The sequence below is a fragment of the Eumetopias jubatus genome, unplaced genomic scaffold (assembly GCF_037043125.1).
Source record: "Eumetopias jubatus isolate StellerSeaLion01/CBP00866 unplaced genomic scaffold, mEumJub1_p1.0 scaffold_3, whole genome shotgun sequence".
NCBI classification, from domain to species: Eukaryota; Metazoa; Chordata; class Mammalia; order Carnivora; family Otariidae; genus Eumetopias; species Eumetopias jubatus.
In genome coordinates this window covers 100,286,637-100,430,815 of record NW_028274809.1, presented here as the reverse complement: position 1 = coordinate 100,430,815, position 144,179 = coordinate 100,286,637, and the positions used below count along the sequence as shown (strand labels likewise).

At 42.4% G+C, this 144,179-nt stretch overlaps 1 protein-coding gene across 10 annotated transcripts; it reads right to left on the bottom strand.

Annotated features, from left to right (window-relative positions):
* Nucleotides 1-78,761: 78,761 nt before the first annotated feature.
* On the bottom strand, nt 78,762-137,074 carry INSIG2 (insulin induced gene 2). 10 transcript variants are annotated; one of them, XM_028101234.2, is made up of 7 exons: nt 137,014-137,037; nt 132,542-132,653; nt 130,615-130,994; nt 123,816-123,940; nt 120,487-120,653; nt 120,203-120,302; nt 78,762-79,312 (listed from the first exon to the last, which is right to left on the bottom strand). In XM_028101234.2, the coding sequence occupies exons 3-7, from the start codon at nt 130,856-130,858 to the stop codon at nt 79,169-79,171; spliced, it is 780 nt and encodes a 259-aa protein (XP_027957035.1). In that variant the 5' UTR covers nt 130,859-130,994; nt 132,542-132,653; nt 137,014-137,037; the 3' UTR covers nt 78,762-79,168. The 10 variants fall into 10 exon arrangements, 9 of the variants coding, with proteins under 9 accessions (XP_027957035.1, XP_027957036.1, XP_027957034.1 ...); XM_028101235.2 differs by lacking the exon at nt 137,014-137,037 and adding an exon at nt 136,680-136,856; XR_003608815.2 differs by lacking the exon at nt 132,542-132,653 and adding an exon at nt 81,049-81,136 and having other exon boundaries at nt 79,227-79,312; nt 137,014-137,074.
* Nucleotides 137,075-144,179: the final 7,105 nt, after the last annotated feature.

The following is a 144,179-nucleotide window of genomic DNA, read 5'->3' as shown; positions in this document are numbered from 1 at the left end:
GTCCCTGAAGTACAGCAGGGGCACTGGCCAGGTGAGTCAGGGTTCCCTCGGGCTGTCTCAATGGGTCTTCATTCTGTTAGAGTTAGTAGATCCTGACTGTGTGTAGCCAGTAGGGGGTGGGCAGGCAGCCTGTTTGCATCAAGGCTGACCACATTTCAGTGTCTCAGTCCTTGAATAAGAGCATGCCCTTCTTTCAGGCTTCAGGATTCTCAGGCAGCCAGACCAGGGCTAGAGACGAAGCATCACCTGGTTTGACCGCAATGAATTGAGGGGCAGGGTTCAAGTCCTCCTTGGGTAAATCAAGGTGGTCAGCAAATAAATCACACCAACCGTTTAAAAATACATAGCCAAGGGGTGCCTGGGTGACCCAGTCAGTTAAGCATCTGCCTTCGACTCTGGTCATTCATGATCTCAGAGTCCTGAGATCATGGGATTGAGCCCTGTGTCAGGCTCCCCACAGAGCAGGGAGTCTGCCTGTACCTCTGCCCCTCCCCCTGCTCATGCTCTCAGTCTCTCTCATTAATAAATAAATAAATAAATAAATAAATAAATAAATAAAATCTTAAAAAAATAAAAATACATAGCTAAAATCAACTTCTATTGCAAACAACATTGGTACCTAAATTCAGTCTGCTGTAGGACCTGGTTTTGAGTATGCCAATTTGGCAGTAAGAGACTGCAAGCTTTAATTACTGAGAGGATAGAGTGGTGGCCAGAGAGGGTCTTGTCAGAAAGTGGTGTTTACTTGGAAAATAAGCCAGGATGGGGACTGCTCCAGCTACATGCAACCGGGCACGTGTTAGCTTGCAAGGAGGTCTTTGGAGAGCTAGGTAACTTTTGAGGTTGCTAGTGAGGATGTCTAGCACCGACCTACGACAAGCTAGGGACAACTGCACCCACTTTCTAGTTTAGGGCAAACTTACTCTTAAGAGACGGGAACTAAGAACCAACTATTATATAATCTAGGGCCAGACATTTAATGTCACTAGATTCCAGTTTCCTCTATGATAAAATGAGAATTAGAAAACATTCACCAAGTTGTCAGTAAAGCAGTTTATCAACAGTTAATAAGTTGTAAAGTGTTCTACGAACAGTAAGAAAATTTCTCACTGTGCAACCTTGGGAGTCTAGCAAATACATTTGGGAAAAGGGAAGGACAACAGAGGCAGGTACCATTTCTAAGTTGCTCCCTGCGGTATCCTTAGTGTCTTGTATAGAAAAGGTCCACAATAAAGTATTCGCTGAATGAATGAAGAAATTCAGCAGAAGCAGCTGCTTGCCCGCGGTACGTGGACCACCTTCCCATTTGCTGCCTTTGCTGTGAAATGTTTCCCTTTTCCTTTCTGTGAGCCGTTCAGGCCACATCCAGTCCCTGCAGATTTGCCTGTGCCAAGATCTTCGGCACACTTCCATTTAAACAAATGGTTTCTTTAAAAGCCACCTTTTTTTTTTTTTTTTTTTTTTTTTTGAGGATTGTGGACCTTCAGGAAGATGGTAGACAGGACTAGAAGGTTGGTCTTTGGCAGGAAAAAAATACAATAGTCTTCTAGAGAATACCGTAGAGCTTGATGACTAGTGCCCTTGCCTGAAACACATGTCCACCAAGCCCCTACTTTGGCCGCCCTCCCCGCCTCCTGTCTCACCCCCGAGGGGACCCCATTTCGATCTCACCACAGAGATCCTAGAATTGGTCAGAGCAAACATAAAAGCAAGAGTCACTAGCAAGGCCACTGCTACATGCACAGGGACCTGGTTCCTACTGCTCTCAGCTCAGAGCTGCACCTGAGGACTGGAACCCCAGTCATTCCTAGCAAACCAGGAGATGCCTGGTCTCCGGTTCTGGTCTGGCTGCTTAGGAAGCCTGGAAGTTGAAAGAAAGGCATGTCTTATTCAAGTCTGAGGAACTCCCCAAAGCAGGTGTCAAGTCGACAGGCTATGGCACTCCGAGGCAAAAGGTCAGCAAAGAACACCTTCTAAGAGAAAACCAGTATCTTCCCTGAAACAAAATGGAAAAGTAAATGGAAGTTTCAGGATTGAAGCAGACGCAACATGAGACCCCAAGAGAGGTTAAGGAATCAGAAATATTGGTGATTAGAAGTGGGGCTGGGAATGGGGGCTCAAGGGAGAAAGGGTTGGCTCAATGACCTGGGATAAGATGACTGGATGAGGAATATGCCCCCCCTCAAGCAAGAGCCAGTCGGTCAGTCCGAATTACGTGAGGTCATGGAAATGGATCCGATGCAGGAGTTAGGACTCACGCGCTGGTCTGTTCTACAATCAGTTAGCCACTTGACTTTGAGCAAGTCACTTCACTTCTCATGAGCAAAACCAATGAGGAAGGGGCGCCTGGGTGGCTCAGTTGGTTAAGCGTTGCCTTCAGCTCAAGGCATGGTGTTAGGGGTCCTGGGATCGAGCCCCATGTCAGACTCGTTGCTCGGTGGGGAGCCTGCTTCTCCCTCTGCCCCTCCCCCTTTTCGTGTTCTCTCTCTCTTTCTCTCTCAAATAAATAAATAAAATCTTAAAAAAAAGGGGGGGGAACTAAGTGCCCGCAATAGTCCCTTAAACTTCTATTATTGATGCCAAAGTCCACCAAATAATGAGATTCATGTCACATGGTGGGAGAGAAGGGAATTAGTATCTCCCTGACGTCTACGATTTGCTAAGCACCTAGCTGGGGTTTTCATGACACGGCCTTACATAACTCCATAAAGACTCTAAGAGGTTGGCCCCAATGTCCCCATTTAACAGATGAGATACCCAAGTCTTAGATAAGTCAAGCAATTGGTCCAAGCCTGTGAGATGGGGAGTGGTAGAACAAAGATTCAGACTCTGTTTTCAAAACCTCCACTTTTCCACGGAGCTGGCTCCCTCACAGGCCACATGAAAACCAGCAGTGACATTTCTTCATTGCTGTGCCATGCCATTTATCCATGGAAAGCACTGTGCCAGACACACTACTTGCATACCAAGCACCAAGCAAGACACAGCAGATGCCAACACATATCATCACCCTCCTGGGTGACAAGCTGGTGGCAAGTGATGTGTACTGAAAGGGGCTGCTGGGCTAAGAAGAAGGGTCACCCTGATATTCCCCATGTCCCATTTTTCATCCTTAAAGGGACCATCTTCAACCAGGATACCATGAGGATATTTGTGGCTCTCATCATCTCTCTTCTTTCATCCCTGCAAATCCACTTCTGGCTGGGGTGGTGTGGAAAGTGGAATTAAAACCTCCCCGGGTCCCCGGCACATGGAAGTCCAAGGCAAAAGTAACTAAATCTCTGATCATCTATCTTCCATCTCCAATTCCAATCCATTGTTCTGAGAACGATTTGAAACCCACCGCATGCGTCCCCCTGCAGTGTCATTCAAAATGGAGTTCACACTTAGCTAACTTTTTACTGCTTGGGAATGTCTCTGCGGCACCCAGTTCAGCCTTCTCCCAAGGACAGTCCTAATTTGGAGCTCAAACAGAGTGAGGGAGCTGGTATTGCAGGAATGTCAGCCAAGTTCCCAGCTTAATGGCTGTGCAGTGGCTGAGTGGTTGCAGATGTGAGCACTTCGGGGCAAAGCGACTGGCTGAGATGTGTAGGCCTCAAAGCCCTGTTATTTCCAAGTGGGCACATTGCAACAAAACCGTGGCAGGGTTTTTCCTTTTGGATGGCACTTTGTGGCATCCAAGCCGCAACTCGGTACACAATATGATGGCTCTAATGAATCTATTCAATCTAGTCTTCATAATCATGGCATCTCTAAGGTAGGAAATTAATTGGATGAAGTTAAATATCCCCTTTTCATGTCAACAAAATTGGTTTTTCTAGGGATTAAAGGATTACCGTGGTGTTAAGTCCCTAAAGAGGCTAAAATACTTTATTATTCATTACAAAACACAAAGATTGGGCTGCTATTTTTTTCTTATGTCACTGCCACTCATTTCATTAACGTGGAACACCAAGGAGAACTGTTAATGACAATTTCAGCAGCTCTTAATGCTCTTCAAGATGCATGTCTTCCCTGCTTACAAACTCTTTCTGGGTAAAATAGCCTGAAATATATCGAACTGAAGCCTTTTACGGCCTCTTCTTAGAGCCAAATGACCAGCAGGCTAGGATGAGCTTTCAGTAAAGTCATTGAAGCTATAAAATGTGGCATTTCATATTGATGTTCTTTCAGCTTCTGACCAAAAGAGCACAATTTGCAGTCAACAACTGAGAAGATATTTCCAGCTTGGGTCACAGGATGGAGAAAGCTGGCCTCTGCCATGTCATCACAATGGCAGCCACTTTTCAAATTAGGATTTACATACGTTCCCTTCCCCACATAGAAATGAGCACTTTCGGCTATTTCCATCGTAGTTTGTACAATTTTGAGTTGGAAAACTCCCTAAATCCAGTGCCACCTTTTGCACCTGGGGAAACTGAGGCACAGATCTATGATATGACTTATTCTTGGCCACTCAACCATGAGTGGGCAAGGTGGCCCCGGAAGTTTCTTTTCCCCCCTATTCAGTACTTCCCGAGTATCTGTATTCCCCCGCAGATGGATCACTTGGTGACAGAAGCTGGGACTCAGACTGAGGCCCGAGCACATGTCCAAGGACACTAGGCCACACAGTGACCCTCCATGACCACAGTCTGATGAAGCCCAGGTGCTGAGCTGACTGGACACACACTATTCACCAGGCTCAGCAAGCCTGACTCCACCTTTCATTCCGATCCATCCTGGGAGGTTCCTGGTCCTCTCTTGGGGAACATTAAAAACAAAGCAATTAATTCAAACATTATCAGAATGGTCCTATAAAGCTCTATGCTAGGGAAAGATAAAGAGTTAAACATAAAGTAGGGGGTGTTGAGATAATCACTTTAAGTAACTATAATAAAAGCAGAGACAAATTAGATAAAAAGCCATGAGAGGTAATGTACAAAATGCCATCGGGGGCAAAAGAGGGAAGTCTCTTTAAACGGGGGAATCTAGAAATGATTCATGGGTGAGGAAGTAGCCTCTGAGTGAGTCTTGAAGAACAGATACACCTCAGGAGGTGTAGGTAAGACAAGATCATTCGGTCTAAGAGAAAATGCATGCATGAAGAGGAGGCAGAGAGCTCTGCTTGGGATGCAGTACATGATGGTTTTTTGAAAGACTATCTGATATGTCTCCTCCTCCAGAAAGCCCTCTCTGATTGCTCCAGGCTGGCTGAATACCTCCTCCTCAGTGCTCCGCCAGCATCCTGGCCATACTTGCGCTGTAGCAGTAGCCAGAACATAGTGTCACATATTTGCCCCTCTAGAGCCTAAGCAACTTGAAGCCAACTCAGGTTAAACTTTGTTTGTATTTGACCCCTGCACAACTCCTGACATCTGCTACATTCCCCAAAATATTTGTTAAATGTGTCAGGTGTCAGTTTGGATCACGGAAGAGAAATCATGCGGAGAAATCCTAAAAGGAAAATGGGAGCCTCTCTGGGGAGGGCCTTAGGGTCTGTGGTAGGAGCTCGCGCCTTATTCAGCACGTGATGGGGAGCCAGGGGAAGTGGTAAAGGAGTAAATAGAGCTGTGCTCTGAGCAGACTATTTTGACTCAGGAGTGTAGGATGGGTTTGAGGGATGAGAACCAGAATCTGAGCAATCAGGCAGGTGTGGCAGACCACCGGTGCAGGGCCAGAGGGGCCGGGACCTGAGCAGGGCAGTGAGGTCGGGGCAGAGGCTGAGGGAGATGAGCACTGGAGAAGTTACAAGGAAAGGAGGGATCACGTTTCCAACCATATCTCTGTTCCTTGCTTGGCTAGGATGGGGAGAGGGAGCTTTCGAACACTGATTTCTTGGAGAGATGGTTTATAAAATACTCACTGCCTATAAAGTGCTTTTAATCTTTCAGATGTAATAACCACATGAAGGGGAAGGAAGTGTTATTTCTGCATCTTCACTGGAGAAAGCTAAGACATACAGACTGGCCCAGAGAGACATCGGAAAGCAAACTCACAACTAACACAGTAGGAAATTGCTGTCAATGCAAAATCTGAGTTTTAGATGTTGTCCATACACACACACACACACACACACACACACACCCCAACTCTCATTGGTTTCAACCAACATTCAGTTCTCATGTCACAAAAGGCAATCTTTTCAGTTAGATGTTTTTCTTTCACCATCTTTTTCAATGCTGCCTATTTCACAGTTGCCTCCAACAGAGCGAACTGCCAAACTTTTTTTTTTTTAAGATTTTATTTATTTATTTGAGAGAGAGTGAGTGAGCCAGAAAGGGAGAGAAGGAGCAGGGAGAGCTGCAGGCAGAGGGAGAATCAGATTTCCCGCTGAGCAGGGAGACCGATGTGGGGTTTGATCCCAGGACCCTGGGATCATGACCTGAGCCGAAGGCAGACGCTTACCTGGCTGAGCCACCCAGATGCCCCACGAACTGCCAAACTTTTAAAAAGCTGAAAAAAGAGCTGAGGATCACTGGGTAAAACAACAGAGCAGAAGACTCAGGATGGTCAGTGAATATTCCCATGACCACTCCTGCAGTTTCTTTTATACTGTTGCCTTATGTATTGCGTACTGAGAGTCCAGCCTTACAGAGGCACACGTGACCCTTAGGAAGCCCCAATCTATTGTCCCTGAGACTTGGTTCTTGCCTTCGAGAAAGTGACAGATAATCAGAGGCAGGCACACACACACACATACACACACACACACAGCTTCCCCCAACTATCTCACCACCAAACAGCAGGGAATACCAAAGCAAAAGTATTACTACAGAAGTACATAATCTACTATTACCGAATTATGAGAACCAGTGGGAAATTAAAGAAGAACAATGGCCAAAAGAGAAGTCTCCAAGACAGGATCGTGGCTTCACGATTTCCTACATGAAGAGCTTTGGGCAAATGACCCAAACCACTCTGACCCTTGGTTTCCTCATCTGCAAAATGGAGGTAATAATACTTGTCTAAGTGGGGTTTTCTGAAAATGGAATAAGAAATTATAATGTACTGCATACCATTATAATATATAACATATATATATATAGGTGTATATATATATATATATCATAGACATAATATGTATATATAGTATAATACAAAATATAAACATAGCATATGATATACTGTATGTTATGTATTACTGTTATTAACACATTATTATAATACATTAATTTTAGCGTCGATGGAGAGCAAACACCAGAGGGCTTTCTCAGACCAGAGGAGAACCAGACAGCATCCCCGGGGCTGTGACCCGCACTCCACGCAGGGACAGTAGCCGGCCACCTGACAAGAAGCCAGGGGGTGACTTGCGTGCTGCCCCCCTGAACATTAGGGTGGGATAACATGTGTGGGGGTCTAGAGAGGCACAAGTGAAGGCCGATGGAGGATAGCAATTGTCTGATAGAACCTGTCCGGGAGGCTGGAGAGGGGATTCCCGCGCTCAGCCTGGCCTTACCAGCCAGGTATAACCCTGGAAGCCACAGCCAGTTAGTTCGTAGGTACTTTTTTAAAATCACTATAGTTATTAGGTTGATGGTAGCATCGGCTCTCATTTCCGTGTGGCCCATTTTTATATCTCAATGCACTTTCACACTTGCGGTCTTCCTCCTTCCCTCACTTCTATCCAATAAAGCTGCAGATGTCTTGCTTTTCCTACTTCATAAAGATGAGGAACGTGAGAGGGAAGGGGTTCCGTGATTTGCTCAAATTCACACAGGCAGTCTGAGGCGCGTGGCTACACACTTGTAATTAGGCGGTCTGCTTGTTCTTGCTGTGTCCGATCATTTTCGATGGTGTCCAACCTTCTCTAGACTCCTCTGAATAATCCTGAGCGCCCAGGCCCATTCCTTTCATTTCCTTTGCCTCTTCTGTGTTCCTTCCCTGCCAGCTCCCTCCTTGAGACACGCTCCCACAACTCAGATGCTTTATCCATCAGGTGCTCAGCGGCTCTTCCTGGAACAATGGCCAAGTGACCTTCATGCTGGGAGCACTCGCTTCACCACTCACAATTCCAGGAGGCCCTCAGGGCTGACCTCGCTTCCCCCAGGGTTGGCCCTGAGTGTGGGATAAATTCTGGGGACTAGTACAGTGAAGATTGTCACATACTGGACACAGATGAGCTGCAGGCGCCCACCTGGGAACTGGCCATGCCCTGGACCAGCCCCACTGCCAACAAGCCAGTGGAGAAAAGTGCCAAACTTGAACACTAACTCCAGGCACCATTCTCCAAGGGCCTCCCCAGTTATTCTACAGCATGGGGAAGGTGTGGTTGCCGTACTTTTTTTTTTTTTTTTTTTTTTTTAAGCTGAGAGACCATCTTAGCACTGTGTTTCAGCTCCTGGCCTTGGGAAAGGGAGGATGGCCGGCTGGCCAAGGGACAGGCTCTCTTACCCTTGGAATTGGGCAAGTTCTGAGTTGATGACAAGTTATTTAAGAGACGAAGAGACCTTTCTGATAAGAAGACTAAAGACCATGAGCCAAAGGCTCTCTGGAAACAAACATGATTTGACAGACAGGGCCTGGAGCCAGCTAACCAGCCCTTTCTCTCAGTACCCAAAGCTCCATTCCTGTTCTGAGTCTGATCAGCAGAATGTAATGTGGTAGACATTATTATCTTAGTTCACCAGAAGAAGGCCTGTGCTGAAATAAGATTTAATGTTATGCCCTTAGCCTTTATAGAGGGTCGATAGGAGAAACATTTGAGGAGCATTTCCCTGCCGTTCTAGAACTACACAGGAAGACGGTGGCCATTATGCTCCCTGGTGTCCTGACGCAGCCCCGACACAATAAATTCTCCTTCTACCCAACCCTGCGCGGGGCGGGGGCGTCCAGCTCCCTGTTGCATTCCTTCTCTCTTCAGGTATCAGCGACTGGATGACTAAGCGTGCATCCTCGTCTTTCCTCTTTCTGCCTTAGTTTCTAGTAAACCTGGCCCCAAATCCAATGCTCAGCTGTGATACTGATTCAGTTCCTGTCGCTCCAACATCTGTTTCTCCCTACTTTCTTTTTATGTGCTTCTTTTAATTGTCACTTTGTGTACGGCTAGTTTTGTAGGCTGCTCAGATCTTGCCCCCATGTAACAAAAGAAGAAACAGCAGATGATTGGCAGACAGAAATGAATGAGAGGTAGGTAGGTAAGTAGAGCAAGCTAGCGTCGGTGAATGGAGGGAGGGGAGGAGTGTGTGGAGAGACTGACCTAAGTGTCATCATTTCATACACACAATTAGCCCAAAAGGGAATCAGCAGTCCACAGCCAGCCCAAGATTATTAGCCCCAGATTTCCACTCAATCCAAACTAACAAAAATATATTCACTATGTATAATCTGACCACAGATTTCTCCAGGACACAGTTCATGTTTTATTCATATTTATATCAAGCACGAGGCTGCCATATAGTAGGTGCTCAGAAAATGTTTGAGGCAAGTTGAAATAATTAAACTAGAAACTTACTCTACCAGGGGCAATACACAATGCCTAGAGCCCACCACATCCTCAGGGAGATACAATTCACAAGCCTGTAGAGATCACAACGGCCATATAATCAATACACCCTTCCTAGACTATCCAGGCTGATCCTGTCAGACCCTACACATTCCTGCTGCAGTCCAGTCTCATATTGTTCGCCCATCCACAATGTCCACCCCCTCCCATCGGTTTTACCAGCTCCTGTCTACCTTTGAGACTTAAATCAGGTCTCACCACTATAAAACTTGTCTCCAATTCCAGCCAGCCCACATTGATTCCCCCTTCCCTGATCATCCACTGCACACGAGCCTTCTCAGGCACCTCCGACAGCGCGTGACTCGCCCACCGAAACATCCCAGGGGCCCCTCAATCTCAGCCTGTCCAAAGCAGAACCCACCTCCCACCAATTGCCATCTGAGTGGTGGAGAGTGCGTTTGCGGGTCTTGCGGTAAAATTACCCAGGATCAGATCCTGGTTGCATCACCACGTCAAGGTTCAACCAGAGAAGCAGAACCACTGGAAGATCTTTCTATATATACAACGTACATAAACCTGTAGGATATGCATGTGTGTGTATGTGTCCAAACACACACATACATGTACATGCATACCGTAGATGTTTATGAACCCCTACGTACTTACATAAAGGAAATTTTTACAAGGAATTGCCCTTACACAATTGTGGGAGCTTCTCTCTAAGATGCTAAGATATGACTTTGCATCTGGTGCTGGAGCTTGACATCTGCAGGGCAGGCAGTTGGGAAGGGAAGATGGAGAGGAAAAATGAGGAGGAACCCACAAGTATAAGCCAGAGCCTACAGGATAGACTCAAACCCACGTCAGCTCTACTTTTCCTCTGACCCTCATGGGTGAGTGTCTTGCAGAACCCAGAGTCCTTTATGACAGCCTAAACACACACCTGGCCCAGGAGTGGGGAAAGCAGAGGAAGGATTCAGGGGAAGGTGAAGTAGATGGAGGCCTCCCAGCAATGAGGGGACAGCAACAATGGGGGGACATAAAAGATACCATTATCTTCAGGGATAATGCATGTAAGCCACAAAAGGGGTGCCACTTCCTTTCCACCCGGTAAATCTCCCACAAGCACACCTTAACTCATTTACAAGAGCAAGAACTGTCCTCAGCCTGACAGCAGCATCTCTACCTTTTCCCTAACTCCCCAGACCACGGGCTCAGGTAGGGGCCTCCATGGGCTCCAGGACACCACTAGGGACTGGGCTTCTTTTCAGGGCACACAGGGTTGGTTCTGGCTGGGGCAGGAAGCCCAGGAGGTCTCAGTGGGGGGCAGACAGCCTGCATCTGGGCCCTTGGCCTGGAGCACCAGGACCTGAGGCATTCTCTTCCCATGGGGGGAAAGGCAGCCCTTAAGGGCAGAAAAAGAAACCCAGATTACCATGAAACCCTCAAACCTGTGTAAGATGTGGAAGCTCTGGTCTCTCCCCAGGGCTCCAGTTACCTAGGAAGTCCCAAGCTCCTTCTGGACAGGAGGTACAGGCTTGCTTGTGCCTGAGTTCCTCTAACTCAGGCCATATTCCAAGTGAAAATTCAGAATTTTATACTTTCCCCACCCCCTAGAGAAACAAGATCTTTTTTTTTTTTTTTTTGGTCAGCATTTTTCATAAGAAACTAGAATCTTCATTAATAATTCCTGTTAGGACAGTGAATAAAAACTCAAGGAACAACCAAATCAAACCAAACCTGGGCATCAGCTTTGAACACTACCCTCTCCTGAGCCACTTATACCCAGTCAGTTACAGGGCCCTGCCAACGTCCTCCTGCTTAGGCGCAAGTCTGTCTCCCCCTTTCCACCCTGACCACCATGCACTAGTTAGGAGCCTGCCACAACAGCTTTCTAAATCAGTCCTGTTCCTCTGATCATTCCCCTACATGTGATCACAATGATCTATCTTGAAGAAGAAGAAGAAAGAAGAGAGAAGAGAAGAGAAGAGAAGAGAAGAGAAGAGAAGAGAAGAGAAGAGAAGGGAAGAGAAGGGAAGAGAAGGGAAGAGAAGAGAAAGGAAGGAAGGAAGGAAGGAAGGAAGAAGAAGAAGAAGAAGAAGAAGAACAAGAAGAAGAACAAGAACAAGAACAAGAACAAGAACAAGAACAAGAACAAGAACAAGAACAAGAACAAGAAGAACAAGAAGAAGAAGAAGGTAAAGAGAAGAAAAGAAAAAAGAAGAGAAGAACATGCAAATCCAACACATCACTCACAGTTTACAGCTGGCTTCTCTGCTGTTTTCAAGGCCACATCCTTTTATATATCCCTGGGGGCTTTCTGTGGCCTACACCCTGTCCTTTGTCCAGCCTCAATGCACAGATTTAGATGAATCATGGTCCCTGGTTCGCGTCACAATCTCAGCATTGGTCTATGCATGAACTTTTCCTGTTCTCATGTATGTATTTTTAGTAATAACTCACACCTCCACAAGCACTGACAATGCCATGCCTGTATGCTCCTCCTCACTGTGTCTCCAACCACGGGGGACCACCCATAAAGCTACTCAGATAACGTGATTTTAGATCTATGCTAAGCCTCTCCATTCACGTGGCCCCTCATATACTATTGTTTTCTATGATAGAAAGCTCTTCTAGTGTATCTCGCTATTTGCACCTGAACTCCTTTGGAGGAGAAGGTATCTAATATTACTCTGTTCCTTGCCCCAAGGTGCTTAGTACATCAGAGGAGATGCTTGTGGAGTGATTCTGCAGCCTCTCTCTCTAGAGGAGAATCTAGTTTGGGGCTTAGGGAGAGGGGGTGGAGGAGGTCAGAAAGACCCCCTGAAAGAGGTGACACTTCAGCTGGACTCTTATTATGCTATTGGGGTCCACAAAGCATTGGTATGTATTATAATCACCTGGGGAACTTGTTAAAAATATAGATATCAGGGCCCAACCCAACCTACTGACTAAGTGTACGGGGTTGGAGCCCAATCATCTGTTTTCGTTTTTTGTTCTTTTGGTTTTTATGAAACTACCTGGCTTTTATAGGTATTTGTGTTTTTTGAGGCCAGCAGAGAATACCAAATTTTTGATGCTTTTATTCAGTTGAGGCTACTATAACAAAGTACTATAGACTGAGTACCTTATAAACAACAAACATTTATTTCTCACAATTTGGAAGTTGGAAGTCCAAGATCAGGGTGCCAGCATGGTCAAGTTCTGGTGAGAGGCCTCTTCTGGGTTTGGGGATGGCCAGTTTCTAGTGGTATCACCATGGTAGAGAGCAGAGAGAGGAAGCAAGCTTTCTTGTGACTCTTATAAGGGCTCCCTCCTCATGGTTTCATTTAATCCTAATTATACCCCAACCCAAAGGCCCCACATTCTGATACCATCAGTTTGCATGGTAGAGTTTCAGCGTATGAATTTTGGGGGCACACAGTCAGTCTATAACATTACCTATTAGCAAGCCATCTGCAAGCCAAGGAGAGAGGACTCAGGAGAAAAACAACCCTGCCAACACCTTGATCTTGGACTTCTAGCCTTCAGAACCCTGAGGAAATACATTTCTGTTGTGTAAGCCACCCAGTCTGTGGCATTTTGTTGTGGCGGCCCTCACACACCAACACAGTTGGGAATAGCAGTATCTCCTGGACAGGTGCACTGTGAAGCATGAGGAAGAACAATGTGTTTAAGGGTGTCTGAGAAAGTCCGGGCTGGTACGAAGAGAGAGCTCAGTAAATGCCATGCCCCTCTCAACTCCTCCAAAATGCTACATTTCTCCTTCAGGACTTGTCACATATGACTCTTGTAATCTGGCCTGGATGTGAGTACGTGCACGCACACTCTACACTGGAATGGAAGCCCCTTGAGGGCAGGGATTGTCTCTTAAAGACTTTTTTGATCTTCATATCCATAGTGCCAAGCTCAGTACATACCATATACTGCTCGTAGAATGAATGAATGGAGGGAAGGAAGGAAGGAAGGAATGAGTGAATGAATGGGTGAGTAAGTGAGTGAATGAAGACCCTGATCCTGTACAAACAAGAAAACTACGGCTGGGGAAGTAAAGTGACTTGGCCAAGGACACTCAGCTAGCTAGTCAGGGACCAGCCAAGGAAGGGCATCCCAGGAATCCTCCGCGTCCAGTGTTCTCCTCTCTCTTTGCCGTATCTCTCAGCACCAAGAGCAGGACTGTGCAGAAATAAAGTCTTGTAGTTCACAGGAAGTGGCCGTTTTATCTTGTTCTCCCTGGCTCTGCGGAGGCTCAGAGTCACCTCTCAGGTTCTGTAAACACAGAGCCTCCTGTGGGCCTCCCTGAACACAGTTCAACTAGGAGCATGTCCCCCTACGGCCCTCCAGTGCATACAATCCAGACAAAGAAGCCCATATCCCACACAGTGACAGCCATGGAATCATTCTGCAGAACAAATATCCTGTGAAAATTCAGTACCAGGCTGCGCAGCCCTGACCATCAGGGGCACCAAGGGGCTCCATAAATGTGCAAAAGGCCTTGTGCTAGTGATGTTGGCAGTAGGTGGGGAAGAATTCTGGCAAGGTGGCCAGTGGACCTGGCATGGGGCCAGGGCGGAGGTTGCAAACTGGCAGCTTGCACTCTAGATCATTTTCAGAGTCTTTATCACTTAGAGACACTGACTGAAGTCTTACAGATGGAATATGATGTCTAAGATTTGCTTCAAAATAATTCAGGGTAGGAGGGGAAGTGGGTGGGGACACGGATCAGTCAACCTAGGCATGTGTTAACTGCAGCAGCCGGGTGATGGGTACACGCAGGGTCCATTCTAGGATTTTCTTTTTGTGTGTGTATGTTTGGAATGTTCCATAATAAAAAGTTTAACATTTTTCACTTACTAATTGTACAAGAGTTTTGCATAGCAGTTCTGAAACGGCTATCTTTACAAAGATAGCCTTGTGGGTCTGGCCCTGAATTGGCTGCTGGGCACTTGACTGGTAAGTAGTTCCTTACATGGAGAGAAAACCTTCCCTAACTGAGAAGAGCAGCTCACTGTCTAGCTTGTGAAACAAGATCGTTTATGTTGGGACACTTGCTTTCCCCTTTGGTAGCCTGTAATTTTAGTATGTGCTTGGCAGAGTGACCAGCACCCAATATAGGCTGTGGGCAGAGAGTCCCTCATTGGCTTCCCTGCACAGAGGTGTCACACTCCCATCGCTGTACTTTGTTGCTGGGGAATCACTGGGTACCATGTGGCCCCTTGTGAGGATGAGAAAGCAGAAGGAGCCTGGGCGTGGATTCCCTCTGGCTGTGTCCTTTCCTTTTATGACATTTGAGCAAAGACCTAAATGAAATCAGAGAGGGAGGCTTACAAAGCCTAGAGGGATAGCTTCCCAGGACCAGAAAGAGCATGTGCAAAGGTCCTAAAGCAGAAGTCAGTGGCTTATCTGAGCTGTTAGAGCTGGATGAGCAAGAGATCAGAGGTTGACAGTAGCCGGATTATGAGAGTCCTGTAGGCCATAATGAAGCTTCTGGATACTATCTGGGGTGAGATAGGAAAATGTCAGAGTGTTTTGACCAGGATATGAACATAGAGGTGGCAACTGAGGGTCAGGAACAGTAAATAACGTTGCCGGTAAGTAGCAAAGTCAGAATTGAATCTCATGTCTATCTGACTCCAAATAGACTCCAGGGCCAATGCCATCGCCAGGGCCCACAATGGAAATGTTTCTTTTTCAGAAAGTTCTCTGAGACCTGCAAATTCAACAAAACTCTTGGTTTTTCTTTGCTCTGGGACCCACCCTCATAATAATACATGGTGCATGGGAACTTCCCAGGCTGAGAAAGGGACATCTATTACCTTCAGCTTTTTGGCCAAGATCAAATACAATGTTCCTTCCTAATCATTAAACATTGGTATCCCAGAAGCATGTTGCACAGGAAGCTGTTTATGACACCTCATGGGTAAATGCAATTTTTATCAATTAAATCATTTGAAGATCGCTGATAGGCTTGCTATTTAAAAGAATCAGAGAGAAAGCCTTAGTTAAGAAAAAGAGACTCATTTTGTAATATAAAATAATGACTTCCTAATTTCTTTCTTCCCTCAGAATTCTAATTTCTGTACCTGGAGTTTTCTTAAGGCAGCGGCTGCCTGAATTATGAGTGTCAGCATCATTGCACTATGTCCCCATTGTTAAGATATGTTAACATTAGCTACAGCATGGTAAGTTTTACCTACGATTGAACTCCCTCTCTTCCTGGTGGAGAAGCATCCACCCCAAGTAGAACTGACTCATCAAATCTAGTGAACTGACACAACCTCTTTCAATTTCAATCCTCTCCCCAATACCGCATTGAAACAGTCCTCCTGGGACACTGGGACTCGCGATTCTTTTCCTCCTACATCTGAATGTTATTTGGCCAAACGGAACCAGCCTTTAATTCACCAGAGGACTCCCACAAGAAGCAAATGTAGGTGTGTTCTGAGTGTGCCAATGATCAAAGAGGGAGACCAACTTTTGTGCCAGCAACTCTTGATTATTCAGGGGTGGATGATCCAATTTGTGGATTAGCTGGGCCTCTCGGCCTTTCCTGATTTCACTGATCATTAGCCCATGGCCCCCTCAGGCCAGAAAGATAAAAGGAGTGCTAGGCAAAGCGGTCTGGTGGCTTCTTGGCGATCCTGTAAAAGGGGGCAGGGCAGAGAGGCAGTCATATGCAATAGGGAAAATGAGGTTTAGGGATTATCCGGATTTCAATGAGCTGGTCTCTCCATAGCTCCCTGGCCCCCCACCTGAGTCCCTAACGCTGGGTAATGGACAGTTTGCCTTAGATGGAGTGGGGCGTAGAAACAGAGCCCTGTGGATTCTGAATGCGGTATTTCAAGTGTCTGGGGGTGGGGGTGGGGGTGAAGCTGCCCTTTTCAGGGTAGGAGATCCCCTGAGCATCAGGCTCTTCACCATTTCTGTGGTGAGGGTGTCAGAGAAGGCATGGTGGGTGCAGTGGGGGCTCTTACCCAGAACATCTCTGCACCGGGACAGCAATGCTTTTAACTCTAGAAAAGGGACACTCTAAGGAGGAGGAGGAAGAGAGGGAGAGGGAGAAGGAGGAGGAGGTGAGGAAGAAAGAAAGAGGGAGGAAGGAAGAAGAGAGGAAAGAGGGAGGGGAAAGGGGGGAAGGGGAGGGAAAGGGAAGGAGCAGGGAGAAGGGTGGGGGAAATTGCAGGCCAGCCTGAAGGAGTTTTGATTCCAAAAGCCAGTCCTAGAACCACCTTTCTCAATGACCGGATCAGACTGAACAGGCACTAGGGGGATCATAAATCTAGCCCCTCAGCAAAGTCAGGCCATCAGGAAAGAGGGCCAGAGGGATTTGGCAGAAGCGGAGGCAGGTCTTCCGAAGGGGCAGATCTGCCACTTCACCGCTGTGTCTCTGGGCCAGTTACCCAGGGAGCCTTTATTTCCTCACAGGAACAGTCAGGATGGTAAGAGTGCAAATTTCCTCCCAGGGCTGAGAGAAAGAACTGAGATCCCTAAGTACAGGCAGGGGGCATGCGGAAAGCACTGGATGGATGAACAGAGTTCCAGAAGGGACAGATGAGCCTCAGCCCCTGCAGTGATGCCCACATCCACATCACCTGCATTCTGGTCCTGGCACCTGAGTGTTTGGCTGGCTCCCCCACCCCTCAGTGCTTCAGCTGTTTGCGGTGGTCATGCATCCAGGACACCACTGGGCTCATTTATGGACTTTCTTAGACCCACACTCTAGTGACAAGAAGTCTGGTCTAGGCATTTTGAGAGCCAAGTCCCGGACGATGCTGGCTCATTCTGGGATGTTGGGAAGTCATACACCTTCTCTTAATCTCTGTTGCTATTCCTTAAATGAGAACAAGAATTCCTCTTCTGCCCATAGGGAGGTGGACAGTGTGAGTTGCAGAGTGAAAAGTGCCATAAATGAAAGGGTGATGCAAAGGGATTCATCTAATTTTTTTTTTTATTTTTAGTTACTCAAAGGGATTTCCTAACTTTCAAAGTGTTTTGCAAATATTGATATTCTGAAGGTCTGTGTTGAGGCCTAAGCCAAACAAAGGAAATGCATGGAGCCAGATGCCCAGGAGAAAGCCCCAGGACCCCTCCTTACCCTCACGGATAAGGAAGGAGAGGCAGGCCTCACTAGATACTCACCAACCCAGTGTCAACAGCGAGCTGGGAAGTCTTAGTGTGGAAAAGAGTTCTGACTTCTCAGATCCCTGAAAGTGGTTGCCTGGACCACTCTGTAAGGACCACTGCTCTGGAGTGGTGTGGCTCATCATTTTCCCACTCTCAGTCTCCTGGCACTGATCCAGGACAAGCACACGATCCAAGTCCGGCTAAGCACAGCCTCCCTCTGGCCACAGTGATTGGTTCAAGAATGGGCATAGGACCCGACCAGGCCACTGAGGACTCCCCCTGGTCTTCTGCTACTTTTACAGAGATATCTCGTGGGGACACCACCTAGAGAGAGATGCCCAAGGAGCCCCAACTCATGGAGTCTCCCAGCCCAGGCTTCAGACACAGGAGTGAAGACGTTTTCTAGATGACCCCGGCCCCAAAACCTCTGACTACAATCGTCTGAGGAACTCTAAGCAGGAACTGCCTAGCTAAGACCAGTCAACCCTCATATTCATAAGCAAAATAAATGAGTGTTGCCTTAAGCCAATGATTTGGGTGGTTTATTATGCAGCAATAGATAGCCAGAACTGGGTTTTCTTGGCTTACCTATTAATTCCAGCACTAAAAACACCAGGAAATGAATCAAAACCCAGGACAAGGAAGCCCTTGGTTAAATAACAAATTCTCCAACTGTCTTCACTTTGAATCAACATGTTATTTGTAGGTTTTGTCAACAGGCTCTCACTGTGCAGCTGCCTCAGGTAACTGTCATTTTCCTGAACATTTGCCATGGGGCCCGTCATCCTGTCAGACATTTCAAATGCCATATCATAAGTCTAAACAGAGACGTATCATTACCCTATTTACAGACCAGAAAACTGAGGTGTAGAGAGAGTAACTCCAGCTTGTAAATCATGGAGCCAAGACCTGAACCCAGTCTTTGAACCCAAAGCCCATCTTCCCCAGTGCCCACTGATTTCTTCTCTCTCCTGCAGGACTTTAAAAATTCCTTATGGCATTTTTTTTCCACTGTGAGGCAAGAGTGTAAAACCATGAGACGCTTTTCCTGTTTAGCATATCACAGATGGTCTCATCACATCTCCAGAACCTGAACTTTCTTATTTTCAGATGTCTGTATACCCCACCTTGACCTATGCATAATGTGTCAAGAATGAGAAACCATGTGGCAGAGGGAGGAAGAGAGGACTTTGTGGTCAGAGGCCCTGGATAAAATCCTGGCTTTGCCACTTGGTAGCTGTGGGACCTCCAGTGGTGACTGAACCAGGCTCTCTGGATCAACAACCCCCTCCCTAAAAGAGGTGTAAAGAGTGCTGTTGCATAGACTTGTCATGAGAATCATACCTAATTGTCTAGGCTACAGTGGGAGCAGATTGAGTGCTCTATAAAGTTGGGTCATTTCCATTAGGATACAGCCTACTGCCCATTTACTGACATTTTACTGGCTCTGTTTGTTTCATCATCTCAGATTGTAAAGTCCTTACGGAATGAGACATTTCTAATATTTCTTCAGGGTCCTGAAGCCTGTGGTAGAGTATTAGACATGTACAGGGTGCTCGATAAACATCTGTCAACAGCTTGCCTGGTTTAAATCTCAGCCCTTATATTTCACATGGCAGGGCCATGGAAGGCCACACTGGCCAACAGTGTCCTTTGACAAGGAATATTGCATCGGAGAAGGAGATAGTCGGCAACCTTTGTATAACTTGCCCAGGCCTTAGAAAGCTCAAAGCTGGAGCTGACAGACCCGGATTCAAATCCTGACTTGGCCATCGATGAGCAGGTGGCTTTCAGTGAGTCCCAACTCCTGTTAGTCTTGGCTTTCTGATCTGTAAAGTGGGGATAACAGTTAACTACCAGGTATTGTGGTGAGTAAATGAGACATTTATTGGAAGGCATAGGTTGGCACGTGGAGGCACTCCCTGAAAGGAAATGATTCTCATTAGCTGTACATTTGGGGCTAAAATCCCCGGCTTACTCATTCACATGGCAGTTTGGTGGATCGAGTGAGAATGGATGGCATGCTGCTTTCAAAATATTTATAAAGTTCAATGCAAATGAAGTTATTAAAATCCAGAATAAAAACTAAATCATCTGACATAAAGATCCTTTCTGTTTGCACCTGCAAACCAGAATACAGACAATAAGGAAGAAACTGCTGGGAAATTTCAGAGAAAGAGTAGCTTCAGTGATTCACTGGCCTGGAGCTGGAAAGGACCTTTAAGAACCTTCATGATCATTTGACTCACCTCATTTTTCTGGGGGGCGGAAATCAGGCCCAGAAAGTACCACTCTTGTTGAGAGTACAGAGAGTACAACAACCTTGTTGGCATAACCAGGAAGGGAACTCTGGACCCAGAGCCTCCAGTCCAGTGCCTTTTCACTATTTTCCATTCTTCTGGCCTGTACTGGCTGCACGATGATGCAGGGATCTGCCCTCTGGAAGATTCTCAGGCAAACATTGGATGTAACTGAAAAATAAGTAAATACATGCCAGACCAGTTTTAACACCTGAACATTTCCTCATGCCTGGGAGTTGCAGAAGAAAATGCCTCTGGGATATCTTTCTCTAACTTCCTTTCTCAATAATGGTATAAAAATTGAAATGAGTGCTAAGGAAGAATAATGTGTCTTGGAGAAAATATGCTTTTTTTTTTTTTTTTACAGGCTGCTTCTCAGTCCACCCCCCAAAGGCACTGAGCTCTGAGATGCTGGCTCCAAGTCTGGCTGAGGTTCAGCCATGAGGCCAAGTGTGTGGCTTTGACAAAGAAAGCTCTCCACCACTGATAAAAGCTTATCAATGTCAGTATCTGAATTTCTCTGTTTTCATGAAGCTCTTGATGTTCTAAACACGCGCATGTAATGCCGGGTTTAAATGTTATTTTCATTCCTTGCACATAACAAGGCTGCCTTTTTTCCCTGGTCCCCCAGGCTTGAAGGCTCAGTCACCTCTGACCTGCCTCTGGGCTCTGAGCCCTATGTCCAACCAATTCTTGCATTTTTTCTTTCCATCCCCATGCCACTGTCCTGCAGCAGCCCTCCCATCTCAGGCCTACCACCACCTCCCCAACCCCAAACCCTGCCTGGGCATCAGCCCTGGATTCACCCTCCACAAATGCCCCCCTAACTCCGTCACTTCGGGGCCACCCTGGTCCACAGGCTAAAGTCCAAAAGTCTCAGCCCAGCAGTAGCTCCGTCTTCTTGTTCCTGCCTTATCTCCCCCACCCCCTGAACAACTGACGTGTTTGTCCCCCGTGCTTGTGAATGCCCACTGTTCTCTGCATCTCCAATGTCCCCTCCTACCTCTACCCATCAGAACCTCAGCCAGCCTTCATTTCCTGGAAACTCCAACACCACTTCTTCCAGTGAAGCCTCTGCTGGTTACCCCTGGCCAGACATTCCAGATTCCCTTGTCAGACCTCCCTCGGGTAACCTCAGACCAAGTCACCACATCGCTATATCCATACCCATGGCTGTCACAGTGCCCCTCCTGGAAGACATGTGCTCTTAGGGCGGGGACCAGATTTCATTCTTCTCTCCTCCATAACGAAGCGTTTGTCTTCCTGACATTCTAGATGCTCAGTAATTATCTTCTGATCAAATGAAAGGGAAAACAAGCAATAAAAACGCTCACCTCTCTCTCTCTCTCTGTTTTTAAACCCAGTGCCTTCCAAGACACCCCACAGAATCCAGTAGGCTGGGGACTGAATTTGTCAATTCTCATTACTCTCTGGATATGAATTGGAAGGCTCACTGGCTGCCCCTGTGCCTCAGTTTCCCTACCTATGACAACATAACAAAAACGCCTCTTAACTTACTTTACCAAGCTCCTTACTTTCACCTAAAAGGTAGCAATGTCATGCTTGTTTTGCTTTGTCTTTTATCTCTAAGAGGCTAAGAGCACAGAAACCTGCAGGATTCCGTTTGGAAGCAAAAGATCCTTGGGCCCGTTGCTTGGAGTTCACGGCCAGCCCAGGGGAGAGAGACAGGTTCTCTCACCAACCAGAAAGGAAACAGCTGTGGTGACAGATGTTGGTGGTGCTGATTATTCTAGGGCTGTTTGCATTCAGATTTCCCAGGCAGTCTTGGGTTTTTGAAGTCAGTCTCATTTCTTGGGGGTGAAAACAAACCGCCTCCTTACCCCGCGCATCTCATTTGTGTCCTCTCTGCTTCACAAGCACACAGAGGACACCCACTCACCACACACACTCCCCAAGTCCACGTGATTTCACGTCGCATTTTGAACACAAATGGCCTGGGGGAGAGAAACCCTTTCATTCCTCCTTAGGTTGCTTTGTGTTTTTTGTAGGTGTGTGTGTTGGAGGGTTACAGGGTGGGGTGTCTGGCTAAGCCACATCCAAGGCCAATTTCCCTAAAAGATGTGCAAACTTCTGATCCCACCAGGGACTTCAACTGAATACCAAAAAGGGGTGCCTTTGTTCCCTCCAAACTGAGTATTTACTTTGAGCTGGTAAAATGAATTAATGAAAGGAAGTGGCACCTTCAGCTTCTGGGGGAGCGGTGGCAAGCGAAATGGTGGGGTGGATTTCCCTCCTGCCCCTCAAATACAGAGAAGGACAGATGAGGACGGAGGGTGCTGAGGGAGGGTGGATCCTGTAGGGTTTTCTAAAATAGACTCTTGCTAGAAAACAGGCTACTTTTTGCTGGGATTAAAAATTGCCTCATAATATTGTAAGGCCCATGTATATGCAAGCAGTTGGGAGTTATTAAGGGCCTAAAATAGGAAACCATTCGCTTGATCTTTTGCTTCAATCCTATTAGGGGCCCCCTGGAGCTCAAGAGAGATACCAGCCTGTCATGTCCCTGTTGCTGTGACGACCCTGTCTTTATAGAACAAGAAAGAGAAATGGTAGTGATTGGCAGACCTTGCTTGCCCCCGTATGTAACACAAAGGGCTACAAAACGAAGAGGAAGTGAGGCCCTTCTCCGAGGTCTGACGCTTCTTAACCCTACACCACCTTCCACCTGGCCCTAGGAGCCCCCACCGCGGCCTCCTCCAAAGGGAAGTGAAGGTGCCACTAGCCCTTGTTAAGTGCTGATGCCCAAAGATCGCTAATTACTTTTTGGTTTAATTATGACTAATACCATTAAAAAAAAAAAAAAAACTATGAACAAGTGTAATATCAGCTTCTGGAAGAAAAAACGTGCGAGGGGCTGAAGAGGTGGAAAGGAGCCCATGAGGCGTTCCCTTCCCGCGGGCTCGGCCGGCGACACTGTCAGCCAGGGCACTGTTTGCCCGACGTTGGGGGGGTCGGGGGGAGGGGGCTGGGGGCGGTCGGGGCCCGATAAATCCCACCATATGGTGCCAGACTCCAACTCGCCGGCCATAAATAACGCCCTCTTCTTTCGGGTTTTCTCGCCGGGTTCCTCTGATTCCTGTTTAAGTGGAGCATTAGTGCAAAATGCAGTTTGCGCGCATTTCCTCGGCCGTCTGCGCGGGATCCGGGGGAGGCGGCCGGGAGGGGCGGGGGCGGCCGCCGGGCTCGGGTAGCCCCGAGACCCGCGACGACAAAGGCCGCGCCCTGCGCCGCGCTCTCGCGGGCCCGGGCCGCCGGGAGCCGGGGCCGCAGAAGGAAAAACAAGTGATCGCAGAAGCGGAGACATCTCGTCTCTGCCCTGCCCCTTCCTACGAGCCGTGACCCGGCGGCCCGACGCTGCCCCGAGCGCGGGTTCTGGGGAGGGGTCGCGCCCGGCCGAGGGCCGCTGGAGGGTGTGCAGCGCGGCCCGCGTCGCCCAGGCAGAGCCCGTCTGCAGCCTCTCCGAAGAAAGCGAAAGTCAGTGCGGCCGCCGAGGCCCCGCTTGCCCAGCTACGTACACTTTGCCCAGATATTTACACCGCTCAGGAGTTCGCCGGGATTTCCGGGGGTGGGGGGGGGGCAGCTTTGTGCCGAGGACTTTTCTCCCTGACTCTCTGGGCATGGGAGTGGGGTGGGGGGGTGAGAAAAAGAAAAAAGGAAAAGAAAAGTTTCTTTCGGGGGAAGCAGTGAAATAGGAAATGAAGATCCGCTCTGTAGTTTAGCTGAAAAGAAACGCTGTCTGATCCTGACATGTATCGCATTTAAAATAAAACTCTTTTATCTCCCTGCGTGCCGAGCCCCCCAAACATTGTTCGGACTCCTGCAGGGGGAAAGACGTCATAAAATGAGAATTTGTTTCATTGTGGGTCTCTCTGCCAACACGAGGCTTTGCAGGCAACGCCAAACAAAGCGGGTTGCCAGGAGGGGGACTTTCCAGGTGAGCCGGGAAGGGATAGCAACTCCCCGCCTGTCCTTGCAAATGCCCGAAAATAAGTTGTTCAAGAAAACACACCCGTCCTCTCGAAAACCCCCGCTTTCCCTTCCAAGACCCCGTCCCTCTCCCAAATAAATCACAAGTGACTCTTCCTACGCCAAGCGCCCTTGGCTTCACATTAAGTCCCGAAGATTTTAAGAAAAGATGTTGAGGTTTGGGGACGTGTGACGCCCGTCGCCCGGGGTTCAGTGTTGTTGGTTCTTTTCCCGCCAGGCGTGATAAAGGAAAATATTTTAACTGCAACCTACAAGCTTGCTTTTTATTCCTTTTTTTTCCTTTCTACTTTTTTTTTCCCCCTTCTTCCAAGAAACAGATCAAAAGAAACTAATTATAAGGCACGGCACCGAAGTTAAATGAAAATGTAATCCGGCAATGCGGAGAGCAAATTAATTTTTTAAAAGATAGATTTTAGTTAGAAAAAAAATACACTGTTCTCTCCGGCAACATTTGTTAAAACTATGCTCGATTTCGGACTGAAAAATCAGTACTAACCCAGAACTCTGAGGTCACTCTGGCTGCGTTGTCTTTAGAAATTCTAATTTGAAAATGTTCAAGCCTTCTTTTGGGTCTTTGTTTTGATTTCTAAATAGAAAGGTTTGGGGGGTTTTGTTTTGTTTTGTTTTGTTTTTATTCAAAAATACTCCCTCTCGGTTTAGACCCAAGTGGTCTTGGAAACTGGAAGGATTTAGAAAAGGAATTTTGGAAAGTGCCTCAATCGATATGTTATTGCAATAATAAATAATTTAAAAAAAACTTTCTCCCTTTCAGGTGGATGTCATATCTCTAAAAATGCTCTTGACTATTGGAAAAGTGGGCACGAGCACACACATCTGATAAGTTGCTCTAAGCTAGGGGTTGCTTCCAGCGCTAGCCTCACACCAAATAAAGAAGGTTTTGTTAATTTGGCTGTTAATGGTGGGGTTTTGTTTTCTTTTTTTGTTTTTGTTTGATTATTAAGCACTCGTTGGGTCTTCTGCATCCTATATTATCTTCATAAAGGAAAGTTTGTCATTTCAAAAATGCACAAGCTGCCACGCCAAAGGAAAATTACAGTGTTTCATCCTAAAGATATTTTTAAATGTCCAAACATTAAAATACAATAATAAATATTTTTAAATGGAATGAAATGTATGTCTGATGAACTGCTGCTTCTTTGCTGTTTGTTAAAATCTCCAACAAGGCCATTTCCTTAGTCTGATGCCATTACAAACACCACCTTGTTAATCTTCTTACATTGAGATATTAAAAATTATCTTCCTCAAATCTTCATCCTATCCCTGTTTTGTTTTGTTCATTAACTTGACCTACCACATCAACTGAGTCCAGGAGGAAAGAAGTTGACAGATGTGTTACGACATGAAGCGGAGTTATTATTTGTGTGTGTTTTTTTTTTAAGATGAAATCTTTAGTCTGTTTAATTTATTTTTTAAAATGGGAGGGGTTTTATTTGTTTGGCTTATTTTTTGGGTTTTTTTTTTGTTTTTTTTCTGCTTTACTGTACTTGTTCAAAACAGGGCTTAAGAAAAGAAAGCCAGTCCTCTTTCACTGTATCGGCAGTGAATTTGCACCACCTTCTGGTAGGTTCGAGAATGACGAAAATACCGATGCTTCCATAAAAGAATTCCATTTTTTTCATGCTGCTTCTATGAACATTGTCCTATTTGTATCTAAATCCAGAGCACCACTGAGCTTCTCTAAGAACTCACAGCAGATTTCCTGCAGCCTGATTTTATGAAAATTCTTTGAACCAACAAACCTTTTTTTTCTTTTTTTTAATCACATCCCTGAAAGAGCTTAGAAAGTCCCTGATTCTTGTGTGTTAATTTACTGAAATGCCTGGCAAGAAAGTAAGGAATGGCTATAGAATAGTCCTGTTCTATTTTGGCTTCCCTCTGTAGAGTGCTTGAAAACAAATCAGAGGCCCTAACCGTAGCAGAGAGAAACAAACGCTTCTCTTTCTTGGGTTCATAAGACCCTCATTACCCACAATTAATCATAATGACATGCTGTATTCAGGCTTCTTGCTGGGGTCTGGCAAGGAGCACACAGATGTGGCTTTCTGTAGATTTCAATCCCTTCTGCAATATGGATTTCAGGATACAGAGCTCATTAGTACACATTACCAGCTCCCTGGGTCTGCTGTTTCTCTCAAAAGTGCTGGTCAGCACTAGGGTGCCGAGGGCTTTCGTGGCCTTCAAATATAGAACATTTTTCATGGCCTTCCGGCCTGGTGATAAAGACCACAGGGTCCAAAGGTTGATCTTTTCCCTCAAAGCCAAGCTAGATTTTAACAAATAGAACGTCCAATACTATGCATATGCATACATGTGTGGGTTATATCTATCATCTTCTATGAAGGTCTCTTGTTCAAGGAGAAAATTAACTTGATGATGTACTTTCAAGACTGCGTAGAAAACTAAGACCATGTTCCAGTAAAGAAGGACCCAAATGTTTTGCCTACACAACCAAGCTCATAGAAAGACATGCAATTGGGTGAAATTAGTGGAATCATTTGTTGAATTATTCATCTTATGTTAACTGACAAGCATTTACCGAGCCCCTGACATGTGCCAGGTCTGTGAAGCTGAAACCGACAGGCTGGCTGGCATGCGCTAGTTGTACAGCAGGTAAAATTGTCTTCACCTGAGTTAGCAGGGGCTCTCCAGCAGAACTGTGTTCAGGGCATCTCCCCAGACAAGGCTGTTTGGCAATTTGTATAATGTTAAGACAGTCCCATCAAGGAAGACCAACAAAATTATTTTCTTATCAGCGTGACCTAAGCTCTTTATTACAAACTTAAGATTGTGAGGAAACTATAGGGAGAAAAATATAAACTTTGTTGAGGGATATTCCAAAATAAGATCGTTGTTGGGAAAACATACTAGCCATTTGTCAAAAAGGTAAGTCAACACACACTTTAACTGAGAATAAATTTCATGTTGCCAAAGATTTACATGCAAGGATTAAAATTGGGAAAAGAGGGCACCTGGGTGGCTCAGTCGGTTAAGCGTCTGACTTCCACTCAGGTCATGATCCCAGGGTCCTGGGATCGAGTCCTGCATGAGGCTCCCCACTCAGCGGGGAGTCTGCATCTCTCTCTGCTCCTCACCCTGCTCTCGTGCTCTCTCTCTCTCTCTCTCACTTGCGCTCTCTTTCAAATAAATAAATAAAATCTTTAAAAAAATAAAAATAAATAAAAATAAATAAAAAAAAGAAAATTGGGAAAAGAAAATGAGCAAAAGACAAATAGGCATCTTGGCAGAGAAAACACATAAGCTAATAAATATAAGAACAAACCAGAGACATGCAAAGCCAAGACATAATAAGATACCATTTTTATGTCTATTACCCATACTGATACTATTTTACAGATACCAGAATACTAGTCAATTGGGTAAAAATGTCGAGCAATACCAAGTGTTGGAGAGGATGTGGTCCCACAAGATCTCTTAAACAATGCTTCTGGAAGGAAAAGATATATAACCACCTTGGAAAACAGCTTGACACATATTATATAACTCAACAATTCTACCCCCAGGTGCATACCCAACAGAAACCCTTTCACCTGTACACCAGAAAAAAAAAAAAGTGTGTGTTCGGAACAGTTCTAGGCATAATAGTGACCTAAATGTTCATAAATGGGGTCATGTATGAAACACACAGTAGTATGTGGACACAACTGAATATATGCCTCAGTCAAAGTAAAAGGAGACATAGGTACATTGACTAATCTGAGCAATAAAAGAAAAGGATAAACACAGACTTCTGAATGGTTTCTCAGGTAGAAAGAGGAAGGAGGATAGGGTGGGAGCAGAACACATAGAAGAAAGTAAATTACTTCAAGATCTTAGTTATTGGGTGGTGGGTTCCTGGGTGCTTATGACATTCTTAAAATCAAAGGAATAAATGCATGTAAGAGGACCATGCATGCACCAATGATGACAATGTGTCATGGACCAGCAATTCTTTGCACCTAAGATTTAACAAAAATTAAAACAAAAAAAAATTAAGGTGTTTGTACAATTTCTTATGGCAAAGGTTCTTACAGACATATATCATCAGTAGCAAAAACCATAAACAAATTATTGGTAAATATGACTACCTAAAACTTTTCAAACTTTTTGTATCAAGAAACATACTTTAAAGAATTAAAAGCCAAATAAGTTAATAAAAACCTTTTCAGCACATATGAGTTAATAACCATACACATAAAAATTCCTTTAAAGGAACAGAGACAATGGGCTTCCTGCTACCGGCGGGTATGAATCCCGGCATCACTTCTGAATTCTAATCATCACATAATCAGAATAGCAGCCAACATGTATTGAGCCTTTATTATGTGCCAAGCACTATTCCAAGGGTTTTCCATGTGTTTAATCGCCACAACAACCCCAGAAGGTAGAGACTATTATTATCCATATTTTTCAAATGAAAAACTTTTGAAATGTGTATCAAAATGTGATTATACCACACTGGCAACTTCCCATGCCCAAACTGCTCAAGATAAATACAGAGGGGGCTGGCATCTTTTAAAATGTTTTCTTCTGTTCACATCTTGAATACACACATAACTTCAATGCTTACAAATACTGAATCTTTCTATATTTTGGATGCAAAGAGGTCCCAAAAGGTTAAAAAAATACATAGCCCTTAACCAGCAATTCCATTTCCAGGGATATATTGTAAGAAAATGAGTAAGGATATGTGCCAAATTTTCACTGCAAGGGCATTCATACCAGTGCTTTCCGAAATAAGAAAATTATAATAACCTCCATGTAAAATACTAAGAAATTGGCTGAATAAATTGCAGTACATTCACAGGATGCCATAGTCTGCAGTCCTTTTTTTAACTTATCAAATTGTGTTTTTAATTAAACTTTTTATTTTGAGAAAATGTGGATTCATAAGCACTTGTAAGAAATATTACAGAGAGAGCTCCTAAACCCTTTACCCAGTTTCCCTCAACGGTAATATCTTGCAAAACTAGAGAACAATATGGCAAGATACAGAACGTTTTCCATAAAAATGTTTTGTGTTGCCTTTTAAAGCCACACCTACCACCCTCCCACTGCCTTCCCCTCCTTAAATCTTTGGCACCCACTGGTCTCTTTCTACATTTCTACAATTTTGTCATTTCAAGAATGTTATGTAAATGTGATTATACAGTATACAATCTTTTGGGATTGGCTTTTTTCACCCAGCTTAATTCTCTGGAGACTCATCCAGATTGAATCAATAGTTTGTTCCTTTTTGTTTTTTTAAGATTTTATTTATTTATTAGAGAGAGAGAGCACAAGAACAGGAGAGCGGCAGGCAGGGGGAGAGCGAGAAAGAGGCCCCCCACTGAGCAGGGAGCCCGATGCGGGGCTGGACTCCAGGACCCTGGGATCATAAACTCCGCCGAAGGCCGACGTTTAACCGACTGAGCTACCCAAGCACCCTAATAGCTTGTTCCTTTTGATTGCTGACTAGTATTCCATGGTGCAGGTGGATCAAAGTTTGTTTAATCATTCAACCACTGAAAAACAGCTGGGTTGTAGCCAGTTTGGGGCTATTACAAGTAAAGCTGCTATAATCATTCCTCTACAGAATTTTGTGTGAATATTTAGGTCTTCATTTCTACAGGATAAATGCCCAGGAGTGAATTACTGGGTTGTATGATAGTTGCATGTTTAGTTTTTTAAGAACTGTCAAACTGTTTTCCAGAGTGACTGTACCATTTTACATTCTCACCAGCAAATATATGAATGATCCATTTTTCTCTGCATCGTTGTCAGGACTTGATGTTGTCATTAATTTTTATTTTAGCCATTCTGATAGAAATGTAGTGATATGTCATTGTAGTTTCAATTTATATTCCCTAATGGCTAATTTGGATGTTGAATATATATATATATATATATTGAAAAATTGAAAAGAAATTACAGAGTTTGCATATATCCCCTACCTCCATACATGCACAGCCTCCCTCACTGTCCACATCCCACACCAGAGTGATACATTTGTTACAATCTATGAACCTACATTAACACATCATCACCCAAAGCCCATAGTTCAAATTACATCATTTACATCCAAAGTCCATAGTTCACTCTCTGTATCGCACATTCTATGGGTTTTGAAAAATATATAATGACACGTATCCACCATTATATTATCATACAGAATAGTTCTGATGTCCCAAAAATTCTTTGCTCTGCCAATTTCTGTCCCTCTCCCTCTCCCCACTAAGCCCTGGAAAACACTCATTTTTTTACTGTCTCCAGAGTTTTGCCTTTTCCAGCGAGTCAAATAGTTGGAATCATACAGGATAGCCTCTTCAGATTGACTTCATTCACTTAGCAACATGCATTTAAGTTTCCTTCATGTCTTTTCATGACTTACTAGCTCTTTATTTTTTAAGTGCTAATATTCTATCGTATGGATACATGCAGTTTATTTATTCATTCACCTACAGAAGGATATCCTGGGGATGCCTCAGTGGCTCAGTCAGTTAAGCATCTGCCTTCGGCTCAGGTCATGATCCCAGGGTCCTGGGATGGAGTCCCGCATCAGGCTTCTTGCTCAGCAGGGAGCCTGCTTCTCCCTCTGCCTGCCGCTCCCCCTGCTTGTGCTCTCTGACAAATAAATAAAATCTTTAATTAAAAAAAAGGATATCCTGTTTGCTTCCAAATTTTGGCAATTATAAATAAATCTGCTATACACATGTGTGCAGGGTTTTTTGTGGAATAAGTTTTCAACTCTTTGGGGTAAATACCAAGGAGCTTGATTGCTGAGTCAAATGGTAAGAATTACGTTTAGTCTTGTAAGAAACTGCCAAACTGTCTTCCAAAGTGGCTGTACTATTTTGCACTCCTACAGACAATGAATGAGATTTCTTGTTGCTCCACAACTTCATCAGCATTTGGTGTTGTCAGTATTCTGGATTTCAGTCTTTCTAATAGGTCTGTGGAGGTATCTCATTGTTGTTTTAATTTGTATTTCTTTAATGTTGGAGGATGCTGAACAAATTTTCCTATGCTTCTTTGCCATTCTGTATATTTTCTTTGATGAGGTATCTGTTCGGGTCCTTTATGCTGTTTCTGACTGGATTGTTTGGGGCTTTTTTACTTTTGAGTTTTAAGAGTCCTTTATACAGTCTACACACTAGCCCTTTGTTGGATATGTGGTTTGCATATATTTTCTTTCACTCTGTAGTTTGTCTTTTCACCCTCTTAATAGGGTATTTCACAGACGTTTTTAATTTTGATGAAGTACAATTGATCTATTTTCTTCTCTTATGTGTCATGTTTTTGGAGTCAAGTTTAAGAAACCTTTACTTAGTCCTAGGTCCAGAAGATTCTACCTTGCTTTTTAAAATAAAAATATTATAGTTTTATGTTTTACATTTCAGTCCATAATCAGTTAATTTTTGTATGAGGTGTGAGACTTGAGTCAAAGATCGATTTTGTGCCAACTACCCCAGCACTATTTGTTGAGATGGCTACTCTTCTTCCATTGAATTGCTTTTGCACCTTTCTCAAGTATCAGTTCAATATATTCATCTGAGTCTGAGTTCTTTATTCTGTTTTATTGATCTGTGTCTATTCCTCTGCCAATACTTCAGTCTTGATTTCTGTAGCTCTATAAGTCTTGAAATTAGGAAGACTCATTTCTCCCAACTTCTTTAATTGTCTTAGCTTTTCTAGTTCTTATGCCTTTCCACACAGATTTTAGAATAATCTTAACTATATCTACAAAAATATTTGCTAAGATTTTATAGGGATTACATCAAACCTATATACCAATTTGGGCGAGAATTCTCATCTTTACTATGTTAACTCTTCCAATCCATGAACATAGTTTGTCTCTCCCTTTATTAAGACTTTCTTTAATTTCTTTCATTATGATCGTGTAGCTTTCAGTATACAAGTCATGTACATGTTTTGTTATAGTCACATCAACTTTTTGAGTGATTGTAAATGGTAATTTATTTTTAATTTCAGTTTCCACATGTTTATCGTTCATATACGGAACTGTAATTGACTTTCGTTTGTTGATTTTGTGTCTTGGGGCCTTGATGAACTTACTTACTAGTTCTAGGAGTATTTTGGGTTCTGTTTTATATTCCTTGAGATTTTCTGTATAAACAATCATGTCATCTGCAAATAGGGACAGTTTTATTTCTTCCTTTCTAATCTGTATGCCTTTATTTCCTTTTCTTGCTTCATTGCCCTGGCTAGAAATTCTAGCACTATCTTGAATAAGAGTGGTAAGAGTTAATGTCCTTACCTTATTCATGATATTAGGGGGCAAACAGTAAGTCCTTCATGACAAACCAGGATTTGGCTATAGGGTTTTTTTTAAAATAAATATTCTTTATTAAGTTGAGGAACTTTCCTCTATTTTTACTTAATGTTTGTCATAAATTGGTTGAATTTTGTCAAATCCTTTTCTGAGCTAATTGATATGATCATGTGATTTTCTTCTTTAGCCTATTAACATGGTGGATTACATTGATTGAATTTTGAACATTGAATCAATCTGCACCCCTCAAAGACAATTTGACCACGGTGTATAATTTTTAAAAATGTATTGCTGAATTCTATTTGCCAATATTTTGTCAAGGATTTTGCACCTATATTCACGAGAGGTATTGGTCTGCAGTTTTATCTTTTTGTACTGTGTTTGTCCAGTTTGGATATTAAGGTAATATTAACTTCATAAAATAAATTTGAAGTGTTTCCTCTTCTCTTTTCTGGAAGAGAATATGTAAAAATTGGTAGTAATTATTCTTTAAACATTTTGTAAAATTCTCTAGTGAAACAATACAGACCTGGAGATTTCTTTTATGAGGTTTTAAAATTATGAATTCAATTTCCAAAATAGTTACAGAGCTATTCACATTCTCTATTTCATATTGGATACGTTGTGATAGTTTGTATTTTTTGAGAAAGTGATCCATTTAGTTTTTATTTTTTTTAATTTATTTTTATTTTTTGTTAAAGATTTTATTTATTTGAGAGAGAGAGAATGAGAAAGAGAGAGAGAGAGCACATGAAAGGGGGGAGGGGCAGAGAGAGAAGCAGACTCCCTGCTGAGCAGGGAGCCTGATGCAGGACTTGATCCCAGGACTCCAGGATCATGACCTGAGCCGAAGGCAGTTGCTTAGCCAACTGAGCCACCCAGGTGCCCCGAAAGTGATCCATTTAATTTGTCAAATTTATGTATGTAGAGTTGTTCATAGTATTCTCTTATTTTCCTTTGGATGTCTGCAGGATCTGTAGTGATATCTCCTGTTTCATTCTTGATACTGATAATTTGGTGCCCTCTCTTTTTTTCTTGCTACAGGTTTGTCAATTTTATTGATCTTTTCAAAGATCAACTCTTTGTTTCATTTTCTCTACTTTTATGTTTTCTGTTTCATTGATTTCTGTTATCATTATTATTGTCTTCCTTTTGTTTGATTTGGGTTTAGTTTTGCTTTTTTTTTCAGTTTTGCTCTTCTCTCTTTTTTTTAAAGATTTTTTTAAATTTTTTATTTATTTATTTGAGAGAGAGAGAGAATGAGAGATAGAAAGCACGAGAGGGAAGAGGGTCAGAGGGAGAAGCAGACTCCCTGCTGAGCAGGAAGCCCAATGTGGGACTCGATCCCGGGACTCCAGGATCATGACCTGAGCTGAAGGCAGTCGCTTAACCAACTGAGCCACCCAGGCGCCCTTGCTCTTCTCTTTCTAGGTTCTTGAAGTGAGAGCTTATATATTGACTGGAGACTTTTCCTCTTCTCTAATGAATGCATTTAGTGGTATAAATTTACCTCTCAGCACTGATTTACTTCCATTTTTTTATATGTTATATTTTCATTTTAATTCTATTATTTGTGCTTTTCATCACTCTTGAGATTTCTTCCTTTATTTATGGATTATTTGGAATTGTGTTGTTTAGTTTCCAAGTGCCTGGATAGTTTCCTGCTATTTTTATGTTTTTGATGTCTACTTTAATTCCATTTGATCGAAGAACACACCTTGTAAGATTTCAACTGTTTTAAGTTTGTGGAGGTGTTTTATGGCCCAAAATATGATCTATTTTGGCATATGTTCCATGGGCGGTTGAAAGAATGTATACTCTGCTATTGTTGAATGGAGTGTTTTATAAATGCTGATGTGATCCTGTTGCTTGATGGTGTTGTTGAGTCTTCTACATCCTTGCCAATTCTGTGTCTAGTTGTTCTATCAATTCTTGAGATAACAGTGTTGAAGTCTCTACCTATAACTGTGGATTTGTCTATTTCTCCTTTCATTTCCATCAGTTTTGGCTTCACATATTTTTCAGCTCTGTTGTTTGTTGTATCCACATTTAGAACTGTTACACCTTCTTTTTAAATTCACCTTTTCATCATTATCTAATATTTTTCTCTCTGGAAATTTTCTTCATTCTGAAGTCTATTTATCTGTTTTATCTAATATTTATACAGCCACTTTTGCTTTCCTTTGATTAATGTTTGTATTTTATATCTTTTTCAATCTTTTTACTTTCAACCAGCCTATATCGTTGTATTTGAAGTGGGGTTTGTTTGCTTGTTTGTTTTAGGCAGGAGATAGGTGGACCATACTTTTCAATCTAGTCTGTCAATTGTTGCCTTTTAATTGGTGTTTTCAGACTATTTACATTAAATTTATATATTGATTTTAGTGCTTAAATCTACCATTTTAATTTTTTGTTTCCTGCTTGTTCTGTTTTTTGCTTCTCTGTTTCTTCTTTTTTCTGCCTTTTTGTGCTTTACATGAACATTTTCTAGAATTCCATTTTGATTTACCTGTAGGTTTTTAAATGTACTCTTTTTACAGAGTTTTGTCTGGTTGCTCTAGATAGCCCATCATATATATATAACTTATCACAGTCTACTGGTGATGACATTTTACCAGTTTAAGAGAAATAAAGAAACCTCATCTCCATTTAATCTCTTTACCCTCCCCCATTTATAATATAATTGTCTTAAATATTCCTACATATATTTAGAACCACAACAGGCAGTGTTACAATTTTTGTTTCAACCATCAAACGTAATTTAGAAAACTCAAGAGAAAAAAAAGTCTATGGAATTTACCCATATTTTTATTTACTATATCCTTTCCTCTTTACTAACACTCCAATATTCCTTCTTTTATCTTTCCCTTTCTCTGTGGAGCACTTCCTTTAGCCATTCTTTTAGGGTAGGTCAGCTGGCAACAAGTTCACTTAGCTTTTCTTCATCTCACAATGTCTTGATTTTCCCTTCATTCTTGAAAGGTACTTTCACTGGGTTCATAGTTCTTTTCCTTTGCACCTGAAAAATATTGTGCCATTTCTTTCTGACCTGTATGGTTTCTGATGAGAAATCAGGGGCCACTGTCATTACTTTCCCCTTATAGGCAAGGTGTCATTTTTTTCCTGGATGCTTTCAGTACTTTTTCTTTGTTTTTAGTTTTTAGAAGCTTAATTATAATTTGTCTTGCCATATATTTCTTGGATTTATTCTGTTTGGGATTCATTAAGCTTCTTGAGTCTGTTGGTTTGGGTTTCTTGCCAAATTTGGAGAGTTTCAGCCATTGTTTCTTCAAGTACTTTTTCAGGCCCATCCTCCTCTCCTTCCAGGACTTCAATGACATAAATGTTGGATCTTTTGCTGTAGTCTTAGGGTCTCTGAGATGATTTTTTAAAGTCTATTTTTTCTACTGTTCAGATTTGGTAATCTCTATTCTTTCTGTCATCTTACTGATTCTTTCCTCTGTCCTCTCCATTCTGCTGTTGAACTCATCCACTAAGCTTACTATTTTGGTTATTGTATTTTTTAGTTCTAAAATGTTTTTTTGGTTTTTATTCATATCTTCCATTTATTTGTTGACACTTTCCATTTATTTTCTGAGGTTTCCTATTTTTGCATGTTTCCAATATGTTCAGAATTGCTCATTGAAGCATTTTTATCATGGTGACTTTGAAATCTTTGTCAGATAGTTCTAATAGCTCTGCCATTTTGGTGTTTGTATCTATTGATGTTATTTTCATTCAATTTGAGATCTTCCTTGTTCTTGGTACGACAAGTGACTTTCTGTTGAAAACTGGACATTTTTGTATTATTACATAAATCTCTAGATCTTATTTAGATCTTTTATTTTATTTAGCTTTCTCTGACATCACTCCAAGAGGAAGAGAAGGGACACTGCCTCATTATTCCCAGTGATGGTAGAAGTTTAGGTTCTCCACCAGGCCTCTGTTTAATACCAACAGGGAGAGTACTCTTCCTTACTGCTGGGCCTGCCAGTAAGAGTTCTGGCTCCCCACACGGTCTCCACCAACATCGTGGTGAGGGAAGCCTCATTACTGCTGGGTAATGGGAAAAGTTCTGATTTTCTCAGCCTCCTGTGCTATCATACCAGTGAGGAGGGGAAGAAGTGTCTCATTACTGTCAAGTGGTCATTGAAGTCCAGGCTTCCCATGTGGTCTCCACCAACACTGTGGTGTTGCAGTTGGGAAGAACTTGTTACCAGCTGGCAGAGATGAAAATCCGGGCTTCCTGCTTGACCTTCTCTGACACCACTCCAGTGTGTTTGTGTTTTGGGGTGCTTCATTATGGTTTGTGAAGGTGTAAATCTAGGCTCCCCACTTGGTCTTTCCAGGCATGAGTGGGGGTAGGAACACAATCTTTTTTCTGTAGCATTCATCTGGAATAAAATGTTTACTGTCTGAAAGTTTTCTATCTTCCTAGGATGCCCCTTTCCTAGTCCTTTGGGTAGAGAGAGTAGTCTTTGCTTGAGAGTAGTCTTTATTTTTTGTTTTGTATTTTTTTGTCCACCCCCATTGGTGTTTTCAGGTTGCTAGCTTCTCCAGTTCCAATTCTGGGATATAGGAGGTAAAACAAAAACCCAGGAAGCTCATCACTGAGTTGTTCTTTGGTTCCTGAAGTTCTTGATCTGATTTGTCTTTTTCTTTCCACCTTGCAGAGTCTTCTTATATATATTTTATACATAATGTTCAGGGTTTTTAGTTGTACTTAGGGATGGAACAGGGAAGACTTCATTTACTCCATCTTCCCAAAAGTACTCTGCAGTCCTCTTAAATGATGTAAAAATATAATTAATGATGGCAATTTCCTTGTAATACATTTTTGAGTCAATTTAAAAGTTGCAAAACACTATAATTATATTTTTACAAGAAGAATATTTATACAAAAATCTAGAAGAGTTTCTAGATAGAGGTAGCATCAAACCTCCAGATGTAGAAATCATCCTGATTTTCTTTTTGCTTATTAGTATTTTCTGATTTTTGACATAAAAAACTTAAATAAATTTGTAAAACATTTCAAAGTATAAATAAGAATTTTAAGGGAATTGAATATATTAGGAATAATTATATTACTATAATTAATTAATATAAATATATAAAATAATATAATAATTATATTATTCCTAATATAGTCAAATCCCTTAATAATTATATTAGCTACTATTAATTGTGCAGCAACTATTTTGTGTCAGACAAAACACTGGGTGCTTTACAGGTATTAATCTGACTTCTATGAGATAGGCTTTACCTGTTCCCATTTTACAGGTGGGGAGATAAGTTCAGAGAATTTAAATCACTCGGCTGTTTACAAAGCTGTAGAAGCAAGGATGCTAACTCAGGCTTAACTGGCTTTCTGCTTCCTCCCAACAATCACTAACATATTTGCAATGCTTTACGGCTTACAAAGAAAGCACTTTTCACATGTGTTCATATTTAGTCTTCTCAATAACCCAGAGGCAAAGTTGAAAAGGGCACTGAAACTTTACTTTGAAAGATTTGGTTTTAGTCTGTGCCTTCAGTGAGATGTGAGATGTGACAAAATGAGAATTTGAACCAGATGATGTCTCTCCAACTTATTTTGTCCAAGTCTCCTTTGGGAATGTCCTCTGGAATCTTCCAATCCAAAAGTCTACCCATAGGGACTTGGACAACCTGTGGCCATGGAGCCTCCCCAGTGAAATAGCGAGCTCAGCAGGTGGATGCAGAAAACATTCCCCAAGGGCCACTGCACAGCATTGCTTCTAGGGGGATGGGAAAGATTTGGGGCCCCTCCCTACCTTTGAGTTAAAACACATCACTCATGACTCAGATTCAGCCATGAGCCCCTTTACTCTTAATTTTTCCCTACCTCAATTTCCAGGGGGAGAAATTCTGCAGCAACTCTAAGAGGAAGAGATAGAATAAGTAGGTACATCTTTGAATGTAGTCAAGTTCTTCTGAATTCTCCCACCTCCTTTTATTTTTTTTCCCATTCACCTTTTTGTCCCCTTCTTCTGCACTACTTAGACCCAGGCAGGCTTTTGACTGTTTGGTGTTCTCTCCCTACTCTCCTCCCCACCCCAGAGCCCAGGAAAGACTTCTTTCCCTCCCTGAATTTGTCTTCTCACAGACCATTTGGTCTTCATACTTGTTTTGTTTGGCTTACATGGTGTTAGTTAAATAATTGGGGTTTAGTTGGTTAGTTTAATGTAAACTAACTGATGGCATTTGAAAATCAAAAGACATCATAGAACTTAGTTGGTGACCCTCTTAAAAAGTTGGAAAATCTGGCAATATTGGGCCACACTGCTCCATGGCACCAATCGGCTAGAGCTGAGTAGTACCCGCCCCCTTTAATGGGGCACATTCTCTCTAGTTTATAGCTAGTTACAGTTCACTGATTACATTGCCTACCAAATGGCATGCTTTTGTGTACTGCTATAAATTATTCTCCCTCTATTCCCTGCCTCAATAGTACACCATTTCTCTTTCAGACTGATCCCAGCCTTCAGAAGGAAGCAACCTGAATAAACTTACTGACACTACAGAAACTTGCTACTGAAGTGTGCTCCTCCAAACAGCAGCATGGACATCACCTGGGGGAGCTTCCTGTAAATGCAGGATTTCAGGCTCCACCCCAGACTTACCGAATTAGAATCTGCATTTTTAACAAGATCCCTGGATCATCTTTATGCATATTAAAGTTTAAGACGTGCTGATGGAGAGTTATTGTCCGGTGAAGCTTTTTGCCCTTCATCTCACTCAGGGGTGTATACATTTTAAAAGAGAAAGGTTTGTAAAATTAATCAGTGAGATTTTAATGTGAATAAAAACTGAAGATATTACATGGATTTTAAGGAAAATATTTTCAGATACACCACCGTTTAGATCTGGAAGATCTAAATCCTAAAATTAGACCTGGAAACCCTTTAATAATTTACAGTCCAGCTCTTATTTTGCAGGTAAAAACTTGGAAGCTCAGAGAAGGGAACTATCTTGTCCACAATCAAACTAGTGGTACAGTTAAGAGGAAAAGACAGAGAAAGCTTCCTCGCGATGTTGCCAGAGGAAGAGGAATGTTCCAGTCTTAGGACTGCTGATCTCATATTATGTTGTAGGATTTCCAAGCAGTTTGTTTTTACTTCTGGTCCTGCTTCATCTAGAGCAGTGGTTCTCAACCTGAATGTGTGGAAGAATCACATGGAGGGCTTGGTAAACACTAGAACTTGTGTGCATGACGTGGACACCTCAGGCCTCACATCAAGTTCCTTCTGCACCTCCCATAAACATCTCAGCTAATGCTCAGGCCTGAGGGTGTGCATCTGAGTGGTACAGTCTACCCTTGGGAGGATGATCTAGAAAAGAAAATCATTCAGGTCCCAAATGAGGCCTTGGAGCCATTCAAGAGGGAATCTCAGGGTCCAGGGTCCCAGCTCCCAGAATATGGCCAAGAAGGTGGAGGATGTGGTCTCCCCACAGGCACTACCCCTTGACTCCCCAAGATTCTTTACCTTGTAGGGAAGAGTACAGCCAGAAGACCAGATCAGGGTCTCTAAGCTTTGTTACTCAAAATGTAACCTGATCCAGTAACATTAGCATCATTCTGGAGCTTATTAGAAATGCAGAATCAGAATGAGCACTTCAACGAGACTTTCTGGGACTTCTGTGCATACTTGAAGTCTAAGCAGTACTGGTCTAGGCACAGGATCAGGGCAGGGCCTTTTTCCCTGAGTCTGAGGCAACATTAGTCCTAGAGGATGAGAATGGTGCTTTAACTCATTTTTGGGTCCTGTGTAGAATCCACTATCCAGCTAGAAAGAGATTAATATTTGTCAAATTTGACTGAGGTAACAGTAAAGCAATACAAGTTATTTCTAATTTTATTTCACTTTAGTCTCCCAAATGATCATTTCACAAGAAACAAAGTCATTCCAGGACTACTTATGAATGTAGTACGGCAGAAAGAAATTATTTGATAATTAACATTCTGAGAACAAAATGAAGTACTTTTGAAGGGGAGAAGGAGAGACAAAGAGAGAGTTCAGTTTCACCAGACTATTCCATGCACAGAGTTGATCATTTTATTAGTCAGAGAGTAACTCTAGAGAGGAAAGTTCTCAGACCTAATGCAGCCAGTCAGTCTCACATTAAAATCCGTATGCCCCCAAATTATTTTGAAAAAAGGAATGATCTAGAAATACTGAGTCCATTGTCACAAATGTCCGCATTGGCTGAGGCTGAGTAGTGCTGCCTGTTAGCATAGATGAGCATGCTTTGTGCCCCATGACACAGTGTTCCCTGCTGTCTTTCACCACCTCCTCACCGAGGTTCATGTGCCACGCTACTTGCTCTTGGGGATATTTATTTAGTATTTTCTGCTACAGAAAGCCCCCAAGTTAGGCTAATATAAAAGACAAAACATAAAAACCTCAGAACAGAAAAATTTCAACCAAAGCATGCACTCAACAAATATTTGTTGAGTGCTGGATGCCAGGTCCTTAGAGAAACAGGAGAAACAGATGTAAGTTAGATGTGGGGCTTCTAAAATAGCAGGAAAGAAAAGGTAAGTGCACAATCACCATAAATGTTCAAAGTGATCGGGGCTGCATGAGATGCAAAGAGGAATAATCACACCCTTAAGGGTCTAATTGGTTCTGCTGTCTGCAGAAACAGAGTCCAAACATTTTAGATCCTCCTTATCAGTGGGATGGCCAGACACGTGTGTTTAAAACCTGTAGCTCTTGGTAAGGATGTTCTCTTTCCCATCCAGACATTTGCCAGGAGGTATATCCAGCCTTCATGTGCCTTGTCAATTGATGGGCCTAAGACTAAGAATCACAAAGGAAAACAAACACACTTCCCCACATCAGAACGTTATAACGGACTTCCCGCTTACATCACTCTCCTTAGAAAGTGATGGAAACCCGAGCATTAAATTCTACTCTACACAGAGGAGTTTAGGGTAAAGCTATGGAATGCATTATTCTAAAAGGGTCATACAGGAACACACACACATACACACACATATATGCATGTCTATACATACATGTGTGCATTTATATAGATACATATGTATGGATGTATAAAGAGTCCTCTCTCTCCCTCTCTTTCTCTCTCTCTCTCTAAAGAAATTGGCTAAGCCATATTGGTTTCTTAAGGGTAGATTAGAATATCTGAGTGTGTTCAGAGACACCATTAGGAAGGCCCTGCCCCCTCACAGATATCCAGGAACACATTGGGCTGGGGATGCCATGACTGGTCCATCATGTCTTCCCTGATGCTTCTTCCTCAGTTAGTTCTTGTATTTCCTTTCTGACATGAGTTCATTTTAGAAGGAAAAGGTTAAATCTCCTAATCCCTCCCTATGCAGACTGAAGGGATTGGACGCTCTGAACACAAGAGCTGTAACTTTCTTTGGATTTATTGAACTGCATGATTACAACCAGGAAAAAAAAAATGTATGGAGTACTTGGGATATGAGTAGTTTGAATGGAAAGTAAGACATGAATAATTAATGGGGTTAAGAAAGAGGAGTACCTACATTTATTTTAAGGTGCCCCCAGCAGCTCACGGGGGCTTTAAAAATCTTCCAGACTTTCAGGATGCACCACCTCTGTGGAAAGTAACACCAGCTTTCCACGTATTAGTTCAACTCCAAAAGTCCCTAAATAACTGACGACATGTCTGACTTTTAGGGTGGAAAATGCAAGTGCTGAATCTTTGGCATTTTAGATCCCACTACAGAGGATACATTGCAAAAATACATACATCAGAGCCACAGGATGCTTCAGAGTAGCAACTGTCATGGGAGTGGCAAAAACCCAAAATGCTATCCCAGCCCTGCTCCTAACCAGTCGATGACCATGGGCAAGTTGCTTCCCTCTATAGTCTTCCCTTTCCCACGTCTACAGGAAGAAGATTGGGCCAGAAGAAGATGGGGCTCCTGTTAGCTCCAGCCTCCATCAGATTCTGCTCAATCATGGTATGGTAGACTGAAGAATGATCCTCAGAGATATCCTGGTTCTAATCCCAGAACCTAGGAATGTCAGCTCATGTGGCAAAGACTTTGAAGATATGACTAAGGATGCTGAGATGGGGAGATTATCCTGGATAATCTGAGTGGGCCCTAACTATAACCACAAGGGTGCTCATAAGGGGGAAACTAAGGGGCAATTTGACACAGACGAGGAAAAGGCCATGTGACCACAGAGCCAGAGATTGGAGGCATATGGCCATACGCCAAGGACACCAGCAGCCACCGGAGGCTGGAAGAGGGAAGGAACAAGTCTACCCTGGAGCCTCAAGAGGAAACCAGCTCTGCCAACAGCTTGATTTGAGGGCACCTGAGCTGGCAACCCCTGGGACTCCCCACTCAGCAGGACCCTGATGCTATAGTCACCCATTTCTTTATTAAGTCACCCATTTATTCAGCCGACATTCATTGAGTACCTGTAGGCCAGGGTCTCTGCAAGCACTGAGGGTGTAAGAATGGTCAAAACACATCCCTCCCCTCCTCCGTCTTGGGTGACAAACAGGGACAATAGTGCAGGGATAGTGGAAGGAGTGACACAGACATGGAGAGGCAGAGAATAATAGTTCCTAATCCTGAGGCCTTCTTTGTGCCAGGCCCTATTCTAAGTGCTTTACGTATGTAACACATTTGAACCCAATGGTATACAGCCAATGTTAAGGGTTGAATTGTATCCATCAAAAAGTCATATGTTGAAGTCCTAACTCCCTGAAGCAGATTCTTTCTCATGGTCTTTGGATGGAACCATCCCTGCTGAAACCATGATCTCAGACTTCTGGCCTCCAGAACTGGGAGACCATCCATTTCTGTTTTTTAAGCCATCCACTTTGTGGTATTTTATTCCAGAAGCTCTAGCAAACAAATACAGTCCGTCTATTATCATCTCACTTCAAAGAAGAGGAAATGGAGACCCAGAGGTCAAATAAACCCAAAGTCACACTAAACCAGTAAGTGGTGGGGCAGGCAGCCTCCCTCCAGAGCCCACACACTCAAATTCCACATGAACCTAGCAGTCAGAAGAGGTCACAAAGGCCAGGGCAAGGCCAGCAATAGTGAGAGGTGAAAGGGCACAAATCATGTCAGAGCCATTTCAAGAAAGAAGTCTCAGGACCTGGTCCCTACTCAGATGTGGGCGGTGAGAAGCAAGCAGGTATTGAAAATGGCTCCCTTAGTTACTAAGAGTGATTAAATCTAGAAATTATTGTAATTTGGGTGATCGTGTGTCTAATATCTGTCTTCCCAACTACTGAGAACTCCATGAGGTCAAGAGCAGTACGTATTCTCCCACAATGGGTACTTGCCCACCCTGGGTAAACACTGGTAAAGATGAGTCACTACCACATGACTTTGGGCCCCAGAACACAAAAGAAGGAGGGGTTGGGGGCACCATACATGTCTTATCGAAGGAATGACAGGCTGAGGGGACTAGCCATCTCTGCAGTGTGATGTGCCAAGGTTCTCCCTTCACGGCATCCCCCTGGTATGCAAAGGTGGCAGTGTAAGTCACTGAAAGGTTTCTGACTTTCTAGGAAACATGAACTAACCCAGTCAACTTATAAGCAAGAAACCTACCCATCAAATACTCACCAGCTCCCTTGCAAGGAGGCAGTAAAAGGAATTTCTCCTGCCACAAATTCTTCAGGTGGTAAATTTAGAAAACAGTACCAGGAATGGCATGTGCTGGTGGCAAACCAGACTGAAGTGAAAACCCACATTCATGCAGTTCTCAGCCCCTGCATGCAATGAGCCAAACAGGGGAGGGCTCATCACTTAGCCAAGCACAGCTCTAAGTGCTTCATAAACTGCGGCAGGGTTTGGTTGGCCCCCTAACTTTATTCTTCCCCTCCTTCCACAGATAATACATGTTTGGTAGGTCACATGGCCCCCTGGATAAAGACTACATTTCCCAGGCTCCCTTGCAGCTGGATGTGGCCATGTGACTCAGTTCTGGCCAGTGGGACATAAGTGGGAGTGTGTGAAAGTGATGGATAGTTCATGCCCTTTGACGGTTGTGCTTCAGACCTTTCTCCAGTCTTCTGCTGGAACATGGAATTGGATGCAGTCAGACTGGACCACAAGGATAAGAACGAACTTTGGGAGCAGTGGGGGAGTGACCAAAAGAAAGTAGATCCCTGAGAACTGTACAGAGAGGAGCTCCAGGCCAGCTCAGGCTGCACATCTCTAGACTTAAGACAGAGAGAGCAACTGCTGTCTAAGCACTGCTATTTGGGGTCTCTGTTACTCATAGCAAACCTAATACTAACTGTCACATATATATCGGCTTACTTATTTCTCCCAACAAAGAAATGAGATAGGACTCATATCCCAGTTTATGAATGAAGTAACTAAAGCTACCAGAGTACGAGAATAACTCACCCAATGTCATGCTGCTTAGAACATATGAACTCAGGTCTATCTGGATCCAAAGCCTTTGTCTTCCCTCCTATATTAAGGCTGCCTCCACACCTGGGAATCCCTAGGACATTGTGAGCATTGCAGATGCATACAGTTGTGGTGCTTTGGGCAATTTCCCAGTGTGGTTCACCCCCCAGGTCAGTAAGGCCTCAGGTTGGTTCCCTACAAAGGTTCTCTTTAATCGCGGGTCAAGGCTGGACAGCTACAAGCAGCCTGGAGCCTCACAGTTGCATGCTTGTGGTAACAAAGGGAAACTGGGCTCAGGGAGCATGAGTACATCTGTAAAAGCCAGCAAAGTAGACCCAGGCCTTCTTCCTACTCCTGTGGCTTAGAAAGAGTGTTGCTCCCATGCCTGAATATGCGTTGGCCAGGACTGACCACACGTCATATTCACCCTACTTTGTAAATGCTGCATTACTCGGGGTGCTTTCTTTTCAAGGGGCATACTGACTCTGAAGTCTCCTGTGTGGGGGGCGGGATGGAAAGGAGTGGAGGCTCTGGCCAAAAGGCAGGGCTGGATCAGAGATGTGGCCATAGTGAGTACCATGCAAGGGGTTTCTAGATACAAACCCTATAAAACTTGGGACTCTTTAAAAATAACATGCAATCCAATGATCAAATCTGGTGGGTTCAAGGGAAGAAAATGCTCCAAAGGCTCACATAGAGGGTATCTTAAACACAGCTACCCTTTGGACAGTCTAGGCCTCTGAAGACCCCAGGAATTCTTAAGGGTAAAGAAAGGTCATTTGTTTATTTGTTTGTTGGACTGGATGTTTTTTTGTGTGTGTGTTTAGGGCTGGTTAGTTTGTGGATTTGTTTTTCTTATTTCTAGTACCAGATCAAGTTATTGCACGAACTAGTGATCATGACATTGTAGGGTTGTGCGTCAGAAATGTAAACATTCTCAAGGTCCAGACCTCATTTCTGGGGAAATAGGCACAGACCCTGGAGCAACCACTCTTCTCTTCTTGCCCCCTTGACAGGCATTGCTAATCAATCATCACATGCTTTCCCACAGGCTCCCAGTGGAGCCTCAGATCTCTCAGTACAGCACTGGCTGCCACTGCCAATCAGTGGAGTCCTACTCTCAGTGAAATACCTTCTCCACCCCTGCCGTTTGAGAGACTGCGAGTCTCTCCCAGTCCTGTTTCCAACACTTAACACAAGACCTTGCATGCAGTAGGCCCTGGGGACACATTTGAGGAGGCAGGGAAGAGAGGGAGGTGACAGATGGAGCCATTATAAGAGCCAGGTGAGGGGGGATTCAGCTGACTAGGGCAGACGTTGGATGTCATCCTTGACCAGGCTCAGAACCCCAGCCCCCTTTGTATGCACCCTGTTATACCTGGCCTCACAATACAGCGAAGCCCAGGCACTAGTGAGCTCCTTGTATGCTGTGCGGTTTCACGCACATGCGCTATTAGCTCAGGAGCCAGAAGACTGGGTTCCTGACCCAGTACAACTGCTCCCCAGCTGAGTGATCAGGAACAAGAATTGCCAGCCTGCACCCTCTGGCCTGCTTCCTTTGTGCAGCATGAGAGCCTTGGGCCAAAAGGCTGTTGTTGATCCCCTCTCCAAATCCATAGGTTTCCACTGTTCTTGTCCTCCCAGTGGGCTCTTCTGCCCCAACACTCATGTTCCTGTCTCAACAGCATCTCTCCTGAGAAGGCTTTCCTGAGAGTCCTAGCCCACAAAGGGCACCTTCTGCAGAGCCCCTCAAAATTGATGGCCCCACCCCCATGGAAGGGCCTGAAATCATATTTAGCTTCTGTTGTTGGCAATCCCTCTCCCATGGCTATATAGTCTTTCTCCAACCAGCTAGAAAATTTCTTTTTTTTTTTTACGGCTTATTTGTTTAATCTCTGCTCCCCACATGGGGCTCAAATTCACGATCCTGAGATCAAGAGTCACATGCTCCTCTGACTAAGCCAGCCAGGTGCCCCAGGCTAGGAAATTTCTTGAGAGCTGAGAATGTGTTTTGTATTTCTTCTGTATCTCTTGAAAGAATCAAAACAAAGATAAGGATAATATAGTAACAACGATGATGATGATGATGATGATGATGATGATGATGATGATGATGATTGCCACCCTTTCGTGAGCATTTCACAACATATGCTCTTCTCTTCCTGATAACCACCCTGAGAAGTGTTACCTTTCTCCCTTTGCAGTGTAGAAGCTGAGGCACAAAGAGGCTGTGGCACTTGCCCAAGGTAGGGAAGAGTTTGGCATCTGGGTGTCTCTGGCTCAGAACCCATGCGTTCAAGGATGCTACTATATGCCAAAGCTTGGCAAGCATTCTGTCCTTGCTGAACACATCACATCCATGCACAGGGCCATTCAAACACCTTCAGTTTGTGACACGTGTTTATACTTCTGTCTGGTTCATCTCTGTATTCCCAGTGCCTGATGTAATATTCAGCAGATGAACATCTGAATGAATGGAGTTTTTCTAAAAGAGAGGTCACCCCCCCCAACCCAGGTCTGGCCATACACTGGTCCAATACCGTTCACCCATCTATGGCCACTGCTGCCCAACCCCAAGAATGTTACATGCCCATAAAGCTATTAAAACAAGCTAAGGAAGACCCCTCACTTTTAAATTATCTACTCAAATGGTATCTATCTAGCACCCTCTCTGAACACAGCCCTTCGTAAGTAATTCATCTTTCACATTCTCTTTTAGTACATTTCAGGACTTCTTAATAAACTCTGGGCAGCTAACTCATTTACATATCTGATGGCACAAAATGCACATTTACACGGCAGCTTCTAGAGAGAACTTGCCAAAAAATTCTTCAATTACTCCCTGCTAAGTCATTCCACTTTTCAGTGGAACCAGAGACTCAGACAGGACGCAAATTCTTCCCCTTCTATCACTAATGCTGCTGGCCCACGCTAGTTCAGTCCCGAATTTCTCAAGAGTTTTCCAACGCAGTGTGAATACCAACTGCCCCAGAACCTTGTTAAAATGCTGACCCTGACTCAGTTGGTCTAGAGTGGAGATAAAGAATCTGTATTTCTCACAAGCTCCCAGGTAGTACAGATGCTAGGGAAGTAATTCTCTCTCTCCCTGCTTCAGCACAACGCCTCCCCTACTCCCAAGTGCACCCTCCATATTCCCAGTACTCTAACACACTAAACTGGTCACGTCACTTCCCCTCTTGCAGCTCTTAGGGTCCTATCCATACCTCCTGGCTTGACTCTGGTCACGGTGATCATCTTAAAGCTCAGCCTGTTTCTCTGCCTCCCCTCCCTTCTGTAGCCCCATCACCCTACTTATTCTTCCCCAATATGTAGAGCCTCTCTCCCTCTTTTGTGAAATTCCTCAATAGGTTATCTCTGTTGCTCCACGGAGCCTCCTCGACATCCCTTTTCTTCCTCTACCACTCTTGATGAAAAGCCCTTCCTTCTGCCTCCAGAACAATCCTCTGTCTACTTCTACCAGAGCACCCGGGTACTGACCCAGGCTGGTCTCCCCACCAGACAGAGACTTCTTGGAGGGCAGGAACCAGCCATATCTTGCTCCTTTCCATATCCTGTGATTCAGCAAGTATTTATGGAATGAACAGACAAAGTATTCAAAGTATTCTTGGACCCAATGAAGTAAGATAGTTAATAGAATTTCTCAAAGGAACAATAGCTACTTTGTTTTTAAGAACAGCAATCATCATCACTACATGCACAGACTCATTTTTGAATGCTCATTAGATGTGTGCTTATAGTAATATGTTTGATCATGTTGTTTGCTTTACAAAGTTCAGGTAAAAATCCTAAATCTGAGTGGCGTTAAGCAATTTCTCTTAAGGGTTGAGTGAACAAATTAAATGCACTTATTCCATAACCTGCACGGGGGATCATGTCCCTTGAAGTGGCTGCAACACCATTTTAATTCAGCCCTGGAGCCATTATTTTGTGAAGAATGGTCTCTTGAGAGATTACAATGAAAATCACCAGGAATATTTGACATGATAGATGATAGGTAGATAAGTAGACAGGTAGACAGGTAGGTAGGTAGGTAGGTAGATAGACAGACAGCCTTCACAAATTAAAAATAAAAATACCCACCACAAATAGGAATGGCTATGGCATATTAGACCATTACTCTATATAGGCATAGAGGTCACTCTTCACATCTGTGATTTCATGTAATCCCCACACTAATACTGAGAAACTCTCTGTTGTCTCTATTGTACCAATGGGAATCTGAAGCTCAGAGGGACTGAGTGATTCATCAACAGGTGTGTACTTAGTGTCAGAGGCCTCTTTCACTGCTCATAACCACAAAGCAAAACTGCCTCCATCAAATGTTTACATTGGTCCTATGTGGCTCAATGACAAGTACATCAAGTGGTCATCTGGCATGGGACCCAGAGAAAGTGGAGCAGAGCCTCCATTCTCTGTCAGCTGTGAGTTTAAAGCCTGATGCAACACCCAAGATACCCATGTTGGTGGGAGAGATACAAAGCAAATTTATCCTGGATGGAAGCCCACTTGTAGTGGGGAGTAGGAAAAAAAACAATCAAAATGAAAACTGAATAATTCCTGCATAGAACCCATAGCAGCTGCCTGGAGCTAAGTCATGCAAGTTTGCATAGAAGCCTGCAATGTGGGGAACGACATAGCTAGAATGACTGGGAGGAACATGGTAAGCATCTAGGGAGGGACCACTAAGGTCCAGCTCTTGCCCCATGCCTTCAAATGTCACTTTATTTATTCCCCAAGGCAGCCCTGTGATGCACTTACAGCTGCCACCATTTTACAGATGCAAAGACTAAGGCTCAGAGAGATTGAGGAATTGCTGCCCAGGGGTCAGGACAGCCTTCTGAACTCAGGTCTCTGTTGTGTTTTTTCCATGTAGATTTGTGGAGTAGGCTCTCCTCCCACCCCCCACCCCCCAGTCCCTCCAAAGCCGTCATTCCTAATGGATTTGTTTTTGTAAGTTATCTAAAAACTCAATTGCCAGTAGGCACAGTCTGAGGTTGGGGCAAACACCAACTCTCAGCACAGGAGACTTGAAATTTCAGGAAATCATGGAAAATTTAGTAATTTGAGAGCACTGAGACTTATTGAAAGGGAGGAGATTAAGAAAAAAACAATTTCACTTTATTACTGGAAACTTGAAGAGATGAAAATATGACCTTTTTTCTGCCGCCTCTGCTTCTAAAAAGTGACAAAAGTGTTTCATATTCCTGCAAGCTATATTAGCAGAAACGCCTCTAAATGTGTGCTGCCTCCTGGGAACTCAAAGTTTTAATCTCTTTTTTTGTTCTCTGGCAAGAAGAGAAGAGGAATGTCCATGTGGTTTTGATATGGGCCGGGCTCTGGCCAAACAAAGCTGTCACCCAACCAGTTCCTTGAACCATACCTGCCCTCCAACTCAGAGATGCCCTTTCCCACCTTACTGCTAGGTCTTTCCAAGACATCTGGCAGACCCTAAAGAGAAACCTCAGATCAGAGACCCGAGAGCTCGGATACCATCCTAGGAAGATGAGATCACAGAGTACTGGAAAGTATCGTCCACCAACTCTTACTTCTCTGAGCCTTCATTTCCATGTCTGTGAAATGGGGAGATTTCTGCCTCTTCCATGGAGCTTTGTGGGGAACAAAAAAACATTGCACTAATTTTGACTAGTATTAACTAGCATTGACTAGGCATTTAATAAAAGAAGCTATACATATGAGTGCCATTCTCTACAGTCCTATTAAAGGAACGTCACCCAACAAGGGACAACTTCAGGGTACGTGAGGGAAGGAGGCACTCTTTCCTTCCACCACTATGAAGGTGGCAGCCATTGTCAAATGACTGCGTGTCTAGGGAGCCTGAGGCAGCTCTGTCACACAGGGAAGGAGCTACCCGTGCCCCACTGCAGCTCTGCGGGAAAGAGCTATACGACCATGGAGCAGGTCAATGGCAGGGACTTCTTTAACAGGTGAAGCCTGAACCACTTCAACTGACAACGTGAGTCAGACCAGTGCCCGGGCAGCCTATGCTGCATCCTTGACTCCTTTTGCAGCAGAACTCACATGCTGTGCAGTGTGCCCTGAGCTACAGCCAAGGAGGCAAATGAGGTCTGAAACCCAGCCCCAGCTCCATTCAGCAGGCCAGTCCCCTGGCTGGAGGCAGGAAGCACTTCTTCTGAACTTGCGTAAAGGTAGGTAGGGGCTAGTAGTAGTCATGTGCATCCTCTGGAGTTCATAAGATTGACTATCTTCGATCATAAAAAGAGCCCCCCTCCCTCCCTCCCTCCTTCCTTCTTCCCTTCCTTCCTCCTTTCCTTCCTTTCCCCCACCAACCCTCTTCAAGTCTCCCCTATGTTCTAGCTCATTAAGCCACAATCCCTGCCTCAAGGGGCCAGGGGTCTGATGGGGGCACAGGCATGATTAACACTGCTACAAAAGGTGCTTCTGAAGAAAGAGGGGCACTTTGCCCAAAGAGGTAAGAAACTGGCCCCAGGCCCCATGACTCATCGTCATTGGGCAGAGCCCAAATGAGAAAACTTCATGAAAAGGATAAGGTCGAGGAGCCAAATGAAGCAAGGACATTAGAAAGGGGGAGGAAGAAGGAAGAAAATACGGGAAGAGGGAGGAAACTAAAGGAATATCAGAAAAGGATGAGATGGAAGTGAAAGAATGAAGAAGAACCTGGCTGGCATGAAGCTGGTGACTGTGGTGTGTGTGTCTATGTGTGTGTGTATGTGTGTGTGTGGTGTGTGTATGTGTGTGCATGTGTCTGTGTGTGTGTGGTGTGTGTGTGTGCATGTGTCTGTGTGTATACCAGAGGGAGACACATGGGGAGCATTGAGAGGTCACTTTACAGACTGTCTCACTGAATCCTGCTGTCAGGGTTGTGAGGTGATCTTTGCTAGTCCCATTTTACAGATTGGGAATTTGTAACTCAGGGAAATGAAACCCAAGATGCCCCAGGTGATATATAATGGAGCCCATGCTGTCTGCAATGCACTATAAAGAGAGCTGGAGCTGCCCTTTACTGCTGGTGACTCAACCCCTCCAATGTCCAGTGTGTTCTCCCTGTGGTAGGCTATTGGTTCAAGGCAGCAGCCAGGGGACCTCAAGTCCTGCCTTCAACAACACTGTCAGGGCCTCAAGTGCCACAAGTGGGTGAAGTTAAGGTCACTGACATGGAGCCAAAGCTGCCATTGGCATAGTGTCCAGAAAGCATCTGGGGAGCTGTCTGTTCCTCTCAGCCCAGGTACATGGGGCCTCCTAGTTATGTTAACTAAACAAGCCTAATCATAGAAATGAACAGACCCACGTGATAGGCACAGAGCTCAGCCTCAAGTTCCTGGTGTAAATCCAATTAAGACAGAGCTGACCTCGCCCTACTCCGGAAAGATCATTGCGGGGCAAGAGTAGGGGTTAAGGGGAGGCTAAGAGAGAAAATCATACCCGAATATCCATTAAAGGAGTCTCCTTCTTAAGTAATACGTCTTGTGTCAGGGAGGGTCCAGGAAGAATGTGGAAAAGAATTATATAGAAACTGGGCATCCACCTATTCCCTCTTTTACCGTTTTCCTGAGATTCTGGTTGGGAAACATGTGGCAGGCATAGGAGACGGGGACACATGTCATCTACAGAGCTGGAGTGCAGAGCTGGGCTAGCAATACAGAGCCCCTGGGTCAAGTCTGATCTGGGCTCCATCAAGGAGCCACTTGACCTTTGACATTGTACTAGCTGAGCCTTAATACGATGAAATGCTAGAACTGGACCAAAGCCAACTCATAGGGTGGCTTCAGAGACCCGAGGATCTACAGGACCTACAGGAACTTGAGAAAGTAAAATCTTCTGTCAAGCTTGTCATAATGAGATTGTGTTTGCATAATGAAACAGCGAACAGAAAACACCAGTGAGGTGCCCCAAAAGGGCGGGGGAGGGCTCATTCTGTCTTTCATCCATATATTCAGAATGCGTTGTCTCTGTCTGTTCCAGGTTACAGAAATAAGTACAACACAGTCTCTGACCCAGCGAGAATCTTTCAGAGGCCACAGTGGGAGGAGCTGTGTTTTTCTTCCCGTTATATCCCCAATACTTAACAATAGGTTAATACTTAAGAGTAGATGCTCAATAAATGATTGATTAAATGAATGAACCGCCAATTTTGTAGGGATAAAAATAAACAGGCATTTTCAATAAAGCGTGGTGAAGCTGAGAGATAAAGGGGCCCTGGAAACTGGAATGAGGGGCACTGCGAGGGAGCTGGAGGGAGTGGGAGGAACGGCTCCTGGAAGTGTGTGCTGTGAGGGAGAAGCTGCCTCTGGATAAAAGGTGCGGTTAAAGTACCAAAGCAGGTGTGGCGGGCCTCAGCCCCTCCGGAAGGCCCGCCATCCTCCGTCAAGGAAGGGGGACGCACGGAGAGAGAAGTCAGACGAAGCCTTATAAAGATACCGCAGGCGGCCAGCCAGCGCAGAGAGAAGCCGGAAGGAAGGGAAGCGGAAAAGGCGACTTTGGGTTTAAGCAAAAAACGGGCTGCGCCGGGCACCAGAGACCCAGACGGAGAGCTCGGGAGGGCCCGGCGCAAAGGGAGGAGCGAACTTGAAGACTGGCGAGCGCGACAGACTGGGACGGAGGCGGGTCATCGGGCGGAGCGGCGGATGCGCGCATGCGCGAGGGTGCGAGCGTGCGTGCGTGCGTACGTGCGTGTGTGTGCGTGTGTGTGTGTGTGTGTGTGTGTGTGTGTGTGCGCGCGCGCGCAGATAACACCCAAGCCGATAAGCCTGACAAAGGCTGGGACTAGCTGGCGCTGCGAGGCAGTGACGCCCGAGGCGAGGGGGCGGGTTGCACGGAGCTCCTCGCGGAGGCCCACAGCAGCAAAAACAAAGCCATCTCTTTGCAACAAAAATGAAACGGACGTGGCCAGGGAAAGCTAAATATTTGCGAACCGATGTGAACAAAGGGGGAAAAGTCAAGCCAGGGAAGTTAGTTTCTGCGCGGAGCCCCCAGCGGCCCCGATCGCTGGATACTTTATGAGAACGTCCTTTGCCCCTGCTCTCCCTGTGTCCCCGAAGGAAAATAAATCCTCAGCCAAATGATACTTGACGGCGTGAACAGAAGACCGTCTCCACACTGTCCCAGCTGGCGCAGGCGGGGCAGGACCAGAAGAACCGCGTGGGTAACGCTGCGGCCGGCGGCTCAGCGGTGTCACCCCCTAAAACGGCCACCAGCGCCCCGGGTGCAGAGAGCGTCGCCCTCCCAGAGCTGGGACCGGTGCAGCGCCAAGGAAGCCTTTGTTTTTCTGATGCTTCCTGCCGACCAGGGATACACGTCCTTGTTATTTCTGCCTTGTAATATTGCTCGATGTACCCCACCCCTGATTCTCAGCAGTGCAGCCTCTCAGCCCCATCCTCACCGCCCACTGTGAGTCACCTCCCCCCTCCCTCTGTTAAACCACAGCCTCACACCGCAAGGCCCTATTGCAGTTATCCATAAATGCAAAGGCGAGGAGCCACCAATACCTGTTTGAGGAGATGGCATTTTAATTAGCACACTCCAGCTGCCATAAAACCCCATCCTGTCCCACCTCCCCTCCCCCTCCCAGTGCCCTCTCCCAACCTCCCTGCTCACCCCCATCTATGTAAAAAAGCCATAAAGCCTTTCTCCAATCGCCTTCTTGGAGTTTATGCAACCCCCAGAACACAGGTTGATTGGAAAGGTCTCTCTCCTGGATAACAACAATTCAATGTGCCTTGACATTTTAATAGCCTGCCGTCCTGGTGAACACAATCGAGCAAGGCAGTGAAGCAAAAATCATTAGGTAAGCAAGATAATCTAAGCGGAATCTGCTGCCTGCACTTTCACATCTGGGGGCAGGTTGCACAGCTGGGGCGGTCCACAAAGCTGGGTTCATCCTGCCCTGCAGCGCCTTTGTATGTGTGCACGGATATATCTACACTCGTTCAGTTAGAGATACACACCCTGGCGACAGGTTTTGGGAGATAAATACACTGAGGCAAGTGCAGACTCATTGAAGCCCCAATGTGAAATAGCTTGAGAGTATACGAATTTACAGTGAATCAAAATACCTGCCACCCCATCTAACTACCACCAAATTAAACTTACTGCTCTCAGTTCAGATTTGAATATTGGTTGGGATCCCCTAACACCAACCATTTAAAGGCTTATGTATTTCCAAAATATGTATGTATTCATTTATATAAAAATTTTTAGTATAATGCCATGGCTAAATATGTAACTTAAACATATATATATATGTGTGTGTGTATATATATTTACACGCACAATGTAAAACATTTATGCTTAGTGCATGGAGGTACTATTACAAATGCTTCATGTCTACTAACTCATTTAATCCTCAAAACATAAGTATGTTATTCTCCCCACTTTACAGACAAGGTAACGGAGGCACAAAGAGTTCAAGCAACTTGTCCACAGTCATCCTCCAGTAAGTGGTGGAGCCAGGATTTGAATGCAGGCAGTCTGCCTCTTGCATCCAAGCTGTCATCCACTAAGCCATGCTGTCTCGTAAAAAGAAGTCAAGTCACACAAATAATGTTACATGTCTTTATAAAGTCAGTGCATGCTTTCATGAATGCATATATTTACACACACACAACACACATATTTATGTGGATACTCAAAAGATGCAAAGCAGTGTGACTTCTTTGAGTACAAGCACCTGCATTTATGTGTTCAGTCATATTCATGAGTTGAGTATCTTGTGAGTCCCAAGATCATGTGTACTGAGGATATAATAATTAATTAGACACAAATGCCACGCTCAAGGAGCTCATAGCCTATAGGGAAGTCGAATCGGCAAAAAGATGTTGCCCTTAGGGGTGATAGGATAGAGACTGACACAGAGCAGCAAAAGTCAAGAGGACCCCCCCATCCCCCCTCACCTGCCTCACACATCCCCTTCCCAGAATCTTCTTGGGAAGCCATATACCCATTCCCATGAGGTTGTCATACTCAGAGCTCCAACTGGGAATCACCTTCAAGACCATTTTATAAGCTACCCAAGAAAATGAGTCTTGTTACTTGATAATCACACACAAAACACACACACACACACACACACACACACACACACACCCCTTTCTTAGAAGGAAGTAGGAGTGAAATCACAGAACCTAGAGGGCCAACAGATGACAGAAAATTCTCCTGTTGGATTCCAACCCGCCCCATTCGCCCAGGCTCCTCCCTCTCTCCCTGCAAGAAAGTCCGGCAGAGATCCGTTTCCCTGGGTGCTGACTTGGCAAGCTATTCGCTTTATGAATATGACCCTCAGAGGGGAGAGCCCCTCTCAGCAGCCCCCGAACTATGTTATCACCGTTATTAAAGGAGCTTAAAGAGGAGCTGGGAGGACGAGACACCACTGGAATTGCAGCCTGATTGTGATTGATGTGTTCCTATTAGCGCCTCAGTGTTATCTCTCTGGATGGCAAGAACAGCCAGTGGCTTGTAACACAACAGATTACCTGAGTTCTCAGCCTTAGAAGGATGTTTAAATAAAATATAGTCCCTCTTAGCAAGAGGCTCATTTTCTCCACGAGGCTCCCAGACTATTTCATGTCAGCTCTGATTCGCTGCAACTCTCCTCAGTAAACATGTCTTATCATTAATAATTCTTTACAAGCACAATCTCCAAGAGCCCCCTCTCTCTCTCTCTCTCTCTCGGTGGCTGGACTCAGACACATCACGCTCCAGTTTGGGTTCCAAGGTGCTTCTCTCTGGATTTTCACCTGCCTTGCCAAAAATGATTGATTACGCTGGGCCAACTGGGTGTCCGGCAATACCCAACAAATGACTTTGGCCCCTAACAGCAGGCCTTGGCCAGATAGAAATCAATATTTCACCATTAAAATCTATCAAAGAAGAGTTAAGGCACCATCTGTCCCTGCCGCCTCTCTATGGTGTGTGAACATTAAATCCGACACTTGTACTACATGGGTAATCAATATATAGTGGTTCACAGATCATTTGTGGTTCCCTTTTAGCAGTGATGGATGTCTGGAATCGTTGTGATTCATTTTGTCAGACCATTAAACAAGATTCTGTCCAGTTCCTTCCTGATTTCATTTAGAGGATCATTCTTCACAGTTCATAAGAGGGAAACGGTTTTACCAATCTGCTTCTATTTCAATAAGTCACTTTATAGAGATTTTGTGTCCTCCAGACTGTAAAAATTCTGGAGAGATAGTACAAACAGACCTCTAAAACTATTCACTGCATGACATATGCATAAAGTGTGAAGAGAGAAATGTAAATATGTTTACCTCTTTATCTGCAAATGTTGGTTTTAACCCCCTCCTGGCTGGAGTGATGGCCTGTGGGGCACTTCCAGAACAGTGCCTACCACAGTGGGAGGAGGGTGAGACTGGTGACTGGGGACCAATTCATAGAGGCAGGGGGAAACCCCCCGACCCTCAGTGGCATGGCTAAAAGCGAATGGGAATGGCTTTTCCAGAGGTGGTCTTTCAGACCTTCATTTCTACAGTTGAGATGATCTTGCTTCACACCCAAACGATGGGCAAATGCCTGTCGGTACTCTGTTGCAGCATGCCAACCCAAGAGAAAAAAAACAGTACTGTGCCCTGGAGGCCAGGGTAGGGATGAGCATAAGGACATGCATGATAATAGCAGCTGCCCTTTGAGGAGCACCGACCTGTGCCAGGCACAAAATATGCCCAAGTCTCACCCTTGACAATTTTATAAGCTAGGTACTATTCTCCCCCCTTCCCAGTAGGGAAACTGATGCTCGGAGAAGTTAAATAATCTGCCTAAGATTGCCCTACCCAGGGAACTTGAAGGTCAGGACCCAGACTCAGACCTGTCTGACACCAAAGAGCCTACGTGACTGTGCCCAGCTCTTGGCTGTTGGCCATCACTCTGCAGATGATTTTGTTTCAACCCAAGTGAGTTTTCTTCAGTCTTCCTGGGCTACATACATGCTCCAACCAATCGGGTTGAAATAAAACTTTTATATTATTATTTTAAGTAATTCTGCCACAGGATCACTAAAGCCAAACCATTTTCTGGTTTTGGATTATTGGATAATTATATCACTGTGGCTGATCTCAGTACAGATAAGCAGATGTTGATTTAAATATTAGCATACACATACACAGATATGTGTGTATATATACATATATGCACATATATTTCATATAATTATTATAAATTATATAACATATATAATTGGAAAGATTGAAGATGAGTTAGTTTTTCCTTCTTTCCTGTCTTTTTAAAATAAAGTAACTGAGTCTCAGAAAGAATAAATGCTGGACCTGGGATGAGAATCTTATTTCCTGATTTCCAAGGTAAAACACCATACTGAAAATTTTATAAGTAATAGAGTGTTATTCAATTACAATTTGGGGCTGATATGTCTGTTGAGGGGACAATTGGGAGCGAGCTGTACTATGTTGCAGCTGAGCAAATGGGAAAACCTCTGGGGCACTCTTACTTCTGCACCAGTTCACTAACCACCATACACTCTGCCTGCCACAAGGTAAGCATTCCTTCCGGGAACAGCATGAGGTAAGGCACGTGGCACCACTTCAAACCCAAGGCCATCAGGGCAGAGCCCTGCTGGACAACAGCACCCTGGGGAAATTCCAGGCAAGGCACTTTGAGGAGGCATGGCAGAGAGAGCTTGGATTCAGGCTTCAGAAAGACTAGGCAAGAACCCATCTGTACTGCTAATTAACTGTGTCACCTCAGATAAGTACTTAACCTCCCTGAGTATCACTTTCCTCATCTAAGAGTGAAGCTAATCATCCGTACCTCCCGGGGCAATTGCAAGGGCTCAATGAGACAAGGCAAACTTTAGCTCAAGGGTTAGCCCTTGTTAGCTGGCATCCGTTCAGCCCAGTCTTCCTCCCTTCCTTCCTCCCCGACGTTACTCCATACATTTGTATTCCACTGTATTTTAGCCTGCATAAAGACTTGGAATGGCATCTGCCGTGTAAGAATTATCAAACTCTTCTTGATTCTAGAAACATAAAACCTAGGAATTAAAAAGAGAATCGAGAGGTCTTTGCTGCAACTGTTGACCCAGCACGGGAACCACATTCACCACCGGCCTGACAGTTCATTTTCAAGGACGAGGAGCTCAAGATGTCGCAAGCAAGCCTGCCTCACTGCTGTCCAGTCTTTTAACCGTAAGTGTCCTGCTAAACCTGCCTCCAAGTAAATCCCATCCATTAGTCCCAGCAATAATTCCAATCCATAACCACCTCATGTTCCGTATAATAATTTAATAGAATGAAAAGAAATGTTCCTTATAATTTGGGTTAAAATTACCTTCTTGAAGCGCTTTGATTATTGGACTAAAATCCAAGAGCTTTGTGACTGCCAAGGTGGCTTTATGCATGTCTTTTGATGTTAGCTCTGAGCACATCCCAGCTCATATTGAGTGAAATGAAGAACTCTTTATTTTTTTTTTCATGTTCTTTTATGAATCCTCCTAGGTCCTTGTCACTCGCTGGGTTTTCTCTGTCTCTGAAGTTCCATTCTTGAGCATGAAACCCAGAACGGCACGGAACGCTTCGGATTCAACATTATGCTCCAGGTTTTTCCATTTCTTCCTTTCTTCTTTGTTCTTCCTATCTACTTTTCCCCCATCTACCTGTCCTTCCACCCACCCATTCTTCCATCACAAATATCCTAGTCAAAGGAGGAATGCCAGGGTCTGAACAATGTCCCTTAACAACGGAATGCAATAAACCCTACCCCTCACAGCAAATGCCAGCCCCAGAATTTGTTGAAGGAGCTGTTCCCACCACCACTACCACTGATCTGAGCCATCAGCATAAGCCCCAGGTGGGCAGGCTAACATCCATGCCAGGGCCTCAGGGTATGTCATTGTCCCTTCACTCTTCCCCAGGGTAGGTCATTGTCTCTCAACTCCAGAATCACAGAATGAAATTTGACAATTCCTAAGAAAGCCACATTGAGCTCTCACGGTCTGTCCAGGTCATTCAAGCCAGAGCAGTCATCTCATAGGACACCAGGCAAAATTGCACAAATGCATCCCTGACCAGGGGGTGGTGAGCCATACTCAGTGAGAGGCCAGCAAGACCCAAGCGCACCTGCCTGGCACATACCTGCGCCCATCAGACATGCAGGGGCAGGTGAGGACACAGCCATCCATACAGTTGGAGGTTTGAAAATCACTAACTCTCCCTCTGTTGGGTTAAGCCATAGCAGAACTACTTCTGATGGAAAAAGTCATGTATTGAAGATTTTCAGGAATTCCAGACATTCTCTTACTTTGTCCAGAAGTAAAACAATATATATATTCAAGATTTTCTCTCCAGATCTAACATCAGCCCATCTTGCTCTAATTTAAGCCCATTCTCTGGGCTTAAGGTTTTTGCCTTTTTATGAACTATTCTCATGTATTGGTTGCTTTGAGACATGGTTTCACTAGTTATCATAGCAACTTTCTGCAAGATAGGTTTCTTTTTGTTTTTAAGATTTTATTTATTTATTGGCAGAGAGAGAGACAGCGAGAGAGGGAACACAAGCAGGGGGAGTGGGAGAGGGAGAAGCGGGCTCCCCCCAGAGCAGGGAGCCAGATGCGGGGCTCGATCCCAGGACCCTGGGATCATGACCTGAACTGAGGCAGATGCTTAACGACTGAAGGTTTCTTTTTCCCTATTATTAGAGGAGAAGCTGAGGCTGTAAGGGATTTAGTAATTCACATGATATCATGCTGCTAATAAATGACAGACTGTGATTCAAACCCAAGCCAGACTCCCCAGGCAGGGCTACCAAACCCCGGGCCATTCTTCCATCGACAATATTCACCTTATAGCTGAAACGGGATTTATAAAGAGTTCTGAAAGCAGAAGCTAGGCCCAATTAGAAACTTTTATAGCTATTAAATAATCTGCTTAACCTACCCCCCAAATCATGTCCTGCTATCTAAACATCAATTATATTTTTTCTAACTTCACTTTCAACTCTTCATCAAAGGGGCCAGCCAGCCTTTAAGACCCCGTGCGGAAGGGACACAAGACCTAGTTGCCCCTTTCAACTCACAGCCACGTGGGGACAGAGTATCACGTGGAGGTCAGGACATTTCACCTCTTCCCAACCAGAAGGCTCCTTGGCCAGCACGTGCCAGGTGCGTCTGTGGGAGCTGGGCTGGTATCTACCGCCGGCAGCAGGGAGGGAAGGTGGGTGGCCAGACCAGTCCTGGCAGCCTGCACCTGGGTGAGGGACTTCCAGCTCAGGCCCTCAGTCATAGCAGATCTCAGACCATCTAAGGCTGTTTCCAGGAAGGCAAGACTGACTCTGGGGTCCCCACACTCCGGGGAAAAGGCTGCAGGGAGCCACCGAGGAACTTTAGAACCTGGGGAACTCAGCCAGGCAGGTCTCAGCGGGCGTTGGGGAGCATAGCATCTCCCAGCGGCACTCAGAAGTGTGACAGTGACCTGCTGCAATGCTGAGGGTACTGTGGACAATTAGTGGGTAGGGCAGGTGACACTAAATATGCTCTAATGTGTGAGACCGACCCATGCAATAACAAATTACCCATTCAAAATGCCACGGCACTGCACTGACTGAACCCACCTTTCTCAGTTTACAGAGAAAAAGGGTTTGAATGATTTCACCCAAAAGAACTTAGGGAGAATTTTTTTCTGCCCATGGATGTCAGTGTATATTCAGCTCCTCCCTGCACCCCCCCGCGGAAGAATGTCATAAAGTTTGTGGCTTCTCCTTAAACACATCGGTAGGGCCACGATCCCCAGAAATGGAAAGGAAAATGATATTCATCAAATGTGCCAAATCCTGCATTAAGTGCAATACCTCACACACATGATCTCATTTCTCCTCCAGGAAAAAAAAACAAACCAAACCAAACAACAAACCCTGGGAATCAGGTGGTCTAAGGAGGAAAAGGGAAAGGCTTAGAGCAGTTAAGTAAGCTGACAAAGATCACACAGCTCATCCACGGCAGAAGCAAGATACCAACTCAGCTCTCCTGGCTAGCAAAATACCTTCCATGGGGACACGGGAGAGCAGCAAGATGGGGACCCCAAGCATACCTCTCTCTAGGCACCCTAAATCACATCTCAGGTCTTCTAGAAACTACACCAAGCCTGAACAAAATAGAGAGAGACCAAGTTCATCTCGGAGCTTTCTCTCCTCCTCCTGGAGCTCGCTCCACCAACCACCACCGGAGTTAGCTGGAAGACGCTGGTTATGGGTAACTGCTGCCAGGAATTTTTGCTCTTTGTAAGAGTACCTATGCCGTGTGAAAACCATGGATATATACAAAAGCAAGCTCCCATCATAGAAGGGGACTGGAGAGGGGCTTATTGCTAAGGAGAAGTAAGACATCTTTCTAGAACTATTACCGTTCCACAACTTTGCCTCACATAAGCCAGGCTTTGAAACCTGTTGAAGAAGTAAAAGGGCTTTGGCCTGGGTGCTTCTGACCATCTCTGAGAGTTCCTGTTCTCTTTCTATTTGGCCTTGAACCATTGCAATTCAAGAAGGAGGGGAAAGAATAGTGAAGAGAGACACAGGGAAGGGAGGGGAGGTGGTACTTCCGTGTAGGCTCTAAGACTTTCACAGCAACAGGAAAATGGAAAAGCAACAGCGCTGCTGAAAATGGTTTGAAATCTTTCTGCATTTAGCCAGACTGGAATCCCTATTCTATCACTTCTGGGGTGTGTGAAGAATGCAAATGCCCTAACATGGTGGAAACTCAAGTTCTTCATTTGTATAAACAAGGTAGTAATTTCCACCTCACAGTGTTGTCCTTAAGAATGTACATGGAAATAAAGCACCTAGCACTTAGTAGGTACTCAGTCAATGGAAGCACCTAGGACCAATGCTCTTGAAGATGGAGTGCATGGGGGTGCTTTGGGCTAGGTGGTGCAAAGGAGTTCATCACCTCCAAAGCCTCTGCTATCGTCAATCTCTCTTTCTCTTCAAGAGTGGGCGGGGGAGGGGGGAGCAAGGAGGGGAGTTTTCAGGGTAACAAGACTAATCAGGATTTCAACATCAAAGCAAATATATCCAATTAACAGCTATTAAAGAAGCATTTTCTGGCACTGTGCACAATGAAGGCCATTCTATCTAGTGGAAATTAATCTTAATTATTGGTACCTGCATACATACGTGAAAAGGGAAGCAACTCACATTAATCTACATTAAACTTAATAGCAGTCCGTGTATTATCTATTCTGAGTCAAAATTGACTGCTGGCCCCTGCAAGGATACCTGCAGTGCTAACTCAAGTAATTACAGTGCAGTGGGTCTCAAAGAAACAATTTGTTCCCTATATAATAAATCAGCGGCGAGAAGCTTTTTATAATTAAAAACCAAAAGGAAAAAAAAATAGAACTGTATAGGCAAATGTCATTTTCTTCTAAAGGAAATTAGGAAAAAGGAAAATGTGTCTTCCTGTTGTCTCGTCTGAAAGGAGGACGAAACACCCATCTCTGATGGAATCCCAAACAGAGAGATAAACATGGGGTTAGGTTTGCAGCACTATGGAAAAGAATGTTTTTAGAACCTCAAATTTAAGGTTTCTAAAAGGCCTTGACTTCATTTCCAAAGACACCGATAAGGCTGAGAGCGATGCCTTATATTAACTGGAATTTTCAGTGGTCTGGGGCAGGGTGGAAGACCAAGTTGATTTTATGAAATTCCACTTAAGTGGGACCCCCTTCCATTCACTATGAGAAAAAGAGGAAGGATGACCATGTTCTTGTCCTCTCTGCTGCCCACACCCTTCACACCAGGGCATCACGCATTTATTCAGTAAATCAAATTGTAGCGGTTGCCCTACCTGCCCTAGACTTTGTTCACTCTTGTTGTCTCTATCTCCAGAAACCTCCTTCACAGGCCCTCCTTCACCTCAACTACTCCAGTTCATGAGGGCTTTCCCTAGTTGCCCGGAATCCTACATCTACGGGTGCTCTGTCACCTCCAGACCCTCTTGTCCAAACTTGACCCCAGCCAGCGTTTCATAAAGTGTGGCTTGCCCACTACCCTTGGAACAGGAAGGATTAAGTGATGCATAGATAACAGGGGCCACATTTGTCAGGTGCTGACCGGCAGGCACCCCATGCCTCCCACATCTTCCTGTGTTCATCGGGAAGACAGCCCACACAACCCCCCCCAGTTAGGACACAAGCTTGCTCAAGCCAGATGCTCCCAGACTGGCCACTGGCCCCTGTCATTATCTAATGCAGGGTCCCAATGCAGGACCCTTCATTTCTGGGTCACCCTTAAGCCTTCCCTCACCCTGCCCAGCACACCCCTCCTGAGTCCCAAGCAGGGCTGCCATGCCCAGCGATTGAGGTTGTGCGTATAATGGCAAACGAAAAGGTACCCCCTAGGACTGGGGGACACAGTGGCCCTGTCAACTTCTTGGCACCCCGTCACCACCACCTTGCCTCAATCTTGACTCTTTGCCCTCTGCCTCCTCCAGCCTCCCCATTCCCTTCCCACGACTCGGCTCTCAGCCCTCAGACCCCTTCTCTAGCCAAAGCCACTCCGTAACCCACAACCTTTCACTGTAGGACATCGAAGTCCGACTCTGACACCGTGCTTGGATCCTTCCCACCCAGTGCCTGCTCCAACCTTTCCAATCAGGCTGCAACCATGATTTTCCCTCCCACCTCTACTCTCTAAGTGTGTGGGTAGCTCTTGCTGTTTCCTCCTACCTCTTATACCTGTCTGCTTTATTCTTCCTTACCCAGTAGTGTCATTTAGCACAGGTTTCAAATCAAAAACCATGTACATGTTCCCTGGAGAAATTTTAGAAAATACAGAAAAAGAAAGAAAGGTAGCCTCTTGGTGTCTACTCCTCAAATCTTCTTTCTATGGATATATAGCCCACATTCATCAAAATGGCAACATAATTGACATTGCTTTTTAAAATGATTTTCATTCATTTCTTTTTTTAAAGATTTATTTATTTATTTATTTATTTGGGAGCGAGCGAGAGCGGGGGCGGGGAGGGGCAAAGGGAGACTCTAAAGCAGACCCCATGCCGAGCGCAGAGCCCGACATGGGGCTCCATCTCAGAACCCTGAGATCACAACCTGAGCCAAAACCAAGAGTCGGGTGCTCAACCAACTTGCCACTAGGCACCCCATCATTCATTTCTTTTCTTTGAATGTATAATGTGTGCTCTGGTCTGTCAGCCTCCTTTTCCAGAGGCAATCAGCATTACCAGCTTATTTTATGCTTTCTAGTTTATGGGCGGGGTGTGTGTGGGGGGGTAATAGATATTATATAGATATATATGTATATACATATATATCTATATATATCTTTTATACCAGTGATGGGGTCCATCATACTTTTATATCTTGCCACTTTTACTTAATAAATGCGAGAGGCAATTTATATTGTAAATGTAGATCTTCACTAGCTTCCTTTTAAATATATCTCTTTAATTAAAACAGTCACTATATAACAACACAATTGGAGTTGAGGTAGAGCAAAAATTATGAGAGGCATTTGAACAGCTGGAGTTCAGAATACACTGGTCTCCCCTGCATATAATTTCTGTCACCTTCCCTGACCACCCAGCCTTATCCGTAAGTGGTCCTCTGGACCTGCTTGAATGCCTCTGCTGATGGGGAACTCACTTCCTCTAGCCTGAGGTGGTGAGGCTGTCATCCTGAGCCTTCTCCTCTTCACCAAACCAAAATCTCTCCCATTTCCCAGCTCGCTGAAATCCCGTGACCTCACCTTACCAGAATTTAAAATCTATTTCATGCATTTGGACGCTTAATAGCAACCACTCAACAGTGTTTCTTAACCATATCATAGGAGGCCTCCTTGCCCTTTTAACTTAATTTTCAGTTTCTGAAAGGCAGGGAATGAGGCCTGGGTCTCTCTCACATCCCCTTCCAGTGCCTGGCACAGGACATCCCACACTGCACCTGGATAACATCTTCTTATCTCCCAGGTCATTCCTTCCTCCACAGAGCCTTTCCTAACACCCCACCCCCAGAATTTTTCCAGTCGTTGTAATTGTTTGTGAACTGTATTCCCCATGGACATTGCAAAGCCTGTCATTGTTTTCAAATATATGTATTGGGTGAATAAATAAATGGACAAATGAATACTAAGAAGGAAATCAACTGTAGCTTTTCCTTGAAAGGCAGTGATGACAGATAGGGTAGTATTATATTTCTCAAGGGGATCTTGTGGAATCCAAATGCTGGAGATGTTCTCCTCCAGGACCCCCAAGACACTGACTGGGCCACCGCTTGCGATGTTTAGCAGTCCTAGGGCTCCATTCACAGAACACCTAATCATGACCAAAGCTTCACAAACACCAAGTCGGAAGTTAACTTCCTAGGCCATGCAGATTTCAGGAAAGCAGGTCTTAAGAGGGATTTCATCAAAGTCCTTGAGAGCCAGAGGGATGGAAACTAGCCTTTATTATGCTCCCATTTCATGCTGGCAATGGAGTTTGAGGTGAGAGACGAGCTTTCCCTCTTGCAAGGATGAAGAGCGGAGTCCTGGCATCAGCCCTAAAGAACACTCCTCTTGCCTGACCCTCTGCCCAGAACCTGCCCACGACTCTAAGCTGGAATTGTCAGCTAACCAACCAACAAGCATTTCCTGAGAACATAATAGTTACAGAAAGACCAGTTCGGTTTTCTCAACACTCAGGATAGCAGGATACAATGAATTCCCACGAACAGCTAAACGGTACTGTAAAGGAAACACCTCTCTAAGACAGTCCCGCGAGATTACTGTGGTCCGGGGAGCACCGGACTTGAAGGACAAAGCATGTGAGCCCTGGCTTTGTCACTCTCAGCTGTGTGACCTTTGCAAGTGTACTTCACCTCTCTCAACTTTATCCCTACACTGAAAGTAATAATGCTGCCTCACCATTGCCTTGAGGATTAGATGAAACTTGGTAAGATTACAAACCCGAAAGTGGGCAGAGACTGCCTGTGGACTTTAGAAGGAGATGGGCTGAAAATAGGGCACGGAAGGGAGATGTGGAAAAGGAGGGAAAGAGTCTGCCATTGGCAGAGGGAGAAGTCACCCACATGGTACAAAGGAGGACCCTTGACATGTCCATAATTGCTTACTCATCCTGTTATTCTTATCACTCCACAAACATTCAGTGAGCATCTATGAATGGTGACCAAGTCCCACAAAGCCTGCGCTCATGGAGCTTAATGGTTTAACAGGGATACAGACACATAAAGTATTGACTCGAATTCAGTGGGCTCGGGGCTCCAAGGTGAGCGGTGGGGCACATGGGAGTGGCTCCTAATCCAGGCAGGTGTGTTAAAATCAGGTGGCAGCTTTCTGAGACAAGTAGAGTCATCCAGGCTGGGGTGGGGTGGGGCAGAGGGGGTGGAGGTGGAAGTTTCTATAAACTTCCTATAGACTGATGCCTACACTTTCTCAGAGAGTACAAGGGAAGAAGTGACCAGAAGACAGAGCTCATAAATTACGGTAATGAATTTGGACCATACCATACAAACCAACATACATCAGATTCGCACTTTGAGAAAGCAGAATGGGTTGGAGGAGGGCAAGCTAGAGATGAGGAAACAAGCCAGGAAAGACTTACAGGAAACTAACTAAGGGAGAGACTATAGGAGATCGGGGGAAGCAGAGAGAGGTTTAGAGAATGTGACTCACAGCATTCATGAAAGATTGAAGGACAGGTGACAAAGGAAAGATATCTGCAGTGGTCCCCGGGTGTCCGCCTTAGGCAGTTAGGTAAAAGGTGGTGCCAGCGACTGATACGAGGTTTTGAGGGGAGATACTGAAATTAATTTTGGGTATGTCAAGACTGAGGTTCTTGGGATATATCCGAGTATAGTTGTCCAAGAGCAGATGAAGATGTGGATCCCAAATCAGGAAAATTCTAGATTGGAGACAGAAGTTTGGGAGTATCTAGATGATAAGTGGCTGCTGGGCTAGTGACAAGACCTCCCAGAGAGTAAGAACAAAGAGGGGGAGAGGAGAGCTGGCAGAGAACCCCCTAAGAGGTGGGCAGAAGAAGGGACTCAACTCAGGAGGCTGCCAGTCAGCCGGAGAGGCAGGAGACAGCCCCACCGAGGGTACAGCGTGACAGAAGCCAGGAAGGGAGAGGGTGAGATAAGACTTTAGAAGTATTTATTGGAGAGGGCGAAGTGGAAGTCTTGGTAACTGGGCAAATTCCAGGGGAATCCAGATTGCCGGTGCTGAGAGGCAGGTGAGAGATGGTGGGGAAGGAGACAGCAAGTGCGGGCAAAACTTACCAGGAACTTACTATGACAGTTAAGATGAAAAATAAGGAAGCACCTGGACAGGGATGAGTACAGGGAGGATTTTGAGAATGATTATTTTTTTTAAGGTGGGAGAGTCTCAGGCATGTCTTAACATTCGTAAGAAAAAAACAATGGGAAGAAAAGGTTAAAAAAATATACAGAAGAGAGGAGGGAAATCATGATAGAGGAGAGTCTTGAAGGAAATGGATGGAGATAGAATCCAGGAGGTATTTCACTGGAACAAAAATGAAAGAAGATGCTGCAGCAGTTAGAAATATCGTTCAGGCTCAAGTAACGGTAAATCCTCCAGGACTGTGATTTGAACTCAAATTTTACAAGTCACAAGGTAGCTTTTCACTATCATCAGTTAAGGAGCTCAACAGTGCCGGGGATCAGAACTAATAACTCTGTGATTTGCCTCATGGTTGCAAGATGGCTGCAGTAGCTGTAAGCATTACATCCTTAAATGACCAATTCACAGTCAGGAAGCAGGGGTTGGTGAGGGGCAGAGTTTCTCCTCACATTAACTCCCTCTTAAAACAAAGAAAAATATATCCTAGAAGCCCTCCAGAAGACTTCTTGAGACATCATATTACCTATAACTGGGACTTAGGAGTTAACCCCAGGCAAGGCTGGACCCATTTCCCAGAGCTGAAAGCATCTCCACCCAGGCAAAATTAAGACTCCAATGGCAAAGAAGAAAGGGGTGACTTTCATTTGGAAATAGCAGTGTCTGCCTCCAAGGTACAGGTAAGGTAGGTCAGTAGGTTTGGGAGCCAAGAGTTGAATGAATTCTCATTAATGTATTTTCCCTGCAGGTTTGTCATCTGCTCAGAGTGAGTGGGAAGAGTTGGTGGGATATGAGGTCTGACAAGAGTGAAGAGATTTAAAATAGCCACTCTGGAGATGAGAGCATGAACCAACCAACGAAACCTCTAAAATTCCAAGGAGGCCTCAGCAGCGAGAAGGCTCGGGAAGGAAATTATGGATCAAAGGAAAGAGGGAAGGGAGAAAAGATCTGCTAAGTGACAGCTCTGACCCATGTGCTCACGTACACGAGGGTTTCCCAACCTCGGCACTGTTGGCATTCTGGGTCCATGGATTCTTTGTTGTGGGGGAGGGGGCTCTCCTGTGCATTGCAGGATGCCCCACCTCTGGATTCTATCCACTAGATGCCAGTAGCACACACACACACACACACACACACACACACACACACACACACACCCCAGCTGTGACAAACAAGAATGTCTCCAAACATTGCCAAATGTCCCCTGGGGGGGGGGCAATATGGTCCCAGTTGAGAACCACTGATATACACTATTTTATTTAATCCTGTAGATCAAGAATTGTGGTCCTGCTTTCAGTGATGAGATTAAATGCCCAAGGACACACAACTAAGAACAGATGGAGTCAAAAATTCAAACTGAGTCTGCTGGAGACACAGTCTTCCCTCTGGCCCTGAGTTCCACAGCCCACAATGCACCACCAATACCACCACCAAGCAGGAACTCAGCACCCTCAGTCCTGGCCTCCCGCTTCCTGCTGGGGTTCTACACTCCATAGAGTTGCTTTCAGTAGTGATCTGTTTTCCGGAAAGAATTAGTGAGAACTCATAAAAATTAAATCTTTACAAGAGCTCTATACGTTCTTTTCCAGAAAGTCAAATCATTTGGGTGAAAAATGTGGCAACATTTTCCCAAGGACTTGGAGGGGGAAACCACCATCCAGAAAGGAAAATCTTTCAAATTGGAATGTGCTCTAGGCTGCCTCTTTAAATGAAAAACGTCATATGCCTGGGAAACATTATATCTGCCAAAGTAATACGAGGGTCTCGCTGTAATAATGATAGCTTCAACTCCATGCTGCTCTTCATCCCCGGGACTCCAGAAAGGGCCTTAAAAATGAAATTTTATACAAGTGCACACAAACACACACACCATTGGAAAAATTCACACATATATCACTTTGTCCACCTCTCTAATGAAGGTGGAATGTGGTGGCAGATGTTTCACAGCTGCCCGATACTCACCCTCCAGCAGTTTAGGACAGGAAGCCAAGGACACTCGATCCAAGAGGAATTGCAGGGAGATTCCAGGGAGGTAAAATCCAATCCTGCAAATTGGGATTCAGCCAAATGCATGGAGTACCCCTTCACATCATTGCCTCATCCCTTACTCCAAGAGACCGAATGAAGAAAAATGACAGGCATCTATCTGAATCCAATGGGCCATGCTGGCCCCGTGAAGACAGCTGGAACTAGAGAAGTTTCCTAACACTTGAGGCATACGTGCTGTACATACAGCCTGCAGCCCAGCCCAATGAGGTCAAGGTTATAGGTGTGGTCCCCAGTCCAGTTAAATATCGTAACCGCCAGCCCACTATAGGATAAATCCTTTCTTAAACGATGCCTCACTGATGTATGTGGGTGGGAGGGGTAAGGGAGCACAGGGATCCTGGAGGGCATCTTGTCTAATGAGATCAGACGGTGCATACAAAGTGAAGTGAAAGGGGGCACCTGGGTGGCTCAGTTGGTTAAGCAACTGCCTTCGGCTCAGGTCATGATCCTGGAGTCCTGGGATCGAGTCCCGCATTGGGCTCCCTGCTCGGCGAGGGGCCTGCTTCTCCCTCTGACCCTCCCCACTCTCATGTACTCTTTCTCTCTCTCTCATTCTCACTCTCTCAAAAATAAATAATAAATAAATCTTTAAAAAAAATACTTTAAAAGTGAAGTGAAAGGAACCACTATCTGGGGAGCATCTCGTTCAGCGCGTAGCTTTTCCCTTGCCATTTCATTAATCCTTATAAGGTCTTATTTATCTGAACTTTACAAATGAAGAAAACTGAGACTTTGCAGAGTTTAAGCAGTGTGTTGGGCTTATACCCCCAGTGAGTCAGATTCAAGCTCAAGTCTACCAACCTCAAAATGAATACATCTGTGCTACCATCATATCAGGACTTAGACTATTACTAACAGCCCAGAAATCTTTTGTGCCTCGTCCAAGTCATTACCCACCCAATTCTCCAGGTAACTGCTGTTGTTCCTTCTGTTATATAGATTAAATTTTGCCTGGTTTTGAACTACATATAAATGGAATCATGTAACATGTATTCTTTGATATCTGACTTCTTTTGCTCAATGATTTGTGAGATTCATCCATGTTTTTGTGATAACAGAAAGTTGTTCCCTCCCATTGCTATATAAGACTCTGTTGTGTGGGTATATTATTATTTCTTTATCCATTTTACTGTTCACTGGCATTTGGGTTGTTCCACTTAGAGAGATTATGGATGATTAATATTGCTACTAACTTTCTTGGCATCTCTTTTGGTGCTCACATGTTTACACATCTATACTTAGGAATAAAATTATTGAATCAAAGGATACACATTTGTTCACTTTTAGTAGATAATGTCAAGTTGTTTTCCAAAGTGCTGTACTAATTAACACTCCCACCAACAGTATGTGAAGGCTCTTTTTGCTCCACATTCTCCAAAATTGATATTTTGAGTTTCTTTTACATTGTAACCATTCTGATGGCTGTATAGTTGCATCACACTGTGGTTATAAGTTCCTTGGTAATTAATGAACTTGAGGACTTTTCCGTATATTTATTGGCCCCTTGGACCATTCCCTCTTTCATGATGTAGTAGTCTGTTTTTATATGTTGATTTGTAGATTTCTGTTCTCTGTGCAAAAATTCTTTGACATAAATATTGCAAATATCTTCTCTCATGCTGTGGCTTCTCTGTTCAATCTCTTTGGTGTCGCTTAGTTCTTTTTTTTTAGCCCCAAACCAGTGCAGCTTTTATTGCATCTTTAAAATACCATAAAGAAGTCTGAAAAATCATCCGACATCTTGCTGTTGCTGTCACTGGACAACTTAGCTCTTATTCATCAGCCTGCCAAACTGTTCCTTTTTCAGAAACAGATACCATCCCCAAGTTTTCTGATATCCTTGTTTTTAAAGGTTGTGGTTTGCTGAATCAAATGAGCTGTGTTGTTAATTTTAATGATTTTCATGAAGTCTAGTTCATCAGGTTTTTGGCATGATTTTGTATCTGATTTAAAAAAGATATTTGCCACCTAAGGGGATAAAGATATTCTCTTATACTATTTTCTAGAATATTTATTGTTTACCTTTCATATTTGAATTTGTAGTACACATGAAAAAAATTTGCATACAATGTAAGGTAGGAATTATTTTTCTCCAAATGGACATCCAATTAACCTAGAACCAACTGGGTTTTTTTTTTTAAGATTTTATTTATTTATTTGACAGAGAGAGACACAGCGAGAGAGGGAACACAAATAGGGGGAGTGGGAGAGGGAGAAGCAGGCTTCCCGCAGAGCAGGGAGCCCGATGCGGGGCTCGATCCCAGGACCCTGGGATCATGACCCGAGCCAAAGGCAGACACTTAACGACTGAGCCACCCAGGCACCCCAACCTAGAACCAATTACTGACAAAGACTATCCTCTTTACTGCCTTGAAGTGGTGCTTTTCTCACAGAGGTCAAGCAACTATATATGTGTAGGTCTGTTTCTGAATTCTTTATTCTGTTTTACTGGTCTGTTTGTCTATCTTTGTAGCCATTTCACCTAACTTATCTACTATAACTTTATAATAAGTCTTTATATAGGGTAAGTTCTCTAGCTTTGTTTTTCTTCCAGGCTGTCTTAGGTCTTCTTGCCATCATAGCATGCTATATAGCCTTGAGAATCACCATGTCATTTTAAAAAATCCTTGGGGTTTTGAATGGAATCGCATTTACTCTATAGATCAATTTTGGAAAAGTGGACAATTTCTACAAAATTAAGTCTTCTGATCCACATTGTGTATCCTTCTATTTATTGGGTCTTCTTTAATTTCCCTCAAAATGTTTTGTAATTTAACTGTGCAAGTCTTGTTGTTCCTGTAGACATAGTCTTGAATATTGGGCAATTTTAATCTCTTATGAAGTGTATTTTTAAAACTTTATTTTTGAATTATTTGTGGATAGTATATACAAACACAATTTTTATATTGACCTTGTATCCAATGTCTTCACTGAATTGAGTTCTGACTTCTAATTATTTATCTATATATTCATTTGGATATTTTAAATGTTTTTTTTAAGATTTTATTTATTTGAGAGAGAGAGAATGAGAGATAGAGAGCACAGAGGGAAGAGGGTCAGAGGGAAAAGCAGACTCCCTGCTGAGCAAGGAGCCCGATGTGGGACTCGATCCCGGGACTCCAGGATCATGACCTGAGCCGAAGGCAGTCGCTTAACCAACTGAGCCACCCAGGCGCCCTTGGATATTTTAAAAACATGATCATCATGTGTCTAAATTTTAATAGTGAGCACACGTGTTTCATTTCTAGTATCAGGAAAAAAGCTTTCAAAATTTCAGCCTTAAATAGATACCTTTAACATATTAAGGTCCCTGTTAATATTCCTTGGTTGAGAATTTTAAAAATAATGAACAAAGTTTCAATTTTTATGAAGTACTTTTCCCACATCTCTTAAGATGATCACATGATATATTTATCTTGTTAATGTGGTGAATTATAATGATTGATTCTCTAATGTTAAGCTAACCTTGCATTCCTGACATAAGCCTCACTTGGTCATGATATTCTCTTCATTGTATATGACTGGACTTGATTTTCTTTAGGTCTTTTGAGTCTATGTTAACGAGAAAAATTGGCCTATAATTTTCCTTTCTTGTTCTGCACTTGTCAAGTTTTGGTACAGGGTTAGGTTGGCTTCAGAAAACAAGCTGAAAATTGTTCTTTTTTTTCTCTAATCTCTGGAAGAGTTTGTGAATAATCCATCTTATCTTGTCTTTAAATGGTTGGGAGAATTCACTGATATAGCTAGCTGGGCTTGGTGTTTTCTCTGTGGAAAGGTTTTTATTTGTCAGGAGGAAAGACAAGAGAAAGAGACAACAGAAGCAGACCAATAGGTAATCCAGGTATTAAGGTTATTTGACACAGTCATTGACTGTGGTTAATACATATCCATTAGAACACATGGGAGAATAAAATTCCTGTTTTTGGTTTTTGGTTTTTTGCACAAAATTGGCAAGTTGTGTTTTTCAAGAAACTTACCCACTTACATTCTCAAATTTACTACCACAATATCTTCATGATATCATATTACTTCTTAATATCTCTAGGATCTGTAGAGATTTCTTCTTCATTTCTTCATACTGATGCCATCTTCATATGGGTACTGTGTTCTCTCGCTTTTTCTTCATGATCGTTCCTCCTGAAACTTTATCAATTCTTTCAGTCAATTCAAAGAAAAAGCTTCCAGCATTAATGATTTTTTTTCTATAATATGCTCATTTTGTTTCATTAATTTCATATTTTTATTATTGTCTTCTTTCTACTATTTTGGGTTTAATTTGCCATTCCTTGTCTAACTTCTTAATGGATTTTAATTCTTTCTTATTCTTTAATACATACATTTTAAGGATAGATATTTCTCTTGGAGCACAGCATTAGCTGTCTCCCACAAGTGCTGATACAATTTATCATCATTCCCTTCAAAATATTTGCTATTTTTTATTTCTTCGTTGAGTTGTGGATTTAATTTACATTTAATCAAACTTCACTATGGTCAGAGAATCTATTCTGTATTTAATATCAGTCCTCTGAAATGTGTTGAAACTTGTTTTATTGCTCAGTTGATAGTCTAGTCTGGTAATTATTTCATCAAAATTTGAAAAGAAAATATATTCTGCAGTTACAGGGTTCAATGATCTATGGATGTCAATTAGGAGGTTTGTTGTATTTTTGTTGTATTTTTCAAATTTTCTGTAATTCTGCTAATATTTTATCTATTTACTTTATCCATTATTGAAATGGCTCTGTTAAAATCTATTTTGTTAGTAGACTTTGCTATTTTTTCTTTAATTCTGTCATTTTTTTTGCTTTACTTTGAGGCTATTTAAAATTTATAATTGCTATATCTTCCTTGTAGGTTGATCCTTTTAACATTTTGAAATGTCCCTATTAATCTCTAGAATTGCTGCTTCTCTTTAAGTCTGCATTGTTGGTATGAATATAACTACTACATCTGTTACTTTGGTTAATGTCTCCTTGTATATATTTTCCATCATTTTATTTTCAATCTCTCTGTATCTGTATTTAAGATGTCTCTTTTATGGGTAGCCTTTAGTTGAATTTTGCATTTACTTGACAATCTTCATCTTTTGAGTAGTTAATGTACTTATATTTAAAATAATTACTGATATTTTGATTTTAAAATCTTCCACCTTATTATTTCTTTTCTTTTCTTTTTTTTATTATGTTATGTTAATCACCATACATTACATCGTTAGTTTTTGATGTAGTGTTCCATGATTCATTGTTTGTGTATAACACCCAGTGCTCCATGCAGTACGTGCCCTCTTTAATACCCATCACCAGGCTAACCCATTCCCCCCCCCACTCTAGAACTCTCAGTTTGTTTCTCAGAGTCCATAGTCTCTCATGGTTTGTCTCCCCCTTCGATTCCCCCCCTTCATTTTTCCCTTCCTGCTATCTTCTTTTTTTTTTTAACATATAATGTATTATTTGTTTCAGAGGTAGAGGTCTGTGATTCAATAGTCTTCATAATTCACAGCGCTCACCATAGCACATACCCTCTCCAATGTCTATCACCCAGCCACCCCATCCCTCCCACCCACCAACACTCCAGCAACCCTCAGTTTGTTTCCTGAGATTTCTTTCCTAGTTGTTCTTTTCCCTCACTCATCCTTTGTTTTTCCATTATTGTCTCCTTTTGGACTAACCAAATATTTCTATTATTCCATTCTCCCCCATATTAGTATTAGCTTGTTAATTATAAATTCTTTTATTATTCTGGCAGTAGTTCTTCTAAGGCAGTGATTCTCAAACTTTCTCATGCACCAGAGACATCTGGAAGTCTTTCCAAAATGCAGTTTTCTAGGCTTCATCTCAGATTTTCTGCTTCAGCAGGCCTGGGAGGAACCAGAAATTACATTTCTAACAAGTTTGCAGGTGATGCTGTTGCAGCCAGTTCAGGATTCACACTTTGAGAAATGTATATCTTGATTTATTACAGTCTGCTATAGATTGACACTTTTAGTATTTCCTAGAAAATTCAACAACCTTAGAATTCTTTCACTCCACTTACTCACATTTCTACTTCTAAGCTATAATTTTCATACATTTTAATTCTATCCATTTTTAAATCCCAAAGACATGATTTTGTAGTTGTTGTTATACACAATAAATATCCATCTAATTTATACATTTACATTTGTACTGTTCTTCATTTCTTCTTGCATTTCGGCACTTCCACCTGAGATCATTTATTATTTTCTTAAAGAACTCCTTTCAATATTACTATTAGTGTGTCAGTTGGTAGCAAATTCTCTCAACTTGGCTGTATAAAAAGGCTTCATTTTATTTTGATTTTTTACAGGATATTTTTGCTGGGTATAGAATTTCAGAATGGGGAATATTTTCTTTCAGCATGATAAATCTGCAACTCCTTTGCTGTTTGTTTTGTTTGCTTCCAGCATTTCTGTTGAAAAGTCAACTATAAGTCTTAGTGCTTGCTGTTCCCTTAAGGATAAGATGTCTTTTTTTAAATGGCATCTTTTAAGGTTTTCTCTTTGTCTTTGATTTTGAGCAGGTTGACTATGATGTTCCTGGGTAGGGCTTTATTTGTATTTACTCTATTTGGCCTTCATTGTGTTTACTGAATTTGTAACTGGATGATTTTCATTAATTCTGGAAAATTCTCAGAGTATCTCTTCTGAGATTGCTTCTGCCCCAATTCTGTCTCTCTTTTCTCTTTCTGCATTTATACTTACAGATGACTGGAACTTTTCACCATGTCCCAGATGTCTCTTATGCCCTTTATTGTGTGTTTTTCAGCTTTTTTCCTCTTTGTGATTTTTCTAACCTAACTGATATTTTCTAACCTACACTTAAATTTTCTAATAATTTCTCTTGATATGTCTATTGTTCTGTTAAGTCTATTGAGTTATTTATTTCAGTTATTACAGCTTTCATTCAAGAAATTCCTTTTCATTCTTATTGACAGATTCCAGTTGTGAAATTTTCTATCTTGTCATCTACTTTTTGCACATATTAATCACAATTAAAGACAGTGCCAAATAATTTTAATATCTGGAATTACTATGGGTCTGTTTCTATTCTGTTTCTTTTTCTTGTTTTTCCACCTGGCATGTCAAGTGCTATTTAATTGAAAGCTGGACCTTATGTATAATAAATTATAGAGGATTTAAGTTATGTTCTCTTCCTACATAGGGGTTTTAATTTTCTTCTGACTGGTAGTTAAAGTAGAAAAAATCACCTTGTCTGAGTAATAACCAAGATCATTCAAGACTTGATTTTTGGTTTTCATAAGGGCTGATTCATTTTTGGAGTGCATTTAGTGTCAGGGTATAGTCTTTATAGGTCTTAATTGAAAGCCTCATTATTTATAAGGCCCTCTTGTTTGTTGTGTCCCGAACTCCAGTAATTGTCCACCCAGCACTGTGAGCCTGCAGAAAGTTCTGTGTTGCTTTATAATCTCTCTATGCTACCCCACACAACTTAGAAATATTGGCAAATGCCTCAAGATAAAAGCAAGACAGAATACTGGGCTCACCTCCCTGAGATTCTCTTTTCTCCAGGCTCTTGATCTTCCAAGTCCCTGCTGCCTTAGTAGCCCTGAGCTCCAATTTTTGTCTTGCTAGTCCCATGAGACTAGCTGATTTGGTGCTTTCTGCTCAGTCTCAGTACCATTCTACTTATAAATCAACAAACATGTTAAGAATAAAAGCACCAGAAAATATTGAGCCTGACTTTTCTCTGGGATTCTGGCCCCACAAAGCCTGGCTGCTTTGATTATTCTCCAATGGCTTCAAGGAGTTAGCTGCTTTTTTATTTTATAGAGCATTATATAAGCTTTGTTGGGAAATATATTCTCATGCAGGCTATTCAGTCATAGTCAGAAGTGGAAACTGGTAACTATTGTGTTTAAGTCCTCCAGGTGGCTCTAATATGTGGTCATACTTAGGAACCACTGCCCTAACTTATTAGGCTCTCCTGTGCATGTAATTTCCTCTGTCAGGAACATTGTTTCACATCCTCTGCCTGGCTAACCTCTAGCAGAAGCCCTTTCTTACCTAAGGACAGATGGGGTTAATGGCCATTCTGCATAAGCATATAAAATACTACGTCTACTCTGTTTTATCACTTACCTCACCATCTTCTAGTCTGTGTGCTTTTACATTTATCTTTTCCAGCAGACGGTGAGTTCCTTGTGTATTGGGGCAATCTTAGTTTTTTGTTGCATCTTGTAAGTACTTGAATAAATGATTTTAAATATCATAGAGCTCTTTAGTCCTCATTGTTTCCAAACAACAGTCCTCTCTCTCCCTCTTCAATCCCATGGAATAGCTTTTGGATTCAGCCCAACACATCTGGCCTTTTGATCCTCTTTGGCTAATTTAACTCCTCACCTTCCTTGGCTTAATCAGTATGAAGCATTTCTAATCCTGTTACCAACCTTGAATAACCTTCATGCTTTCCCTTTCATTTTCATTATATGCCTGGCATTATCTTTATGCTAAATATATATGTGTATGCTTTTTTGGGGTGTATTAATTCAATCAGTTAATAACCATGTATTAAGCTACTTATATAAGCACAATATATGCACTGGCCAGGGTGGAAGGTGTGGTAGATTTCATTATTTAAAGCTCAACTCAAAGGTTATTACCTTTGGGAAATTTCTTTCTAGGTATGCTATTTTGTGGGATGGTAGTGTTCTCTGTGCAGAGTTCATGGCCTTTTGGAAAAGTGAAATAACCCCATCCTTCCACTGGGAAAGGGATAGAGAATGCTTCCTGCATTACACCAGTTATTTAGTTAACTGCTAAAATAGTGATATCACAATGGAATTTTTCTAGATCTATGCTAGGATAATGCTGTTGGGGGTGGGGATCAAACTTGTTGACAACCCAAAGAAAAATGTCTTCCCACCAGAGCAGCTGTTGCTAAGTTAATGTGTGTCCTGTCAGTGAGAAAACGGGGGCATTCTTTAAAATGTCTTTTGTTTATTTATTTGATTGCTTGCCTGTTCCAGCACTGATTAGCTTGTTTTACAAGTGCATAGTTTGCAAGGTGTGTGTGTGTGTGTGTGTGTGTGTGTGTGTGCGCGCGTACATGCACACTACAGGTGCAGAGGGACTGAGAGAGAGAATGTCTTTCTCATCGTCATGACTCCAGCAAGGATCCATCAGTGTCCTTACTACATTTTCTCCAATGCTGTTGGAATAGTACTTTCGACAGTAATGAAATGGCTTATTGAGAGCACCTAGCCTCTTGGTCTTTTTGTTTTTTATGCATCAAGCATCTTTTTGTGATACCATAGGAAAGAAAATGTGGATCCTGAGAACACTCCATGACAGTCCTTCGAAGGTCAAACTTGGATTCAGTAAAGAAGTCCTGGAAGAGAGAGTGACATGATTTCAAAATGAAGGATCCAAGGAAGTTTGTATTTCTCTTTCCAGATAGCAAGGAATATATTTTATTTTCCTTTGTATTTCCCATCGTACCTACTGAAGTGGTTTCCACGCAAAAAAAACAAAAACAAAAACCGGGGGAAACAAATCCAGATAATGATAAAGAACAAAATAGACTGTCATCTATTGAAGGTGAAGGAGGTCTGACCCTGGCCAGAAATAGGGGAATGTATAATATGAGCTCCTGCATTCCTTTCAGGCCTGAGAGTGATAAGAGTGTAACCCAAATTCCCTTTCAGACTTCACCTATCTTTCTCCTACTTAATTCTTTGTATTTCCTGTTTTTTGTAAATCGACACCAATAGTCATATTCAAGACTAATAGTTATCAATGGCTACAAGTGTAAGAACCTGTTGAATGAAAAAAAAATCCCCTTTACTCAAACATGTGAGAAACTAACTTTTAGAATCTGCTGATTGAAAAAAAATGTATCATAAAACCAACTATGAATTCAGTATCTTTTTAAAAAAGATATTTAAATCAGTATAACCATCTGTGCATATTTCAAACTCAGCATAAACATTTGTGTGTGTGATGTTATGCATAAACTACAGATAATATTTGATATGTATATGAATTTGCAGAACCTTTGACATAATTCCCACCCTTTGTTCCTTGACCCTCTCACTCTAACCCCCCATTCACACTTTCTTAAGGATCTCATCTTCTTTGCTTTTGCACTTGACTCCTCCTACCTCCTTTGCCGGGCTTTCTCACCTGTTTCTTTCCAATAGCCCTTGTTTAGCCATCAAATTATTTCCTGTATCCTTCAAGACCTCTCAGACCCCACTGGCCTCATACAAACTTGGCCCCACTCCTGGCCATCAGTATCTCTCACTCACCCTGAGCCCACTAAATATAAAAAATGGTCTTAAATTGTCTTCCTTGTTTGACTGTTTACCTATTCTGGCCCCAACTGGCTTTGTTTTACAAATACCAATTTTTCAAGAATCCAGCAGTGAATATGCAAGACCTCCAGTTATAACCATATTCATCGTTTTTGAAGAACTCAGATCTGGGCCTTACAGCTTGGAAGGGTCCATAAATATTTGTTAGGAAGAATGACGTTATGAAGTAGGTGCCAGTTGTATTCTTAGGTGTCCCCTGTTTAGAGGTTCTAGCTAATTTATGCAAATTAGGTGAGAACATTTGTAACATGTGTGGGGACTGCACTGGCCTTACTGTTTAGGCCATCACCAGGCTGAGCCAGAAGAAAGAACTAGATAATGATGGGCTGAACTTTGCCATCCTGACATCTTCAGTCTTCATTCCTATAGTGTTTAGCTTTGCCTCATGGGTCCCACAGCAAAAGCCTGCCCCCTCTTCCAGAAGATAGCCCTCCATCAATTAAATGACAATTTTTTGTTTCCCCCTTTGTCCTCTCCTTACAGGCTGAACAATCCCCATTCACCTGACTGTTCCCCTTGCTCGTTCGACTGCTGACCTGGTCACTTCCCTCTAAACATACCCTCGTTCATCCTCATCCTTCTTAAAGTGTAGGGCCCAGAATGATTCCATACTACTCAAGATGTAGAGAGGCAATGCAGAGTGTGAGGAGGCACTGACCACCCCCATTCTGATCATGATGGCCTAAGTCCACACCTCAGTCTAAAGAGAGTGTTGACGTAGAGTATCAGGAGACCTGCCATTTATAATCACCTGATAGTTGTAGGTCTCTGAAGAGAACTTCTAGCTTCTTTGAGCCACAGATTTCCAATCAGAAAAGGTGCCCAACTTCATCTGTCAACTGGAAAATGAAAATTTATACCCATGGCACAATACACTAGACCCATCAGAACGGTCAAAAGGACAGAGAGTATACCAAGTAATGGGGAAGATGTGGAGAAGCCAGAATTTGCATATATTATACTGGGGAGAGTAAACTGGTACAGCCACTTTGGAAAGCTGATAGCATCTACTGTAGCTGACCCAGTAATTCCATTTTTAGGGATATACTCAAGAGAAAGGAGTGCACGGGTCGACCAAAAGACATGTCCAAGAATATTCAGAGAAGCACTATTCATATTATCTCTAAATTGGAAACATCCTAATGCCCACCAACAATAGGATGAATCTAGTGATATATGCATACTATGGAACACTATAGACATGTATTTGGAATGAGTGAACCTTGCAAGCCAGGGTATGAATGGATCTCACAAACAAACGCTAAGCAAAAGAAGTGAGACATGAAAGAGCATGTAGTATGTGTGATTTTATTTATATACAGTCAAAAACAGATAAAACTGATCACTGGTATTAGAAGTCAGAATAATGGCTTAAGCATTTTCTGTGTGTCATCTGCCAAAAGGTATAGTAGAGTAGGAACAGTGGCTAGAAGGGTGCAGGAAGGGGGCTTTCAGGGTACTAACATTGTTCTGATCTTGATTTGGCTATGGTTCCATGAGTGTGCTCAAGTTGTTAAAATTCATTGAGTTGTCTGCTTATGATTATGCACTTTTCTATAAGTATGGCAATAAAACTAGGGCAGCTAAAACTTCTTCAAAACTGTCAGCAGTTGAGGAGGGGAAAAAATCAGCTAGTACAAGTCCACCCAATTTTTTACTATAAGAACATTGACCCACTCAGGGCTGGGTCCAAATGGACCATTTCTTTCTTCCCATGTTCCACTGCCAACCTGGTCACTTTTGTATCTGCTCTGGGGGCTCACCACCTCTCAAACTCATGTCTGCTCTGCCTTTGAGGGCTGCACATTAGAAATGGGAAAGCGGAAATCCTACATGTTAAGCATTTTCTGTGTGTCAGACAAGAGATTTAACATTATTTCATTGTATCTCTCCAATCACTCCGTAAGAAGTCTGCTTTACAGATGAGGAAAATGATATATAGAAAGATTAAGGCATAGTAAGACTGACACCCATTTTCTTAATCAGCAGGCATTTTGTCTCTAAATCAGTTTACAACACAGTGGTTTGGATTGATGTCATGTTGACCTCACTGATGTGGCTTCCCGGACTTCTGAACTTTGGTTGGCTTTTGCCCACATATCTGCCTGACCCTTACTGTGTGTGCTGCCTATCTGGTACTGATATCCTCCATGTTCCTGACCTCCAGTAATAATGGCAAAACCTCAGACTCCTAGCCAAACAACCAGGATACCTGTGTGCTTCCAGACAATTTACTGGATATTCTTATCCCAGCATATATCTGGTAGCCTCTGTTTGTGGATTTGCATTGATAAGACCCAAGATGCCAAGAAAGAACCAGATAAACAGAGGTCATACTCTAAAAGAAGGTCTAGGGATCCTACAGGAAGTTCCAAGTTTAAAACTGCAAATCTCTGTGGGGTTTTCATCCTTCATGGCTGGGTCCAGAGAGAAAGTTGACAGAGTTGGAGGTCACCTCTTGACAAAATAAGAAAGAAAAAAGAAAAGAAAGAAAGGAAAGAAAGAAAGAAAAGAAAGAAAGAAAGAAAGAAAGAAAGAAAGAAAGAAAGAAAGAAAGGAAGGAAGAAAGAAAGAAAAAGAAAAAAGAAGGAAAGAAAGAAAAAGGAAGAAAGAAAGAAGAAAGAAAGAAAGAAAAGAAAGAAAAAGAAAGAACAGAAGGAAAGAAAGGAAGAAAAGGGAAGGAAGGAAGAAAAAAAAGAAAAAAAGAAAGAAAGAAAGAAAGAAAGAAAGAAGGAAAGAAAGAAAAGAAAGAAAGAAAGAAAGAAAGAAAGAAAGGAAGGAAGGAAGGAAGGAAGGAAGGAAGGAAGGAAGGAAGGAAGGAAGGAAGGAAGGAAGGAAGGAAGGAAGGAAGAAAGGAAGGAAGAAAGGAAGAAAGGAAGAAAAGGAAAGAGGAAAAGAAAAGACAAGTCAAGTTCCCAAGTGTTCCTGTTTTTGGCTTTTAGCTGAGTGGTATTTCAGAGATTTCTTGTTTTTCTTAAAATCTGTTAGCAATCCCCAAATCTACAAACAGGCTTTAGAAGATGAGGGTAGGGAGGGTAGTGAGAAAGATTGTTTCAGAAGCAATCCCTCTGTGAGAAGAAGCCGAAACCTAAATTGGATACAGCTGAAAATATCTCAATCCTGTAAGATTAGTCTTGACACCAGCCCTGCAGCAGAAGCATTCTGTGTGTTAAAGGAATTACTCCAAAGGTTTTTCCTTTCTTATTACCCACTTATTTTTCTGAAAAGCTCTCTTCTGAAGCCCTGTGTTTTACACTAATGCAAAGCCTTTTGGATCATTGTCTTAAATGGATTCCAACAGTAGACGTTTTGCTGGGGACCACGATTAAACAGGTTCCCTGGAATTTAGGCTGGCCTGAGCCAGGGAAAGTATCAATACTCCAGGAGTACCCAGCCCCAGCCAAGGACTTCTGGGTGACCACAGCAACACATACGCACACTCAAACACCCACATCACAACTGAACAGGCCCAATCAAATCAGTGCTTTGCCCTCCAGGGAGTGGTCCTCAGTTCCTGTTTCACCTCTTTGGGGTTTTAATGGTCTAAAACCCAATCCCTCACCACTTCCTTTTTGAAGTTACTCCAAATTTCAGGCTTTTGCAGAGAGTGATGATGTTTGCTGGGTCCTCATCCAAGCCAATGGAATAATCCACACATTCTCAATCTCAAGAGTCTCCGTTCTCATCTCATCTCATCTCTGTACATCATTTTGTGAGATTTATAAAATGGCAATAAGCTAAAATGGGTTTGAATGGAAAATGAGGGAAGTGGCCCTTTAGTGGACCAGGATGTTTGCCTTTACTTCAAAGAAATTCTGGGTCATATGGATGCCTTACAACCAGTTGGGCCATAGGACATCAACATATGAAGAGACAGTGTCTGGGGACCCAGTCAAACCCAAACCCCTCCATAGGGCTTAGTCCCCCAACCTGTTGGTTCACTTCTTCCCTACACCAAAAAATAACTTAAATTCACAAAATTACCCAGAGTGAATCTGAACTCTCCTATTTGTTCCAACCATCTACAGTCATTGAACTCCACCAAGAGGCCTCTTCCTCGGGCACACTCTTCAGGACAGTCATATCATCTATGGGCATAATGGGCCTTTTTCAAGAGAAGTATTTCATTTTAATAAAAATGTGTACCACCATATTTAATCAATCAGGCTGATTGACAATGGCAATAGTTGAGTCTTGCAGCAGATGCTGCTGCTCCCTCATTCTTATTCCAGTTTCATTTCTCAATCAAATCCATGTGTAAAAAACATAATGTGCTGCCAACACAATGTAATAAAACCTCAGCTGAAATGCACACCAGCACGACAGAAACTGATAACTCAAAGTATGGGAAAAGTTAACTTCAGAAAAATCACTTTTGACACCCGCGTATTCAAGCTTTATGGACAAGAGATACATCGCCTCACTATAGCTAACATGAATCAGCCAAATTCATAGATTTGTCCTGAAACAGAAAATAGTAATCTGTAAAGCAACCTTTTCAAAAAGCTGGCAGAAGAATCCTTTTTAAACAGCCCAGAAATCATCCTTAAAATTGGCTGAGTTTGTTTGAGATGCACCATTTGTGTCGTGGAGCAATAAATTAGTCCTGGAGCAGCTTTTTTTTTTTTTATGGTGGTGCAGACTGGTTAAAGATGATGTATCACTGGTTGTCACAGACTGAACCAGCAGTTTTCAAAGTTAATGATTCAGAGAAGAATAAAGGTAACCTAATTATAGCAGTACCAGGGAGAGAACCCAGTTACTATACTCAAATTCTCAACACCTCCAAATTTCAGATTGGGAGAATTGCAGGTACTTCTGCAGGACTCTATTCTTACAAAAGCCCCAGTTAGGGAGCAGACATGGAGTGCCTGAAAGGGGAATGGGTCCATCATCCAGTGACCCATCAGTATACTGGGTTGCCTAGTACCCCACCCGCCAATTCATGTCTACCCAGAACTTCAACATGTGACCTTATTTGGAAATAGGGTCTTTGCAGATGTGATTAGTTAAGATGAGGTCAGACTGGATTAGGGTGGGCTTTACATCCAATGGCTGGTGCCCTTGAAGAAAGCCAGGTGAAGACACAGATACAGACACCCAAAGGAAAAACAGACGTGTGAAGACCGAGGCAGCAATAACAGTGATTCAGCTATAAGCCAAGAATTTCCAAGGATTTCCAGCAACCACTAGAAGCTAGGAAGAAGCAAAGAATGCATTACACAACCCAGTAATGCCATCATTTGAATGATAATGTGGGAGTAAATTCCTCCAAGGAGTTCACTTACAAATGGGCATAATATGACCAAATAGTCCATGTGATGCCACGATTTGGCATCACAGAATGGTTAGAGTCCCAGGTAATATTTAAATTAGAGGGGAGCCTGCTTCTCTCTCTCCTCCCCACTCATGCTTTCTGTCGCTATTTCTCTCTCTCTCTCAAATAAATAAATAAAATCTTAAAAAAAAAGAAAGAAATGCAGGAAGTCACCAGAAAAAAGAATAAAACTTTTTTTTCTTTTTTCTTTTTTTGACTAATGGGAGATTTTCAAGATGGCGCCCAACACAGGACTTGTTCCTGCCCAAAGTTAGGGAGTTCTACAAAATCTTGCTGCAGCAGGCCCATGCACCAGAAGACTACTCTGCATAGTTGCAGCAGGCAGTGGCAGTTAACGGAGTTCACTCAGCACTGTGTGTGACTGATGGGAGCAATCACAGCGAGAGTTCTGGATTATGGCGGACTAATGCACTCCCAATACAGATCTCAAGCAATTACAGCCAGATGAGAAGCCTGTGCAGAAAGTGTATCAACCTTTACAGAAGGAGGTGACCAGCCCTGTGGACTGCCCCAGATCCATGCTGAATAAGGAAGAAAATTCAAGAGAGGCAACCAAGAATTACACAGGATCCCGGGAAGCACAGTGGGCAGTTCAGCCCCAGACCCCGCTGTTACATCTGCATCTCGTTAACTGCATGCGAGTGCTTGTCTCAGGGTCATTGTTGGTAAACCATCCAGGGTTCCTCCACAGTATGGGTTTGATTCCTCTTGACTCAATATTTCCCCTTGACTTTACGAAGTCCTCAGAAAAGAAGCCTTTTGGATGTTGTGAAAGAAAAACATCTGGCCCACAGTCCTAATGGGTAATGATGACCATAGTCAAGATAGCCACAGCTCAAGTAAGGAGACCTTTTATAGAAGAATTCAGCCTAAATGAGACCTTCTGCTGAGTTACGGAGTAGGAATGTGATCCCCTGGAAAAGAGAATGGATCCATAGTTCATTAGGAAAATCTACAAATCTGCAACCAATTCATAGTCCTTTTATACACTGTCTGATCACCCAGAAAGTCATAGCTATATTTTAATATTTATATAGATTTATATTCTCCCACCTCAAAAAGACTTAGGCACAACACACTTTTACTCAGCTGGGCACTGAATAGGGTACTTTGGACTTCCTCAGAAATTTGACGGTGCTAATTGTTTTCAACCCCTTTCTAAGCTAGCACTACACCTGGTGTTCAGAATAAGCATCCAGCCATCTGAAGATTGCCTTAACCCTTAACCAATGGGAAACGAATGGGTCAGTGTATGAAGAGCCTTCAGTTCACTAACCAGCAGAATTTCCAAATACAGTTTGGTTGTCCAATGCTCAAGGGCTGATACTCCAGACCCCCTGCAGTGATGTCAGGTAGTATCAAGGCCTGCCAACTTCTGATTTCTTGGGTCCCACAGCCCTCTTATTCAGGGCACTGGTTACCCCTGGATATAAGACAAATTTTAACACAACTGGGACCTTTGGTTAGCATTCACTTGCCAGTCTCAGCCCTCAGATTCTTGAATTATGGCAATCATCAGCACACCCCCCCACCCCCACCCCCCCACACACACACACTGTTCAGAAATTTCTGGAATCATTTTTCCGGCTTCTTGTCTCCCTTCATGATCAGATTTGCCCTTGGGTATCATCCTATGCCCCACATTTCAGGAACTAGACTAGTCTAACCATAACTTTTGATCACCTGGGCATATCTGGAGTAAGAAGACTGCCTCCACATCCCATTTGCCTAAACTTCTGGCAACTCCAAAGGGATGCCCAAACCTCCAGAGAAACAGCCCAAGAAACTTTGTCCTAGCTGAGCTTTGATAAGAAGAGAAAAGGTCTAATTCAGCAGCCAATGAGATAAAAGCTAGAGCCAGAGGCTTAACCAATAGCTCAGGTTAGAACAGGATCAAGGTTCATAACCACACAGAAAACTAGGCAAAACAAAACTTGCCAGAACGGGTGCCTGGGTGGCTCAGTTGGTTAAGCGACTGCCTTTGGCTCAGGTCATGATCCTGGAGTCCCAGGATCGAGTCCTGCATCGGGCTCCCTGCTCAGCAGGGAGTCTGATTCTCCCTCTGACCCTCTTCCCTCTCGTGCTCTCTATCTCTCATTCTCTCTCTCTCAAATAAATAAATAAAATCTTTAAAAAAAAAAAAAACTTGCCAGGACACTAGGCAAACCTCTTGAACCAACACGACCAGGGTGCTTCTTACCTCTCACCTCTCTGCAAGACGCTGGGCACAGGTACACAGAAGACTCACTCTGCGTCCCCATTCAAGAGCATGCATGAGAGCCGTGCCTTGCCACACAGACATTGGCTGAGGAGCTCACAATTGGCCTAGTGGGATTTTGTCAAGGAAGGGTGAAGAGGAGAGAGCTATGGACAGACTACTAGGCTGGGACCCTGGAACCGAACGACCTAATCTTGTCACCTTGGTCAACTGGCTTAGATTCCTCATATAGGAAAGAGAATACTTGTCCAAGTAAAATTGGGAGGTGGACGAACTCAGCACTAGGGTTTGACAGACCCAATTATGCACTTAAGCTCTGTCATTTCCTAGCTGAGTATCTTGGAATTAAACAAAATTTCTGAGTTATAGTTTCCTCATCTGTAAAAATGGGGGTCATAACCCAACTGAATGAATCATGCATATGAAGCTTCTGGCTTTGCACAGTAGGCACTTATTAATGACAGCTACCATTATTATCAACCTCACGGTAATCATTATCATAAATAGCAATGAAGACAATGCATGGTGGGTGGTTATAAAGCAGTGAGTTTCATTTTGTACGTTGGTGTGAATGTTACCCTCTTTATATTGGGCGCCTTGGAAAAGTATATACTTCTTAAAAAGCTTCTGCTATTGCTTACAAAAAAACAAAACAAAACAAAACAATACAAAAGGACCTCCTCTTGGGGGTTTTTTATTCATAATCTAGTTATAACCCCATTTGAGATCTGCCTTATCACATGTTTTTGACCACAAAAATAATGCATCATTCATTCTGATCTAAAAAATATATTCAAAGTAGCATTTAGCTATATTTTAAAAAATAAAATATGTCTCAAAGACTAAAGATTTCCCCCACTGAGGCAACAAAGGAAGGAAGAAAGGAAGGAAGGAAGGAAAGAAGGAAGGAAAGAGGGAAGGAAGGATGGATGGAAGGAACACAGAATCCAAAGGGAAGGTCAAACCAGAACCTCCCAAAAATGTTCATCAGTAGTATCCTCAGAATAAAGGTGTAACTTTCAGGACACTTGTCTTAAAGGTCAACATTATTTAATTGTACACATTTATTGACATTCATTTAAAAAGTCAGTCTGTTTGCATTACTATCTATATCTCTAAGATAATGTATCGAAAAATAGAAGGCACAAATGTGTAAATCATTCCACTTAGTTTTTTGACTGAACATACATATTATCTACTTCCTTATACTGTTATTAATTGGTGGTTCATTTTATTTATTTATTTATTCTTAAAGTAGGCTCCATGCCCACTATGGGGCTTAAACTCAGGGCCCTGAGATCAAGAGTCGCATGCTCTACCAACTGAGCCAATGGTTTAATTATTCATTTGTTCACTCATTCACTTATTTGTTTAACAGATATTTACTGAAGACCTACTATGTCACCTGCAACACAACACTGCCAAGTAAAAGCTCAGAATAAATAAGTTCCGGCTGGGAAGAGTTCTTCAACAAAAATACCTGTTTTGGGTTGTTTTTGTTTTCTTTTTTTCATAAAGGCATCACAGTCAAAGCCTTGAGGTGACACTCTCTGACTGCATGTCGTGGACTGCCTAAGTGATATTTCAGGGGCTTCTATTTCAAGATGGTGAACTGAGGCCAAGAATTTGCCTCCCCCCTTCCCAAGATCCTTTCAAAATGATAGAATGGAATTTTCTAATAATAAAATCAATAATAGTGAAGAGAACAGGAGGAGCGCCATCTCTGAAGAAGAAATTGTTGACAGATTTCAGGAAGACAAAACACATTTGACAGAATGTCAGTACGTCAACAGATAAACCAGAACAGAGGTATCTGCGGCCCTGAGTGCATGAGGTGAGTGACAATGGAGGAGAGTGGAGAAAGGAGTGCATCTTATAGGCAGGACCTCAGCCTGAACCCCAGCCAAAAAAAATTAAGTTTTTCCCTCTGAAGATATTAATTATTTTGTTTGGTGTGAGTATTGACATCCTAAAGTAAGGTTTTCTTGTTCAGGAGTACCCTAGAGAGAAGCTTGCCAGTTGATATGACAAGTCCCCAGACACAGAAACTGACAGCATTGCTATTCTTCATTCCTAAAAATGAGTTGACACTTAAATATGAACAAACATTTAAAAGGAAAAGATAAACAAACACATCATAAAACAGCATTTCTATTTATTCATTCTTAAAAATTAATGGACAACTAAGAGACTTGAGGGGAAAAATAGAAAAGCACACTATACAGAATTCAAGAAACCGGAGACTTGAAAAGACTTTATATCCAGAAGGGAAAACCAGGAAGCCAGGATTTTTTTTCTTTAAATGCAAATGAAAAAATGGTGAATATTTCTGGGAAATTAAATCCCCAAATTTTAAAAAATAATAACTAAAAAATAATTTTTTAAAGATGTTATTTTTAAGTCATCTTTACACCCCACATGGGGCTCCAACTCACAACCCTGAGATCAAGAGTTGCACGCCTTGCCAACGGATCCAGCCAGGTGCCCCCAAAACTAAAAAATTTTAATAGAAAGATAAGAAGATGTAATTGAGGAAATTTCCTGTAACGTTGAGCAAAATGACAGAGGAAGAATGATAAGAGAATAAGAAGGAGGCACGAAGGATAAATGTGGTAGGTTTAATAGCCAATTAAGAGAAGTTCAGAAAGCAATAAGAAAGTAGGGAAGACAGTTATCAAAGAGACAATAAAATAATTCCAAGAGCTGAAGGGAAACACAAATATTGATCAGAATTAATTAAAAGAAGACTAAATTCTGGACACACCATGATGAAATACCAAATCAACCCAGGAAAGTGTTTCTGAGATCTCAGTGGGGGTGGGGAGGACTACAAATCAGGAATTGTAAGGGCATTTCAATCAAAATGGATCAGACTTCTCATCAGCAGTAAAGGACCCTGGAAGACACTGGCTTCAGAATATGAAGGTAAAATTATTTTGGACCTAGACTTCTATGTCCAGCTTAAAAACAAGAAAAAGAACATCGCTTTCAGACCCTCACATGTTCAGAATATTTTGCCTCACACATCCATTTTCTTCGAAAGCATTTACCTAAGGATGTGCTCCCAAAAAAGAGAGTGGGGAGGGGCGAGTGGGCAAAACCAAGAAAGGGGGTAACTGTAGAATATAGAAAACTGTAGAGCAACCAGGATTCCAGGGAAAAGGAGCCCCGGTTACGAAGTGGGCCACAGGTCTTGAAAGCAATTGGAAAAAATCACTGAGTTTCAAGAATATTGCCTTGAAGAGGAAAAGTGAAAAGGATTCTAAGAAATTAATTAAATGACTATGGAGCAGGTTGATATTTGAAACATAGGCATATGAGAATATGCGTTTTTCTCTTTATAAGGAAAAGAATCAAAACTTGAGGAAATAAAATTTGTGCAAAATAGTCATGGTCTAAATAGAAAACCACACAAAGTAAAGCAAGTTTGAGAGGGAGGAAAAGTACATTTGACTCTGATGCCAGGTATGCTCCCTTTTGACTGGCAAAGCACCATGACATTGGACCTGGAAAAGAGAAAATGCATGCTAATGGGAAAATATCTCTTCAACAAATGGTGTTGGGAAAACTTGACAGCTACATGCAAAAGAATGAAACTGAACCCCTTTCTTATACCATACAAAAAATAAACTTAAAGTGGGTTCAAGATCTAAATGTGAGACCTGAAACCATAAAAATCCTAGAAGACAGCATGGGCAGCAATTTCTCTGACATCGGCCATGGCAACTTCTTCCTAGATTTGTCTCCTGAGGCAAGGGAAATACAAGCAAAAATAAACTATTGGGATTACATCAAAATAAAAAGCTTCTGCACAGCAAAGGGAACAATCAACAAAAATAGAAGGCAACCTACCGAATGGGAGAATATATTTGCAAATGACGTATCCAATAAAGGGTTAGTTATCCAAAATCTATAAAGAACTTACATGACTCGACATCCGAAAAACAAATTATCTGGTGAAAAATGGGCAGAAGACGTGAACAGACATTTCTCCAAAGAAAATATACAGATGGACAACAGACACATGAAAAGATGCTCAATATCACTCATCACAGGGAAATGCAAATCAAAACCACAATGAGATATCACCTCACACCTGTCAGAATGGCTAAAATGAACAACACAAGAAACAACAGGTGTTGGCGAGGATTGTGGAGAAAAAGGAACCCTCATGCACTGTTGGTGGGAATGCAAACTGGTGCAGCCACTGTGGAGAACAGTATGAAGGTTCCTCAGAAATTCAAAATAGAACTACCCTACGATCCAGTAACTGCACTACTGGATATTTAACCCCAAAATAAAAAAACTCTAATTCAAAGGGATACATGTACCTCTATGTCTATTGTAACATTTATAATAGCCAAATTATAGAAGCAGCCCAAGTGTGTCCATCAATAGATAAATGGATAAGATGTGATACACACACACACACACACACACACACACATATATCACATACACACACAATGGAATATTATTTAGCCATAAAAAATGAAATCTTGCCATTTGCAACAACATGGATGGAGCTAGAGAGTATAATGCTAAGTGAAATAAGTCAATCAGAGAAAGACAAATACTGTAGGGTTTCTCACTTATATGTGGAATTCAGGACACAAAACAAATAAGCTAAGGAGAGAGAGAGAGAGAGAGATCAAGAAAGAGTCTTAAGATAGAGAACAAACTGCTGGTCACCGGAGGGGAGGTGGGTGGGGGATGGGTGAGGTAGGGGATGGGGATTAAGAATCACTTACCATGGTAAGTGCTGAGTAATGTATAGAAGTGTTGAATCAGATATTATACACCTGAAACTAATATAACTCTGTATAAGAAGAAACTATACTGGAATTAAAAGAAAAAAACTTAGAAAAAGAGAAAATGCATGCTGCTTTGTTCTGCCCTAGACCATACTGACATAATGTAAATGATGATTGGCTTTTAGTTTTTCAAAACATGCATAGACATGTGCACCTGGGTGACTCAGTTGGTAAAGTATCTGACTTCAGCTCAAGTCATGAACCCGGAGTCCTGGGATCGAGCCCTGCGTCAGGGAGTCGGCTTCTCCCTCTACCCCTCACCCCACTCGTGCTGGCTCTCTCTCTCAAATTAATAAATAAAATCTTTAAAAAAATTCATAGACAAAGCATAGAAAACTTAGTTGTTACAAAGCACAAGGTAAATATTATCCACAATGATGATGTAAAAAAGAAAGACATAGCTGGACAGAAGCAGGGAGAGGAAAAGGGAGGAGAGAAGAAGAGAGGATTGAAAAGGCATTGCCTTCATTTTGCAAAATGAAAGGTTAAGAGACACAGTTGAAAGCAATAGAACAAGAATTAGAAATTTAAGTATATATTATTTAAAGCTATATGGCAACCAGTAGAGGAAGCTAAAAATACTACTATAACGATCAAAATTTGGAAGGAGATAGGAAGGGGTGATGTAAGTGACAGAAATTCTCATTCAGCCCTGCAAGAGGCACCGATGATGTCTCGAGTCCACTGAGCCCTAATAGTGGCCTTAGCGTATTATTTTGAGGTATTGGAAGAAATCATTCAAAGTAAAAACAGAAAGGGTTTTGAGGTTCTTGCCTCTGTGTCTTGGGTGGAGGGGCAAGGAGTGTTTGGGGCAAGGATTTTTCATCCTCATCATAAATGTTTTCTGATTTCTTCACTATTACTACATGATACATATTTTTCAGAATTAAAACCCACCAGTTTTACATCAGTGCTCCAGGCAGGGTCCTGGCAGGAAAGAGATGACATGCTCAACCTGAGCAATTGAGCAGAACTTCACAGGACTATTTATAATTGTGTAGGCAGGGGACACGGAGAAACCTACAAGGTTGGCGCAGTAGCCTGCCAACCCTGCACAGCCTCAAAGTGGTGGAAGTGTCTGCTGAACCTGGTAGATGGTGGCTGTATGGAGAGGGCTGTGGATATTGCGATTTATTTATTTGAGAGAGAGAAAAAGAGAGAGAGCGTGCACGCACATGGTGGGAGGGGCAGAGGGAGAGAGAGAATCCCAATTCGACTCCCGATGTGGGACTCGATCTCACCACCCTGAGATCATGACCTGAGCCAAAACCAAGAGTCAGACGCTTAAGCAACTGAGCCACCCAGGAGCCCCATGTATATTGTGATTTATAACGAGAAATAGGTATTCAGTCTTTGTCCCCATTTCTGGCACACAACTCCGAAAACCCTGGGAATTTCCGAAGTGATAAAAGCAGTAAAGATGGCCTGAGAGTCACAGCAAACCCCTTCCAGCCCTTCCAACCACATCTGAATTAAGCTATTGAGGTGACTTTTGGAAAGCTCTTGAGGATGAGGGGCTGGTTGCCAGGAGGACCAACAACCTGGTTAGAAGGTTGGAACTTTCAGTCCCACCCACTGACCTTTGTGTGTGGGGGGGAGAGCACCTGGAGGTTGGTTGCCAGTGGCCAATTTTTTAATCAATCATGCTTATGTAACGAAGCCTCCACAAAAACCTAAGCGGACAGGTGTGGAGAGCTTTCAGGGAGGTGAATTTGTGGGAGGTGCTGGGAGAGCATGGAAACTTCAACACCCCTTTCTCTTCACACCTCACTCTATGCATCTCTTCCATCTGGCTGTTCCTGAATCCTATCACTTATAATAACTTTAGTCAGTAAAATGTTTCTTTGAGTTTCTCTCAGTGAGCAGTTCTAGCAAATTAATCAAACCCAAAGAGGAGGTTGTTGGAACCTCTGGTCTAGAGCCGATGGGTAGGAAGCGCAGGTCACAGCTTGAACTTTCAGTTAGCATCTGAAGTAGGAGGAGGGGACAGTCTCATAGGACTGTGCCCTTAACCTGGGGGATCCATTGCTATCTCCAGGAAATAGTCAGAATTCAGCTGAATTATTGGAGAATTGCTTTGTGTGGGGAAAAAAAACCCCACACACACTGGAACTGGTGTCAGAATAAAGGGCTGTCTGACCAGAGCTGAGACTTTTGTTAGAAGATTCGGCCAACCCGCACCAGGAGGGGGCCAGGGAAATCAATAACTTTTTTATTCTCCTTCTACCCCCGCGTCTCCCGCTGGTGCTTCTTATTGGTCAAACCCAAGCCAAAATCTAGAACCCTGCTGTCTAGGACAGGAGCCACTAGGCATATGTAGCTATTTAAACTAATTAAAATTTAAAATTCAGGTCCTTTGTCCTATTAGCCACAGTTCAAGTGCTCAATAGCCATATATGGCTAATGGCTCTCCCTACAGACAGCATGGACGCAGAGTATTTCCATCATCCCAAAGTTCTACTTTGGACAAGCTTGAGAAAGCACAAGGGAGGGCCGCTGTCCAGGAAGGTCAGCCTCGTGGGCACAGAGCAGGGTGGGGAAGGCTGGGGAGCGGCTCTGGAGGGATACACAGGAGATACACAGTGTGTTCAGCATTTCCAAGAGCATGTCTCATAAGATACTCTAAAAAATATCATAAAATTTGGGGGTGGAAGGGCAGTCAATGGTCATATAAATTTGACAAACTCTACACGCTGTTTTGTTCCCTTGAAGACTCAAAATATATATCAACCTGGTAAGAGCTGTAAGAAATCCTGGAAATCTGTTTAACACTGTTTAAAAACAGGTGTTTTCTGAACTCTTTTGGCTAAGAAAGTTTTTTTTTTTTTGGTATGGGAAGAATTACAACACCTTTCACAAAGTTCTTTTTATGCTGGATATTTATCATTTTTGGACTTCCAAGATCCTGTCAACCCTCCTTATTTGGAGTGGGAGATCCCGGAAGGAATAAGAAGGTTGGATCCACGTACCCAACACAGAAAGCTGACCAGTGGCTAAGAGGCTTTCGACGATCTGCGAGAGATCATCGGATGCCCCCACCCAGGGGGGTGATGGGGAAGAAACTGTGCCCAGATCTCCAGCTCCGGGAAACGTAACTGACTGACAGCTCCAGCTGCCGACCTTCTGATTCACCCTCGTGCTCCTGCCACACTTCCCCCGGGCCGCTCCCAGCCAAAGGCTGAACATAGCCAAGGCGTTCATGCAGGCCCATTCCTACAGACACGGGAGTTTCAAAACACCTTTGGCTTGAGGATTCCTCATTGGTCTGGTTGAGACTTTCTGAGGATGGCCCTGCGGCCCAACACTCCTGCTGCCCACTCTCCCTTCCTCCTACCTCGTTTCAGAGATGTCAGACCTGTATCTCTGTCTGAAGACTCTGGCTTCCTACCTTTTCTTCCTTCACAGGCGTTCCCCCCCCCCCCACCAATAAATCTCTTTCATGCATGTGTAACACTGTGTTGGTGTCTGCTTCTTAGAGGACCTGAACCAACATAACTCAAGATCTGAATCTCGAGGAGTTTCTCAAAGATGTGGGAACCATAGAAATAATTCAAGGCAGAGCTCAGCGACATGGGCAACTTTGGCAGGCCAGTCAAGGCTCGAAAGGTTAGTGAATAAACTTCCCAACCTGCTTAAAATCATCTGTCCTTCCACAGTGGTTAGCCCTGAAAACTGAACTCTTCACTGCAGTATCCATTGCTAACGGGCTCTGACCATTTCAGAAAGAGCCGGTGCCTTGTTCATGGTCCAGAGCCTTGCCACACATTTTCCTCACGATTGGACGGGGTGCACAGCTCCTGGCTGAGGTCAATGAGACTGGTATTCTGTGGAGGGCCAGACTTTGGGGAGAAGATATGGGTATTTTGAATACAAGGCACTGTTCTTGCCTTATATCAATCCATACCATAGAGTTTCGGGGTATACACCTATCATGAAGGCTCAAAAAGTGGTTGGCAGCCTTTAGCCTTTCTCTTTTTTTTTTCTTCCCCTTTTGTCAAGCTGGGGGGTGGAGTCATTACACTTGCAGCCACTCCTGGCTCCCTACAGCGAAACCACCTCAGACTCTGAGATCTTGGTTTGGAGATGGAGGTCGAGATGGGTGCTGGAAAGCTGGAGGGAGGAGCTGTGCCTAGCTTTCCAGCAGAGGTGCTATTGTGGCCCCCATGGGGAAGGGTTGAGAGTCCCAGGGAAGAAGTGAGGAACAATGCCCAGGAACTTCAACAGTGGGACCAGGCAGGAGCCAGGAGGCCTGGCCACTGGCCGCCCACACAGCGCTCCTCTGCCGATGGCCCGTGTCACCTGCCACTCTGTGAGCCCATCACCCACCAAAGGAACCACAGTTTGTTCGGTTTGGGTCCTGTGCCTTCACCTGCCAGTGCCGTGCTAGGCCTGGGAGATACTGAGATGGATCCTGAGTGGCCCTTGTCTCTAGAGAGCTCACAGAGTAGAAGAGATATCAGAAAAAGGGAGAGAGACAGAGAGAAATGCCACGTGGTGGCTTCGACTGCAGAGTCCAGGGGTCCTGGAAGGGCCAGCCAGGCTCCCCAGGGGCAGTGACTTTGAAGCTGGGAGTTAAGTACAAGCAGGAATTTGCCAGACCCAAAATCTGGACAAGGAGAAGATGCTGACCCAGTCTCAGCGACTGAAGTCCCCAAATTCCAAACGCATGCGTACTGATGTCAGAATGGCCAGTTTGAACACCATCTGTACTGTTTGCTCCTCCAACTGGTTGGACCAATCCAGTACTCTCTGTGCCTTAGTCTCTTCACCTGGGAAATGGGGCTAGTCCTTAGGTATCTGACAGCAGGGTGCTGAGGACTAAATGAGATAGGGTATGTGTAGACATTTTCTAGGCTGTATGCAGGGCTATCTCTACAAACACCCGTTGTTCTGCTCATCAATGTTAGTGCTATTACTGTTTATGAATTCAGTGCCAGGGGCTCAGCAGGTGAATAAAACAGAGCCCTGCCCTCAAGGTGATCTAACAATAATAATTTACGCTCATGCAGGGCTTATAATGTGCCACCTCCATTCCCAGCACTCTAGGTGTATGAATTGTTTTACCCTCACGACAACCTGAGAAGCAGGTGCCGTGGTCCCTCTCAGTTTGCGGGTGGGGGGGCTGAAGCAACGGTGTGTGTGTGTGTGTGTGTGTGTGTGTGTGTGTGTGTGGAGGGGTGTGTGTGTAGGGGTGTGTGTGTGTGTGTGTGTGTGTGTGGAGGGGTGTGTGAAAACTTGTGCAAGGCCCCACAGCTGATAGGTGGGAGCGCCCGGTTGTGAACCCAGGTGGGTTGGCTCCAGATGACCCACTCTTCACCACTGTCCCCTACAGGGAGATGGACAGCTGAGAGGCAACCATACTACGATGTCAATACTGTGAATTAAGTTGAGTGAGGACAGGTGACAGTCCGCAAAGGCTTCCTGGAGGAGATGGTCCCTGAGCTGAATTCTGGTGAGGAGGTGGGGAGAGGCAAGAGGAGCATCCGACTGAAGACCCTGAGGGTTGGGTGAGAGCAGAGCTTCTGCCCTTCAGTGTGGGAGGGGTCAGGTGTGGAGAGGTGGGCAGGAGCGGGTCCTGAAGGCCTTGGGCGCCATGCTAAGGAGACAGACTGTCCTCTGAGGGCAGCAGTGACTGCATTGGAAGGCTCGTTCTGACTACACAGTGAAGGGCTAACTGGGAGCGGTGGGTGTGGGCGACTGCTGAGGGCGGAGAGGCAGTTGGGGGGCCACCACAGAGGTCCATCCCTGGTGACTGCACGTGGAATGTGCCAGAGGGGACGGAAAGTGTGAGGACTGTTCACATACAGCAAACAAACGACGACAGAGAAAGCAGAAGAGAAATTGAAAGCAACTATGGGGTCCTGGCCTGCATGACGGGGTGGGTCAGGGCGGCACGCACCAGCACCTGAGGAGGAAGACCCGGGAAGGGCACAGGAAGCCGAGCCCGGAGATGACAGACCAAGAGTGAGCTGAGGGGAAGGAGGGAAAGAAGTGAGCATCTGCCCAAGGGTCCAGGCAAGTTGGAGGGCAAATGAGTTAGGTCAGACACCAAGAATCTATTTTGATGGAGTTCTGGGTACTTAAACCCAGGCTTCAGTGTATCTAAAGACCGTGTTTGTCCCTGTGGTTCGAAAAGGCCTTGTTTTCAGTCTTATTTGTCCCCAGTCTCCCTTTGCCAAGATTTCACACTTCGCTGCCCCACTCACGCAGAACTGTTTAATGACTTTCTCAATATCTTCGTCTTCTCGTCACTGTTCCCTGCACACGCACGCGTAATAGGATAAGGAGCAGGCTCTGCTGATGGGTATTTGTAATGTGCTGGGACTGATAAATAAACCGATAAACCCACCATTGCCGTCACCAATAATGATAGCAACTGTTCTCAGCTCCTGTTTATTGAGCATCTATTATGTCCCAGGTGTTCCGTTGGGAGTTTCACAAACATGGCCAATAAACAGAGTAGGAGTGACATTTCTCTTTTACAGAGGGAGAAACTAAGGTTTGAAGTGAGCAGCTGAGGATCACACAATAAACAATAAGTAGCAGCGGGACGTCTGTGTACTACCCGCCAAGGGGGGACACAGGCTTTAGGCAGCCCTTTAAAATGTATTTGCATCTAAAAGACGTGATTTCCTTGCTAGGATTCCTGGGGAGAGAGGAGCTCTGTGCTGGAAGGAGAGGGAAGGGGGCAGAGCACAGGGAACAGGGTTAAGTGGACTCAGGTCAGGGGATTACTGTTCCCTAGCCCAGTATTAACAAGCTGTTACCGGGCCCTCAATCAGTCCTGACAGGCTCTTTCAGAAAAGAACAAGCACCTGAATGGGTTTTCGTGTTTGTCATGGAGGTTTACCCAAAGAAATGGGTGGCTCAGTCAGTTAAGTGCCTGCCTTGGGCTCAGGTCATGATCTCCAGGTCCTGGGGTCAAGCCCCTCATGGAGCCCCGCATCGGGCTCCCTGCTCAGCGGGGAGTCTACTCTCTTTGCCCCTCGCCCGGCTCCTGCTCTCTCTCTCTCTCTCAAATGAACTTTTAAAAAATAAAGAAATGGAACACATGATGCAAACATTCCTGGCCAGTTTTCTTTGAAGAACACAGCTTAAAAACCCTTTGCTCACTTGCCAAGTATTTACCGAGCACCCATGGAATGCCAAGCATTGGGCTAGGTCCTAGGGATACAGTGGCAAACATAATCAACTGCACCAGTATGAGACGGAGAGGAACAGAGGGTGCCCTTGCCCGAACTGCCTCTGTGGGGGCGACTTGAGCAATGAGAGTGGTCCGTGGAGCAGATGGAGGGCCTTTTGGGCAGAGGTGTGGCTTTCACCACTTCTTGGCACCTCTGCGTCTTGCAAACTTCAACTCACCCCTGAAAACTTGGGCAGGCTTGCCTGGCCTGAAGGCCCTGGCTGGGTGGCGGAGCTTTCCAGTAGGCTTCCTCTGTACCTGTTGCTCACATCTGGAGAAGCAGACACTAACAGGTGGCCCCAGCTCATGTGTCCCTCTCCAGTCTGAGCCCTCTGGAGGCGAGTGGGGAGATGTTGAGTTCTGTGTCCCTGAAGCTGGCACAGGGCAGGTCCCCAATAAACGCAGTGGAGTCGGTGTCTAAGGACAATGTCAGGACCCTTCAAGTAGTCCTGGCCGACACTGCCCATTTAACCACTTCACAGTTTGTTTTTGAGGAAGACGTATCGGAGGCCAGAGCTCTGCCACCATGACTGGAGCGTATCACTTCTGGTTTTGTTTTCCTCCCATATCAAATGACAAAGTCACATCAGCATTGTGGACTTGGGACGTAATACATGACCTATCAAAGTCCATAGTGGGTTGTTTGTGCTGTGTTGTTTGTGTGTGTTTTTTGTTGTTGTTGTTTTTTACTAACACAACTTGGTAGTTTTTATTGTCTAGGACAATGGTTACAGACCACAAAGACTCGGGAAGACCCACTGCTTGGGCCCAACAAGAGACAATACTCTCCCTCTCAATTCAGAGTCCCCTGGGCTATGAGGGGACAGGCTTTTTCTTACGCGGCTTTGGTAGGTGGTCCATGACTGTACTCAGTACAAGAAGGGCCTCTGAGCCTACTTATGTGGGGGTGGGCGGATAAAGTGGCCATCCTCATTTGCATTACTTGGGTGTAACCCTGAAGACCTGGATGTGGATGGCCGAGTTGTTGCAGATGCGGGTCAGCGGCTCTTGTGTATCAGTCTCTGGTTCAGGTTAGTCCAGGGTTAGCCTCCACCCTGTGGTCAAGATGGAGCCAAGAGAGCTCTTCTTTCTAGAAGGGAGGTAACCAGCACATTTGGTTTTTATTTAGTTAACTTCGACCCAACACATAGTGTTGCTCTTGTCTGTAATTCACTTGAAGCTGTTTTTCAATAAGAACACAGTTCAAAGTTCCTGGCACAGAATACAATGGTAACTAGATAATAATATTTAACATCCATCGAGAATTTCATTTTTTGAACAGGTAAAAGGATCCCATAGTCCAAAAATGAAAATGATATAAAAAGATACACATTGAGAACCTGGTCCCCCACTCATGCCTATATCTGCCCCATTCTGTACCCCTGTTCTCTGCCCCATGAGTCACGGGTTTCAACAATTTCTGATCTGTCCTCCCAGGGTTTTTTATGTGAGTTTGGATTCTCAAAAATGCATCTTCCGCATCTACAGAAATGATGATATGATTTTTCTCCTTAGATTTATTTTGATGAACTGTCCTTGCATTTTTAGAATAAGCTGCACTTGGTTGTGAAGAATTATTCTTTTTGTATGCTGCTGCATTCTGATTGCTAATATTTTATTTAGGATTTATGCATCAATATTCATGTATGAGATTCATTTATTTATTTATTTTTTTCTATAGCCTTTGTTACTGATGTTATCCTAGCAGGGTTAAAAAAAAGTTGCCCTTCTTTATCTCTGCTCTGGAACAATTTAAATGGTGTTGGAACCATCCATCCTTTAAACGTTTGGCTAAATTTGCCCAGGAAACTTCTAGCTCTGGTGCTTTTTAAATATTAATTCCTTTATAATACTACCTAGTATTTTCTATGAAAATTGACTTATTTAGATGTTCTGGAGTTGGTTTCAGTAAATCATATTCTCCTGGAAACGTATCCACTTCTTTCAAATTTGCAAATTTAGATAAATTTGCATAAAATTGTTTTTAAAATTTCCTTGCTTTCTGCATTTTTCTTGTCATTTTTGTTTGTTTTGCCTTTGTTCTTTCTTCCTTGATGTCTGAGAAGGCTTATCTGTTTTACTGATTTTGCCTCAGTGATCCAGGTATTCACTTATTCACTTTGTTTTCCCCCATTATCTACCTCATTAATTCTTATTTTAATTCTTCTGCTTTCCTCTGGTTTATTTTGTTGTCCTTTTTTTCCTAACTTTTTTGAGTTGATTCTTAATTCCTTCTATTTCATCCCTTTTATATTTAAATAAATATTCCATTTATAGGCTATGACATCTCCCATGTGTGCTGCTTTAGTTCAATCCTTTAGATTCAAAATCTAGTAAGTAGTAGTATTTTCATTATTATTGGCTTATAGAAATTCTGCAGTTTTAATCTGTACTTTTCCTTTGACTCAAAAGTTGTTTAAATGACAACTTTCTTAAAATTCTGATTTTTTATCAATTTTAAATTTTACTGCATTGTGAATAGAAAATGTCCACATTACCTCTGCTTTTTGAAACTTACTGTGATTTCATTTGTGGTGATCAGTGGTATGGCCAATTAGTATAGCCATTCCACAGACACACAAAGCAAAAATATGTTCTCTACCTTTGGGGCACATAGTTTGATATATATTGATCATATCTACCTTTATGATTCGGTTACTTAAGTCTTTTGTATCCTTGTTCATTTTTGGTCCAACTGATCTGAGAGAATGTTGCTCTTCCTGAGATGTGGAAAGCCTGGGGAGGAGCCAGTTCCAGGGGAAGAGTGGGTATGAAAAAATCATAAGGTCTGTTGGAGAAGTCTGTTAGATCATCTCCACCCGAAAATCATTCTTGTCAAACACTAATTTGAAAAGATATATGCACCGCTACGTTTACTGCAGTGTTATTTACAAAAGCCAAGATATGGAAGCAGCCCAAGTGTCCACTGACAGATGAATGAATGAAGATGTGATATATGTATGTAGTGTGTGTGTGTTGTGTGTGTGTGTATAATATATATACCTAACATATACACACATATGTATAATAGAATATTAGCCATAGAAAAGAATGAGATCTTGCCATTTGCAATAACATGGACGGAGCTAGAGGTTATGATACTAAGTAATATAAATCAGACAGAGAAAAGTAAATACCATATGATTTCACTTGCATGTGGAATCTTAAAAATGAAACAAATGAACAAACAAACAAAAACAGCAACAGATCCATAAATACAGAGAAGCTGATGGTTGCCAGAGGGGAGAAGATAAAATCACTCCTGCCATAAAGAAAAGGGCCCCCCAAGATTGACCAAGGTCTGTATTTTCTAACTTTTATTGATACTACTTGACAGGAGAATCTATCTTTCACTTAATCAGATAATTTTGTATTGTTTCCTAATTTTTTTTTAAGTAGGCTCCATGCCCAGCATGGAGCCCCACGCAGGGCTCAAACTCACGACCATGAGATCAAGACCTGACCCAAGATCAAGAGTCAGACACACAGGGCACCTAGATGGCTCAGTCAGTTAAGCGTCCGACTCTTGATTTCAGCTCAGGTCATGATTTCAGGGTCATGAGATCGGGCCCCATGACCACCTCCATGCTCAGCGGATTCTCTCCCCCTCCCTCTGTTCATGTTCTCTAAATAAATAAATAAATAAATAAATAAATAAAATATTTTTTAAAAAGACTTGGACACTTAACCGACTAAGCCACCCAGGCACCCCTCCTAATTTTTTCATATATGGATTTTTTTTTTCTCCCCACATCAAGTTAAAAAAAATCGAGTCCTCTTTTACATTTCTATGGTGGGTAGGACAAGGTCCTATTGATGGCTTGGAGGGATTTTAGTTGGTGATGTTCCTGATAATACCATTTGAGCACTGACTCTGAGCCAAGCTCTCTTCTAGGCACTCTGTATGTCTGAGGCTGTTTAATCCTCGCATCAACTCATGGCATCCCCATTTTACAGATTCAACAACAACAACAAGGCAAGTGGAGGTAAAATAACTTCCTCAAGTTGAATCCATGAGTGAGGGCAGAGCCAGGACTCCAACGTTAGTCACTCTGCTCTGTTGCCTCTTTCAGAGACCGGCCCATCCAGTGGCTTCATTCTGTGAGGAAAGAGACTCAAAGTTGTTGTGTCAGCCGACAAACTACTAGCAGAGCTAAACCGAGATCCGTGAGGTTTGGACCTTGATCCAGAGCCTTCCCACCATACAGCACTAATCCTCATGTGCAGAGAAGCAGTATTTTGTCCTAGAAAGAGGGTGTAATTTGCTGGATGATATGGACTAATCCTTTGACAGCAACTCCTGCCTGCCTCATGTCATAGCACTGCAGAGCTAAGACCACAGCAGATGCAAAGAAAGAGGTTTTCAATCGAATGCTACCTGAATGATGTATACTTTTGATTTCTGAACAAATAATTCAGTGTAAAATAAATTCACTTTTAATATGATTAGGATATATAAAATAACAAAAAACTAAGGTTCTACAAGGGATAAAGGCTCTAGGTGAGAGGACTTGTGTTTTTGACAGATATCTCTTGCACTCTGCAACTCCCGTGCGCATGACCTTCCTTCTTCATTTATAGGTTGTGGGTGTGAGGCTTGGCACTTTCCCAGGACAAGAACTGAAGACAGCCCATGGAAAGACACACTAATCAACCCACAGGGGAGAGGAGGATCATTAAAAAACAACACAGAAATGGTGAGTTTCTTGTATTATCTTCAAGTCCAGCTCTCAGTTGCCAAGAGTGACCTAACATTTCCCTACATAGTTTGGCTTCGGAGGGCAAAATTTGTGTTTTGTTTTGCTCCATTCCATATGTATTCCAGTAATTATGAAGAGAGAAAGGGGTTTAGGACAAAGGGGAGGGCAGACTGACCCAGTGTATCAACTTTACTAAGAAAGGACATAATGGTTTGGCAAAATAAGACAATTTCATTCTGAAAGTATAAAGACATCCTATACTAGTGGAATTATTTGGCTTGCCAAAAATCAAAGTTGTTTAGCTGAATATGACAGGGACCTGAGCCATATGACTACAGGTGGTACCCCTGTACAACTCCACAGAGGCTTCTACAGACAGGCTAGGGAACCTGATTCCGATGCTGGAGCTGGTGGTGTTCCACCTGGATCCATTCATGGTGAGCCAGCAAGATGGGATGGACAAGCAGCCCTGACAACCTGTCCTCTACTAGCACAGAATCTCTGGGAAACTGTGATCTTTCTCTTGAATCATGACATCATGAAAAGATTTGTCCAAAGGTAGTCCCACAACCTGCCTGCTTTGGGGCTTGCAGCAGAAACTGAATAAAATGCATTCCTCTCATCCTCAAGTGCAAATCAATCTCTCAAGCCTTGTTAACCTCACATTTGGTAGATGCCAAATGAAGAGGAGAATGGCTAAAAATGTAGGATGGTTTCCTTGGGAGAGGTTCTAGACTCTCTTTTCTCAGTTTGCCTCGTTTTCCTTTCAAACGAGAGACTGAAATGGTTGAGTTGGTCTGGCTCAGATTCTAGGGAATCGCATCGGTGGGGGTCTCCAGCCTCACTGACCTAAACGTTCTTGTTTGCAAAAGAACATCCTATTTAAAAGGAAGTGTGGCCAATTCATGCTTTGACACATGGATTATCAGGAGTCTCCTCTGCTGAACCAAGTAAGAAAGTTGAGCTGGGAACTTTCTTCCTTGCTTCAAATTTAAGTAATAAATTAAAATGTATCTGGCAAAAGTGGGAAAGGGGTTGAAAAGGGTGAGTTTTGCATGAAACTGAGTGTAGGTGTTTTCTGAGCACCTCAGAACTTCAGGTTTCATGGGGGGCTCCAAGTTCATTTAGTTCAAACCATACATCTGATGACTTCCAGTAATCTGGATAATCTGTTTGGTGGGCGGTCTTCTCTTCCCATGAAGGACACAAGTTATCTGCCGGGCATCTATAGCTTATGTATTACCTGGAATCCAGCCTTAATCAGTGAAGGGAACAGTAGCAAACTATCTTAGTCATGGTCACTTAGTTACAAAGAACGGAAAACCAATTTAAATCCTTTTTGAAGAGTTTATTGGAAGGAACATGTAGGTTTCACGAGGAGTAGAAAGATAACAAATGGTTTTCCTCTCTTCTCTCATTTCCTATTGTCTCTCTCGGCAACTAGCTCCTTTCTCTTGCTTTTGCAGCTTCTGTTTCATTATGACTTTATGGCTCTGATACAGGACACTTGTTTTTGTTTTTGGTTGGTGTTGGTATTTTGGGTTTTGTTTTTCTTTTTTTACATTTACCTTATTTTTATCATGTCCCATTTTTTCTGTGGAGAACCAGCCTTGGGAATTGGTCTGGCAGTGGACGCTTGACTTGACCAGAGCCAACAAGATACATTGAGACCTTTGCTGAGGTTTCTGAGAGATGGCTTGTGAGTGGGAGAGGACACGAGGCTGGCACTGCCAACACCATCCTGCCTCTAGGAAGCCCAAGACTAATGGCGACACAGCAGTAGACCAAAGGGACAGAAGCAGCTACATCCTGATGCCAATTTTGGAAACCTGAATCCCAATTATATGTGAAGCCAGTTTCATGAGCCAATAACTTTCTTGCTTGCCTAAGTCATTTTGGATCAGGTATTCTGTCAAGCATAACCCCCAAAGTCCCAACTGATACAGCCATCAGCCCTGGATTCCCCACCCAGCCAACCTCGTTCATCACCATGACCTTGCAGTTCTAGTTTCCTCATTGGCTTAGTTAGGAAGGGCATGCTCAGGAAGGAGTAGTTTAAAGCAGTATGTAGGGCTATCCTTTGCAGAGCTAAAGGTGGGGCAGAGGGAGAGGAAGTAATTACCTTCTTGAATTTATAGTAAAATTAGAGTCCTTGATCTGACAATAGCCCTAATCATATTTTTTTCCCTGTCTTCATTAAGGTCATGAATGTCAAAAATATAGGGGATAACATGCAAAAATCACTTCCAACTTCACGAATAATGCTTGTGATGCTTTTTCATATGCAAGTCTAATGGAAATTTAGAAAATGACGGGTCCATCTTGTCATTATTCTCTTGTGGATGTACCAACAACTTTGAAAATGTTTTCAATATGTCAACTTTAATTTTAAAATTGAAGACAACAGAGTAGCTTGAAAGCTCAGATTTAAGTCATAAATGAAAATGTATCTGGTAAGAAGTGCATTACATCCTATTTCTTCATTATGAGAATATTTAATTCTTTGATTTAAAAATATCTCCACTTTAATACATCATGATTCATATAATCTTTTCCCACACCTCTTCTTTCAAGACCTCTAACTTATTTCATCAAAAAATAATAAATCTCAGGCTCAGAAATCATTTCCTAGCCAAGAATTGTACCATTGATGCTGTTCATTATTCCAATTAAAATTTAAATTTGTTTAGGAAGGGCAAGGACATGACTTTCATACACATGTTTAAGTTCCACGTCTAACATTGCATTTCCCACCAACATACATACACCTGTGTTGAATCACAAGCAGTCCAGAGGCATCCTGAGAAGAATGAGCGCTTGGGTTCCGTCTCTGGCCGTAGAGTCTACTTGTGTGACAATGGCAGATTATGACCTCTGTAGACTTCTGTTGCTTCACATATAAAGGACTGATCTTACATCTTTATAGATAATACTGACCTCATAGCCTTAATGGAGTAAATGAGGTGGTAAATATAAAGCATATAACTGATACTCGGTCTTATTTACCAACTATTACTTAAGGTAACAAATACTTGCCCGTCATGACAACAACATTTACAACTCACGAATGCCCATTTCCTACCAGTTGTCAACACCGCCATAAATCTGCCAGAGTTATAAAATCAAATCTACGCTTTTCATTAATTGAAATGTTATTGCCCTCTTAACGCTACTGAAATGTCTCATTCTGCTACTAGCTGGCCATGTGACCTGGAACAAGCACTTAAGCAATGTGAGTTGCGCTTCTTCGTTTGCAAAATGCCAAGACCAGACCGTCCTAACTGTATTTGTCCTAGATGAATGTTAGGGTCCCCTCTGGCTATACCACTCTTCTCTGTGCATCTTAGAATTCAGTTCGGTGGCCACGTGAGGCCTATGAATCATCATGGGGTAATTACACCCTGATTTCAAATGAGCCCATATTCTTTTCAGAGGAAAAACCACTGCCATTTAAACCTAGTCTCCCAGACAAATATCAGCATCAGGATAAAAAAAGAGAGTGAGGTGATATAATGGTATGATAATTCACAGGCTCAGCGCTTGTAATTTTGGAAATCTCTAAAAGTTATTTCTCAAAATTTGAGGATGCATTTTGTGACATAGGGGTCATCAAAGAAAGGTGTGCCACAGGGCATGATGGACACCTCTCCATTGGGTTTAGGGTCTACTGTTCCACATAACAGCTCCAACCCAATCTGCCTTACTTATTGAAAATGCTAATGATTGATTGGTATACTTCTATTTTTCTGAAACTGCAAAACAGAACAGTCTAATTAACCATTCCTTTGGTATTTACTCTGAAACCAAGTGTGCATTTCTTGGCCTCTTCACATGCAATCAATGCCAACTCCCACGCAATTCCACAGAATTCTTGTACAATTTTCACTTGCTCTGCCCAATTTTTTTTGTCTTAGCCTCCCCTCTATTATCTCACAAATGGTGAACATTTCAGAAATTGCAATGCCCTTAAAAGGTCTCTACACATTTGTCTAGAAGACATTCTGGGTAAAATGCAAGAGATGCCTTCTCACTGAAGTGGGGAAGAGAGCATAAATTAAATTTCTAAGGGATATAGCCAGAGAAGAAAGTGCTACGTGTTAAGAGCCCAGATTCTGACAGATGGCACGCAGTGCATGCTGTTTAGCTGGGCAGTGCTCAAGGGCTCGCGCCATTGCAAATACAGAAACAATAAAACTGCTTATTGATTTTAAAGAGACCTGTAATTAAGTATGACATTCTAACAGATAAAGGTTTACCAAGGCAAAAGAGCCAAGACTTAAGAGGTCTTAAAATGAGATACTATTTAATGGATTCAAACATCACTCCTAGGATGGCAAATCTTCAAGAACTCCAGCTTGTGTGTGTGTGTGTGTGTGTGTGTGTGTGTGTGTGTGTGTGTGTGTGTGTGTGTCTTTATGTCTGAGTTCAAGAACATGCACACAATTCATCTAAAGTTTCAAGTGGTGCGTGCCCATTTGAAATTTTCTTGAGGTTAGGAAAGCAAAGGTTGCAACCCTTACATTCAGTTGCCTTGGGCAAGCAAAAAATAAAAAAAATTTTAAAAAAGTATCTGTCAAGACCCAGGTCTTACTGTTAAGGCTAGAGTTGAGAAATGCCCTCCAAATGCCTTCAAGTCAACATTAGCTATGACAGAAGCAAGACTATTATTTAACAGTAGCAGCAAATGTCAAAAACAAACTGTGCCTGGAGTTTTGACAAGACACTGTTGAAAGAGAACCACTTTTTCAGCACTTGTGCAACCGTGGAGGAGAACTCGACAATATCTGGAGGTCTGGTAATAGGATTTCCAGGCTGCTTGGTGGTTTCCTTCTGATACACAAAAAAGGAGTAGCAAGTGGCGGACATGAGCAAAAAACTGGAAACAAGGAGGCCCAGGGAAAAGAACTGATATATCAGAAATCGGGTACCTATAGCTAATTAAAATGTAACTCCTTCTTGGGGAAACTGCAGTCTCACAGTGGTGACACTGTAAAGTATGAGGACAGAGCCATCATCCCTAGGCAAAAATAAGATGCTGACAAAACCCATCTCCTATTTCCCACATCCTTCCTTCCCGCTGGTGGCCTCATGCCATCCTGTGACACCTTCTCTGAGCTTCTCTCCGTGGATGACACTCCCCAGCCTAACCTGGCCAAAGCTCCAGCCCAACAATCAATTACTCAGCATAATCACAATGAGCCATTCCCTGCCCTACTTCCTTAGGAACCTGGTCCCTGAAAGGAACCTGACAAGTGAGTCTGTGGATGGTGGTTGGTTGGCATAGTGGATTTGTGCATGATTTCATTTCGACAGAAACATTAGGAGAGTATCTCAATGCAAAGGAAATGCTAACGTGCTGGCTCAGTACCCATACTTTGAAGCGGGAACAAGAGGAAAAAGGAGAGGAACAAATATTTAACTGGATGCCTGTTTACATTACATATTATTGCATTTGATGTTCAGAGGCCTCAAAAGAAGATGATAGTGTATCTCCATTTCATAGATGAGGAAACTGAGGTTTAGAAAGTTTGGGGGACTAGCTCTGGGTCCCAGTCTATAAGGAACTCATGCGGCGTTCAAGCCTGGGTTTGTTGGATTCCCAAGGCTGGCTCTTTCCCTGATTCACTCTACCAAACCTCAGGATCATACCTGAATTAGCCTCAGAACATTCTTTTTCAAGAAAAGTCTGATCATGATGGTGACTTGATAAAAAATGGGGATGCTATGAACTGTGGCAGATGGGGCAGTCTCAACTTGTAAGCCTTCTGGAACAACTCCCACAGGCAGCTGTGGACTCTTCCCAAGAAGCATGCCCTGCTTGCAGGCTTTACGGGAGTCATTTAAACCCTCAAAGAGAAGTCGATCCCCATGTTTGACATCCTACCTCCCACCACTTCCTCTACCTGCCATCTTCACTACTTCCAGACTGGACTTTGGATTCTCCAGAGTACAATCATCACCTGTCTGCCCATGTTGTTTTCCTGTCCATCCCACGCCACCAAGAAATGCCCTCCCCTCCTGGAGCTGAGTTTGACCCTTCCTTCACATCTCATCAGTACCTGTGTCCCCACCCTTCAGAGGCCTTTCCTGGCTAGTGGGTTAACACCATGTTCTTACTCTGACAGAACACATCGTCTATACAACCCGCCCCCCACATTTGCGCGGATGCCCCAAGGCCAGTACTCATGTATTATGGGGCACATCAAAAACAATACCACCCAGCATTAATAATTCACACAGACATCTCCCAGACTGAACTTTTTAAAAGGTCAGAAGTTAAAAAAATTTGTTTTTTTTAAACCTGTTAAAAACCTGTTAAAAAATTTTATCACCTTTCTATTCTGTCAGACTTTCACAAGGGACTGTGCCTGAGGAGGCTGTGGTAGAATATCTATTATCAAGAGAGGTTCAAGGTCCATGTCTAGGCATCATGGAGAGCTGAAGCCATTAGGCTCTCTCAGAATACTTACAACAGCTTTCTAAAATAGGCCAGGTTCCAGAGTGGAGTAGCGTATTAACCAGAATTATGGTTAATACGCTTCCATGAAATGGAGGTTGCATCCGAGTCAGAAATGCTTCCAGTGCCAAGTCACTCACTCTAAGGGATGGCCAGAGAAATCTGTTGGAAATACTTATGGGAAACCACTTGTAGGGCCTGGCAGGGCCTGGTGAGGAGGAGGATCCTTAGTCACTAGAGCCAAGTCAGACCAGGGTTTGAAACCCCGCTCAGCCTTTCAAAAGAACAGACGTTGGCAGGTGTAAAACAGTCCGTATCTGGAAGGGTGTGGTAGGGATGGTCACAGGAGGCACAACACAAACACCTGATTCATTTCCTTCCCCTCACTTCTTCTTCTTCTTAGATTTTATTTATTTATTTGAGAGAGAGAGAGAGCAGAGTTGGGGGGGGAAAGGGGCAGGGGGAGAGGGAGAAGCAGACTCCCCACTGAGCAGGGAGCCTGATGCAGGACTCGATTCCGGGATCCTTGGATGGCGACCTGAGCTGAAGGCAGGTGCTGAACCAACTGAGCCACCCAGGCGCTGCCCCCACCCTCCAGCCCTGGTCACTTCTTCTTTTAGATGACAGGAAAAGGCAAAGGTGAGGCGTTCCTTCTTTCTCATCATTCTAGAACTTGGATACTAAGTGTATATGTTATGTATTTTAAAGACTATAATGTTAATTTTACCACCAAAAAAAAGTCTCTTATTTTCTCCTAGTTGTGCTCACTATGAATCACTTAGGACAGAAAATATGCTAGTGGGCAGAGAGTGCCAGAAAACGCTTTATACCAACGGTGGCGGACACTACCAGTGATCACCCGTATGTGGTTCTTCTGTCCTCCGGGGGAGGGATTACACATCCCAGCCCCGTTACAGTTAGTTGGAGCCAGAACCAGAACTAATACTATCAAATATTTAAGGAGCACAGATTTATTCTTTCTGGAGAAAAAAAAAAAAAGCTGAACCTGACTCAACCTTATTATGAATTTTACATACATTCTAGAAAGATGAGCTTCAACGTATACTGACTTGCTTTCTCTTAGGCAGGCGTGACACTGACACGCACTAGGTGTGAGGCACAGAAATTCCACAAAGGCTTGTCTTTACAAACATCTTTAAGCTTCATCTTCAGAATGTCAGTCTACGGGCGCCCCAAGCCAATATGCAGAGACTCCACACAGCAGCTGCGCCCAGCTGATCCTAAAATGATGGGGGAGCACTTTGTCTTTCTATAATGTCCTGCTGGAAAATCTCAGGCTTTTGTAAATGCAGGAAGGTTTTTTTTTTTTCAAAAAAGAACTGCTACTGTCATACTTTGGTTGGGTAGACAGTCCCAGAAGATCTAGGAGTGACATGTTATGACTATGAAGGGAATAGAAATGAGTTTCATTCAGTGGCAGAAATTCCCAGGGAATGCATTTTAGAAACTTTTCTTCTAAAACAAACAGATTCAGCACTTGGGTTCTTGCTTTCCTTTGTCTCCTCAATTGCTCATCACAATGAATCAGTCCATGATCACATTCTGTACAAGTTTCCTTAAAAAGTGTTTTTCTAGGAAAGAGACAAATCTTGCAAATGCAACAATCGTATGGAGACACAGTAGTGCAGAGTGAATTTATTGTTGTCAGAGCAGTAATAAAAAAGGATTATTTTTAAATGGCAGTATACTTCCTAAGGGCTCATTACTTTTAAAGCCCACCTTGGGGAAGCCACGGGAAGATTAGCAGTTGCAAATCCTGCCATGAAAGCAGAACAGAAGGACGCACTTGCAGCAGAGCACGGTTTCGATTTGGAATCAAAACTGCCCCTTGTTCATGAAATCCTCACTGAGTCCACAGCCAGGGAAACAGTGAAAGGGAAAAATTGCCCATATATGGCAATAGTTTGGACACGAAGCTCATCAATAGCCCATTCTTTCCCAGGCACATCATTCTCTATCTGATCTGCCAAATCTGATACTTAACAACATTGTCTTCAGAACAGTTGATGTACCCTGGAAAAGTCTGTCTTGTAAATCACAAAGAAAGCTGACAGGCTTCACAGATTTCATCAGTGGTAAAAAGAAGGGAGGCATAAAGGAACAGATACTAGTATACTTAACCCCCTGGCACAACGAACTCAACAAACTAAATGTATTTCGAGAGGAAAAAACCATCTCAATATCTCAATTTTTATTTTTATTGAGGCCAAACAAGAAGCCACTGACTTAACCTATTTATCTCAGCTCCTAACTAAATTGAGTTTTTGAAACATAAAGACAAAGGAACAGGCAGATGGCATGATTTCGTGGTATAAAAAAAGGAGTGGAGAAAGTTGAATCAGGGAGACAGACCACTTAAGCTGTAGCTTCTCTCTCCTATCCTAGATTCCTAGAAACAACAACAAAAAATTAAAAAGAAAAGGAATCCACAACTATACTGCCAAATAAGATGTATCCTCCATGGACCAGACACTACAAGGAACTCCTGAAAGCAAGAAAACAATTGAGAGCAGATAGATGAAGAGAAACCACAGCTCATAAACCCTGAGGGAGGGGACTTGCTAAAAATGAAACCAGAGACATTCTGGTCAGAGGTAGCCGACTCTCAGAGATGAAAATACCCAACTGACCTGATGGGTTCAAGCAGGCTCTTGTGGAAGCAGCCATTTGGCCGACTCTACACTTCTCCCCCATCTTGGACCAGAGAGAGACAACACAGTATCTGCCCCAGATGAAAGTGGTAAGAGTGAGGACTAAGTTCACAGAAGCACGGCAGTGCACCCAAGGCCAACAAGGGAGCACTCACATCCACAGACAGGCTGGTACAGGCTGAAAAGTTCAGAACTTTAAAAGTAGAATAATTAGGGCGCCTGGGTGGCTCAGTTGGTTGAGCAACTGCCTTCAGCTCAGGTCATGATCCTGGAGTCCCCGGATCGAGTCCTGCATCGGGCTCCCTGCTCAGCAGGGAGTCTGCTTCTCCCTCTGACCCTCCCCACTCTCATGTGCTCTCTCTCTCTCATTCTCTCTGTCTCAAATAAATAAATAAAATCTTCACAAAAATTGTAAAAGTAGAATAATTAATATCCCCAGAAAACACAAGAATGATGACACACTTCCACAAAAAAATAAAATAAAATAAAGATCTTGGAAATTCAAAGTGTGATCACTGAAATTAAAAACCCAGTGACAGCTGAATGCTGAGTGGACACAGAGCTGGAAGATCCAGTTAAGTAATTCTTCTAGAGTGTAGCACAACAGAGAAAAGCCAAGGGATATATAGAAAACGGAAACAAAAGGTCAAAGATCTTTTGAATAGAGGAATTTGAGAAGAGAAGAAAAACAGAGAACAAAGAAATAATAAGAACAATCCACCCCCTCCCCCCAAAAAAGGCCTGAAGTAAAGAGGAAATGTCTCTGACTGAATAGGATTAGTGGAAAAAGAAATACTCCTATACAACCTGTGGTGAAATTTCAGATGATGAAAAAAAAAAAAAAACAACCTAAAAATAAATAAATAAATAAAGGGAGAAAGGACTCTATTTAAATCCCAATCCAATCAAGGCATCTGGAAAAGTATTTCATTCAAATGGTTGGGAGGACTACAAATAAGACCGGCCTTTCCACCTGACCTCTGAGGTCCTTCCAGGTAACACTAATACTGCTGCAACAGCTGGGCACCCAGGCCTTGGGTCTCCACTCCACTGCTGTGCATCTCCACCCACTTTGGTGAACTATGTAGACAAAGCTGTTTAGATCACACCTTGGACCTCATGATCTGGAAATGTTCCACTGAATTCCTGACTACAAACCCCAAGCCTTCATCCTTCTTGTGAAAAAGGGTTTTTTACCTCAGGGCATGCAGTCCTTTTAGCTCACCTCATTTTTCCACACTGTTAGGTCAGCACTGTTGATTCAACTTCCTTCCCCCAATTTGCCTGGATCCCATGATAAAAGATCCCGTGATATTTCTTTAGGAGCCTCCATTCATTTTTCACATAGCCTTTGTGCCATGTCTTCCAATTAATTCCCAACGAGAATCAATCTATCCCATCACAATTGCCCTAAACTCCTGGGCTACTGAGTCCCCCCTCCGGCCGCCAAGACATGGCACATCCATGTTGATTGGCTCCACTGCAAGAATCTCATCTCGAGCGTCACCTGAGTCCTTGAAGGTCTCAAAATGTTCTAGAAATTCTTTCTTCATCTCTAGTCAGTCCCTGTAGAGGCTGTCCAAATCTCCACCATTCCCTCAAAGTTCTCTAGGTAACCCCAGCTCCCCTCACTCCTAATATACGACTTAGTATATGATCAGACTTGTCCCAAATATATTTTGTAAGCTATTGGTATACAATGAAATATTTTAAATGTTAAGATAATATAGGTTAGGAAAAGCATTTTTCAACATAAAACAATCAGATACATCTCCCTTATCTCTAAGGTTAGTAATTCCTTCCAACTGCACTCCATACTACCAGCTCCCCTCTGCCATGAAGTGCCTTCTGCTCTGGTTTCAAGCACATCACTCTTCTATTTCTCCTCCCACTTCTGACCACACCCCTCCACCTCCTTCACCAGCTCTTCTGCCAACATGCCAGGAGGCCTCAGATCTCGTCTCTGTTTGCTGTAACATGCTCCTTGGGGATCTCATCCACCTCCACAGCTTCCAAGATGATGGACACATGACAAAGACAAGCTCCCTCATTTACATCCAATAGCCCAGACTCAAATGTCCAATTGCTTATGATGCCTCTTTACCAGATGTCCTGGACATAGCTCCACCCTCAACTGATCAAACTCATTAACTTTACCCGCTCACCTGCTTCTCTGCATTCCTCTCTGGTTTATGGAAATACCATCCACCTAGTTTTCCAAGAAAGAAATGTTAAGTCACACTTCTCTTCCTTACCCTTCACACTCAAGTCATCAAGTTCAGATGACTTAGTCCAAAATGTATCTCAATGTGTCCCTCACCCTTCCTTCCCAAAGTTAGGATCTCTCTTTCACCTCAAACATTCCCCTCATCTTATACGTGTCTACACCAATGACTGGCAATCTGGGCTGCACATTAAAACCGCCTGGGGAATTTATGAAAATTCTCATGTTCAGGGCACACCCCAGGCCAATTATTTTAGAGTCTCTGGGGGTGGGAACCAGGCATCAGCATACTTTTACAAGTTCCCATATGATTCCAAAATGCAGCCAACTTGAAAATTTTCCCAGAATTGAAGACGTGAGCACACAGAATGAAGTGCATACTGATTACCAAGCAAGAAAAGTAAAAACAAATCTAAAGCTAAACAAGTCAAAGTGAAACTGAGTAACGATGAGGATAAAATACTGTGTAAAAGCTCCTGGAAAGAAAAAACAAGATTACCTACAAAGGAAAGAGAATCACACTAATAGCAGATTTACCATCTGCAACATTAGATGGCATAAACAATGAGTTAAAAGTCTTCAACATAATGGGAGCGGGGGGGGGCAGGGGGTGGGAACTATGAACCAAGAAATCTAAGTCCTGCTAAACTGTTCTGGGAGAATGAAGCAGATTCTTCCAGACATGCAAAGCTAGGACTCCACTACACACAGACCATCACTGAAAGAATTACCTTACAAAGAACACACAGTTGACCTTTGAACAACATGGGTTTGAACCTCACAGGCCCACTTATATGTGGATTTTTTTCGATAAATGTGGTACAGTACTGTAAATGTATTTTCTCTTCCTTATGATTTTCTTAACATTTTCTTTTCTCCATCTTTATTATACGAACACAATATACAATACATACACAAAATATGTGGCAAATCAACTATGTTACCAGTAAGGCTATGAGTAGTTAAGTTTTGGGGGAGTCAAAGGTTACACACAGATTTTGGACTGTGCAGGGGTCAGAGCCCCTACTCCCACATTGTTCAAGGGCCAACTGTATTTTACTGGGCAGGCAAGTGAGCCAAGATAATTAGAGAGCTATTTAATAATGACCAAGTCTGGATTCCACCTAGAAAATACAAGACATCTGAATGTATGCACCACTAAGAGGTTCCAGTGTCCTTGATTAAAGTAAAATAGCTCAGTGCAAACAAATAAATTTTATAACAAAAGTACTAGCAGGATTCTGGCTAGCTAATTTTAATTGTTTTCCTGTGCTTTCGTAGAATTTATAGTTTCAGTTTTCAAGCATTCACTTTCCAGAACTTTAATAAAAGGAAGCGCTGTCAATGTGGCAATATTAAAAGATGTCTACCGCTTTCTTTCGTTGCAATAAAATGGATGTAATATATTTACATGCTTATCAAAATAGCAAAACAATTTTACTTTTTGCCATTAATATCTTTTCTTGTTTTCTAGATGATCTGAAAATAGCTTGAGAATTCCCAAGTGATAATCATTCAATTCCTGGAACATCAGACTTGGTTTCCTTTTATTATTTCTTAGTAAATTCAACCATACATGTTGATTTTATTAAATTAATCCTCAGTATTAGATTCTAAAATTTAGCACGAGGAAGAAAAAAAGACTCTTAACCAAGATGATAGTTATATATTTAATACATCTTGCTTTTAACAGCAATTTTCAAAGTAAACACATCATAGACCTTATAACTTATTAAAGATTTATAGTGCTTACAAAGTTGATTCTAAAAATATACCTTATTTGTTCTAAATGGATAACATTATCTGGAAGATAGAATAATAAATTATAGTAGTATGTTTACCACCACTATAGTTAAGATTGTGTACATATATTCAATATGAAATCCTTTTAGGATCTTCACACTTTCAGCCTTAAAATGTAAAAGCAGATTAAAGTTTGGCATAGGAAATCTCAGTCTGACAGCAACGGTTTTAAAAATATCTAGTTGACATATTACGAGAGCATGGGTACATGCACATACATTTCTACATGTACATTCTCACTCAGTCCAACACACACACATACACACACAAAGACACACAAACCCAAAGTAAGCAGAAAGTTCCACCCTTGTGTATCAGACAATTGTCATCAATTTCAAAAATAAAAATTGAGAAAAAAGTTAACTAAAAATGTTTAAACCACACTTAAATGTTTCCCATTGTTGGAAAGATATGCACAAAACTGCTATCGAGATCTTTAACATGCACAGTATATGCCATATCAGCGCATTCTGGAAAAGGCTCGAACTGTTCACTAATGGACATATGAATACGTAAAAAGAGATGTGCTCATCCATTTCCCAGATGGCATTCCACTGACAGTCAGTCACGTGACCCAGCCCAGCTAATGTGGTTTGCTTGGTAGAACCCAACAGATTACAGAACCCAAGAGAATTAGAAACTTCATGTCGATCTGTTTGGGGTTTCTTGGGTGTTCCATGTGCAAAAGCAATGGGTTACTGCACTGCAAATGACAATATCATTTAACACTTGTGGCACTGCTAAAGGTCATTTTGGTATCTCTATAACATATTTATTCTAGGTAAATTTCCCAACGATGCCTTCTTTTAATTATATATAGTCTTGTAGACTTAGACTAAAAACAATTTAACGCTGATAACCCTCTCCTGCTCATCACTTTTACCTCCAGTAGAATTCCTTTTTGGACTCTCTCTAGTAATGCAGGTTTGAAAATGTTCTATGGAAGTTCATTTTCATTATCAATTTAAATACCCCAAGCTCTCTGAGACAACACTAAAATAGAAACTAACCACATGTCAGGGCACCCATAACTCATACTGCTGTGATTAGAAAATGAAAAGGCACAACAGTAAGCAAAAGAGAATCTACCAACTTTCCATTTTTCTTTTTCTTTCTCTTTTTTGGCTTTCCTCTTATTTCACTAAGCTTATAAACTGTTCAAGCATTCTTATACTCTGCATGACAATAACAGTATTTTGGCACATCAACATTGTGATACAATATATGGTATGTTTAAAAAAATTAATTAAAAAATTTCATCTATTAATGAACATGTTGTTTCATGTAGTGCATATATATTTTATAGTTATTTAAGTCAAATACATCAAGGTTTGTAACTGATTTTACAGAGGAAGCAATCACAGATTGCAGTAATATATGCATATGTGCATGTATATGTGTGTAAGTGTGTCTGTGTGTGTGTGTATACACATATATATCTACACACACACACACACACACACACACACACACACACACACACACACACACACACACACACCCCAATCAAGGGGAAAACTGCACCCTGGCAATTTTACAGTCTGAAGCTTTGTTGATATAGCTATCATTTACATGCCCTTTTCATCTTGTTTTTCTGTACAAAAGATATATTTTTGCCTTCTTCATTCCTGATGAGATTTTTCTGCGATAACTTTACATTCATACTGTAAAAATTAAAAGGTTAAAAGGTTAACAGATTAAGGTTTATTTTGAATAGCAATTTCCACACAGACTAGAACTTGATACTTTATTAACATATGCCCACTTTATTTGTCAAAGAATCTGAGAGTTATGCAAGGATTAGAAGCAAATGACGAATGTGATAGGGGAAAAAGTTCACAGTCGAGAAGTGAAAGAGACATGGAAACGCAGGCAAAAGACAAGGTTTCTGCACTACAAGCAAATAATAACAGTATGATTCAGATCAATCCTACAACACAAAGGGAGGCAAAATAGGTTTCTCTGAGTACTCGGTAAGGCAAATCAGCAAAGGAAAGGTCATGAACTTAAGGACAGGACTGATATGGTGAATTCAGGTAATATTTTCTCAAATCACTTTACAATTTCAAGGGGAAAAGTCTATTACGTTAGCAAAACCTTCTGGTCAAAAACAGTATTTTAGAAGTACAGTTACAGATGTGCAACCACAATTCAAGATAAAGGAAACTAATGGGTTTAAGATAATTGGGTGGCCACATTATCAAAAAGACAGCCACTCAATTCTCCTAGCAGGCTACAATGATGTAAGTGACAGCGCTTATTCGTGAAACTGCTGTGGCCTTTGGATGCTGTTCCTGGTCCTGCCATCCATGACAGGGGTAACCAACAGCGTCCTTATTTACAGATTAGTTAAAAAAATTAGAGGGTAAGTCCTATCACCATATCCGTAACACATTTTAGCTTTTCTACCCAATGGTTCCTTTGACTTTTAGTATGCTTGGCTTGGAGAAAACTTGTCTTACATCTCAATAACAGATGAAATAAGCATCAGCTTACCATTGCCAGTTGTCGACCAATGTTTCCCATTGTTATGCCTCCAGCAAAAAATATACACGGTAACCAAGAACGAACATAGAGAAAATCTGGAGATGTATATCTAGAATAACAGAAATGTTTTTAACAACCCACAGAGGAAGTATACACCGATAATCATTAAGAAAATTACAATGGAAATAAGTTACTCTGTACATTAAAGTGGCTAACCCAATTTTTAAATCTCAATTCTGAAATCAGTTGTCATTTATTTCTTTTAGCAAACAAGCACTGAAAAGAATACTTACTGATAAACACCATTATAGACTAGCAGTTGAGTGACCAAGGTTGCCAAGAAAGCAATTCCTACTCCAAGGCCAAAACCACTTCTAGATCTATCAAAGGTCCACCAGAGTCCAATGGAGAGTGCAGCCAGTGTGAGAGACAACTGTATGTTGTTATCAAAATCCACTTTCTGAGATCAGTGTTAAAGAGTCATCTTAAAACTTGTAACCAAATAATACCACCTGTTCATTTTTCTAAAATAAGAGATGTTACTATTGAGACGGGACTTGATTGCTTATTCTAGGGTGAGTTCAGTCCTTTCATACAATGCAGGTCACTGGGTGAGATTAAAACTGTCTCTGATATTTACTAAAAATACACAGAGGGCATGATATTTCGTTAATAGATCCCACCTACTTGTAGTTCCCCCCAGCCCCCCAAAAAAGCCCTCTTTCTACATTCACAATTATAAGATCAGACCCATTATTTGAGAAATGCTTTGCTAAAAATGTAACCAGAAGTCTTGGAACACAAGTACTGCTAAAGGAACACACTTTTGCTAAAAAAGAAACCAATATTACTTCTCAAACAGGTTCAGAATTACTTGCGAATCATACAAGAACTTGAAAATAGAAGAGTTGACAGCTATTTAACAGGGTACCACATTCTCTATATGATTTACTGACAGACACATTTTATAATAATGCAGTTCAGAAACAAGAGGACCAAGGACACAGTATCCCTTTCTATTATGTCAACTGTTCTAGTTTTAATTTGTTGAGGATAAAGCCTTGAAGTGAACATTATCTTGCAACCTGCCAAGCTATTTTGGTGCCTGAGACTTTCCGGTATAGGACAGTTTGCTCAAATGATATTTTATTTCCGTCACTTACTTAAGCATCTATTCACAAATGTGTGGCCCTTTTCTACTCCAAAATCTCTGGACAAAACGAAGCTTTACAAATTCAATTTTCTCATTTCTTTGCTAGAGGATTACACTAAAGGAATTAATTTCAAATATCATTAAAAGGGCATTATCTATGTCCCAAAGGCCACATCTTGGCTCTATATCCAGCTCCCCAGGGGAAACTAGATAGCTCGCCAACTAACTGGCCATGCTGCAACTACAGAGAAGAGAGGAGAAGTTCAAAAAATGCATATAAAACTATTTCCCCACTTCCTTTAACATCCTGTCATTTACCACCCACTTCCGCCCTTACCACACTAGCTGGTATCTCCAACTCCCTCTTCGCTTACTTCTCAGCATCAGAGGACGGTTGCTGGCCATTCCCTCAAGGTCATTTCTTGATTAGGCTTGATTTACCCCCAAAAACCCTAGAGTTTATGGTATGCTTTCTGCAAAAGCTTTTCTTATTCTTTAGCAGGCATTATACCTAACACTCCAAAGGAAAGGTTATATGCTCTGATTTTTCTACGCAATAAACATTCTTATAAACAGTAGAATTTGATATTCACTGAGTTCCATCTTTGATAACTAAATTAACTTCATTAAGGGTCAAAGGAAAATAAGGTTTCTAGGGTAAACAGGTAAAATACTTCTACCTGAAAAATAGTACCATGGGATTTTCTCTAGTCTAAGGGACCTAATATTATTAAGTCTATGTTATAAATTTTGCAGACATTTTGGACTTTGCTTCAATGGCAGACAGAACAGTTAAAAATCGCTATATTCAGGTATCTCATTGACAGAGAAGGAAAAGAATGACGGAGGCAAAAAATTTAAATTAGATATATAAAGGTTTTTAAATTCTAGAAAAGGCTATCTAAACTTCTCTACTTAAAAACACCTGAAACATCTGGGGTGGAACAGTCTAATCCACCAGTTGGGAGGGAAATTTAGCATGCTTAGGGGGCTCCTGAATGGGAGAAGGAACCCTTCCTAGATTCGAGCCAGGATCTCTGGGGTCTGGTCTCAGCAATGTCCCAGCCTTGCAGTATGAGTGACTTGGCAAAGTACCTAATCCCTCTAGCTTTCATTTGTCTTATTATCTTTAATAAAAAAAAATGTGGAACTGGGTGATTTCTAAGTTTTCCTCTAGATACAATATTCTATGAGTCTATCTTTTGAAGCCCTCCCAACCACTAGATTTGTTTGTTATAAAATCCTAAATCTCAAAGATTCCTCCAAGCTAAACATGTTGGGAAATTCTTTAATAGAAAAGGAATGGAAAAACAGACTAGTAACGCCACTGAGGGGCTTCCAAATTCACAGATCCCCAAGGGCTAGCACAATTAGGAACAGAAAGGCAAATGTGTTTGCAGAATGGAGGACCTTGCCACTTGCCTTTGTTCCTCTCCCAGGCTTCTCCAGAACACCTCAATGCTTCCCATAACAGACATAGGAATCCACCTGCCACGTGACCCACCCTCTCTCCCGCTAACCACCAGCCGTGAGCCCACTGCAGAGGCACAAGAGGGAACCCCGGGCAGCCTGACCTGCACTGCATGCTCTTCCCAGCACCAAAGCTCCTGACCCCTCCACTCTCTAAGCCACATCTTCTAGAAAAGGGACGACTGAACTAGCCAGTCACAGGCTCTCTTCTCCAAAGGAAAGTCAGGGGTGGGGAAGAAGAGGAGAAGCAGCAGGGAGGATGACAGGATGAAAATCTTATGAGGGCAAAAACTTTTGTTCTGGGGTGGACATTTTTTTCTATGGTATCAGGGAGAAGGGAAATAGAGGCTACTTTACCCTTCTAGCCGGGATACTCTAAGAACACTCATTACTCACGAAATAAAATGTCAGAATCCATAAATGATCAAACTTTAAAAATATGTACCTTAGGGACAAATGTTCTTTTTGGCCCATGTCTAAGCTGAGTACTTCCACTTATGCCACCTTTAAGAACATTCATGAGATTTGCTGGCGTCAATTAAAACCAATAGATGAGTCCTTTTTTGGAAAAAAATTATAGGTTCCTTAAATTAAAAACAAACCAAAAAACAGCCAGCACCTGAAGCCACCACATGTCCTCACTGGCAAGTCTTAAATGAAGACAGAGGAAAGAAATCCTTTGAAAATGTATCTGTTTCAATCTTGGAATTACCAAAACTGTATGGAATTATGTAACCTAATTTAAGAAAAACATGCAAAATGTTTAAACGAGCAAAGTTTCTCAATGATCCTGAAACTCGGGGATTTAAATGGAAGGCTATACCCCACCCAGTAACTGCACGGCTGCTACTGTGATGTTTCAACAATATGGCACACATTCTTTTTACGCTAAGGGGACATACCACATTTTGACAACAGTGAAGTTGCAACGGACTATTTAACCTTTGGTTTGTCTGGGCTGCTCTGTGATTATGTATTTCGTTACAGCAGAAAGGATACAGCACTGGCATGATTTATACCAACAAAGACGGCTACGCACCGCATCACACTGGACCACTCTCTTTTAAATTTATGTGGTTCTCCTAGATGCCTGTCAATGCAGGGGTATAATAACCCAATCACAGCTGTGGAAAAAAGGAGAAAAAAATTAAGTCATCTCCAATGCTATACCAGCAAAACTTAAGCTAAAAGAGTCACTACAACCCCCACAAGCATTTGAAACACTGTTTCAAAAGCTCTCCAATACTTAACATCAATCACCCATATTTTTAAACTTACCTCCCCAAAGGAAAAAAAAAGAGGTAACACCACTGCAGAAAGCACTGCAAATGATTACAACAGTATTCCAAATTATAATTGGCAGAGCGCTATTTCAGGGTATGAGTCACAATTTAGCAGTTTGGACTAGATGGCTCACGCTACTACGACTACTATCTCTGAGATTTGAAAACATCAAACCAGCTGGCAGTTAGACAATGTTCTCTCTGAACCACATAAGCATGAAGAGTGCTATAAAATGCCCCAAACTGTCTAAAGAGAAGCTGCAAGTGTAAATGTGAACAATAAGGTCATCCCACACACAGTGTGTGTTCGGATGGCTATAGCCGGCCTGTTCTACAGATTATTCTAGTGCCTCTAGCTTGTCTCCCGCGCCCAGAGCTGTGTCCTGACGTTCCCCTCCCCGCTGGCCTTCTAATGAGTCTCTAGATCATATTGTCAAAACAGGGAAACTTGCAATAGAAATCTACACGTAAGCCTCATTCTGCACATGGAAAAACTTAGGAAACAATCTATAAGAACTATACGTTTTCGGTTAAAATTCAAATTCACTCTTAAAAATCAGAAGTCATTTTGGTACATTTCTTAGTTTTGGAAAGAACATCTTGAATGTTAACCATATAATTATGAATAACTGCAGGCAAAATGTCTACCTGTGATTGAGACTCCAAATATTCACACCCAATTTTTAATTAAAATACATGTCAAACTTCAACATTTTATTCATTTAATGGGAGAAGATTTTAAATGCTAAGTTAGTCACTAAAAAAAGACCTTAACGAACCAAAATATTCTTCAACAAGTTCTAAGGAAAATGTACTTCTACAGATTAAATTTAACAGGAAATAGCTAGGCAGCTTTGACTTGCTAATCTTCCTATAAACAGAATGGTCATGTTGCCATTAAGTAATAAAGACACAACAGTCACATCAGTTGAAAGGGGCACCTGGGTGGCTCAGACGTTAAGCGTCTGCCTTCTGCTCGGGTTGTGATCCCGGGGTCCTGGGATCGAGCCCTGCATTGGGCTCCCTGCTCCATGGGAGGCCTGCTTCTCCCTCTCCCACTCCCCCTGCTTGTGTTCCCTCTCTCACTGTTTCTGTCAGATAAATAAAATCTTAAAAAAAAAAAAAAAAGCAACGTTTAAAATGTCCAGTTCTACCTATGATGTATCTTGAAATTACTGTACCAAAATCTGAGTGCCTGAGTATCAGGAATCCCCTGCCTGGCCTGGTATTGGCTAGCTCTATCTTACAAATGATGTATTCAATCTTTAAGGAAAAACAGAAATCAATTAATATCAAAAATCACAGGCTAGCATGCCAATGGAGCAGTATTAAAAAGAGGCCGCACAGTCACCCCTCCATCTGGAGGTGAGCGGCTGCAATGATGCATGTGTGCTCTAATCCACAAATCTGAAAGTACTCTTCTGAGTTAGGCTTTTGCTGAGTATAGATGGTTCACAGACCATCAAGAGATTAACAACAAATTTCAGCAATGCGGACCTCCAACAACTGTTAGTAAATTTAAAACTTTCATATCACATTCCTATTTAAAAGGCTCAGCTCTAAAATCCTGGGAGATTAACTGACAGCATTTCCAAATTCCTACAAAATTAAAATGGCAATAAGCATGCCTAACAGTTGAAATACATCTAAATGAATATTCTCTCTTTTTTTTTTTTCTCAAGGGGTCATGAAACTAACAGCTCATGTCATTCCTCACTCTCGCTCTCCCCCTCTCTCCGCCCTTTGCCTGTTGCTGAGTAAAATCAGCTAAGATCAGGCATTCCAAGTCAATTTTCCTCAGCAGCTGATGCCATAGGTAAAGAATTATCACACAGAGAATACTGACGTGTGTGCAAAGATATAAATAAGTAAAATTGACTAGATTTGTATGCATGTGATGTCAGACTCAAAAGTGAGAGACAACTGAGGAGAGAAAGCAAAAACACAAAAAGGAATTTAAACTGCCACGCTGCCAACCTTGGGATTTGCCAATAAAAATCAAATCCATTGAGTATGCATGGTTCTCGGTTGCTCACTGAGAAGGAGAATTCGAGGAAGCTTGTCACTTCCTATTAAACGTCTTCTTCCTTCCCTTTAAATAAAGGCATGGCAGAGTCTGATAGCGGTATCTATGGCACAGTGAGGCTCCACCGTTTGACAGCTCAGCAGAAGTATGTTTGGGTTTCTTTTCTCTTTCTCCCAACTTTTTTATTTTAACAAGAGATTGTTAAAATCATGCCTGTGTAACATTATATGCAAACATCGTCCTGCTTAATCGGAGGGCTCTCTGATGCAAAATAACATTTCTTGGGATAGATTTGTTACTTCCCAGTGATCAGTTCCAGCATACCAAGCCAAAACCAGAAGTTTGTAAAACATCAGTATTAAGTCATCACTTTTTCAGGGTAGTGTGTTTAATTCAGTGATGCACTAAGAGGAACAGTTAAATCAAATGTTTTGCAAGGAGCAGGGGCTGAAAAAAACAAAGCCATTGAATGAGATAGACTTTCATGGAAAACTACGACAGGAAATGCAATGTTTCATTCAATAAACACTTAAGCTCCCATAATGTGTCTGGTTCTTGATATGTGCTGGGGATTTAAAAAGAAAAAAGAATAAGACGTGATCCCAGCCCCAAAGTGAGCACAGAAACGATGCAATACAGTGATATGTTACGGGTGGCACTGACAGGGCCTAGTCAGGGCCCAGTCTTTTCCTGGCATGCGCTGAGGGGAGGCAGGGTGTTGGGAGTGTCGGGAAAACGTCACAGAAAAAGTGGCCCCTGAGGTAGGAGCCAAGTTCAGCAGGTCAGTGGTGTGGAAATGGCTTTCTAATCCAAGGGAAAAATCTGAGGAAAAGCATGGACAGTGCAAAATATCCACCATCACCTGGAAACTGTAAGCTTTAGGCAAAAAGGGAGCTTCAGAAAGACTCTGAAAAAGACAAAAGTTGGCAAGGGTCATATCACAGAGACTACCCTGCAGGCACTGGGGAATCAGGAAATAATGCCATTGCATTTGTAGCAGATAGAGAGGTACTCACTCTTACAGTGCTGAGTGTATAACAACACATGATGGGGACTGGTGGCTGGTCAGAAGACAAAATTAGAAGCAGAAAAAGAAAAACCTGAAAATTCCCATCAGAGCGGTAGAGGGCCTGGACCAAGAGACAGAGGCAACATGGAAACTTGGAAACTTGGGAGGTGGCAGCAGAAGTCTTGCAGGGCTCTCTGGGAACTGCGTAAATGACTGCCTGGCTAAACTGGAAAGATTTGTTTTTTCTTTTAATGTTAGATATTAGTTTCATAGGTATGAATATAATTTGGTTACTTGCGATTTTCAAGTCAATTTCCCTAGTTATTTTTACCCACACAATGATAGTTATCTTTTTCCTCTATTCATTCCTCACAAAGATTCCTTTGCAGCCCTCCGCAAGGTTCAAAAGGTTTCTAACTCTGATTCTAATGCACTGCACACATTGAGAAGTTAATCACCTTGAAACACCAGCCATTATTAAATTAAAAATAGAGAACTAAGAAAAGAAAAATGAGATCAAAGGAAATGTACCAGAGTTCTCTACTGGTTGTCCCTCTAGAAGCACTGCTAACAAATTTTCCAGCACTAGGTGCTATAGGGGAAGAGAGCAAATAGCCAGGGACCCTTCTGTTTGCATGCAGAAAGTAGTGATTCTGGAGAATCTCCAGAAGGTAGCTGCTCTGTCTATGAATATTAGTTGGATAGGAAAAGCAAAGGACAATTATCAATTTTTCTGACTTAAGATGGTAAGAACCTAGAGTGTTTTGAAAATGCACACCAGCACATGTACACAAAAACATACACATACTTCAAACACATGTAAACATGTACACGCTATGTTTCTTATATCATTAACTTCTTATTTCCTTGATATTTTCCCTAAAATTGGGGGCAAGAGGTGCAAGAATCCATTTTGGCAACTTTCACAAACCTGGTATCTTCACTCTCATCTACTAAATGCCATGACTCACCCAACAAAATCAGTAGCAGAATCAACTGGAATCTAGGTTTCCAAATGCCTCTCTACTTCCGTGTGCCCATGTACCTACCTCGCGGAATGCACTGCTTTCAGGAGAAACACTTAAGCAAGAAATGTAAACGTAAATCCCCCAAATGGAGAAGTATGAAGTTAGGTTTTAAGTGTAACACACCTAGTGGCTGGGAAAAGGAAGGAAAGCAGAGACAAAGTAACTGAAATGTGGTATTAACATATGGAATTTTCCTTCCTAAATATGAGTTTGTGGCAAAAGTGCCCATGCCACAGGGACAGACGCAGCCCCTGGTCCTCTCCTTAATGGAGGTACAGTGAAACGTCAGTCAAGTTCTCCTGCCCCAGCCACAAATGTCCCACACACAACGGTATGTTCCATCCAAGCCTGGCATTTCCTCTGCAAGCTTCAAAAGAGGCCCCGTGAATCAAGGGGAAGTGTGAGGAGCTTCCTCTTTCCCCTTCTCCGGCCTGTGATGCTGGACCCAGCTGCACCATTCACCAGCTCTGAGCCCCTGGGCTCAATGACATCCTCTCTTCATCTCAGGTTCCTCATTTCTCCAAAGTAGGCACAATGCCAAAATCTCACTCCCAAAGTTGCCCTACAGATCCCTGGGGTTAAGGGATGGGCCTAGCACATTAGGAGGCAGTCAGTAAGGAACAGTTTCCCTCCCCTGACCTTCCTTTTGTCTACTGAAAAGACATGTTCTTCCAAATCCCAAAAAGCTTCAACTGGTAGCCAGACAGCAGCTATACCATACAAGAAAATAAACAAACTAGAAAAAGACGATGGGAAAACTTAATTTTTCTCTTTTGAGTTTAGATGAAAGAAAATACATGAGGACTAGTAGACACAACAGAGAATGATAAAATGTAATTTATGCTTTCTCCTCTATTTGGACGAGCTTGCCTAGTCTAACTTAATTTTTCTCTTTTGAGTTTAGATGAAAGAAAATACATGAGGACTAGTAGACACAACAGAGAATGATAAAATATAATTTATGCTTTCTCCTCTATTTGGACGAGTTTGCCTAGTCTCTCAGAAAATGTAATAACCCTGGGGAAACTACGAATCACTGCCTTTATAAACTTTTAATGTGAATATTGTAATAGAGACATCGACACATAAACCACACTGAAACCTTAACACAACATGCCTTTCCATCCACGCAACTGTCCAGTAGGTTCCACGAGGTCATTCTAAAACATCTCACATCTAATTCCTCCCCCTTCAACCTCCAGCTCGAGGATGGAAGTCAAGAAGGATATACATTATACTGCAAGGTATTGGTGTATTTTAAGTATGAGACACCAAATGGACATTCTAAAAAGCAATTTCTTTCTCGATCAGATTTTTCTTCTACCACACAATGATGGCTTCCTCCTATTACTTCCTTTTATAAAATGTTATTAATCTAGTGGTCTCAATCATTAGAAAAAGCTAAAGACTATCCATTATGGAAGCTCCCCATTAAGTATGCTTTCTGAAATGCTCCACTTTATCTGTGACACACTGTCCACCAAAAAAGATCTAAAATAACTACTGAAATAGGATGATGACTTTAAGCAAAGAGAATCTACTTATTAATCTCTTTAAGTATTCTTTATCCTTAAAATACATTTGAAAATAAGATACCAAGAAAAAAAAAGCATGTACAAAACTCTAAAAAAATAACATGAAGCTTGGGGCACCCAGGTGGCTCAGTCGGTTAAGCGTCTGCCTTTAGCTCAGGTCATGATCCCAGAGTCAGAGTCCTGGGATCAAGCCCTGTGTTGGGCACCCTGTTTGGCACAGAGTCTGCTTCTCCCTTTCTCTCTCCCTCTGCCTCACCCCTGCTTGTGCTCACTCTCTCCCTCTCTCAAATAAATAAAATCTTTAAAAAATAAAAAAATAACATGAAGCTTTGAACTTGAATAACGCTACTCCATCTTTCAAGTTTTCATCTACTTCAAAAACAAGGCCACAACACACACACATCTAACCCTTAAAACCACAGTGACGATGATCATCAAAATAACTAAGAGTAAGACTTAATATGAGGTGAGCTGAAGAAAAGATGAAAGAAAGAAGTTAAAAGCCTCATCCCAAAGGGAAGCAAGATTCTTTTAAGATTAAAATTTTAAAGTTCATAGGTCAGACAGAAATCAGACACAAGAGTACCTACCCTGTGATTCCATTTATATTACATGGGGGAACGGGCAAAAATAACCTAGGGACAGAAAGATCAGTGGACGCCTGAGGCTGAGTGTGGGGAATGGACAGCAAGAGAGCACAAGAGAATCTGTGGGTCATGGAAAATGTTCTACAGCCGGACTGTGGTGGTTGGTTACATGATGGTGTGCATTTGCCTCAACTCATGGAACTGTTCATTTAAAACAGGTCCACTGTCCTGCATTTAAATTAAAGCTGAAAAACAAGTACTGCCCAGACAACATCCACACTCATGTGCCCTCCTTCCTTTCTAAGCATTACAGAAGCAACCTACACCTACCTGAGGCTGTGCCACAGCACGGCGGTACCCACCATGCTGAAGAAAAGATGCTTGCGATCACGTCAGGTGGAAAGAGCGTTACATTTCTCTGAATCTGAAGTAAATTTAACACTAATGCAAGAAATACTCCAATAAAAAATAGTACCACTCCACGAATCATCAAGTTCACACTCCTGCTAGTGACAGATGAAATGTAGGGGCCACGCTTTTTGGGTCCAGGTGACTCTGTCTCTCCTTCTGCCATGATTTCATAAGTTCAGTATACCAGCAAGGGGGGAAAAAAGGCTTTCCAGCTGAAAAGCCAACTGTCTGTGAATCAACGCAGACTGGCGTTTCAACAGTTACAGCATCTTATCCTAAAAAAGGACCTACCAGAAATCCTGTAAGAGATAAGAAAAAAGAAATCAATGTTTGTCTAATAAATGATCATACAATTTTTCTGATTTTAATACTAATTAATTTCAAAGTACAAATAATGAAATGACAAGCTTATCTATTTATTTAAATTAGTTATTTACTAAATAAGAAGTGGTTTAAAAAGCATTCTTATAGGCATGATATAATAAAAAAGTGTTACACTTAATATTTCCTAGGACAGCCTAAGTGACCTGCGAGGCTAAAGGTTAGAATAATAATAAAAACAGCTTGCTCTGCTTCAAAGAAAAGCAGAGCAGGTTACCTGAGATAGTTCCACCAGAATCTGGAAGATTAAAATCCAGGTTTCTGTTTTTTTCTACCTAAATCTCCAACCCCATCAGTTAGGAGAGATGGACCTGGAGATTTAGGTAAAAATCTTTATACTTTACAAAAAAATAAATGAATTTATACAGGAAATCAACATATTCTAACTGAAAATTCTATACTACTCGCAATAAAATGTGACTTGCTCATGAGGATGCCCTCCATAGGGGACCAAAATGTTTTCACGTTTAATGGTTATGTATTTGAATTTCTGCACAAAAGCATCTTACAAAACACAGACTGCCACCCACTTACCTACACATACACCAAGCCCAGAAAGCAGACCTGACCAACTCTTGGTAGGGCCACAGCTGTGTCCCACCCCTGCCTGGACCTAGTCAGCCCTCTGTTGCAACCACAGAGCTACTGTGACAAAGCTGCAATAGGAAGCAGAAGAAAGGAAGCTAAGAAAATGAAGAGTAACCTCATGGCTAGATTGTAAGGAGTTTTAGCCAAGTGGCTCCTGGAAGCCACAGAAAGTGGTCTTCCTCTTGTGTTCATCTGGTTAAGACAAAGAATATCTGACACTTTCTGTGAGCACAAGACCCATGTGTAAACTGGGGGTTGGGGAGAGGGGTGCTGACTTTAGAAATAACCAGTATGAAAATGAGAACATTTGCGAGTACTAGTAACTTTCATAGCCGATCAGTTCCATGTGATAAACACAGACAACTGACTGTTTTTGTGTTTGTTTGTTTCACTGACCTCTGTCACATCCAAAGCTCTGGACCCAGATCACAGGGGGACGTCTGTCCTCAAGCCAGTCCTCATAAACCTAACTTAGTCTATAGCATGACTGAGCTCTATAGCTTAGGGACTACAGAAAACAGTACGTCTTATGGCTGATTCATGGACAAATGCACTCTACACACCAACTGAAAACGCCTGGAACCCATCTCCTTCTGATCTGATCTTGCAGACTCCTCCCTGCTGTGCTATCCAGCAAATTAGCATGCCAGGTATTTAGTTGCTACAGGATTCTTCATCATCACCATCAGCATGACTCTTAATATAGCACCCATTTATGGAGGGCCTACTCCATGCCAGACATAGAGTTAGCCCTAATCTTCGAAATCATCCAAAGGTAAGAATTATCACCCTCATTTTACAAATGAAATGCGAAGTCAAAGAGATTTAGGAACTTGCTTATCATCACATGACACACAGTATCAGAACTGAGTTTTACCTTAGGTCTGATTCCAAAACCCATCCTCTTCCCTCTAAACCTGAGCCCCATTCCAGTCCAACTCCTCAGACTTCTTTTTTGGCACATGGATTTATGGAAGGGGATTTGGTTACTGAAAAGACAGCAGACATGGAAAAACTAACTCAACTGTAATATATTCTCAATAAGTAGGCAACCGTATAACAGCACAAAGACCATGAGAGTAAATGTACCAAGGCCTTGAAATTTTCTTCAAAATTACTAGATCAAGGTGTAAAAAGATGTTTTAAAGAAAAAAAAAATCAGGGGGTGCCTGGGTGGCTCAGTCGTTAAGCGTCTGCCTTCGGCTCAGGGCATGATCCCAGGGTCATGGGATCGAGCCCCACATCGGGCTCCCTGCTCGGCGGGAAGCCTGCTTCTCCCTCTCCCACTCCCCCTGCTTGTGTTCCTTCTCTCACTGTCTCTCTCTCTCTATCAAATAAATAAATAAAATCTTTTAAAAAAACCATATAGACAACTTACATACTGTATACCACCATACTATGTAAGACCCTTCACTTCCCAGACTTCCAGTAGACACAGCAACATGCCCCAACTTCTGCTGTTAAAATGGCTACTCGAGGACAAAGTATATATACATTTTAAGTAGCCCCAATTCCTCTAGTGAATCCTCATTTTATGTCTGTGATTCTTCCAAGCGGGAATTAATGGCAAAGGATGTTTTGTGTTGAATTATGTTTCTAAAAGAGCATAGTAACTTCAGCTTAAAAAGCATTTTTCAGTTGTGCCAGGTCCCAGCTCACAATCACCAGTGTTTGTCAGAGGGCACTGGCATTTTGGGCAGGACAATTCCTTGCTGTGTAGAAGGAACTGCCCTAGGCATTGCAAAACACTTAACGTCCCTGGCTCGTGCCCACTAAATACCAAGGGCATGCCCCCTCGCCCATTTGAGACAACCAAAAATGTTCCTACAATATTTCCAAATGCCCCCAGAGAGGCAACGCCTTCCCACTAAGGGCCACTGATTGCCACAGACTATTTCCTCAAGCTAGAGACTTTTGAAGCTGTTTATTTATGTTATTCTACCACAGCTGTTTATTCAACCTTTCCTGGCAATGCTTGTTTATAGTTTCCTACTTCACTCCAAAAGTTTTCTTTAAAAGTAACACAGTATTTGGTTGGCGATTGTTTATTTGAATGAGTTCTCTTTTTAAAGATCGTATTTTAAAAATCCAAAAAGCTGATTTTTATGACTACATTTGAAAGAGCTCTCTTTTTAAAGATCATATTTTAAAAATCCAACAAGCTACTTTTTACGACTACATAATAATACAATATTATATAATTCCTGGAGACAAAAATAAAAGGATGCTTTAAGAATCACAGTATCCTAAAATTTAAGAAATAGAAGGGAACTGAGACATCATCTATCCCAGGGAGTCCGTGAGCCCATATGCAAAACAAAACAAAAACAGTTGTGTATATATGCATTTTTCTGGACAGTTCCATAGTTTATATCAAGTACTTAAAAAGCCCATGATCCAAAAGAAGTTAAGAACCAGTGATCTAACAGTTTTCTCATTTTACTGGCATACCAAACGAGACCCAAAGTGGTCAAGTGAGGTGACAAGATCAAGGCTGTGTACTACTAGATCTTGCTAGCACAAATGTGTAAAGTGAACTCCTGGAAATGAACAGATTCATTAAAGAGATAAGAAATTCCACAAGACCACTCACTCCCTACTATGCAACAGTTCAGTTCCTTAAAAAGCATGCTGTTTATAATATCAGTCACAAAACAGGGGAAGGGGTTATTTAAATAAAATAGGGGGATTAAGTATCCCCTTAATCTGTTTATTGTAAAGTTCAGGTTTTCTGATTAGGTATTGATATTTTTTTTCTTAAAATAAAATGTACCTATATCTTTAAATATTACTCTTACATCAATGATAAATTTGATTCTTCTCCAAAATTTAAAAAAAATCTATATTTGAAAAATTTAGATTACTCAAGAAATAATTTGCTGATTAGGGAAGAAGTCTTTGGTATAAAGATATTATTTAGAGAGAACAATACCTCAATAGATCTCAATGATAATCCTGGTACAGAGGCAAGTGTTTTTAATCCCCATTTTACAGAACAAAGTAAGTTAAGTAACTTCCTGAGATGATAACACTGTTACCAGGTGGCACCAAGACTGGCATCCTCCCCTACATCCCCAACACTGTGGCTCCTTCTAGAGTTCTTTCCCATTTCACCACACTGCCCCAACTACAAGCACCATACAAAAATAATTCACTCGCCACACAAGTGGCAGCTTTTAAAGTCATGCTGATCAACTACTGTTAACACCAAAATCATGTGGGTGTTTTTTTTTTTTCCAAAAATTGACAAATAAAAATCTCCCACAGTATATAAGAAATTCTTATTCTTCCTTGAGCCCTGACCTACAATTTCTATAAAGTACATTACTGAACAAGAAGAAAAATAGTTCAAATAGTTTAGACAGATCAATAACAAATCATCAAAACTGGAAAAACATTAGTCCAGCTATATGGCAGTCTGTTAATGAGTGATATTATTCCTTTAAAAAAAATAAGTGATAAATGATTCAGGACTTTGTGAATGAATTCATTTGTGAATGAAAATCAAAGTTTATGTCTTCCACTGAAACAACTTTCAGGCAATAGGCATTTGAAAACAAACAAACACAAAATTTTCTAGTAACCTTAAGAAACGGTTGTATTTTATCAATTTCAACACCTTCTCAATCAAACAAGATCATTCATCTTCCAATGACTAACAGCCACAGAAGTATATTTCTTTCCTCATATCACCCTATCTCTTCAGGTGTTTAGGTCAGAATCGGCTACTAAATAATAAAACTAAATTACTACCTCACATCATTCACCAGATGCTCTCTTAATTATAATGGCATTCTCAAAACAGAATAAGCATAAACATCAGGAAAAATACACTTACATCAATGAAAAAATTTAACTCTCCTTAAATAAAAGCACACAAATGTGAATCATAGGCTATGCACACTAAAACTTCTAGAAAGACAAACATTTTGTCTTGAAGACAATGCAACTCATCTTTCTTTTCTATGTTAAGACCCAAACACGGAAACCATTAAACAAGCAGCATTCACATCCCATTACTACTTTTAAATGTCAAGTTTCAGTCACTAAAAAGGTTACTCTATCATTTGGGAATAATTTTCTGATAACAAATTACTGAATTGCATTCTCCCCTTTCCTTTACAGCAGACCATTAGTAAAAACAACAGTTGTCAGTTTAAAAAGAATCAACCTCTTCCACTTTGTATCAGATATGTACTGACAACTACAACAAATCACACTAGCCAACATAATGTGCCCAGAGAGAATGAAAGCGGAAAATAGGAAGAGTACCAGGAACAGTACCCAGCTAATATTTTTTCCCTGGAGAGCCTATTAGTCAGGTATTCCTTCATTCATTTTCACTCGGTGGTGGCAATCAGGGCCAAGCCCCAAAGCTGGAAAACACAATTTAGCCACTGTTTGCCTTCATTCTCCCTGTACCTAGCTAGCACTGGAATGTGCCTTCCCCTGCAACCCTCAGCTCCATTGCCAATACTGATCTGGGCCAGTTCCCGTGGCCCAGGAGTCAAGTCTATCCATTCCTTCTTAAACCATCTCCTCATCAATCCTACAAAACAGGAAGCCCTTCATGGTATATTTTCCTAGACTATCGAGCTAACACCATACTTTTATAACTTTTTTCCAACATTAACAGGGCATGGGTCATGATCACTTGTTTTAGCACACTTCCTCCCACCCCCACCCCCCGTCCCCTATCATCCACACCTCTTTGCTTTTCCAGATGGTCAATCCCCACTGAGCAACCCCAAAATCCCAGTAACTTATCACCAACTGACTTCTAGGTCCAGGCAAGTGTTCTCTTTGGATTGACCCACACACCTACGCCAAAGGTGTCCAATTCCAATCCAAAATGCCAAAGTCCCACTCCTCAAACCAATATCAACATACCTTCTTGCGGATTCTAAACTTACTACAAAAGCTACCTTTTTGAATCCATCATCCTCCCCAGCCTGAGTCTCCCTGGCTACCAGCCTCCCAAGTCCTGACAGCTCCATGCTTGACAGCTCGCTGACCTCCAGCTTCATCAAATCTCCAGGGTCGCCCTTCCCGCCGTCCTCCAGTCTTCTTTCCGCTCGGACACTCTTGCACTGTCCGAGGAGCCTCGGCCTCTCCCATGACCTCCGCCCGACCCCGCTGTCTCCTTCCGGACCTCGCCGACACTTCACTAGGTAAGCGGGGCCCCTCGCCCTTCAGGCCCCATCTGTGGTCCTGGCTACCCGCACCTGCCAGCAGGGTTCCCAGCCTGCAGAAACACAAGCAGTTCCTCTTCCCGAAGGCCATCCCCCTCCTCAGGCCGCTTCCCTCAGCACCACATCTCCCGAGCTTCGCAGGGGGACCCCAACTCACCCCCGCCTCCGCCATCTTCTGGGACCGGCCGCCGCCCCCCCCCCCCGCCTCTTCCTCCTCCCCTCCCACAACTCCGCCGGAGCCCCACTGCGCCTGTGCAGTCCACGAGGAGGCGCTCCGACGATCGGGGCAGAAGAACTTCCGGTTCGTACCCGAACTTGTTGTTGGGCCGGTGAGACGGGGCAAAAGGGCTTCCGGCTTGCCTGAAATTGGTCGCTGCTTGTAGGCGTGGACTGTTTAGACGGTGGGAGGTGGCTAGATCAGCTGTTGTTTGCTGACCAGGCAATTGTGGGTTGTGATGAGTATCCAGGCCCTGTGGGCGGTGTAAGAGAATCGCGCACTAACACACGCACACTCTCTGGGAGGCGTGACCCTCAGCGTGTCCCTCTGCTCCAAGGGGAACTGAGGGCTCTGGAGCGCAGGCCGCCGGATCTCCCACCGGAGACGCTGACTCTCAGTATCTTGTGCTTTTGCCGGGCTTTACTCTTTACCTTTTCCCCTTCCCTGCTAAATCATAAAAGCATGATTGATATCTCTCTCATCTCCGTCCCACAGCACTTCATAAGGTTTTTATTGATAATCGTTCCCCAAGTTCGACCAGGTAGCACACTTTGAGCTACCTCTTTGGAAGAGCTTTAGAGGTCGATAGCAAAGTAGAGAAAATACAAAATCTTATCTTTGTTAGGAGGTGTGCTGTAATATGGATGTGATCAGGTTACAGTGGTCTTGAGGACAGTTTTAGGTGAAATTTGGGCCTCGCGTAATTGTTTAAGAGCTTTCCATAAAAGTGTCAGTTAGTGAAATACCTTCTTTTTTTTCTTTCCTTTGAGTGGTTAACAATAAGATGGATTTTTATGTTTCTAACCTTTATATAAGTACACTTATTTCTCAAAATTAAAATCTAAATTAAATCTGCAACAAAATGCATCTAGGCAAGTATTTATATGATCTTTGTTGTTTTCTCTAATGTTTCCTGTAGCTCATAAATTTCTTTCTTTTTTAAAAGATTTTATTTATTTGAGGGAGGGAGCACAAGCAGGGGAAAGGGGCAGAGGGAGAGGGAGAAGCAGTTTCCCCACTGAGCAGGGAGCCCTCCAGAGATGCAGGTCTGGGTCCCAGGATCCTGGGATCATGACCTGAGCCAAAGGCAGATGCTTAACCAACTGAGCCACCCAGGTGATATTTTGCCATAAATTTGACATAAATTTCTCTTCTATAGGTTTTTATACCCCCAGTAAAATAAGATTTGGGCAGATTATATGGATGGATGAGGAATTTTAAAAGAAAAAGAGAAGAGTACATACTAAAGAGACAACAATCTCAAAAATGTCCTGACATTAAGACTCTCTGTAAAACAGTATGAGTTCTATTCATCCAGCTCATGTCTCCCCTAAGCCATCTTTTTCAAACACTTAGAAATTGCCTTCAAGAAAATCCTTATGGAAAATTTTAGCCTACAGAGACATTTATTTTAGTTTAAATATTTATTTAAAGCTGGAAAATGTTGGTATATTCCAGGAACTGAAAAGAAGGTAGAATCGCTGGGGGGTAGCAATTGAGAAGGAAGAGGTTACAAATTGAGGTTGTGTATTAATATCATGATTGAGCACATACTCAATCTATGTGTCAGACACTGCTAAATTTAATTTCATTTGACCTGCTCAAAAACTCTTTTAAAATAGATATTATGTAGTAGATGAGGAATTAAGACCAAGAGCTGTGATACCCAATCCTGGCTGCATATTAGGATCACCTATGTATCTATTGAAATTTCTTGTGTTTGAGCCTCATCCTCCATATATTCTGACTTAATTGGGCTGAGAAGAGGACCTGAACCATTTTAATAAATTCCTTGTGTAATCCCAATCTGCAACCAGAGCTGAGAATCACTATCTTAGAGTCAATTTGCCCAGGGTGACTTAGCAACTAAGTAAGTGGCAGAGGAGGCAGAAATTTAATCTAGACCTATCTGATTCCAAAACCTGTGCTCTTAGCTGCCCATTAGCACCGTCTACATTCAACAACATGTAGCACACACCACTTGCATGCTAGGAATTTTGTTAAACACTGGGACACAAAGATGAATGAGACAGAGCCTGTGCCTTAAATAAATTCAAGCCTTGTAAGGCAGAAGTCTCAGTAAATGAAACTGGGCCAGCTCACACAAGGTAGAAGCAAGTCAGCTGAAAATTCTGTGATATATCCTTCCAATTTTGAGTTAGAATGGCATGGAAGATAACTGGTGGCAGGAAATCTAGGTAGGTGGCTATTGCAATTGTAGGCTGAACTAAGACAATGACAGCAGTACAAAGAGAATTGGCAGGACTTGCTGAACATTGATGAGAGGATGAAGGAAGGAAAGAAGTAGAAGATGACTTCAGAGTTTTGAGTTTGAGTGGAAGTAACACCCAGATCAAGAACACAAGAATGGGGTTCAATGAGCTTGAAATACTTGTTGAACATTCAGATGGAAATATCTAGTAGAGCACTGGAAGTGTGCATCTGGGATTCAAATGAACAAATAGTCTGGAAATAAAAATCTGGAGTCACTGACTTATAAGTGGTAGCTGAAACCAAGCTTTGTATGATGTGTATGCTATGTATGGAATTTTTTTTAAAAGACAACAGAGATCAGGGAGGAAAAAAACCCACCAAATTTGACATTGCCATATTTGAATAGTTCAATAAATCTATTTTTATCTGCAGTGATATTAAATACAGTCAACTCATGATCATCCGTGATGAGTTTTTAATACTTTCCAGAATTTCCCTAGCCTCACAGCAAATTTAACAGATGATGCATGGCCATGGAATGCAAACCAATTTTAAATATTGGCTAAATATTTAAGAACACAATATGATGCATTCAGAAATGTAATAGAAATATCCTAGAGTAGTGTTTCCACACATAAATAATTTTTATGCACCCCTAGTTTTGACTTCAATTATTTTATCCTAATATTACTTAAACCTACAAAAATTAGAGTATTCTAGACATAAATCTAGACAAAAAATTCTTAGGCTTAAGCCCATATACCTCTATAAACCAGAACACTTACAAAATAAATAGGAACAAAAGCATAAAATAAGTAAGCTTCAAATTGTAATGTGAAAGGTGTTTTCTTGAACTTGAAGAATTTCAGTAAATATTTAAATCATTGCTCCAGAATAGATTATTTTAAGATAAAACATGCTTTTAATACTGTATGTCATGTGATGGCTCAGTTCTCTCACCACTTCTCTTTAGTAAAGCTTTATTTTTACAGTAAACCCTACCATTACTGGGCCTTTATTTGAGGCAAATGGTCATTTAAATCCATCTCTCTCTCTCTCTCTTTTTTTTTTTTTTGCAAATCAGTGTAAAACAATTACAGGCCAATCTTAAGAGAAATCATGTAACAATACTCTGTTAGAATGTGTTCATCAACATAAGCCAGAACAGGCTTGTATTAATACTTGAAGTTTATCATGTAGATAAAAATCACATCATTTCAAAATTCTTCAGAGGAATTATGGAATACTAAGAATATATTCATGGTCCCTAAAGATCTGCAAATGCCACTTTGAAAAACAAAAAAACAAAAAACCTATCCTAGATTATCCAGTGTTTTTGATTATTTATGCTTTGTAAAATTCCTTAGCATAAATCTCCAATTCTCAAAATGTATTCCATAGAATCAATATTAACAGGTAGTTTGTGAGGGGAGGGGGATGGGGTTCTACATTTGTATTTGGTAAGCACTGGATTAGAAAAAAATGAAACACATTTTCAATATGGGAATTTGGAGATCCTTTAACATGCCAGGACATGGTTGTCCGATGGAACATGTGATTCTTTCCCTCCTTCAGGGCATCGTACAGGGCTAGTATTTGACTATGTTTACATATTGTCAAACATTTCGGTCTAGTACACTTAAGGAAAGTTGAAGGAATGAAGTTGTATTTTACAGTGAAGGCTGTTTATAAAATCCTCTGTCATCTGTCAATCAATGACATCTACATAGAAAGCAGAAGCGTCATCAGGCATATGGCACACTTTTCAATGCCAAGTGTGGTGCCTATTTCATAATACAAGCTCAATAAATATTTTGGGAGTTAATTAGTATTTTGTTGTATTATTTGTTTTATGTAAATAGCAGTTGCTGCTATTTTGATTTAATGAACTACATATCTTCTGGAGAGAGGACCATGGTCACAAAAGTGTTTTTATGAAGCCCATCATATAACCAGTATTTATCTTGAAATATCATAAAGAAATTTGTCTTAGAATCTACACTGTCCAATATGGCAGGCACTAGCCATGTGCAGCTATTTAAATTAAGATTTTATTTATTTATTTTAGAGAGAGAGAGTGTGAGTGTGAGCAGGGGAGAGGCAGAAGGAAATGGCGAGAGAATCTTAAGCAGACTCCGTGCTGAGTGTGAAGCCCAACACAGGTTGATCTCACGACCCTGAGGTCATGACCTGAGCCAAAACCAAGAGTCAGACACTTAGCCGACTAAGCCACCCAGGTGCCCCTAAATTAATTAAAATGAAATAAATTAAAAATTTAGTTCTGTAGTCACACGTATCCAGTGTGGCTACAATAACCCCATATAAACAGGGAAGATTACAGAACATTTCTATTATCGCATGAAATTTTACTGGAAAGCCCTGTATTAGACGACTTACATAAACTTAGTTTCTTTAAAATACTAACAAGGAAGGAAAAAAAAATCAAGAAATAGAGGCGAAATCAAATTATTACCTACCAGCAATTTGTCCTTAAAATTTATAACCTCTTTTAGCATGTTGGAGAAAGAATTGTATAATGCAAAGCGACCCAGTGGTTCTAGTTTTACTTTAGGAAAAAGTTTGAGTTATGGCATTCTCCACTTTCAGACCTGGCACCAACCTCTTCCAGAGGGATGCACCAATTCCAAGACAGTTTGGCTTCTCAATAAGAGTCATGAACAGATGGCCAGTAGAAAGTCTGTACCATGTAATGTAGATTGGGTGGTAAAGAAAAGCCCTCCTACTGAAAACGAAAGTGTTTGTTGGAATGTATTTTAAGTATCATCAAAGAGCTGAGAAGATAAAGATTACCAGGCCAAAATATAAGGGAAAGTAGGACCCTAGAGAAGAAAGCAGAGCAAGAAAGAAACTTGCCCTGAAATGTTTTCCTGGTTGGAAAAAAACTGAAATTCTGTTTTGACAGACTTTTCAGACAAGAGGACAAATGTAAAAGCTTGGGGCTGCTAATTTGGGAGTTTAAAAGGTGGGACAGCCAAGGATAGCACCTTCGGCGTAAAGGTAATGGGAAGTGAGGCCACTCCCCACCCACACACGGAAATGAGCAGAGCATAAGGAAATAAAAACTTAAATTTAAGTACCTGTGGAAATGTAGGCACAAGCTGACCCTCAGGCAAATTTGCATTCCAAATTCATTCCACCTCAGTAAGTTAAAAAACTTCATGTCTTTAATTTTGTTTAAAGTGTTCTTAGACTGACGGGAGTCCAAAATACCTGTGGATTGAATGCTTCTTCTGCATGTAAAAGACTTTCCAGTCTTTTACAAATGTCTAGCCCACATCTCATACCTGTGCACATTTTTTAGTAACCTCACCTTAACCAAGTACCCATAGCTTTTAACTTATTTGTCCTAGAAACAAAACCTGCCCTTTTAATATTTCCATTTAATCAATTTACAAATTTTTTAAAAGATTACTTATTTGAGAAAGAGAGAGAGCATGCATGAGTAGGATGAAGGGCAGAGGGAGAGAATCTCAAGCAGACTCCATGCTGACTGGTGAGCCCCATGCAGGGCTCGATCCCATGACCCATGAGATCATGACCTGAGCTGAAACCAAGAGTGGGATCCTCAACTGACTGAGCCACTCATGTGCCCTTATCAATTTCCAAATTTTGAATTACATTATGCAATCACAACAACATAACTGGCAATAATCACAGTGGACTCTGGATGGACACAAAATCTACTTGCTGGAGCTGGAAGTGCAGGGGGTAACTAGCCCCAGGAATGGAGCCTGCTTTACCAGGGAAAGGAGACTTGCATTTTACTTTAAGTGTAAGACCTTACAGCCTTTCTCAGTGCTGTGCGATACACAGGGGAGGCTCACAGAGAGGAAAGTCTCACCCAAGGTTTACTAGCAGTTGGGTCAAAATAGAAATCAGATCTACTAAGGTTCATAATTCAGTGCTTTTTTTTTTTAGATCTTAGATCAAGAATTCATCTTGATCTAAGAACCATGCTTGAAATCTTTTAGATCATGTAAAAAGAATTTTTTTCCTACTGTATTAGCCTAACACACTCTGAAATGATAATAGATAATTCTTGGTATATTTGTAGATAAAGTTTTTGTACGTTTCCTTGAAAATATGCCCAGAATATTCAATCTATCTTTTCATAACTCTAGACTGAAAATACACTGAAGTTACCAACCGTTCGGTCATAGTTACAAATGTGAGGTGATTTTATAATAGGGATGTTTATCTTCTTGGATATAAACTCATTAAATGTTTTCTGCAATTACCGACCTTAGCCTGCTTTTATAATTTTTTGTTTGGTGGCAAACTCCACAGCACATGCAAACAAATTGAGGGTCGGGGGTGGGAGATGAAGTGATGGAGGTGCTTATAAATCAATCTAGTCACAAGGAGGCAAACTAACCTGAATTCTCGCGGTTGCACTGCTTCGATCTGTGATTATTAGTAAGATCAATGCTGGCTACAGAGGAAAATAAACAACATGTTGCCAAAGAGGGGAGGAGGACAGAGAACAGGGGCAGGGTGAACCCCCAAAGCTCTGAAGGAAGAGGTCAGTAAGAAGGGCAGTCACCTTTTAGTAGTGACCTTGGTGTAACGCTGTCAGGGTGCTTTGGGGGACTGTTAGGAAGTAGTGGCAACTAAAGTCAATAAATTGAAGGTATATAAAGTCAAATGGTCCCTGTAAGGCTTGGTATGTATCATCAGGCAACAAATAAACTAAACAAAGCCCGAACAAGGTCACCACGGATGAGCAAGCAAATGCAGAACACAACTCTAAGACAAAATCACTGAGGTATGAAACATCAGGGTGAGAAGACAACTGGAAAGACTATAGACTATAAACTATTTGTCAGAGAGGCAATGATAGAGACCAAGAACAGAGAGGCGACACTAGCTAT

Coding starts and splice junctions, on each gene's coding strand:
- INSIG2 (XM_028101233.2), bottom strand. CDS start 130,858: ATGGCAGAAGGAGAGACAGAGTCACCTGGACCCAAAAAGCGTGGCCCC. Junction 123,941..130,614: donor GTGCTGTGGCACAGCCTCAG/GTAGGTGTAGGT, acceptor TTTTTTCCACAG/CTGTGATTGGGTTATTATAC. Junction 79,313..120,202: donor TTGGTCGACAACTGGCAATG/GTAAGCTGATGC, acceptor TCTCTCTTCCAG/GACTTCTTTACTGAATCCAA.